The following is a 126,426-nucleotide window of genomic DNA, read 5'->3' as shown; positions in this document are numbered from 1 at the left end:
TGACTGGCTTCACATGGCTTCACACTGACGCATGAAGATTATATGATGCATGATGCAGAATGAGTCTTCTTCAGAAAGAAAGCTGTTTCTATCTTCCTAAAATACACATTATTATTAAAACTGACTCTAAAACATTGTAGAAGAAAACATTTGTAATAAAGCATCTATCTTCCCACATACACACACACACAAACAGGCATAGTTAGATTAAAATGCATTGTTTTGTGTTTTGTGTCCATCTGCTTTCACCTGTTCCAAGGTCCTTGTGTCCTTGAGCTATAGTTTTATATGAAGTAGAAACATTTAATTATAATTTAAATAGGATGCATTATTTCAGAAAAACAGAAAACTGCAGAAACACTGCATGCTTTCACAGAAGCAACCCTGAAATTCCAAGTGAGAGTGTGGCATTGTGAAGCCACGTGTTTCCATCCAATCACGGTTGCCTGGAAATATGCAGAGGCCATGTGTAAACCATATAAAATTGTTGGCTACCTAAAGGGATGCTGTAAGGTATAGCTTTTGTCTGTTAACTAGTGGAGTCAGTAATTGGTGTCACCTGCACTCATGGTAGGAACTGAATCCTGCTGATAGGAGGCTCTATATAAAGGAGATGACTTTGACTGAACAGGGGGAAAGGAAGATCAGTGTGTAGCTGTGTGCACGTGATTATGTTACTTTATGATGAGTTGAGTTGTATTCAGTTAAGCTAAGTTAAACTTTTGTTTGTATATATGTTTGGTTACACGTGTAGCAGGGCACTTTTATAAATAAAACACCTTTTTGATATCGGAACAAAGTCTCTCGTGTCTGACTCCTACTACTTCAGACGCCACTCCGGTCAGGCTTCACCACACCATGTCATGAAATGTCGTTCAAACAAACACACACACACACACACACACACACACACACACACATTAGGCCGACATTCCTGCACAATCACCTGACCTGGCATACCATTTCCTGTTCAGCATCCCGCTCTTGTTACACCGTGAGAATGCAGTGCCGGTGATATAAAGTGTGAAGTGCGGCAACGTGAGATCTGGCTGTATCTTCTCACCTCAAGATACAGGCTAGCACATGTCACCAGTCTGTCATATCTAGGTTACCGGGGGAAAATACAACCGATTTTATTTAAGTGAGATCATGCAACTATAAATTACAACTTCTAATATTCATTGAGGGGAGGGTGTGGTTTAGAATGATGCAATCCTACGTCCGGACGAAATGATGATATTGGATGATTGTGCTAAACCTCAGATTAATTTTTAGTAAATAGTCTGTTTTTCACATTTTGCCCGAAAACAGTCCCTGGAAATTTCTATGATCGTCATGTTTGTTATGTTTTCTTTTTTGTGGTAAAAAAAAAATGGTTATGCTAATGCTATGCGGCAGAAATGCGACCTCGTCAATGTGGGTGCACAAGCAGGGAATTGAGTGCTTGTGTTCTAATATGGCAAACCTGCGTGTGCTCATTTCTGAGTGTAGAGTTGTGTGTGTGTGTGTGTGTGTGTGTGTATGTGTGTGTGTGCCATGGCACCTCAGAGTGAGTAACGCTAACAAGGCTCCTACTCTGCAGTCGACTGAAAGGAAACAGAAGGTGACAAAACAAACAGCAGAGGAGTACAATCCCCATGAGAGTCACAGAGCTAACACGCTCCACAAGCTGAGTTAATGTTGTCAAACCCAGTTTTAAAACTCCCGCCCATCGACCAACCTCCACAAGCTGAAGCGCCAACCTTTTGATCTCTGACTTTGGTCATTTGTGTTGTGCTCAAAGATGTTTTGAGCCATTCTGTAGTAATGTAAGTAAGTAAGTAAAATGTAGTATTTCAAAGAGGAAAGCATAAATAACACAATGTGACCACACAAGGGCCAATCATTTACAAGAACAGTTTTTAAAACATGAAACGTATTTAAGAAGGCACAATAAACAGTAAAATACTGTTGGGAAAAATCTAAATCACTAATTATTATGCATTTAATAATTAGTGAATGTTATACATTTAACAGGAGCTCATGTCCTCTGTAGTGTTTAAGGCCTGTGTCCTTGTGTGAACTGTCTGGGACACCAGGCGTCTTCAGCAAATGTTTCGTCTATTAAGAAGCAGTTGATTGCCGAAAGAACACTTCAGCTGTTTGTCCTGAATAAGAATGATAATAAACTTGTAGAAAGCGTCAATACTTACGCAGGGCTGATTTGCGACCATGATTTACGAGAAAGTGACCTTTGTACTGGAACGAATTGTTAAAGTGTCCAGATACGTAGTGAAACGCAAAATGTGTGTGTTACCCTGTGCCAGCCCACTGCATGTTGTTTACTTAGTATAAATATCAAAGACTCGGAGACAGATCTTCGAGCGGTCTTGATGTACATTCTGTATGTGAATCAACTCTGTTCCTTCTTAAATAAATGTCCATGTGATTAATGATTTTTACACCAGTCTCGAGTGAATTTTTCTAACAATATACAAACATGTATTTCTGGTTATTGAAGCTATTCTAGGATCGGTTTTATCCTGCAATATTTTTTTTTTCATGGGGTTCATTCCCTTCTTTAAGATTAGTGCAGGGACTTGTGCTTTCAAACGGACAACTTTCTCGTCACAAGCTTGCTTTCAGCCCATTTAGATATTCTGAATGGTCCTCAAATTCTTTCTCCCATGACCATGGGTTTTTTATTTGTTAGCTGGCCTGACAAGATGATAAGAATATCATCCAAGCGGGAAACTTGCACATGAACAAACTGCCTTGTCAGTTGACAAAATGAAAGTAGATACAGTCCGATAAGGAAGCAGAGAACTGTGAGAAGGAATGCAAACCAGTTCTCTTTCATGGAATTTGAGTCACACAGTGTGGGAAGTATTAAGAAAACAAATCCTCCTGATACCAATCTGAAATGTATTCTGCTTGTTCTGCTTTGATTGTTAAATGTTACGTTTTATTCCCCAGATTTCCTTTATTTAATTGGCCTGCTGTAAAAAGCACAAGCGAACACTTATTGTCATTCACCACTTATGATTCGTCATTTTTCGTACACATGTTTTGCAGAACAATACACGAGCATGCATACGTTAAAAATGGGTGGATTGAACGTGAGTGTGTGCTACGACTCTCCTTCGCTATTTGACTGCCATTCATTTCCCCATGTACGACAATGGGAAAAAGTGCTCAAACCCACCCCTCTTTGGACCCAAATTACTTCATCATACTTATAGTTACAAAAATATTCAAACTTCAAACAGGTAGCAAGACTTAGATCTTTATTTGGTATTTACAAAGTCAGTTTACATGTCATGCTTTTAAGACCGTTTCAGATCCTCTGATGCACATGTGTCATGAGAAAGAAAGTCATAATTATAAGATACTTTAACACAACAGTCATAGAAGGATCTCTTTGGCAGGTTACCCTACATTTGACATAGAAAAGTATTGTGAGTACATTGAAGACTACTTTAAACGTGGCTCTACAACACATGAATTACTTCTTGCTGCTTCACGTGGGACTGTACAAAGCAAACGCACCCTTGAAAGGATTTTAAGCAAGAAGCAGCTCTGGCGTAGAAAGAATAAAGCCGATGTGGCTGAGGTGGCGACCTTCATTGAACAGCAACTGGAAACATCTGGTCTGTGTCATGGTTACAGATGGATGCACCAAAAGTGCCATATTTTTATTATCAAGTCTAACTTTTCATCTTTTTTTGTTTTGCTTTTTTTTGTCTTTGTTGTTTTCTTTAATAGTTTGATCTTCGATAGAGTAATGTGGGTTTCTTCACCCTAAATTAAAAGGATTTAAGTAATAATAACAGAAATGTGCTTAAATATATTTTTACATTTATATAACTGCATGTACAATATTTTTACACTTGAATAAACAATAATCAAATGCAGACAGTTATTTAACAATATGTTAGGAGTAGTTACATTTACACAGTCTTACAGTTACAACCGGCCCTTTGAGGGCGACCGTGATGCTGCTGTGGCCCAGAGTGGAAATGAGTTTGACACCACTGCTCTAATGGGTTTGTGTATTAATCCTTCAGACCCATATGTTTAAAACTGTATGTTACTCAGGCTTTTTGTTGGACCACGGTACAGATTCATTTTATCATTGAATTATTCTACAGGTCTTGTATCACTGTTTTTGCATGTATCCAGCAGGGAGCCGCTCTTTGTGGTTATACGTACAATGTTTTCACAAAGATGTTTTGGGTTGCTTTATTTTACAGAGGTAAACTGATCCGTCTGTAAAACTGAAACCAGGATGGAGTGGTTCAGTGAAAGTCGTACAGACAGTGTACAGGTGGGTCAGTTTATCAGGAAAGACCTCAAAAAAGGACAAAACACCCGCCGGCCAGTCCAGATACACTCCTATGGTGCTTCTTTTTGTGGCACAGTCCATAAACTCAAAATCGGAATCGTTATGACAAAAGCTCCCGTTAGAAAACCAGCACCAGGACTTTTCATTTTTCCCCAAAGAACATTCACTTGAACTGTCGTTCACCCTGTCCATACTTTTATATGCAACTCCAACATCAGCTGAATCACACTCAACCTCCCAGTAATGGCGACCGGTCAGACCCTCTTCACACAGAACTTGACAGTGTTCAAATCTCTCTGGATTCTCAGGATACGGCTGCTTCTCGTGAACACATGTTGCCTTTTTGTTCTCCTCTGACAATACTGCATTCAGGCCTGCTGTGTTCAGGTCCAGTGTCAGATCACATGCATCTGTAATGAAGACAGGAGAATCAATTCATTAGTGGAGTACTACTGCTGTGTGAGTGTGGTTCTTGATCTCTTATTGCTTTAGTACTATCCAATTAGAGATGTGTTGTATCTCAAATAGCACTCAAAGCAGAGTGGCATTCTTTTTCTCAGCCTGTCCATGATTTATCTATTTCACGACCATAGACTGTTTATAATAAGTGGTCGTAGTCACCGTGACGTCACCCATTGGTTTGTGGACTGTGGTTTTGAAGCCTTAAGTTCGGCATTTTGGCCGTCGCCATCTTGTTTTTTTGCAACCAGAAGTGACACAAGAGGGTGGAGTTAAGTAAAACTAAACACTGAATATTTAGGCAACCAAAAGAGTTAAATAACTTTCATGAACTGAGAACACACTGTGATAGAGTTAAAGTTGTAAGACGAAAACACTGACAAATCGCAGAAAGGAAAACGCTGTGGTAGCAACCTGTCAATCACAGTAGCCCCGCCCTAAAGCATCCCCTGCTTTATGATCTATGTCACTCTAAATATGACCATCATTTACTAAATGAACATCATGCTGTATTGAAGAAGACTTCAAACTAGCGATGTTGTTCACAATGTCTGCTGATGTGATAAATCAAGTGAGAAGTAGAGTCATTTTCTCATAGACTTCTATACAATCTGACTTATTTTTAAAACCAGAAGAGTCGCGCCCTGAGGGCCGGTAGAGACCTGGAGTTTGCCACCTGACACTTTTTTGTATGCTATCACTTAATAAATACACAACAATATAGTACAGTGATAACAGAACCACAGTCCTGTGTAGATACGTGCCCCCCACTTAACATGATATCCTCATATCCACATTTAACAATACATTCATGTTACAACATCACAGCTTTAGCATTTCATTACAATAATCACATTCTTACACTGTCTCAGGAGCTGCAGGTCAAACCAGAACTCTTCGTTTTGATCCACACTGATGGGAAACAGAGGGACAGCAGGTGACAACATCAACAATATTGTCACACATGCACTTCAAATCGACCTCAAATAAAATGAATCTTAAAAAGATCTTGGAGTAATGATAGAAGTGATAGAAGTGAGTGGACAGCCTGTTTGAGCATACTTGAGCTTCTCCAGACTGTAGCGTGAATCCCTCTGTATTTCAGTCAGCAGCTCGATTCCTTGATGTGCCAGGTGATTAAAGCTCAGGTCCAGCTCCCTGAGGCTGCAGTGGTCAGACCTCAGAGCCGAGGCTAGCGCGGCACATCCATCTTCTGTCACTTTACAGGATGACAGCCTACAGAAATCAGGCAAATTACATTTTAGGCTTGTGTTACATGCCCTTATCAGCAGCAATTTTCACTTGTTAACATGCCACACACCCCATTAGATTAGTCATTTATATGGCTCTCCCTATAGACTTGACGTGTAGCACCACACATCACACAGTGAGACACTTTAAGAGCAGGAGGCAAAGCAAAAGAAGGAGCAGAAAAGAAGTTGTACCCCTAACATGGCAAATATTATTTTTAGAGATAAATTTGAGACACTCGTTCTCTCACACGCTACATGTACTTACTCCATCCTCGAGATGTACAGGGTGGACAAAATGTTTGTTCTCAGTACAATACAATTCAACAGCAGCACAACCTCCAAAACGCCCTGACTCAACACCACTCTTTCAAAGAGTTTCAGAAAGCTGAGCACTATATCCATGAACGTCTATAGAACTCTATTGTATTAAAGAGCGACACTGTTGTGTTGACATGTTACAAAAGGCTAAATCCAGACATATCAATTAGCAGTGTGGTGGAAAAAATCCCCATACCCGCTTTGCGTGAGTCTTTTCATGCTGAAATACATAATACCAAAAAACAGGTTGTCTTTTAAGTATTTATTCTCTACGCAGAGAAGGTTCAATCATCACAACAGAATGCATACAGTCTCAGTGAGGAAGAACCTGGAAAAAAGTGAACAAGCTTTCTTTATACAGAATGAGCAAAGGTGGGGGCCGATGGCCAATGTTACAGACATTTCAGTCTCAGACTTTTGGTCTCAGACTGATAGGAACAACATTCAAAAACAAACGGTCAGCAACCAAAGCAAGCGGCCCAAAGGCCTTGGTGCTGGAACATTCTCATACAACACAGTTAGTTATATTTTGTGAACAGGCAAGGGAGAACTCTTCTTCTGCACAACAGAGACACGGTGAAGTTCAACAAAGTTCAGAGCAAAATTACTTATGCATGACTACGATATACTGAGTGGAAATATATACTAAGTAAGTAGAAATATACGTATACTACATAACAAATTACCATTACAAGAGTCAAAGTGGTAGGACACCCATGAGGGCACTTCATCATGTTTTCTCCACTGGTAGGGCACCCATGAGGGCACTTCATCATGTTTTCACCACTGGAAGGACACCCATGAGGGCACTTCATCATGTTTTCTCCACTGGTAGGGCACCCATGAGGGCACTTCATCATGTTTTCACCACTGGAAGGACACCCATGAGGGCACTTCATCATGTTTTCTCCACTGGAAGGACACCCATGAGGGCACTTCATCATGTTTTCTCCACTGGTAGGGCACCCATGAGGGCACTTCATCATGTTTTCTCCACTGGAAGGACACCCATGAGGGCACTTCATCATGTTTTCTCCACTGGTAGGGCACCCATGGGGGCACTTCATCATGTTTTCACCACTGGAAGGACACCCATGAGGGCACTTCATCATGTTTTCTCCACTGGTAGGACACCCATGAGGGCACTTCATCATGTTTTCTCCACTGGTAGGGCACCCATGAGGGCACTTCATCATGTTTTCTCCACTGGTAGGGCACCCATGAGGGCACTTCATCATGTTTTCACCACTGGAAGGACACCCATGAGGGCACTTCATCATGTTTTCTCCACTGGAAGGACACCCATGAGGGCACTTCATCATGTTTTCTCCACTGGTAGGGCACCCATGAGGGCACTTCATCATGTTTTCTCCACTGGTAGGGCACCCATGAGGGCACTTCATCATGTTTTCTCCACTGGTAGGTCACCCATGAGGGCACTTCATCATGTTTTCACCACTGGAAGGACACCCATGAGGGCACTTCATCATGTTTTCTCCACTGGAAGGACACCCATGAGGGCACTTCATCATGTTTTCTCCACTGGTAGGGCACCCATGAGGGCACTTCATCATGTTTTCTCCACTGGTAGGGCACCCATGAGGGCACTTCATCATGTTTTCACCACTGGAAGGACACCCATGAGGGCACTTCATCATGTTTTCTCCACTGGAAGGACACCCATGAGGGCACTTCATCATGTTTTCACCACTGGAAGGACACCCATGAGGGCACTTCATGATGTTTTCTCCACTGGTAGGGCACCCATGAGGGCACTTCATCATGTTTTCTCCACAGGTAGGACACCCATGAGGGCACTTCATCATGTTTTCTCCACTGGTAGGGCACCCATGAGGGCACTTCATCATGTTTTCTCCACTGGTAGGACACCCATGAGGGCACTTCATCATGTTTTCACCACTGGAAGGACACCCATGAGGGCACTTCATCATGTTTTCTCCACTGGAAGGACACCCATGAGGGCACTTCATCATGTTTTCTCCACTGGAAGGACACCCATGAGGGCACTTCATCATGTTTTCTCCACTGGAAGGACACCCATGAGGGCACTTCATCATGTTTTCACCACTGGAAGGACACCCATGAGGGCACTTCATGATGTTTTCTCCACTGGTAGGGCACCCATGAGGGCACTTCATCATGTTTTCTCCACAGGTAGGACACCCATGAGGGCACTTCATCATGTTTTCTCCACTGGTAGGGCACCCATGAGGGCACTTCATCATGTTTTCTCCACAGGTAGGACACCCATGAGGGCACTTCATCATGTTTTCTCCACTGGTAGGGCACCCATGAGGGCACTTCATCATGTTTTCTCCACTGGTAGGACACCCATGAGGGCACTTCATCATGTTTTCTCCACTGGAAGGGCACCCATGAGGGCACTGCATTATGTTTAATCTACCGCAGGAGAATCCAAGAGGGCGCTTGATTATGCTTTCTCAAAGGCACCCTTGAGGAAACTTGATCATCATTTTTCTAGGGGAGGGCACCCTCGAGGGCACTTTATCGGGGTTTAGCAACGCAGGGGCATAAAAGAGGGTACTTCATAATGTTTTCTTCACTGGAAAGGCACACTCTAGGGAACTTTATCATGTTTTAGCGACCGAAGGGGTATCAAAGAAGGCACTTTATCATGATGTCTCTTCTTGAAGGGCACTTTTGCGGCACTTCATTCAGACATAGGGGCACCAAGGGGTTATATTTACTGAGTCCACCAGTGAAACAGAGCTATTCATTGCACTGACCTTAGCGTTTTCAAACAGTTTGGGATCTTCAGTGCAGTACAGAGCGCCATGACTCCTGAGTCCTGCAGGTCATTGTAGCTCAGGTCCAGCTCTGTCAGGTGGGAAGATTTGGAGCTGAGTACTGAGGCCAGCTGCTTACAGCCTTCCTCAGTGAGCCTGTTGTGACTGAGACTGAAAGACAAATGAAGGAATATCATTTAATTGCTTCATAGTCTATTTAAAAATATTTACAGATGAAAACCTTTACTTAGTGTAGCACGTTGTTTTATCAATTATCTTTATACAATTGAGTTTGTTCTACTCAACATTCACCTTGTCAGACATAATACTTTCCATTAACATACTTCCTAACATCTATTGTGTTTGGATTTTGGGATTTGCATGATAATGCAGCTGTCATTGAGACTTGATGTGCAACGTAATGCAGTGTTTCACCTCAACACTTCCAGAGAACAGTTCGTGCTCATCAGCCCAGTAGAGAGGATCTCCATTTCTGAGTCTTCAAAATTGGTGTAACTCAGTTCCAGCTCTCGCAGGTGACATGTGTTGGATGTGAAAGCCGTCGTCAACTCCTCACAGATTATTCTAATACCAGGATTTCTGTTGAGTCTTTTGGTACAGAGATGATAAAAAATGGCATTCAATTTAGAAACATGTACTTTCCAGCCGGACCAAACTGACTTGTGATCCAAAGCACACTGACAGCAGCTGCATAAAAGTATGCAGTGAGGTGTTTAACAAACAATTTTACATTGCACAGATATTTGATTCAGTGTCAATATGGTAAATATTGCTTACAGTAATATAGATTTAACAACAATGATCTATCAAGAAGTATTCATACAAAGACAACATGACTGTTTTAGCAGGACAGCTGCTCCTACGGTGTGGATAATGTCTTTATTGAACAAATACATCGTTTCTGCCAAAGGACATAGCCAAGACTTTACATGTACCTTGTATTCATACTTCAATGTTTTTGGGAAAAACATATCTGAGACTGACCTGAGCTTCTCCAGTTTAGAGCTGTCTAGCCCAACAGAAAGCAACGAGCATAAGGAACCTCGCAGTGCGTTTCCACTCAGCTCCAGTTCCCTTAGTTTTGAGATGAACTTGATCTTGATAGCTGATGCCATATTTTCGCAGACTGGTTGTGAACCTACATTACCTGAGAAGCTACAAACAAAATGTGAATAAAAAAAAATAATTATTGAACTATGACAAAATGATCTATTGTTTTATGTACTTCACTGCTTCTACAAATACATATCTAGAAGGTACTAAAAAGAACAGAAAAGAAAAGACAAATAGTATCACAAGAGAAAATATTAAATATAAGAATAATAGTTTTACTAACCTCAGAGCTTCTAGTTTACACTGAGAGTTTAGCAGTCCATCAATCAGGATCTCTGCACCTTTGTCATCAAAGAAATTATTTATCAGGTGCAGTTCAGTGAGCACAGAGTTATGCATTCTTAGAGCTGAGGAGATTGTTGCACAACCCCAAACACCAAGCCACACGCCAGAGATTCTGTGGAAATGAAAAAAAATAATCAAGACCAGATCAAGTTTTAGATGCATGCTATTCATTTGCCACTATGCAGGGATGCATTCTGTGTACTTGTGTGTGCTTTATTAAAAAAACCTGCCAGCTCAAATGTCAGCTCAAATTGTCAAGTGACAAAATGATTGTATGCAATACAGATATACCACAATCAGGGTAGGAAATTTACATATTTTTTGGGGGCAATTTTTGCCCCCACTGACTGAAATCCAGGGTCATTTTCAAAAAATTGGGGGCACTTTTTGAAACTTGTGAAATAACATTTAACCTTTGTTCAAAATAATAAATATACTTATTGAGGCTTACAATATATGAGCTATTGTCATCAAATGGCAATAATAAGACTATTAGGCAGTAGTCTACAGATTCAAAAAACAAACATAAATCAGACAATCATATTCAATTTTATTCTTATTTCTTTGTGGTTATTTATTGTTGTTATTAAATTTTTTAAACAACTATTAACAATTATTAAGTCAACGATGCCTTGATTACATATACATCAGTCATTGTATGGAATTATTGAGAAAGATATTTTGTAGTACCTCAAATGTTGTGATATTACCCATTTTTGTCCTGAACTTATGCATTAGTAATTGTGTGGAATTTTTGAGATAAATATTTTTAGAGCACCTTAAAAATTTAAAAAATGTGCCATTTGAAGGTACAAATTCAGTTCAGAGTTGTTGCGCAGTCAAATATCTTAATTGACTGTCAGTCAGGTATTATTCATTTCCAGCAACCCTCAAATCAAAGAATAAAGACACTTTATGCACAATTTAGGTGTATTTTACCTTTAACTCACGAGATGCAGGTAGCATGTTTTATACTTAATGTGAATATAATTCATTTAATCTAATTTCCATTATGCAATATGTATACTTTGTTGACATCTTATTCTGAAAACCGGATGTTCGTCTGAAGAAACCGGATGTTGTCTCACGTTAATCTTTCAAAGTCCTTCGCTCGCTCCCGATCTGCGCCGTTTGAATGAGTTTACCGTGAATTTCAGCATATAGGTGCACTAAAGTGTAAGTGTCTGCTGAGTAGACCGCAGTCTCGCAGTCACAGGTCCATTTATTTATTCATTTAGAAAGTTCGGGGGCATTTTCTTCCCCTCCCAGTGATATCAGGGGCAAAATTATATTCCTTAGGGGCAGTTTTGCCCTTTGCCCTCGTGTATTTCCGACGCTGACCACAATAGAAGCAACCAACCCACCTTGCTTTTCTGCTGTTCCTCACGGCTGGGACAAGCCTAAAAGCACCTTTAGCAGAAGGTCTGTATTTCTCCAGGTTGAATTCATCTAGAGGCGTCTTTGACATCAGAATTGAGTCGGCCAGAGCTGAGCACTGAACAGGGGAGAGCTGTGTTTCTGGATTGTGGTCTGGTTTTAGATACTTGTGCACGGTTTCATGCAGGGAATTGTCTTTCAGCTCGATCAGGCAGTGAACAAGGTTCAGACATCTCTCAGGTGAGCAGTCCAATAAATCTATTTCTAAAAGACTTGTCCTAATTTCCTCAACAGCTGCAGAGTGGTTCTCTTCCTGCTGAATGAAGCCTTGGAGCAGTTCTTGTGTTGATTGTAGGGACATGCCAATAAGGAACCTGAGGAACATGTCCAGTTCTCCTGTCTTTCTCGGTGCTGAATTAGCTATTGCAATTTCCATCAGCTCAGGCAAAGGTAAATCAATTGGATCTGCATCCAAGATAGACTTGAGCCCTTCCTCTGACCCTTTGAGCAGGAATTCTTTGAGGACTGGGGAATCTATCTTTTTACTTGCAAAGCTGCGGTACACATAGAGAGCAGCAAAGTACTCGTGAACTGTCAGATGCACAAAGCAGTAGAGTTTCTTCTTTCTGTTGAACACGCTCTCTTCTTTGAGTATCTCTGTGCACAACCCACTGCGAAGTCCAGCTTTGTGTATGTCGATGCCATATTTTTCCAGATCATTGCCAGTAAATATGATTTTTCCTTCAATCAGGTGTTCAAACGCCAATCTGCCTAATCTAAAAATGAATTCTTCATTTGACTTGACGATGTCCTCTATGTCTAACTCGTACTGGTTGTCGTACTTTGTGGTAGTTACCTGCATTTGAATGCAAAGGAAGTGTGTGTACATCTCAGTAAGAGATGTGGGTATCGTTATGTCTTCATCTTTAGTTCTGTCCATTTTTAGCAGCAAATACTCGAGAACTTTTGCCGCAATCCAGCAGAAGATAGGTATGTGACACATGATGTATAAGCTCCTGGACATCGTGATGCTGTCAATTATTCTTTCAGCAACTGCCTTGTCCTCAACTCTGTTCCTGAAGTACTGTTGTTTTTGTGGATCGTTGAATCCTCTGACTTCAGTCCACTTGTATACATGTTTGCGAGGGATGCGCTGAATGTGTCCTGGTCTGGAGGTTATCCAGACAAGAGCGGAGGGAAGAAGGTGCTCCCTGATGAGGTTGGTCACCAGAGTGTCCACTGACGATTTCTTCGTGGCATCCGTTAATAACTCGGTTTTTCCAAAAAGCAGTTCAAGCTGGCTTTCATCAAGACCATCAAAAATGAACAGAACTTTGTGATTTTCAAATATTCTGGCAACTGCTACGTCATTAAGGTTTGGATGGAATTCTCTCACAAGTGACTCAAGGCTATGCTGATCACTGACCAGGTTTAGCTCCCTGAACGGTAGCACAAAGATGAAGTCCAAGTCCTGATTGGCTGTCCCATCTGACCAGTCGAGGATGAACTTCTTCACGGAGACAGTTTTTCCAATGCCGGCAATTCCCTTTGTCATCACGGTCCTGATAGCTTTCACTTTCCTTCTGTCATGCCCGGATGACTCGCTATCTGCTGGTGTACTTTTAAAGATGTCATTGCAGTTGATTTTAATGTCCTCGGCTGTTTGACACCTCGCCTTATCTTCAATGTCCCAGATCTCGTGTTCTAAATTGACACGTTCACTCTCTCCTTGTACAATGTGAAGTTCTGTGTAAATCTTGTCCAGTGATTGTATATTCTCATGATCTTCTTCAGTGCCTTCAAACTCATATCTGAACTTTTCCCTCATATATTCTTTGTGCTTGTTGATGACTTCTTTGACGACATCTTCTGCTGCAATGAAAGAGTGCAGTGATGTTTGATGAAGCAATGTTTTCAGCATTTGAACATCTTATTAATTCGTATTAAAATTGCAACTTTTATCTACAAGCTATGCTCACAAATAGACGGAATATGCCTGGATCAATGTTTTATGGCTGAATAGTTGCTGACATGTTTGCACAAGTAGGTGTATTACTAAACTAATCATTACAAAGATTACATCATCATCATGTTTAGACCAGAACGACCTCACTTACCTTCGTATATCTTTGGCTGAATTTTCTGGAGGATTCTATAGAAAGCAGATTTGGCTTTTACACATCTGATGGTCGTGTAGAGCTCCCTCATCTGGTCCTGGCTGGTCCGGGCTACCCTGATGTTGTCGTACATCTCTTTATGCATTATCTTCTGCTGAAGCATCTCATCCGCTATTGGCATCACTAAAATGACATCCTGGATGAGCTTAGCCCGGTTTTTGTCCACCCAGTCGGCTTCTTCTAAAAAGAAAACAAACACGTGATGAATGGCCTCTAAAGCATGTGCGTGTTTTTGTGATTGGCACCAAGTCAAATCAAGATTGCCGCCATAAACTATAAACTTGAACTCACCTTTCTCCTCTTCAGGATCGTCTGTTTGAGTGAGGTTTGTCCCACTCATTTTCCTGTATTTTCCCCCGCCTGAGTGCAGAGCATTGGCTTTCTTTATTGTTAGCTCAGTGAATCTGCCCTTTGGAAAGTATTTAAATATCAACAAGTTGTCTTTGGACCAATACCATGCTCCGCTTTAAACATCGCTGTCCTCAGACAAACTAAAGCATCTTTCATTATGTCGTTGCTTTACAATAGACGTCACTGCCTTTGGAAGTAAAAAGACGCTTCTGATCCGCATCCATCTTGTGGTAATTATCAATTTGATACATATTGGGTCAAAAATGTGTTTGATTTGTTACAGTTTCAGAATATATTTTTCCGTATTTACTGCAAGAAGACATTAACAAAACTTGTTTTGTTTTGCAAGTAAAAGCAGCGTCAGTTTTATCTGTATTTTTTATTCTTAACAACTCTAAAACATTGTAGAAGAAAACATTTGTAATAAAGCATCTATCTTCACACACACACACACACACACACACACAAACAGGCATAGATAGATTCAAATGCGTTGTTTTACCTGATGTAAGCTGCAGCAGGAAACAAGACTGTGTTGTATCTTCAGCGTCTGTGTGGGAATTTTCCTCATGCACAGGAAGCCAAATATTTGGTGGGCGGACCCAACTGTTTGTGTGTGTGTGTGTGTGTGTGTGTGTGTGTGTGTGTGTGTGTGGGTGGTTAGGGTGGGACTAAGAAGAATTTTCCGTTGCTGCAAAGATCTACGTGATATACTACAGTACAGACATAAACAGACACATGATGGCACTGCTTATTAACAGAAATACAAGAACAGACAGTAACAGCAACACCACTTTCCCCTAAAAAACACGCACAAATATTTACATAAGTCCACACTGACAAGTTGACTGGCTTCACATGGCTTCACACTGACGCATATATGAAGATTATATGATGCATGATGCAGAATGATTAGTCTTCTTCAGAAAGGAAGCTGTTTCTATCTTCCTAAAATACACATTATTAAAACTGACTTGAATGGCAGATGATGCAAACATCGTGACAAAGTAAGTTTGACTAAACAAGACTTTTTAGTCTTGTGTAGCACCAACAGTCACTAACAGCAGGCCTCTGTGCTAATGTTGTCTTCAGGTTGAGGATCTTAGCAACTCTGCTGTCATAGAGTGTATATAGTTTTAATGCTGCTACTACTACTTGTTTATATGCATTCAAAAATAAGTAGGTTGTGTTGTCTTAACTGTCATAGGGTATAGGGCATATTTTAGTGGAGGCAGCAGGTAAATTCATCTTATCATGGATTTACAAGTGCCTATAAAAAGTATTTTGCCCCTTTGGACCAACAAAAAGACTTTTAATAAAAAGATGTCACCCTTGAACTATGACACATGTACAGTCCAATACGTTATCACTGGTGCTGCCAACTGTTTTTAGAACTTTCAAAAGATTCATAAATCATTAGTCAGGTCACAGTAACATTTATGATTTTAACTGGCTGCCAAACATCAAGAGGGCGGGCAGGTGCCAGAGCGAGAGAGATTTCTTAGAAAGGAAACAATTGATAAGGAAACAATGGGGCTCCGCCTCCAACGCTGCATCTAATTCTTTTTATACATCAATGGCACGGGCAGGCGGAGGGGCCAGCTAACTTAACATAGCTGTTAGCTTAGCTGTTGTCAAAATGGCGGGGCAGGACGGCATTCCGCCTAAAGAAAATCTGAACATTTGAGCAGAGAAAAGTTTCTATTTATACCTACAAGTCACCAGGACAGTGGCCATGCCCTTTGCAAAGCCTGGAGGGTAAGAATGTCGTGAGCCAACATATCAGCACTGAAGGGTACACCGACAATATGGACCTTCATCACCAAGGGACAGACAAAGGCAGGAAACGTACGTACTTACTATCCCCCCCCTCACAAAATTAAGATGACAAGTAGACCTGAGTTTTTAAGCGCACATTTATGAAAGGGGTAATTCCCTACACATCATCCATTTTACAGGAGGGAAGGGACTGAGGAAGCAGGTCACCATTCTGCCAACACTTCACTTCAAAACTTTAAAGAGCGCATTTGCTCCTTAATCACTCTCTCTGCTCCACCTCTGCTTTTTCTATCTAGCTTCTCTGCACCATCCTTTTTTTTTTTTGCCTTCTCCTCACCCTCTTTTCATAAGCTCTCTCTCCTCTGCTGTCAGCTCTAATTAGGTCACTGTGTGTGCCCGGACGTGTGTGTCAGTGTGATTGTGGGTTTGTGTTTTTAAGTGGTCTTAGGAGGCCCATCACTCCGCTGTGGTTCCCCACTGGGTCCTGCTGGTCGAGGGGAGACACACACATACACACAGACTATTGCTGATGCTGCGAGTGGGCATTCGATGTGGGTCTAATGGCTCCCGTTACAGTTGCACTCCCACTCCTTAATACACAGCATAATATCAAACTGTGCCTGGCAAACAGCACGAGCACAACAGCAGACCAAATGTCACAAATGTCGCTGTAGAAACATGCGCACTATCTGGCTTGTGGGAGAGAAAATAACTCTTATGTGCTCCAGAGAATAACGCCCGCAAAACAATAACCAACTCCTGGGTAAGTACACCTCATTATATATTGGGAGGAGCTAAGTATTGAGTGTAACAACCACAAATGCACCACAAGTAAAGTCATTCCACGATACAGTTTAGTTTTGCATCACTTAGAGGGGGAATAAAAAAAAGTGTCCAAGAGAAATATTTCCTTAGTTGTGTCAATAGTGCTTTAAAGTTGTTTTTGATCTCCTTAGTTACTGTGTATTGTCTTTCTGTTGAGTTTTCACTTATATAACAGGTTAAACTTGCCTGATGATTCAGGTCCAGGATCTGATAAGGCCTGGGTCAAGACTCAAATCAGATAAGAGTTAGATTGGTCTGGATAAAGTCCAGTTAGTCAGGTGCACCCTACATACAGTTTATGTGTGTTCAAGCTGGTGCTAATCCAGGTCACACCTACCAGGAGGCAGATTTATCCTTTTTTTTCAGTGGTCCTGAACCAGGGGACTAAGTTGGGGGGCTTGCAGTCTATGGAATCGCTTGATACTTCAAACTGGATCTCACTCAAACAAAAGACCTGACCTGCATTTAAAAACACCTTCAGTCTCTTTTCTGTACTTCTCTTATGGTTTATTCTGTGTTTTTATAATACCTGCTGATCCAGTTCAGGGTTGCAGGCGGGTCTGGGAACATTAAAGGTCAACTTGTGCCAATCGGACAGGCACTCCGGCACATGGTCGGCCGCAGACCTTCAATGGGTCGGCTCCAAAACTGGAGGACCAAACCTGACTTTATAGAAAAATTTAAAAAAGGAATCAAAAACAATGAGAAGTATACAAATGCACACAAAATCTGAAAGATTATGCACACACAAAGAGAAATGCATTCAAGTAAAATCACTTCATTTTACATTGTTTTAGCTCAAAGTATCAGCTCGGGACACACTGTATATCAACTTTACATCGACTCCAACTTGTGATCCGGATTCATACGCCGACTGGATGCTAATCACCTCAGGCTGGACATCACTATGTGTGATTTGGGAGAACTGGCCCTTTAAGGTCGAGCTCATGAGTCTCTCCAATTTTGACTGAGTTTTCCCAGCCTCTGTTGTGACCGATAGGGATTGTGTCCTGTCTTCTTCGCTTACACGTACCGAATGTGAGACCTCGCTGCGGAGCGAGGAGACTGTTGACTGCTGCCAGCTGGCAAGAAAGCAGAGCTCTATCAAGCGGGGAAAAGGAAACATCTGGAAAGGCATCCAAGAGCACAATCAGAGCTCAGTATGTACATGTGAAATAAAAGCTTTGCATCGTTTGTCGTGGAGCGTCACAGAGGAAAGGCTGTGTGGTGTCACCTGAAAGAAAACCGCTTCATCAGCCTCAGCTGTATTTAACTGGACAACTCCCTCTGTCTGCTGCTGGGTGGCTGATCAATGGTACTTTGCAAATTTCAAATTCAAGCCTACTTCCATTATTGTTACAGTTAAGAGTCACACATCACAAATCCTTGGTTCAAAGGCTGCATCTGATTAGAGTCCAACTCCAGCACAAAATTAAGCTTTTACATTTACGATCAATGCGCTGCACGTGTCGGGTGAGAGTCGTGAAATATGCGACAACAAACAAAACGCGTCAGAGATTATGAGGTTACGGTGTAAACACTAGCATCGCCATATTCATCACACCACATCAGGTTGTCGATGGCAAAGAGCACCTATTGCCACCAGACTTTTAATAATCTCAAACTTAATTCAAATAGCATTTGTTGTTAAAGCAAAAATTCATCATACAGAACATACATTCAAACACTTTCAACTTTAATGGCTCGTAAAAAAAAATTCAACATTTATACATGACAAAAACTTTGACCTTTAAAAATTGTTTCATAGTGAATCTCACAATAAACAGTTTATTTATGGTCAGGTAAGGACACGGTCACAACTTCACTGTAAGGTCCGTACCGGCCAAACGCGTCTTTGCCCACCACAGCGACACAAATCTTGCGCCCGGCCTGGTACTTGTTGATCACATGACAGATGGGCAGCTCTTTGTCTTTGGCATCCACCACCTGAATGGTCCAGGCTGGGAAGACGTTGCTACCCTTCTCCTTCTCCACGCTAATGAAGACTCTGCAGCATGGAGAGAGAGAGAGAGAGAGAGAGAGAGAGAGAGAGAGAGAGAGAGAGAGAGAGAGAGAGAGAGAGAACACCAGAATGAGGAAAAAGTGAGCAACTACAAAAAAGACAAGGAGAGCTGCAGTGAAGAACTGAACTCTGCTTCCAGTACATTCCTCAGACAGATACAAGATAGCACTCCTGTAACCAACCTGGTTGAGAGAGAGTACGGCCGTCACCATTTTGATTCAAAATCAAAAGTCGATCGAAACAAGCGAATAAGGAGATATTCGCAGGCATCGTAAACAGATAGATTTGACTGGGACAGGAACAGGATTTGGGTGATTTCTGCAGGCGAGGAAACTCACTCTGATGTTGTAAAGCACGCTCCTGCCATCTAGTGGTGCCATCTAATGGCCTCGGTGTGGTACACTCCCAAAAACATATGTTGGTTATATCTTTTTAAAGAAGAATTTGAAAATGTAAATGAACATCGGGACAAACAACCAACGATCTGTTGATCTTTACGAACCAAGACTCCATAACAATAGCACAGCCATCAGATATCGCCATCTAAAGTCATGCAACTCTACGAGAACTAAAACGATTCGTCCACATATCAATTAGTCGATGCTTTTGATGCTTGATTAACCGTTTCAGTGCCTTTTAATGCCAACTTAAAATGGTTCAAATTCTCGAGTTTAAGCATCTTCATTTGCAGCGTTTGCCATATATAGTCCTGCACTAAATACGTCGGGGTTTTGGACTTTTGGTGGGACAAAACAAGACATCTGAAGACGTCAATGTGTTGATGCGTGTCCATTTGGAGGAGCCATTGGAATGGGACAAACACTGTGAAAGAGAGGCAGTCCCTTCAATGGTAAATAACTACACTATTGTGTAAAGGTGATTTTATCCAGTGAGTCGCAGGGCTGAAAGCTGCCTACTGAACCCAGAATGTCTCAACCTCTGATAGTTCTCACCTGTAAATATCCATGGGTGGCCTAGATGGGTCTTTCTCTTCCACTGACCAGAGCACAGAGAGGCCAGGGGGTCTCCTGATGAGAGCCATTTTTACTTGTAGAATCTGGGGGATGTTGTACTTGGCCGCTTCCATGTTCAGGGTGGAGGGGAAGGGATTGGAGGGAAGAGGGGGATACGGGACCTTGTCCTTGGGGTCAAAAGGAGGCAGTGGAGGTTAATGAGAGTAGCAAACAGTCAAGTGAATTACAAACGTGGGTTAGCGTGAGCATTACCCGCTCTGAGTTTGTGTGCTTGGTTTCCACTTTCACCGGCCCAGCCTTCGGTTCCTCGCGCTGCTTGAGCTCCACAACATTGTTCTGTATTTCCTGCTTATATTTTGGCTCTTTCTTTACCTTAAGTTCCAGCAACACACAACGTAACACCGTCGGTAAACGAAGGCACAACACAAAATACACATCAACAGTGAAAACAAAGCCAAAAAGAAAAGGGGATGTAGGGTTTTATACAAAACTGCAAATTGACATTAGCGACACATAACATATTTATGCGTGGAATGTTTTGAAGAGGATGAATATCAATAATACAAACACCTTACCTTACCCTCTGGAGAACCATAAGGGGTTAGAACCGGAGGAGGCAGATCCTCACTTAAATCCGTTATGGCACCCGTCAAAGCTTAACATGGATTATGTGCAATGACAAGTAACAGAGGAAGGGACAGGGAAGAGTGGAAGAAAGCATGTGGTTATTAATTCATGTACTCACTGACTCATATTATTTAATTTGGGTCATTAGAACAGCTTATCGTGTCCCTTTTTCTCACTGCAAGGCGGTATCGTGTCACCAGAAGCTACATTACATCGTTTAAACTTGAGCTATTCAAACATCCACTTTGTGTGTGTGTGTGTGTGTGTGTGTGTGTATATATTACCTTCGTTATCAGCCTGCATCTTCTTTAGGGCCTCTTTTGTGTTTTCCTGGACAGAAAAGATCGATCAACTTAAGCTCAATGTTGACAGCACATGTCTAGTTGACTCAGAACAGTTCAAGACACAACTTTCAAAGGCAAATGAACAATCTTCTCTTCGTACATGGAAGACTACAAAATACATCAAAGCCTCAACTCTGCTAAATAACTGTTGTCCAAACTACAACTAACAGACCTTTGTGAAGACAGCTTTGTGCTGATTAAACAGACATTCTTAAGATTTATTTAGCCGATTATTCCAAGTTAAATAACTGCATATTCACCATCGCTTCAAAGACCTCTCTGCTCTCGTCCGTGCTCTTCATGTCAGCTGAAAAATAAAATTGCATATAATGAATACTCATGCGACCCACAAATGCAAATACTCTTTAGCGCACCCGCCCGCTAGGCTCTTACTCTGTGACTCGGCCTCCAGGGTTTCATCCTCAGAGTGCTCCCTGCAGAGATGGACATCCAATCAAACGCAAATAAAAACAAAAGGTAATAATTCCCATCAGGGCCTTCTGAACTATCACACCGCACTGATCCGCCTGGACCTGCTTCTACATACCTGGTCTTTACGTTAACGAGAGATGGCATTGGGCTCTGAAAGGCAAATGTTTTTGAGAGATTCGTTACGCTCACATAAACAGTGTTTGCATCTCAAACTGGACATTATTATGGAGTGTATCTATCATATGTTCTACCTTAAGTTACCAGACAAAACAATTCATATATTGTGTTTGGGCATATCTCCGGAAAAATCTAAATGCATGAGTGAAAAACAGCTTTGACGCTGAACATGCATGTCAGTCCATACATATGCATCCACTGCATTAATTCGTGTGTTTGTATGCATCAAACCTTTTTCTGTTCCTCCGTCATGAAGGCGATCGCTGCTTCTGCTCTCTTGGTTACCGTGTTAATTCGAGCCTGAGGAAGAGAGGAATATTCTGTAAAGATTTATTGGGTTAAAGATCTTCTTCATCACCAATGTGCCTTTGAGACGTACGCACAAGATATTCATGTTTGTCTCTTTTACTTTAAAGAGAAAAGAAATGGCAGACTAAGAAACGTGCATAAAAAGGTGAATGTTATGATGGTAAGCATCTGTGTCCAGTTCAAAAGGTTTTAATCTAATGGGTAAAAAAAGAAGCTGATGAAGAACAATGAACAACAGATTTAGACAGCAGAAGAATGGATGCTTAGAGGATTTACCAGCAGCTGTCACATTTAGAGAGACGAGAGAAGAAGAGGGAAGAGAAGAGACGGATCTTAAAACAGTTTGAAGAAATTAAGGAATGAAATAATTAGGTAAGGAGAGAAAAAGAAGGAACGTCAGACGTGCATACATAAGAAGAAATACAATTCAAATTAACAGTGTATTAGTCCCCCACTGCCTAACTCCCATAAAGGTGTTGATTTGGGGGGAAACTTTGTCAGTCCCTGCAGTATCAGTCTAACATGTGTAGCACACTACGTCCACCGACCTCCAGCGTTTGGATGGAGCTTGAATAGTCGACAGCCCGATCCAGCTGTTGAATAGTTTCTATTAAACCCTGCAGCTTGCTTTCTTTCTTTTGCACTGCGGCGTGAACCTCCTGCTCGATCAGCGTCTCCACCTGCGGACACACAAACACACAAAATAAAACACACACACAAGCATTATGGAAGAGCTGCATTCAGTAACTGCAGATTATAGTTATAATCCAGTAAATGCATTTAATAATCATAAAATAGGGTCTCTTACTTCCAATTGGGAGAATTTAAGCTTCTTAGCAGGGGCTCCAGTGGAAGCTGGGCTGGAGGGGGGCGACCTCTGCATTCTGCATGCAGACATTCAGACAAACAGAATGTCAATATTCACTAGCAAGAGTAAGCTAGATCTTAAAAACTATCCAACGGGAAAACGCAGAGCAGTGTTGCCAACTCTTTCTCCAACGCTCCCCCGGGCAGGTAGGCCGGCCAATCAATACATTCAGGCCGGATGCAGTGATTGGACAGGATTGTAATGGATTCAATGATTGCTGTCTGGATACACAGAGAATGGTTTTGAGGAAGATTTCCAGCGCTAGCGTTAAGTTGTACAAGCACCGACCAGAAGAAAAATGTGCTGGAGGAATAAACATTAGACGCAGTAAAAAAAAAAAAGCAATGAGGAAGAGTTCAATGTCTGCAAGAAAGCAAAGCTGGTAAGAGAGATTTGAATGTGCTGGATGGTCTACCCCTTTAAACACTCGACTGTCTCACTACATGCTCCCACTACATCTCTACATCTCTGAAACAGCTGTCGGATCGACAAGCAAGTTATTAAATTATTTTCAAAACACTGCAAGAACAGCATGCAGTGATGAGGTTACAGCTCGCATAAAACAAACAACGTGTCTCAGTTAGATTCCTTTGTAATGTCAAAAAGTAAAAACTGTTTTGTGGCTTACACACACAGGGGAAAGTGCATGTTTATTAAATATGGTTTGTAGAGTATAGAGGGCTTTACTGAGCCTATAGGTTTTTTTGTATAACAATGTAAGGACTGGATCAACCAGGGGGCAGAACAATGCTGTGATTTATCATTCAGCTTCAAGCGTTATTCAATGTTCACCTTTTCTTGCGTTTACAATGGTCATCGGTCCCCTACGGTTCTTGTGGCAGCTAGCTTCCTCTATTGACCCGGGGAAAGGTGTAGACAGACGCAATCCACGACACACACTTTCTCCCCTGCCAGCACAGAGCTTCACAAGACTTTCAGAGGATCACAGGATCCATCCCCTCAGATCCATCTCTCATGCAACTCTGCAACCATTTGCCTGACCGGTCCTGCTCCTAACGAGATTAGCCGCGGGGGGCAACTGGCATGCTGCAAACATGTATGAAGCGGTTCTGCAAACATGAAGCTATCGGAAGTTAACTCACATATCCAGCAGAGTCAGGGCCATCTCTGTATCAGTTTTCAATCCATTTGTTGTTTTCAGTTCACGCCACCTTTCGAAGGCCAATCCAATGTTCACGCGAGTCTCTTTTTGCACGTGAGAGTGTTGTTTGCAGCTCTTGCCTTTGTTGGGAGGCCTTCCCCTCTGTGGAGCTGGTCTTTTTGAGCCTGTGTGGTCTGCCATGTTCTACAGCGGTGTACTGTCGAGACAAAAGCTGTATAGTTTAGTTTCACAATATTACAGAGAACATAAAATGAATATGCATAATATATGACTACGTAAAATATGATTGACAAAATATACACACAGTTTTGTTAAGTTAGGGGAAAGTAAAGGGTGAGGTTAGGGGGGCTGACACAGTCGTTAGTCCATAAATAACAGTCGGTTGCTTTTGTTTCACTCCTACATTATTGAACTCTTTGTTTCAGAGCTCTCTATGATGTGACGCAGTGCAAATATTGTACAACATGTTGCCAACAATAGCAATATCATGGCACACTCTTGTAACCCTAACCCACTACTGTTCAGATATGTGTTTACCAAAAGAAAGGAAGCAATTACGTATAAAATGTATTCTCTGCATTGGGATTTTAGTTTTACGAATATACGTTTCTACAAAACAAACTGCATATCAACATGCTTTGAGTTTCAGCCTTATTGATACACACACACACACACACACACACACACACACACACACACACACACACACACACACACACACACACACACACACACCATGGAGAATAACACTGTGTGCTATTATTCACTCCTGCATCATATGAGCATCTATTGTGATGTATCGATCAATGAGTCTACCAGGCTTTATAACTGCAATATCAACAGAGACACAAAAGTTAGATAAAAGAGCAATGTATCATGCAAACAACAATAATACACTGTTTTATTTGCAGGATAACTAATTATAAATCAATTCACTTTCATATTTTACTCGCTATTGATGTTCGTTGCAGAATTAATGATATTGATTAGTGGCTCTTTTGTTTCGATAGTCTAAGATACTCACTGGGTTAGCTAGCTAGCTAAACTGTAAGTTAGCTGAAGCTTCAGCGAAATATTTCTCTATTTAGCAAAGAGTAAGCTATCTAACGTTAGCGTACAAGACAGCTACCATACAGCTGCTACGTTCAAAAGATTTAAAATGCAACAAGGTAAAAACGTCTAACTGCTGTCTGTTAATAAAACATGTTAACTTTACCTGCTGGAGCTTTCACGGTCAACTTCCGCCCACCGAAATATGTAGCACTTCCGGCTCAGTTTCTTCAGAATAAAAGCGTCGTCTTCAAAAGATGTTGAGAAAATATTGAGAAATTAGATTAAAGAAAAGCAAAGTCTGCTCTGAAACTAAGCAAATAGATGTCAATAGTCTTCCTGACACGTATCTTTACGATCATACTGTGTGTGTAGCTGTGCAAAATTAAAATAAGTTTTTTTGACTGCAAAATGTTTGTCAAGTGTGTGTGTGTGTGTGTGTGTGTGTGTGTGTGTGTGTGTGTGTGTGTGTGTGTGTGTGTGTGTATTTTTAATATTATAGGCTATTCCGAATATCTTGTGTGATAGAAAATTGTCCCTGTGCTAGTACATTTCTACTGTGACTTGGTTTATGTGCCTTACTCATTAACAAAACTATAAATGTGACATATGACTGTGTACCTAGGAGAGTGGTAACAGGACCATATACAAATATAAACATTACATTAAAGTCATTTAGCAGACGCTTTTATCCAAAGCGACTTACAATAAGTGTATTCGACGTAGGTATTCAAGAGAACTACTAGTCACCAGAAGTCATAAGTGCATCTCCTTGTTTACACAAGCATCTAAGAGCATAAACCAGAGCAAAGGTACAGTGCAGAAACAAACTAATACAAGTCAAAGAAGCAGAGTTCAGGGATAACATCATGGGTGACGTAAAGAGGGTGTCATAAATAGTAACATTCCTCATTACTGTAGCAATTGAATCGCATTACATACAGTGTAATTGCCATGGATGACTATTCCTTACCCCAGCTTATTTTTTATCTTTTGAATATAAAGATATAGAAAGCAGTAATCTTGCACTGCAGCATGCAAGAGAGCAAAATACTGATCTTTCTGCAAGCAAGTGGAGGTGGTGTAAAATGGCCAGCAGGCACTATGTGTAATGAGTATGGATGGATACTTGACTCAATGACAGATATGTCACACACAAAAAGAATTTATTCATCGTAAAATACATTTATTGAGATCTATCTGATGGATCAACAGGATTCAACAGGGGAAAAAGAGCACCTTTATATTCTCATAGGGGAGATGAGTCTTTGGTCCTGAATCTGTTGGAAGTTTGCCCAGTATGTTGTTCTGAGATTAGAGCAGCAGAATCAAGTTCATTCTTTTCAGGAGTGATTGACAGCAGCTTGTAGCCGTCTATTCTGCAGGCTGAAGCCATAAAACTATCACCTAAACAGTGTGTAGTGTTCTATCCGTCCACTGGGTGTCAGTAACAGACAAACATGTTAGTTTGATGACATATGAATCCATGAGTTCGACAGATGTTACGACAGATGTCAACATTAATTGCATGTTAAATTATTTGACTAAAATACTAAAAGCAAAGGGGCCTGAAACAAGCAGACACACTCCCATTTAACCGATGTTAAAACTAACAAAATGAACATTTTTGGATGAATTGTATGCAAGAAAAGAAACTGTTTAATTTAAGTTCTTCAAACATTGACCATTTTAACATGTCTCCATAATAAAGCAACATGACTCTCAATCAGTGTTGAATTAATACTTCACTAAGCATTAGAAATATTGAAACTGCAAAGAAATAAAAGAAATACAAATAAAAATAGATTCCCCATAAATACAGTTTGGGCTTCAACAGCTCACATGCTCATTTGTCACTGTGGGTACTTGTATAGGTCTACTTTGACTAAGATACAGAACTACAGAGAAATACTACAGAAAAATGATCACGATCCTAAGACAAAACATTTCCAATTCCAAATCATAAGGGCTCTGATAACTCAACTCTTAGAGGTGATAACTGTGGTTTCTGTTTAACAGGGTTCACACAGAAGTATTCTGAATTTAGATTTGTTTTATAATCACCAAAGTTAAACTAAACAGATTCAAACTTTAAATTACCTCTAACAAACCATATTTCACTTTAAAAAAAAATCTTCTTCAGCCTAATTTACTGCATCAACTTCCTTTTCATCTCAATGTAGGTTAAAAATCTGCTGAAAGACAAACATTTGCATGCAAACAGGAGGCTTATTAATTAGCAAAACACTCTTAAGATGACAACTTCATAAAAACCTATAAACAAACGTCACAATCTTGGCCTCCAATATGTTCTTTTGATCATTTTCAAGTATCGTCTTGAGAGCAAAATCTGCACTTCCATTTCTCTTCCCTGTATCTTTAGCACTGGTGAGATTCATATCACGAAACAACCCAGTGCAACTCTGAAGGAACAATTAAGTCCAAGCTGCATGCATTAATACCCCGCTGCTCTCAATTTACTGTTTAACACCCAAACCAACACCAAGGAGGAGGAAAGGCGTCTACACAGTGGGATCAAATAGTATCACTAGAATTAGAAGTAATTCTGGGAATCTGTGGCAGGTACAGTACAGTTACACATTTATTGTTGTAAAATGCCAGAGCACACATGTGCATAAGGTGTTCCAGATGTTTCAGTAATGGACCAAATAAACGGAAGCACGGCCAAAAAGGGAAGAAAATACGGCAAGACTTAGTTACTCCATACATCCTCAGTCACATGAGGCTAAAATACACAACAGTGGTTTCAAACGATAAATAGCTTTAGTCTTTTTCTCAGTGAAAGAAATGTTCATTCATATTTTCAAGTTTGCATGTTATGTTGTCATTTGAAATCCCGAATATCACAGCACATCATTGGTTCCTTTTTCACCATTAAAAACAAGTCAGCAACAGAAGAATACAACAAATGAAAGTCCTACATATTAAACCTCAACTAGTGCTTCACTACACTAATGCATAAGATTTTCAAATTTTTTAATTTTTTTTCCTTTTTTCATACAGTTTTAGTATTTCAGTCTTAGAAATAAGCAATTTTGACGATTACTTGAACTATACATACACAGCAAATATGTACAAAATAAATTCCATTGACTGTAGATTCACAAAGAAGGCACGGACCCTTTGGGAAGTCCAGGGGCTGCGTTAGACACATTGTCCCACTTATCTTCAACTTTCATCCGTCGTGATCAAATATCTTCAGACAGGCTCCTATGAATGGTGTTGGTAGGAAGCAGGACACAACGAAACAATGTGGAGGAGACAAATCAGTATGTTGGAACAGTGCTCATGTCCTGTGTAATGGCAGAGGGGAAAAGTAGGAAGAGGATAGTGAAGGCATGTTCTCACTAAACGCAGCAAGGAGCCTCAGGGGCCTTTTCTATGCAGAGACAGTGAGCGACGGGTGAATGCAACAAGGCTGATCTGCATTTGCATCGAAGAGACTTGACCTCAACTTGAAAAAACTACAGATCAAATGTCAATCACGGTGCATTTCTCAACTCAAATGTTTCCAGTTTCCATGTTTTAGCGGCTGTAATGCAAAAACAAAGACCACCCAACCCACAGTGGGTTTATCCAGTCTGTCAGTAGTGTTTCTGAGGAACTTATCTTGGAAACAAAGTGTATAATACAGCCTGTCAAAAGGAACACACTGGGTTTTCTTTGCCACATTCAGTGAGAACAATATACCATAAGGAGGGAGAAAGGTGTGTGTGTGTGTGTGAGGTGGAAAAAAACGTGTTGCTGTACGCTTTATTAGTGAATTGCCTGGACTGAAATGAATGTGGATTAGTCCTTTTCTCATATGTTATTATAAATCTAAGGGATCCAGAGAGACTGTGTGCATGCATGTTTGTTGAGGAAAAGTGTACGTCTTTATGCATGTGTCCAAGTGTTCCTGTTTATATTTATTTTATATCTGCGTGCCCGTCGCATCTATTTGCGCTTCCTGAGCACCAGGTACATGAGGCCGCTGATGAGAGTCATGGGGAAGCTGATCCAGGCCAGGATGTAGGAGGAGCCGTAGGAGCCCTCCTGGAGACTCGCCACATGGAAGCTCTTGTTCTGAGCCGTGTAGACGGACGCCGCGATCATAACGCACAGAGCTGAGAGGAGGAGAGAGGAGGATGGAAATTACACTCGATAGCCGAGGAAGGAATTTCATTTCTAACTCTGAAATATTGCAGCCAGTCTGGTGCCACTTAAAGGAATAGTTTGACACAGATGATCACATTGATGCCACTCTCTAATCTGCCGCTTCAATATAAGTCTACAGCCAGCTGCCGGTTAGCTTAGCTTAGCACAAAGACTGGAAGCAGGGGGAAACGACTAGCCTGTCTCTGTCCAAAGGTGACGCAGACTCGGTTTAACAGTCAGCTCCAGTTTGAGAGGGCTGTCCTATTGAGAGCTTTCCCCACAGCCAACTGTGCATTGCTGAGGTAGATCACATTGCTGTAAAACTGAGATCTGTAATTTCTTCAAACGAATAGTGTACAATGAAACAGTATTTCTTCAGACGTAGTTGACGTCAATAAAGTGAACAATATGTTCCATTTCAAGTCTTTTGGTCAGTCGATGACTTTCCTCTGGATAAAAACTGAATACCAAGACAATGAGAGTATGCTATTTTTCCATCAATGTGTGGAAAGGGTTTACCCAACACTCGGGCTGGGAATCAACTTGGTCCTGATCTAAAAATAAATGCACATCAAGTGTGAATACAACTCAAGTACACTTCGTTTAAAAGAAAAGACGTTCCCGAGTTTGGGGACTTTTGCTGATGTTGAATTGTGAAGTTTGAAGTATCGTCCCGAGCCCCGCGTATGCTCTCAAGTCACAGGCTAAAATGTCACATTCTAGGTTATCCAACCTCAGAAATGTCTGGACATGAATCTTACCACAACAACCACACTGCACTGGAAACAGCATTCACAAAAGCTGCAGTGAAAAGTTCCGTGTGTGTGTGTGTGTGTGTGTGTGTGTGTGTTACTCACAGGCCAGCAGCTCGATAACAGCAGTGAAAACAAATCTATCTCCCTGTTGGAGCTTAAAGAGTTGAAGGATGAAGACGAAGAAGCTGACACAACATAAAATGGTGGCCAGAATCATAGTAGCCTGGACGGTCTGCAGAAAGGCTGAGGAGATAGGAGAAAGAAGGTTGTTACATACACAAATGCAACACTTACAGTACGCACGCTACATAGCTACACACCGTCTCACCTGCATCAACAGTGTGGCTGTTCTCCACAGGATAGCAGGTGGAGTTACAGGAGTACCACAGGTCGGCGTAGATCACATCGCTTCCCACTGGCGACACCACCCACCAGGCCTACAGCGGGGAGGGACACGTAGACGTTAAAATGACGGACATGTCCCGTGCTGCGTTGCGTGATCATTCTTGGTTGGTACTCACGTTGTGAATGGTTGCAACAAAGAGGAGGATGGCTGCGGCCACGTGGAAGAGGAGGATGAAGGCTAAGATGATCAACATGGCTGCCCTTAAATATCTCACAGGTTGCTTCTGCGGCTGTCTGCGTTGCTCACTGGCTAATTGTCGACTGATAGTCGGGGACGGATCGAGGTCCTTCACGTGCAAGGGATCTGTTGGGAGCGACATACATGCAATACTTCAATAACACAAACATATACAGGAAAGATGAATCCCATGTGTGTCCTCAGCATATATCAAACACACAGGTCACCGGCATCACCAAATGTTTGTAAAAACCTGTACAGATACCGACAGCATATTTATATTCACCAATTTGACTTTTCTGGATTCACTTTAAGTAAATGATTCTAAAGGAAAATAACTAAATTCGTGCTGTTTTATTAATTTGAGTTTTGATTTATCTTCGAAGGTTAAGATAAGAAAAATAAAAGTAATAAGTAAATCTGTCTTTAGACAGTTTTAACATTTTTGCTGCATTATTTGTGACCCTAAAAATATCTGAAGCATACTGTATATGCAGTCTTCATTATTGTATTGAGGACAGGAACAGAGAAGGAAATAGCATAAACAACTGTGATGCAGGGTTAATGAAACATTATATTATCTGTAGTCTCGACGTCTTCCCTCAAATTACAGAAAATCCTGCTGAGATGTGAGATGAAGCATGTATGTTGCATTTCTATGCCAATGTGTGTGTGTGTTTGAGAGTGTGTACGTGAGCCCAGTGTGTGGGAGCGGAGTGTTTACTCTGCAGTGATTGAAGGCCTTAACCACGACTACGACTTGTTGACGGAAACGGGGAGCTGACTGTTTACATCTTGAAATGGGCAGTCTGTGCTCTGTCAGTGTAGACCAGGATAGAATGTGCTATGTTAGCATAGCAGCATTAGCATGCAATTTCATCCATGCTAAAAATGATGCATAAGAGGTCAAGGGTCACTGTATATGAACCAAAGACACTTAAGGTCTGATGCTTATTCCTTTGGTTTTTGCAGCTTGACCTTGGTAGTTGTAGCATTAAAACACAGAGGGTTCAGGAATGTATGGCTTCAGACAACACTGTTGACAGTCATAACAGGTGTGTGTGTGTGTGTGTGTGTGTGTGTGTGTGTGCCTCCGCTTAAGATATGATCATCTACTGAGGCCTTGATTTTGTTTGTGCACTTTTCCGTTCCTGAACTGTGTTAAGAAACTAGTAATAAACCGACGACAACTGCTAATGTTACTCTTTCCGTCGGGATATCTAGTATTTTTGTTCATGTTTTTTTTTGTGTCGCTTTTGTGTTTTTGTTCACATATACTACGATGAATTGGCATGAGGGAAAGAAAGTCCCTTTAAAAAATATCCAAAACATCCAGAAACCCGCTAGTTTGTTAGTCCAGGAAACAGGTTTGCTCAGCATGTAAAATGCTTTGTCAGCATCCTTCTGTTTAACATTCATAATCACACAAAACAAGATTCTGAAGTCTGGAATATATTTATTTTTTCCGACACAACGTTTCCAGCACCGCTTTGATGGCTGCTGTACAAGTTCATACAAACGCAGTAAAGACTTCATCTCTGCCACGCTTCCAGTCTTCTCCCCGTACGCTGCAGACATCAAACTCAGACTAACCACCCTGTGAGCATAATGCACGTAAAATTACATGAGTTTGATTTGATTTCAGCGAGTGCCTGAACTGCCACCAAAGACGTTCAGAAGCTGCAGCAGGCAGAGACACAAACATGTTTAAAAGCATGCGAGTACACACACACACACACACACACACAAAGCCAGACACAAAGAGGAATTAGCTCTCTCCGCCAAAATGGAGTCGCAGTAAAAACAGCCTCTCCCCGCCGACAGGAAGCAGGCCATAGTGTTTGTGTGTGTGCATGTGGCCGCGGGGTGTACCAGAGGATATAGGTATAAGTTGGGAGAGGATGGGGGGGGGAAATTGTCAGCAAATCAATTATTGAGTTATGACCAAAACATATCTTGTGTGGGCACAGTGACCTTTGAACTTCAGTTCATCTTTGAGTCCAATTGGATGTTTGTACCAAATTTGAAGAGATTAGCTCACGGCGTTCCCGTGATGAACGAGAACAGGTCGCACGGACGGACAACCAGAGGTATAAAATGGTCTTAAAATGACATTAATATTGTTTATTGTAGTCATTTCTGGGACAATATAGGTCACACTGGATGGAAATGTGAGACGCAGCATTATTTTTAGGAACTGGCAACGGCTTGTTGGAGAACTGACTTTTGGAGCTTTGGAGCTCTGCAAATTCCCAGAAAATTAGCCTATTATAACAATTCCTAATCACCGTGTCTCCAGGGTGGCCCATCAGAGATTAGGTTTGACTTTAAAGAACGATGACACTGCAGAGTGAGAAGAAGAAAAATGGAGGGGACGGACGGAGGTGGAAAGACAGACGAGACGAGGTGAAGACCAACAATTCAATTTACTACATCCGCTGCAAAGCATCTCTCTGGTATTTGAGTCTAATCTGCAGGAACATTCTTTGGAGCAACAAGTAATCGTAATCACACACACACACACACACACACACACACACACACACACAGCTGGATCTGATTCCATCTGCAGCTGTTTTCTCGTCTCAGTGGGGAGAAGATGACGGGAGGAGTGAGGGAGGAAGAGAGGGAGGAGACAGCAAGAGAAGGAAGGGAACCCCATTGGAGGGAAAAGAGAAAAACAAAAACAAGAGAGTAAACACACAAACTACACAAAACCACAAATGTATAGTCTGCCAAGACAATCACAGAAATGAGAGAGCCTCTGACACAGTTCAGATAATTGAAGTAATTAGAGTATGGAGGTTGCAAACCGGACACAAAACAAGTTGCGGGGTCTTCAGGAATTTGTTTTAATTGTTCTTTCATGTGTTTCATTTCATGCTGTGCGGAGACGAAGAGAGTATAAATATATCGGGGAAGATGCCAATCGTGGAAACTGCTGATCAGTCATGTTAAATGTTCGCTGCGTCAGAATCTATCCGGCAAAGGCGTTTCCATAATTCATTTAGAGCATCAACTCTTCTTCTACAAAGGGTTTCTATGGGATCTTGCTGTTTCCATACAGATTTCCTAAATGAGATACTTCAAAATGCGCATAAAAATAAGTGTATGGAAACAGGGCTTGTAATGATCATATACAAGGGTAATTATCCAAAAACTACAATTAAGCTGATTTATTGCCGTCTATACTGGTCATTTCTCTCTTACACCTTCCAAAAATAAAGCTAACAACGGAAAACTTGTCCATAATAGTGATACACTCTTTCACTCTTTTTTTGGCTGACATAAACACACACACACACACACACACACACACACACACACACACACACACAACCGTTAACCTAAATGTGGAGCCCTGTATTCCCCGGGGATCCTTGGGAACGGTGTTGCCTTGCAGAGGTTTGACTCAGCGCTGATAGCAAAGTGTGAAAGCACTGAGACAACAGCTGCAGACACACACACACACACACATACAAGCACGGAGCACTTATCCACATGCATGCTTTGTACATTAGCCACGTTAGTCTGGTATGTACAACACAGATATTTCACGCATTATCTGTCACAATAGACGTGTGCACACACTGAGGCGTACTTCCCTCAGCTGTGGCGTGTCAATCAGCACAACAAAGTGACGAACTCGTCCCAGTAGGAGATAATCACCATCCATCACTCAGGAAGGTAACCTGCTAAACGTGAGGCTTGTGTTTTTTGAGCTTTTAAAAAGTGAGTTTTTTTCTGCTTTACGAAGATAAAAGAAAGACACCAAAGCCGAACTCTTTCACACCACGTAAGCTTATTATCCTGTGTTTTGTTTGTTCTTGATGTCGCAGTTGTCCTTTTTGCTTCACTTTCACAAACTCCGTCACATGGCTAAGTAGATACAAAAAACATGTAACAAAAACAAAGATAACGATACTGCAGCGTCGTGTAATCACGTGATAGATTCTGTCAGACTCCAGCCACCTCGACTGACACGCACACTGACAATCCGGCTGCCATTCCTCCTCTCCACTCAGCCTTATAATAGGAGGCTGGGGGACTCGGTGCAAGTGTGTGTGTGTGTGTGTGTGTGTGTGTGTGTGTGTGTGTGTGTGTGTCGACCGGTTCCCTTGCCTGGTGGAAAATGCTGACTTTTAATGTCTTTTTTTTTTTTAAACTCTTTTCATAAAACACAAAGCCACAGACTTAACTGGGCCTCTGAATCTCACTCCCCCGTCTCTCTCACTGTCCCACTCTCTCTCTCTCTCTGTCTCTCTCTCTCTCTCTCTCTCTCTCTCTCTCTGTAGCGATGGAAAAACTGATTGGGGAAGAGGAAAGGCAATGAAGGCTTCCAGTGGAGCCCTCTGGCCCCTTATGAGGTCGTACAATTGAGACTCAATATGCAACATTTCCTTCTCCAAACCCGCAAGTCTTGGGATTCACTACCAGGGGATACTTAGTCTCGAGTGCCTCATTTTTCACGAGCCCTTATAATATGTTCATCGCACCGGTTTAAACTAATGCAACATTTTTTACTGACACCTCGCTTTGTATTTTATTCCATGAGGTCAAAACAGTGGGGGGAAAAATCGAACAAAACAGATTTTATTTTACTGAATAATGAGTTCATATTCTTTTATAGGTTGAGTTGAAGCACTCTTTTGTCTTTGCAAATGCGTTGATAGAATATAGATACTCTGTGTTAGTAAAAAACTGTTCTATTGGGAACAATAATAAAAGCAACAATTTGCAGTAACGGCCCAGGAAAGTGTCCGATCTGTCCCTTTTAGATGGATCATTTGCTCAGTAGTTCTTAAGTGTGTTGTGTGTTGACACTGAGCCAACACAAACACACACCATCCGTTGGTGATGGCGGTGAGGTGCGGTCAAAAGCTCTGGAAAAAGGCCTGCAAGTGCACCTGGAGTTGAGACTCAATTTCTCAAAAAGTCAAGAATGAAACCTCATGTTTATTTTTGCTTTTTGTTTCCCCCAGACATGGCCTTACAGTGTCTAAATTGCATTCCTTTGGGGTAAAGGGAACAACTGTGTGTGTGTGTGTGTGTGTGTGTGTGTGTGTGTGTGTGTGTGTGTGTGTGTGTGTGTGTGTACACAGCAACAATAGCCAAGCAAAGCCTTATTTTTAGAGAAAACACAAAAGGCACATCTTCCCTGGAGTGAAGCCAGTGACCAAACCTGTAGACCCACACGCTCAGCTGTACATACACAGTTTGGTTTAAACCTTAAACTTTATTACAATTGTCATATACATGTCGGTACATACATGACATTTGACCTCTGCATTTAACCCATGCTAAGCATTTAGGAGCAGTGGGCCGCTGTGAAGCAGAAGGACACTTCGACATGCGGACAGGAGGAGTTTTAAGATGCATGAGGAGTCATCTAAGTGGCAGTGGAGCAAGAATTATAATTATAACCAGATTGCCCAGTGCGACAGCTATAATCCTTTACACTAATCCTAAACACTATGGATTTACAGGAGCCTTTTACAAACAAGGACTGGCTGCCCGAGCGCCCTGAAACAATGGCAGCCTTGTGAAGCAAAGTGCAAAACTGAATGAAAGCGGTGGAGACAACTTTCTATTTGCACGTCTTTACCACTAGGAAGCCAAATATTTGACAATTTGGCTTGCGGGTGTCACCGGAGGATAAGCCATAGTGGCTGCGTCCCAATAGAGAGCTGCAGGGATGAGTCCTTAAACCTGTATAAGTGAGTCATTTTGCTCTTCCAGTTTGCCCGTCTTGAAGCCGATCGTTTTTTTTGATTGTTTTAGGATAGGTAACTGAAATAAGGTCTTATCTTCTCCAGCATGAGTCTTTCAGACTTTGCCGTCCTCACGATGAGCTGTACTACAGGCTCATCGCTAACAGTATCACAAACTCCAGTTTATAATTCACATGCTACGTTGCTAACAGTTAGCATGTAATGTTTGGCTGGAGCTGAAAACCAAACATTAGGTTCATCATCCTGAAATCCCACATGTGGGGCATTTTGTGAAGCTGATCATTTTATCAGGACATTCACATTCTAATGCAACACTGTCACTTTCTTCCTCATATCCACACTCTAAACACATCAAGAGTGGATCGTCCTTGCTAAAGGGGGTATGGTCGAAATTCAGCATTTGGAAAATTGATTATAAAGTGCAAACAAATGATGCATTCACAGCGCTCATTCATAACGGTCATGAGACTGTTTTATTACTGACAACACAAGCCTAATAACTTGACATTCCTGTGATATTTTCTTATAACTCATAATCTGTCAGTCCCTCTAAATTATTCATATCAAGTTATAAAACATTGGCTTTAGTAAATAGTAAATATTTGAGCTATATATGCTTGTTGAATACCGGGAGAGAAGGGAGAATCGTTGTTCTGCACAATGAAGCCTATATTGGTTGCAAAGCAGTACGGTGTGTGTGTGTGTGTGTGTGTGTGTGTGTGTGTGTGTGTGTACGACATGCCACCTTCAGGAATCAGAAACTTAACTAAATGACAAATGCGCACACCGACACACAACGGTTTTCCTGCTGGTTTAAACTTTAAAAAGACTTCCCTCTGATTCAGGAATTCTTTCATGTTGGACACCAACATGGTTTGTTAGGTGTGTGTGTGTGTGTGTGTGTGTTTATATGTTTTCACACACATTCCTAAAGTGGCAGCGCTGAGTAATGACTCCCACATGGCAGAGAGAAGCTGGGAGCACCTGGTAAAAAGAGAGATCCATCCTCCTTTATCACCCCCCCCCCCCCCCCCCCCCCCCATTCTCTTCCCTTTTCCTTCTCTTCTACTCTCAGTCACTTCACACTTGTTCCCTGATAGTTTTCATCTGTCAGCGCCTTTTTAAAAACCTCGCACCCCCCCCCCCCCCCCCCGACTAATCTGCCTCCCATCAAATATCCCACACCCCTCTCTTCCTGCTGCGTTCGATGGGACTGAAAATACTTTTTAAATTAACACTGACACTCTGCCTTTGAAGTGTCCGGGCCTCGCGTCGCATCACGTCCTAAACGGTGAGAGCAAGGAAGGCGAAGCACAAAGGGGCGCAGCGCCGTCCAAATACTACGCTACTTCAGATTACTTTTGGCCACCGCATGGATCAAGCTTCAGTCACAGGCCATTAAGTCTGCCACGAGACGGAGCCATCTAGAATCTGGTGGGGGGGGGGGGGGGGGGGGGGGAAGCTACCACAGTACATTCTGCACGTTTTAACTGCCATTCATTCAGCTGTTTGTTTGTGGTTGTCTAACACATTACTTCACACATTTGTATGTTTGGTGACTGCGGGGCTCAATAAACTAAATTAGAAGCTGAGAGAAGGGACGAAAAGATGGTATAATTAAGACTGGCTTTCTATTCATTCTTCAGTTATATTTTATCAAGTATTTATTTTTGTTTCATAACTTCAAGGTGTCCAAATGACAATTCATAACTGCATGTCAACAGGGGGAATTTGTTTCTAATAGATTGTTGCATATTATAGCTATGCCTTCACACTTCATGTGACATCGAATCTCCAGATCATCGCCATAATGGCAGAGATGTCCTCAGACATGCAGACATTGCCTGATGAGGATCTCCATTTCTGCAGCCCAGTATGAAAAGAATCTCTTTGGCTCACCATGAAAAAACCTGGACCGAGTTCAACCACAAGAGGGCGCCACCCTGACTGGTGAATCCAACCGTAATCACCTGCCTCAGCAAAAGTAAGACTCAAATCAACAATGCGGCGGTCTCATAGTGCAATAACGCACTTACAAGGGACCTGAACAGATTTTAAAGGTATGATCATCTGATTCTGTTCAGTTATATAACACGCTTAGGCTACACTGTATACTTTTTAATACAATTCAAACACTATCAAAACACAATGATTTCAAGGTGACATGGTTATACGCCCAAGTTCATGGTTCAGTAGTAATGTGGTGTTACCATACTGTATGTGCAAGCTTGCCGAGCCAACGCAGGCGCACCATATTCAGAGAAGAGTCTAATGTCTATTAGCCCACAGCAGACAGACTTAAAGTACCTATGAGACACACGCGCGCACACTTCCTGTTCCCTGTGAAACAAATAGCAGTTTACCTCGAAACACACGCGGCTCATTCACAGCACTCAGACACACGCACACGCACATTGATGGCTGACAACGCCCCTTTCATTTCCAATGTCTGAGATCTGGAGCCACGATCGGTTTAAAAAAAACAAAATAGGGTAACAACGACTCCTTAAAACTGATCTGTGATGAAACTAAATACACCTGCTCTGAGCTTTAAATAGCCTGAAAATATCGAGGCAGAGCACCAATTATTTTAGAAATATTTTAGGCTTTAAATATTCCACAGCAGTAAATAAGGACAGTTGGGCTAAAACTCACCAGAAGACACTTTAATAGTGTAATTGGTATATTAAAGAGGCATATCGCGGCCACATGGAATTTAAATGGGACTTGAATCCCGTAGAGAAGCTTCCGAGCAGCATTCAAACAACATGCAAACTAATAAAACGCAGTTTACTCACCGGGTTTTGGTCCGAGAATGAAGCAAAGAGTGTGGAGTTCCAGATGTGACTGTGTGAATGCTAGAAGGGAAATCAGGGAACAATAAATTGGGAGAAAAAAATGCAGGAAAAAAAAGCCTCCAAACGTGACGAAACGGCAGCTGGAGCTGAGCTAGTAGTCTCCCCCCAAAAAGTTTGTCCTATGCGCACGTTCTCTGGACAGGCTGTCGTGAGCGCTCGAGGGCTGGAGATGGGTGTGGTTTGGGATTTAACATAATGGGAGATGTGTGTGTGCGTGTGTGTGTGTGTGTGTGTGTGTGCGTGTGTGTGTGTGTGTGTGTGTGTGTGTGTGCGTGTGTGTGTGTGTGTGTGTGTGTGTGTGTGTGTGTGTGTGTGCGTGTGTGTGTGTGTGTGTGTGTGTGCGTGTGTGTGTGTGTGTGTGTGTGTGTGTGTGTGCGCGCGTGCGTGTGTGTGTGCGTGTGCGCGTGCGTGCGTATGTGTGTGTGTGTGTGCGTGACACATGAATGGATTGGTGACAGGAGTTTAGGCCTCGGCGGGAAAAGTAGCTATAAAATAATAATGATGGCGGTCGGAGAGGAAGTCAAAAGGAAGTTTAAAAGTCTGTGTTTCCTCACATGGCAGACAGACTGAGCAGGAGACAAGAAAACAAACCACCGAGGTCAGACGAAAGGAAATTAAGAGGATGAAATGGGATGAAAAATCATGAATGGTTGGAAAGAATGGTGAAAAGGACCAAGAGGGGACGCATGGATAAAAGAGAAATGGAGAAGTGAAAAGGAACAATGAATATGAGGTTTTGCACAAGCTATATTCCCCTTTTTCCACATTTCCATTGGTATTACAGATCCAAGAAGAGTAGTACTTTTCCTGTATTTGTATAACCCTTGACTTCTTAATTTCCTTGACTTCTTAATTTCCTTTTTTTTATCACCTGGGAATACTTTTTTTATTGTTGTGGTGTTTCTGCAACGCCTAGAACAGAATGGGCAGCGCTGAGAGGTCAGTTTGGATTCTCCGCTCTTAAAGTCTGTGTTTCTCTAGATGGCACTCTTTTCTTGGCTGCTATCACAGCTCATCATAATAAAAACAGTTCTTCTTCTCAACTGCTGCCCCAAATGTGAGACATCACCTATTAGATTCCACACGCTTTGCAAGGCGTACAAAGTCTAGAGCAATCAACTAACATGTTGGAAGAAGAGACTTTCTGTCCCTCTTTTCTTTCCTTCCCCCTGATTCTCTGCAATCAAAGTTCTGACCTCTGTCCTCGCCCCGTCAAGCACCACCAGCTGTTGCACGTCATTTCTTTCACGTCATTTTCTGCTGTCGTTCTTATTCACAAGAACATCGGAGTGCTCGAGACTTTACAACGACCCCAACCCTCCTGCTTTCTGTCCCATCATTTTACCTCTTTGAATTGTCACGGTTTTGTATCTTTTGTACGATTCAGGTGGTTTTGACTTAGTTCTGTGTTTTTTAAGTTGTTGTTTGAGGACTAGTTTGGCTTGTTGAATTTGTTTATCTTTCTTGCCAAGAGTCGGACAAAAAGATTGATACCACTCTCATGTATGTTTGGTAAATATGAGGCTACAGCCAGCAACTGGTTAGCTTAGCTTCGCTTCGCTTAGCTTAGCACAAAGACTACAAACAGGGAAAACAGCTAGTCTGTCTCTGTCCAAAGGGAAAAAACCTGCCACCAAGGTAACAACGAGACTCCAGGAAGTCACTGTGCTAGGCCAAGAATAGTCTAGTCAACTTGTATTCATTTCCAGCTGAATGTGTGAAAGGCCTGTGTGTATACAATGTCACACCCATCTCTAAAGGCATATCTGACTCTAGGGCTGAGTCAGCAAACAACTCTCCCATCGAGACTTTCCATCTGCACATAACTGATAACTGATATATCAACACTTGACTGAAACCTCAACAGTCATCCAACGTGCAAAGGTCTGCTGTGATCCGTTTAAAACCTGATCAAGTTCACATCATGAGCTCAGGACGTCAGGTTCTTTGTTTGTCCCCCGTCCTCAGTGGTCCGATGTCACCAGCGCGACGGGATGGGATTGTTTTGTGGGGTCACAAGGAGACAGTTAGTTAGGACGGGCACGAGGTAATGAAGAGGGCATTGTCTAGGGTTGGTATGCAGCACATAGTTCTTTGCATTTTCCAAGTGGCCACAGCACGGGACTGCCATCACTGCTGGAATAAATGAAACTCCATCCAACCTGATGTAAAGTTTTCCATTCAACGTTTTAAATCTTTACATCTTGGGTAAATGTGAGCTTGTGCCTACAATTAATGACGTTCTAGGTATAGAACACAGACACACAGACTCTGTAAGGGCAGGGGTGGCCCGTTGGTCAGTCAGAGGGAGCACTTGTGCTGCCCAGGTGGCCCTCTGTGACATTAAGCATGGAGATATGCAGATTTAAGCCAAACTAATGTGGGACAAACACAGCACCGAGTGTGAGAGCTGCTGACTAAATTATACCCACAAAAAGTAACGTCTGGTCGAACTCAGTGATAACAAGCTTCATCTCCAGTGTGAGCAGGTTAGCCTAGCGTGCTAGTTTCAATAATATAAGCATAACAGCTTGATGGGTCCTCTGAATATTTGAGAGCTGAAACCACATGTATACTTGTTGAAACCGTGGAAATGGAGCGTGTCTCCTTGCAGCACGGGTCTACAGTTTTATCAGTAAAACATTTATTACCAGGTGAAGATAATTCAAAATTCCAATTGACTTTAAATATAAATAGAACTAAAAGGGGGACACTTCGCCAAAGCCTCCAGAAAAGATTTACAGAGTGCTTCTGTCACTTTTCACTGACTGGCATGTATCTTTCACAGTTAAGCTCCAAAGTTAGATTACAATTTAACCAATTACTGTGATGCTGCTTGAGCCTTCATTGTAGGCCTTACATGTTCCCAGAGCAGACAGCAGGTAGGAGGGCTATGTGGATTCTTTGGAAAAGCCTCAGGACGCTCGTGTTGCTGTGTGACAATAGCGGGTCACCATGGACAAAAATTCCCGTAATTACTCTCAGTGATTCTCGGTTGCACACATTCCCGTTTGCACACGCGCAACGTGCACACGCTCATACACATTCCCCAGAGTTATAACGTAATGTGTGCATACTCTCCAGAACCCATACAAGTAAAGTGTTGTGCAGGCAGGAGAGGGATGGATGGAATCTGTATGTTGAGCTGATGATGACTCATTGTAAGGCTTCATACAATGGCCTCTCTCTCTCTCTTTTGCTTTCTGATTATTCCTCATCGGATTCTTTACCAGCAGACAAGCATGCACACACACACACACACACACACACACACACACACACACACACACACACACACACACACACAACCACACCTTTTCTGGCTCTCTTCTACATGTTTCAATATGTTTGAGATGTTTTTAACAGCCAAAGGTTACAGGAAACATCCAGAAAATGGCACAGGATTGCAATTGTTTTCTATTCTGGAGGATCATATATCTTTAACATTTAATTCGATCCTGAATTTTTCTGGGCAGAGAGGTCCTTTGCAGAAGAGCATCTATAAAAACACAACTGCTGGTGCATTCTTTCATTTTTGTCCGTCACCTGTGTGTCTCCCTTCTGCACACTTGTTGTTCTTTTCAACATTGCATCCCTGCACATACTGTAACAGCACACACACACTCACACATGCCCATAGTGGCTGTTTAAACAACAAAGCAATCCTATCCTCCTCAGCTCCTCGGCTGTCACCCAAACACACACACACACACACACACACACACACACACACACACAGGAGGGAGCAGGCTTAACCTCTCTGCAGGTGTCAGGTGTCCTCCACACAGGTAAACACAATACAAACACTGGCGACCCACTCACACCGTACGTCACCGTAGACACATATCAGCTTCATGCTATTATATTAGACACATAAGTGAAGACAATAATGTGTACACAGCTCCACCCTGTAGGTTTTTAGTACAGTGTAGTATCTCACCTGGGGCAGAAATAGGTCATTGCTGCCTCGTGCTATTTGCTGTGTCGTCTTCACATTTGAGACGATTTAGTATTAACCCGCACATTCTTCTCTGCAATCCTTTATCAACAAAAACGTTGCATATTAAGAAGTATTATATGTAAATAGTCTGAATGAGAGCTTTCTTTTTCTGAAGAGGTATTCCACCCAATGTTTAAGAAATACAGAAATGCATTTCTCACCTAAAAGCTGCAAATACAACACTCTTGTTAATATCGCTGACTGTGTTTCATTCTAGTTATATATGAGAGTCTTATGGCGGAAAGTGAAATATATAACAATAACAGTCACAAAAATATAATGGAAAACAACTGAACAATCAGTTAGGGAAGACCGACAGAGTGAGCCAACATTGTGAGATACAGTGTTTTAGGCCTTTGCATTTCTGGAGCATATCACCAGGAGGAGAAGAGTATTGCATAATAAAAGTGGAAGAGGCCCAAGTACTGCAAAACAGTGGCGGAAGAAGTATTCAAAACCTTTTATTAAAGTTAAAATATAGCACATTAAAAGTGCTCACTATGAAAAATGTTGAATCTATATTTGTGAAATTATTAATTATAAATTAAATAAATTCTTAACCTGCAAAGCACCTATTTCTTTCCAATTCATGTTGTGTGAAAAGCCCACTTCTAGAACACGATGGATGGTTATTGGCTGCGACACGCATTCCTCCTACGTCAGCCCCAGCTGGAGCCTCTCCTGTATTACATTCAGGTCACACAGAGAAGCCGATTTTCTGAAAAATTAATACAATATCTGAAGGTTAATTGTTTATCATAATTTACTACTGTTCTCAATGCATTTTCAGAATTCCCTTTTTGAGGCTCAAAGACTCTTCTGATCATCTGGATGAAGAAAATATTCAAACAGATCTTTCAAGCTGAGGAATGGAAGAGATTACTTCATTATCAAATATATTGGTATCTATTTAATAGCTTTACACAGAAAACAGCATTATGTGTTACTTGTGTTTCACAAAAAGAGCAGGCATGTGGGTCATTTGTGGTTATATTAGGTACACAGTCGCAACAGGAGAAAGCTCATTTCTATTTTTTCTTTTGTTGTTTTTTGTGCGGCATACAGAATAACTTCTCATCTAAATGGTTAGTGGAGTTCTTGATGATTCTGCAATAGATAGATAGATATCTTTATTTTCTTGTCATGCACATCTTTGTCTTTTGTTTAAGTTATACTTAAAAGTTCCTGAATATCATTAAGTAATCTGTTCTGCAAAATTAATGACAAATCGTTCATATCAAAAACAGAGATCTCAAACCCTTAGCCCAGGGATGGCCATGTAAAATGTCCCAATTAAATACCTTTTTAGTTAGTCTCTGATCAGACATCTTCACATGTCTATTCCAAAGTCGAAGCATTTGACACGCATGTCTGATGTTTGGAGATCCCAACACATATCACCACTAAAACAGAAATAGATTTGTGAACTCCCAAGAAGGATCGAATAGCTCTGTGATGCACAGTGTCACAACTCGTGTGGTCACAGAAACCCCAAACACAATAAGTGTATTATAGATTTTGTTGATTGTTCAAACTTCAGAAACTTGAATGCAGTGGTCTGTGACTCAACTGTTACTGAAATAGCAGCACAAAGTGGGACTCTTACTCTTCCTCCTTCATGATCTGCAGTGTTTAGTTTTCACAGTTCCTCCTGCAGTGACATCCTGTGTAGAGCAGCAGTGCGGCACGCATGTTGCCAATCTGATTCAATAGTCGGTGAAGAGGTGAACTTCGGAATTTAAAAATATATATTTAACAATTCACATTTAAGGCAATTACGATTTTTTTGTTTTGACTAGAACATGAAACTCCTTCAAAATGAAATAAAGTTCAGCTAGTGTCTCCAGTGTGACCATTGAAACTAAAATCCTCTCCTTGCCCGGCACTTTTACTACCTGGATGCATGCCAGAAACACACACACACACACACACACACACACACACACACACACACACACACACAGAAAAAAGAAACACACACAGAGATCTACAGCCAGACAGGAAGCAACCCCCCACCTCCCCTGTTCCTGTTTCTCACAGCATGGATGTGTGTGTGTGTGTGTGTGTGTGTGTGTGTGTGTGTGTGTGTGTGTGCGCGTGTGTGTGTGTGTGTGTGTGAGAGAGAGTGTATCTGTGTGTCCATGCTCGCTCTGTACAGGCCTGCTACTGTAGGCAATCAGCAGGAGGCAGATTGAACAACACAGGAAAAGAATGGCACAAAGACATGAGAAGATAGTGGAGGATAGAGGCAATATTACTGGAGTGGAAAAAACAAATGTATAAAAAATTATACAGAGCAAAAAAAAAAAAGAACGGAGACAGTGACCAAGTTTGAAAGAAGTGATTGTGGGACAATGCTGGTGGTCTAACTGTTGTCTACACCTCTCTCCTCCCTCCCTCCCTCCCTCTCCACTGGCAGCAGGAGGGGGAGACTCAGGCAGTGTTCACACCGACACACACAAATATAAAAACTGTTTACATTCGTTGGACATTTTCTAATCGTTTCCGTACACACTGCAAGTTTCAACGCAACTATAGTTTGATGAAAGTTGTGTATTATTGCAAATGGACGTACAAAACACAAAATAGAGGCATCGCCTGGGCAACTTTTTTTTCTGTTGATGTTATCAGACAGCTGCATGAGTTTAATACTGATGTTATGGAGGACCGTATATACACTGAGATCCATCAGCGCTCAGCTGAAAATCAGCACATTGCCCGTGTTAGCGAGAGGTTTGTCACATACGGTCACGTAAGAGCTTCAAAAAGTGTGCTTCTCCCTGCACAGGACAACAATTTAGACACATTTTCAAATGTAATGGGACCGAGGAGAAGTTCGCTGTGACAGCGGCACCTTAAAGAGAGGTGGGACTCGTGTGCTTTTGGAGTATGACCCAAAGCATAAGACGTGCAACTAAAACATAGCAATGCAAAATATAACTGCAACAACTATAAGTGCAGATATTAAAGACTAAACTGGCCACAGCCTCACAAATCTGATTTTCTAGTGGTCAAAACTATCAAAAAGAAAGGAAATGACATAATTTATTTAGCTAAATTGACATCCGTTTTTGCATCAACAGCCGGGGGGAGACACGAGGTTGCAAGGAGCAAACACAAAGAAGTACTACATTCAGCAGCTGCACAGTTTTGCTTCCGTTTCCCCTTCTCTCCCCACCCCCCACCCCGGTGTGTCTGTGTGTGTGTGTAACCAGACCATAGTGTAGTAAAGATAAAGATCACACACAGTCATTCAAACACATGCTACTTTCCATTGCATTTGCATCCCCAGATTTTCATTAATTTGCTTAAGCGCCTGGCCACATGAGACAATGTTGGACACAGAAGGAGCCATTAGAAGCAGACTGGATTTTAACTGGAAATTGAAAATGGAGAAAGAAAATCAAACTGGGAGAGAACTGTAAGATTTAGGTCAGAGTTTGTCCCTTTTAAACACACGCGCACACACAAACAAACAAAGAGGGCAGAGCCTCCCAAAGCCCACAAATCAACAAGGAAATGACCACTGACACAAGAACTGCACTGATAAGGCGGCGGCCATCACGGATCTGTAATTTACACATCATAGTTTATCAGCACTTTCTCTCTCAGCTGATGAACACACAGACACAAACACACCTACAAATAACACACGCACAGATTCAGCCCTGTGTAGACTCACTGTTTATCATCTCATTTGTCAAAACCAAATATTTTATGATTGGCAACCACCACCAATTTCCAAATATTCTTTTTTTCATGATGTTTTATGATTGTGCATGTCATCAAGCAAACTGGTCCAATGGAAAAGCATCTGTTAAATAAAGGATTATAGTTACAATGCAACAGACAGCTGAAAATGATATTTCTGTTCCAGTGCCACAAATGCAATCAGCTCCAGGTTCTGCTGCATTTCAAAAGTTTGAGCAGTCGTAATTGATAGCTGAATAAATCTCCATATTTTCCTGATTTAAACATGTTCCCAAACATACAGTGTCAAGTCACATCTGCATAATGTTGAAAGGTAAAAAAGGAGATTGAATACAGTACTTAATTTAAGAATAAATAGCCTTACTTGCCTGTTTGTGATTGTGTGTATTTCTTGACGTCAGAGTAATTGTGGTTTGATCACTTACCATATTTCTATGGTAGGAAATGCAGCTTTTTCTCCAGTTGAATGCAGAGGAAACTTCTATCTAAGTCTCTGTTACCAGAAATAGGCCGATTGCTAATCTTCCTTCCTTTACATAAATACTTTGACAGTCGAGGGCACGCACGACTGGCCTCCCTTCCTCGGAACAAAGATATTTTCATTGTCATCACAACTGCCCGCCAACTGTCAGTTCAGACACACACACGGGCGGAGAGATAACAACGGTTATTCTGGGGTTATTCCGCTCAGGCAGCGAGTCGGGACAGCTGAGAGGGAGCAGGGGACACCGCCCGGCCACCCATCAGTCCAACACCCAACCTCCCCTCTTTGACGACCTCTGACCCCTTCAGACTGTGTGTGTGTGTGTGTGTGTGTGTGTGTGTGTGTGTGCGTGTTTGTTCACACGTAGGCTCTCTTGCCTTCAGCCACTGTGATAGAGGCTGTTTGAAGTGGGAAGGTTGTGGCACGCCAAACGTCAAGTAAGGATAATATCCCCACACAAACAGGCCGCCATCTCACGTTCACACACACCAACACTGTCTTTAAACTATACTTCAAAACATCAACTCATTCATCAACCTGGGGCCGGGCGATTATTCAATATGATAATTTAGGATCTTTAAGTGGAATCGTATTGTGATGAAATTATATATCAATATATCGTGATACATAATGACGGATTATACAACAAATAGGCTTTACCATGTGGTTATTTCATATGGACCATTTATTTATTAAACAGACAGAAAACGTATTATATATATATATATATATATATATATAATACGTATAAATATAAATCATTACTGAAATATTACCTTTATTTTGAAGATTTTGGCCTGATAGCCCCTACCTAACCGTGGTAGCTGAGTCTAGTTTCTTTGGAGTGAAGGTTGTATTTACTTTAAATGATTAGTTTATTATTAGCTATGTATTCATTTAGTTTGGTCAGGGGAGCGGGTGGTGTATGTGATCAGGGGTTTGAGTTGTGGGATGGTGTGATGGAGGCACGAAGATAGAGTCGATGTCTGCGATTCTTTTGGCTGCAGCCTGACCAGAATAACTGCAAGAAATATCTGAAATTCCATGTGGATAGCATGTGTGTGCACATATTCTATTGCACAGTATCTTGAAAGATACATATAGCAATTTCCGGGAATTATTTTCCATGTTATATACAGGGCATTCATTTATATTTGATATATTCATTTAAATTGACATTAAAACACAAATAACAAAAACAAAACAAAAAAACAAACCAAGACTACTGCCAGGAACAAAACCATTTTAAATTGGATCTTGTGGGCTGCAGTGTGTGGGAAGCTGGTGAGGAATCATGTGCTACTCTTTCCAGAGGTATGAGAACATCAGTACAGTCTTTGCAAATTAGGAGAAAATTATACATAATGTTGTTGTTCATAATGTCAGAACACTATGAATTTTAGTTGAAAGCAGTCTCCTCTGAGTGCCTGATATGTGACTTTACTTTTTTCATGCAAATCCAGAAATCGATCACTTCTTTGTCTGTGTGCATCGTGAGAAGTCTGTCTATTTCTCTGAAGAATCAGCAACAAAACAAACAATCTTAAATAGGATATGGATGAGTGACTAGTAGAGATTTGCATGTGATATCACTCAGGGAGTGTCCACACACACACAAAAGCATGAACAAAAATGCACACATGTACACAATGTGTGCCTTGTGATGGTGAGCAATGATTTTGCATAGTCTATGTTTAATGCGTGTGGGTGTGTGTTACTTTGCATTGTCGTTGGGTGTGGACTGTGCAACAAACATTCCTGTGTCTGAGGTGAAAAGGGAACTTTAAAAGTCTCTTTAAAAAAGCAGGTGAAACTGCTTGCAGTTTATTTACTTACATTTCAAACACTAATGTCAAGATCTTTGGCACTCTCTATTCACACTCAGTGTGGGCCAACAAGGTGCAGTTAAAATAGTCTCCGAGGGGATGACCCGACGTGACCGTAGCAGCTGAGAATTTCATCAGAAAGGGAGGAAATAGAAGAATGGAAGAGAGAGGGAAGGATCAGAGGCAGGAGAACGATGGAGGAGGATCCCAAACCAAACAAAAGTGGTTGTTAAAAGAACTGAACCTGGTGCATTCTGTCATCCTGCTTCTGAGACTCTGTAACCACCAGGCCACCCTGAATCTCTCACTCATTTCAATCAGACCAGTGTGTTGGCACAGCAGGTTGCTGCAGTGCAGTGGAGATCTCAGCCTAACACGTCCTCCAAATTAAGCAAAAAAGACACTGTTTGCAATTGACCGTAAAGTAAGCACCGCCCCCTGCTGCTACTCCGTCAAGCTGTCAATGCTACCACGGAGCCCACACTGTCACTAACTGCACTCACTGAATAAATAATATCGATTAACTTAGCAAAGGGGCTATCGTCCTCCAGAATGACATATACTGTATATAAGTTGTTTTGCGCATAATAAGGAGCACTGACAAATGATGTCATCGCTCAAATGAACTGCATGCACTTGCACAAAACTCACAAAATGTTTAAAATGTTTACACTAATTAAGATTAACAATTGGTCCAGGAGCTCTTGTTTTATGACAGAGAACAAATGTTCTAATGTATACACATACATGACTCTAGTGATGGGCGATTACTGTGGCTAAAATATCTCAACAACGATTGAACAGATTTCTATGAATTTTTCGACAGACATTCATGGTCCCTGGAGGATGAATCCTACTGACTCTGGTGATCCCCTGACTTTTCCTCTAGCGCCACCATGAGGTTCAGATTTGTGGTTATGAGTGAAATGTCTGAACAACTATTGAACCGATTGCCATGAAACTTTGTTCAGACTCGTCATGTTCCCCCTCAGGGTGAATCGTAATCACTTTGATGAGTCCTTCACTTTTCATCTTGTGTCATCGTCAGGTCCATTTTAATTTGTCCAATATTTGGGTTTATGAATGAATACCTGTAAAGAATATTGACATTCCAATCAGCCTTAGCTGTACTTTGTACTTAGTGCTAATAAGCAAATGCTAGCATGCATTTTTTGAATGTATTAGACGAACAAGATGTAACTTTCAGAGGTGTTGGTAAGTGGATTTTATTACTTTTGGACAGAGCCAGGCCAGCTGTTTCCCTCCGTTTCAACTCTATATGCTAAGCTAAGCTGCTGGTATCTTTATATTTACCATACAGACATTAGATGGTGGTATCTCATCTAACTCTCAGCAAGAAAGCGAATACACATGCAGTTTAGTGTCAACTCTGATCTCCTTCCTTCAGGGTCGTCATGTGTTTACACTGCACTCTGCACTCAGGTTAGACACATTTCAAACACACTTTAGTTTGAAAAGAGTCTTTCTGCACGTTCCAATACCCATACTACTATACTATCTAGTGTGCAGTGTGACAAAAATACCAGGATGGAAGACAACATTTTGCAGTATGCAAGCCAGCATGCTTGACTGGCTATTCTGATCCACAGTTCTCTGTGTAGCGGATATATGAGAGGGTCAGAGTTGTTATGACAAAGTAGTATGTCCCAATTAAATGCATACTGCATGAAACAGTACATACTTTGTAAGGGTAGCTGTATGTAAAGTAAAAAGAAAAAGTATTATAGATAAAAGTAAGCAATTTGAAACGCAGTGTCATTGGGTGTTAATTTGTTAACTTTCTTCCTGTACTCTATCAATAGGCAGTACAAGTGTATAAATGTAGAGCCTATACACATGAGCACTAACTGCCACTATAGGGGTTTGATTCCCGCTGGGCTCGTCCAGTTTAAATATGCATGATCTCATATGGATAAAAGTGTCCAATAAAGTTAGTTTTCTCCCTGTCTAGAGGTTTAGCAGATGACTGTGCACGGGGTAATGTCAGCTTCTCTCTCCATTCAAGGAACTAATTGAACCTTTTCAGCGTTTCCATTAAAGGGTGTGGAGAGACATGGAAGGACGAGTGAAGTGGAAAGAGGAAGGATATCATAGCAATTTCACAAACCATTCTTCCAAGTCTCGACCTGCACTGTTGTCTTTCTCTGATTAGCCTCGAAGGATCAATTGCACACTTAATGACAACCATGTCTTTGCGCCGTCTCTCTGCGCTGCACCCTTCTCTTTGTGTCCGTCCCTATCGCTCCATTGCTTAGAATACAAAGTACTAAAGACAGCGATGGTTTGTATAATGTAAATCAGTGTGTTGTTGCTGCTTTGAAAGAGTAATGTTGAGCAACTGTTGGTTGAAAGACTATCGTATACTACTGAGAAAGCAGTGAATAAAGCTTGTGAAAGGTTTGCCTGAATACGTTTCTCAGATAATGACAGATGGGCCAACACAAAGAAAATATCACATTACACACTCTTGACAGGGCAAATAATTGGGGGAGGGGAAGGCATGAAAACACACACACACACACACACCTAACACTTCTCCTTGTTCTTCGATTGCAAAGCCAGACAAACGATATCTGTCGACCAATCACCTTTTCCCATAAGGCCAGTGAGCCAATGAAACAGCTTGGTCACAAAGTGTAAATGTGTTTGAACAGAAACAACTGTGGGCTACAAAGACACGTGTTATAATCAAGCACAATTTTTGAAGCTGCTCTGTACATAATTACCATGTAACACATAATAAATGTGAGTAGTTCAGAGATTCAGGAGGGCCACAAAGTGCTTGTAAAGGGTACTAATATCCGCAGGAGACATCAACAATGCAGTTGACATGAGTAATACCATGTTGTTGTGTAAACAATGTACATGACTATGGTAGACAATGGTAACAGTTAATTTTACGATTGTGCTTCTTTTTTTAAAAATGCTACAACACCTGTATTGTTGCTCTATGTGAGATCTTTCTCCCCTTTTATTACGTCTGTGCATTGTGGGAGCTCATGCGCTGTGTGTGTGTGTGTGTGTGTGTGTGTGTGTGTGTGTGTGTGTGTGTGTGTGTGTGTGTGTGTTGTACATGTTTAGTCAGCAAAACTTGCCCTAAAAAATGTGCATTGCATGAAATCATACTGTACATTATCAGGAATCAGTTCAGATGTATTCATTTCAGTATCTTTAACTCAAACTTGTATAAAACTTAAATACAATCTCTCTCTCTCTCTCTCTCTCTCTCTCTCTCTCTCTCTCTCTCTCTCTCTTGAATGTGTGGGAAAGTGCTCAATTTAAACAACAGCACATTCTAGTGGACACAGTTATATTCAGCTCAAGTAATCACACTGGTTTTCAGACAATAAATAAACTGGCTGCTGCTAATTCAGGTTAGAATTTAGTGCATTTGCTAGAACAAAATGTATCTAATCCATTACTGTGCACACCACAGACCAAACCTGAATCCTAAACTCTGATTCCTAAGTGATCTAATTGGTATGGGAGTGGTATTTCAGTTCAGGTACTAAATGGAATATTTTTAGTGCAGTTGGGAAGTAGAGAAATTCTTGCTTAATATAAGTCAGTCCTATAACGATCTTGTGCGGTACACCACTGTGGCAGCTCTTTAAATAAGACAGCTACGGTTTGATGAATTACTATGAAACTCTGACAGTTAAAACATTTGCATATTAAGGTGCAGGTGTTTTGTTTGCCTGGGAACATCCAAGGTATGACCATGTGTTATTCACCAACTTGTTTCAGGTAGTTTCAGGTAGTTTCAGGTAGTTAAATACTAAACCTTAAGAAGAATCATATCACAATTGTTTGGGCATTTGTATGACTCTGAGACATGTGTGCTGTTTCCTGTATTCTGTTGCAGGATGTATGAAAAATAATCCGCTCCCTAAAAAATGTAGATATATTTCCAAATAAAATCGTTTATTTTTTTCTCTCATTCATTTTGTGTTCATTACTCTTTTCTCTCCAATGGGATGTCAAAGGTCAGGTGAGAAAAGGTGTCAGGAACGCACTGCGCGATCGGATCGAACCTGTGCGCATGCGGAACCTTAGAAGGGGGAAGACTTTAAGCGGAGGACACTCCTGTAAAAATGGAAGACGTACCGGATAATGCACCTGAGCGTGAGTCTTTAAAGTTTTTACATTTTTGTGGGTACTTTTAGTCAGTGAAGTTGATTCGTAATGTCTCATATTGCCGTTAACTGTCGGGTTGTGTTGTGTTTCAAACAAACGTCTCAGTGTTACCGTTAATGTCATCCCTGTTGCTGTTAATCTCTGTTACTGTTGGCAACACTAACTAAACGTTCTTGCACTATCTTTCAGGGTATCTGTTAGCTAAAATATTAAATATTCATATGGACTGTACTATAAAACAAAACAGAAATCGCGTGTGGAGTTATGAAGTTCAATGACGCACTTACTAGAGTGTTTTTCCTAACGTGACGCCATTAGATACAGTAGCTAGATCAACGTTAGCGGCTCAATGTCGGAGCAGACATTGGTCATCTTTGCCTGAACAACAATATAATGAACACACGGGGCTTCTTCTTTGTTTAATAAACTGCCACACCACTCTCTGAAATGTTGCTGAGTCATTGTGACCCAGAGGAGAATGACTGCAGCTACTGTTATGCACTGATAATAACACACCACTTTAACCATAATGCTCTGCAGTAGCTTATTGCACTGAAGAATGGAAGAAATTGTATATTCTTTAATCCAGATTTACATGCAATCTTATAAACATCCAGTTTCCTTTTGATTCTCCATCTAATATTTGTAATGTTGTTAAAATCATCACAGGAAGTCCAAGACTTAGTGTTTTTCTATGGCTGCACCGCTCCATCAGGTGTGACTATTGTAGTGTGTGACATTTATGTACGTTTACACTAAATGTACCATGACATCGTTGGTGTGTTTGGAAACTCTGGCATCTCTACTAGAATACAAAAGAAAGTTTGAAATGACTTTCAGACTGCCCGGGTACACAAAGTGAGGAGGCAGGAAAGTCCTCGTCATGTCAGGGCTGTCCCAACCAGAAAATATGTGCTTCTGGAGCCACCACGGCCCCCGATCCGGGTAAGACTGTTACCGCATCATTATGATCATTCATTTACAGTTCAACAAATACATTTGGGATTATTGGGAGGATTTTAATTGAACAGTAAAAATGTAGCAGCTTTAAAACAACCCAAATTTCAGTGAGCTGTCTTTTTGAGAGTCTTCTCCGTCCCGTGTCTCTCCTCCAGCCATAGCAGAGATAGGAGCGAAGATGTCAACAGTCAAACACAAGATCCTTGTGTTGTCTGGAAAAGGAGGGGTGGGGAAGAGTACCTTCAGTGCTCACCTGGCCCACGCTCTGGCAAGTGACAGCACGAAGGAGGTAAGATTTATATTTTCATCTATCACTGAGCAAAAACCACAGAGCCACCAGCTGGTATTTCAAAACACAAAACCATGAAGCCTACCAAACTCAGACATATTAATTCTGGTATGGTATTCTTTCTCCGATGGGTTCTGCATGACAGTTTCAACCTCATTGGCTGTGTCCTTTGAAGCTACGGTTTTAGGTTTAAAACGGAAATGAAGTAAACGCCTCTAGAGGTCACTGCTGACATGGTGAACAGAAGTGTACGGTCATAAAGTTCAGTACAAGGACAGAAAACAATCTCCATTAGGATTATTAGGATAATTACAAATTAAATAAAACGAATTGCCATTCTTGTGTCCGATAATGCAATAGCGATATGATTTGCGATATTAGAGGGAATATATTTTATGAGGGTCTGTGCCAAATATAGATATTTTCTTAAGTCTGCAGACTATGACGTGTAGTCCAGGACATCTCTGCAGCACGACAATATTTCATTTTATTATTTTGACACACATTTTGCTTTTAACAAATATTGCTCCTCCTGAGATTTGAAATTCACAGTATGACATATTGAGATTTTGATCAAATGTAGTTTGCCTATGCAGCCCTGATTTCCATATTTACCATATTCCGAATGAATGCACAGTGCTATTTGTGCCACAGTCTCTAAATCACATGCGTGAGATGGACCTTAAAGGTAACTTCATCATGTAACCAGATTAGCTGCTGTTTAGCTGTGTTCTGGCTCGTCTTTAACACAGCGATTGAGTCCAGATTAGTATTCAGCTGCATTTTAAACCCCTTGAAGTTCTATTTTAGCTCAACCTGTTCCTGACTGCAGCTGAGGGTGTCAGTGACTCATTGTTGTATTTATGATAACGGAGTTGCAGCGTGTTGAAGACTCGTGTAAACCACACACCTCACTGGTCATTGCTGTTTTTGAGGATAAAAGACTTGATGTGGAATGGAAGGCCAGTTCAGCTCGTCACAGACTCCAGGAGGCTAAAGAGTGTCTCTGTTCTTAGGTTGCCCTGCTGGATGTGGATATCTGTGGTCCATCCATTCCGAGGATCATGGGCTTAGAGGGAGAACAGGTGAGTTTTGTGCAGAAATGTTCCCGGCAATGCAGACGTACAGTGATGGAAGAGTCATGTTAAGCTGTTACTAGAGCTGTGGTCTGCTCTCTATTGCAACAGGTTCACCAGAGTGGCTCAGGCTGGTCTCCTGTGGTGAGTCAGTTCAAACAATGCTGCTTTAGTTTTTAATATTTCATTCATTGAAGAAATTTTCACATTTAATAATTGTGTGTGTGTGTGTGTGTGTGTGTGTGGTATGTTGTATGTTGTATGTTGCAGTATGTGGATGACAATCTGGCGGTCATGTCTATTGGCTTCCTGCTCAGTAGTCCTGATGATGCTGTGATCTGGAGAGGACCCAAGAAGAATGGTAGTGTTTTCATGTGTGTAAAATGTCTCAATCATTTTTCCAAATGTCGCACCATTATAACCTGTGTGGTGTTTGTCTGAAATTAGGGATGATCAAGCAGTTTTTGAGGGATGTTGACTGGGGGGATCTGGATTACCTCATCGTGGACACGCCCCCTGGCACCTCTGACGAACACCTGTCGCTGGTCCAGTATCTGAGCTCCACCCACGTTGACGGAGCAGTCATCATCACCACACCACAGGTAGCACACGCACACACACGCACACGCTCACATATATACGACCTATGACTGGCTGCAGTAACTCACATGAACAGCTGCATTTACACTTTAAAGGGAAATTCCACCCTCATTTCCCAGAATATATTGCAACCACCTTCACTTTTTCCGATGGTGTTTTTTTTTTTGTAACACTAGAGAGTAATAATGATAGTAACACTAATAGCCACAACGGTATTAACAGACAGAGAAAGAGAGAGTGATGACCCTTTACTCAGCCGCCTTGCATTATGCAATAGTCTCGTGCTGCATTCAAATGCAATCAGACAGACGGACGTCACCTCCTGCACAGCATGGGGAGGAAAAACAATAGTAAGACTGAATGGCAGGACGGCAAAACGAAACGCGCAGCATGGAAAGAAATATATATAATAAATGATTTTGTGTAATTATTCTAGTGATGCATGTAGATACAAAATGCAGCTCTCACTTAATATGTGATTGCAAACTTGAACAACTGTCTCCGGTGTGAGGGAGATGCGTAACTTCCGGTTCTAAATTAATTTGCAGAGGACGGCAAAAAGTTAAAATATCTTAACTTTGGACAATACCGTCTACCTTCTATTGTTGCAGGTATTCTCTGTCGCCTCAGCTAATTTTACCGTCCTGCTCTAGTCCACTAACATGCTATCCGGTTTGCCGTCCACGTGAATGCAGCGTAGCTGCTACTGACCATGTGAAAACTAGTATCTCTGCCTTATTGTGACACAGCACAGATAATTCCAGCCCAGTTACAATGCTATTTGTCTAGACAAACGAAGGGCAGTTTGCAGTAAACATAAGGTTTTGTTGTAATGTCCCTAAAGAAAGAACTTTAGCAAATGCCAAACACAAAGGACGAAGAGAGGAGGACCTCATTAGCCCGTTATGCAAGGTGGTTGTGTTTTTATTAAAGGGTGAGATCTAATTTCATCTCAACTGGAAAACCCCCTCGCTTCCATTACTGCTGTGACTGTCACCAATCCTCTCTCCACCTACATGTTCAACCCACAGGTAGATACAGCCCGTGACCACCCGTTGCGGAGGGGTTGTGGAAATAAATGCTGAGAAATGTTAAGTGCGCGAGGCTGGTTAAGAAACATAACATTAGTACACATTATCAGTATCTTTTTCTAATCTTAACCAAAGGGATGCTGTTTTATCATAAACCCATAAAAAGACTATGCTCCAGTGGGGCCACACACCTATGACCACACCATATAAAGTTATACTCCACCATGTGAAGTAGTTATTAGTTTATATAAAACACAATAAAAGCAGCACAATGATGGCAAGACAATGAACCCTATGCATACACAAGCGTACTCTTCTAAGGTACACACACTGTCAAAAGGTAGTATAAAACACACAAATACAACACAATACTATCAGGCTGGTTGGATTAGGACTTCTGGATTGTTTGTATGATAGGGACACACAACTTAAGTGTCACATGGGTGTGTGTGAACTATACAGGCTCCAGAAAGTCTGATGCCATAACAATGAATAACTCATATATGTGTGTGTGTGTGTGTGTGTGTGTGTGTGAAGACAAAGCTCCAGTGCTGCAGCTTTCTGACCTAATGTTACATTCACCTGACTGTGTCGGCCATATTGGAGATACTCTGTTTTGTAAACAGCAGCGTAGTTCCTGTGCTGTCCCTCAGCTTGGACTGTCTTATCCTTGCACAATATTTTCACAATGAGCCACTGTTATCTTTTGATGTTTGTGTTGGCGTCCCTAATCAATGAAGTTGTACTGTACTTGGATTTAATCCGAGCTAACACTTCCTCATACTTCAATTAGACCAGGTCTACAGCAGTAGAATCGCTTCCTCATTTCTCCGGCTCTTACTTGACCAAAACTAACCACACATGAGCTGGGAATCACCCAAACTCTGTTTAATATTAATAGACGAGCTGCCCAGCTCCTGATCTCAAAGACGATACCTTTTTATTTTCTCTCATAAACATTCCAAGCTGATCAGGTTATCCGTGTCAACTGCTTTTTCTCAAGGGAACCATGAAAACAGTTTCCATTCCTTTCACTAGTGTGTTTGTTTTCTCCCCGTCTCCTCTTGCTTCACCTTCCTCTTTCTGCTCCTCTCTCTTTCTAGGAGGTGTCGTTGCAGGATGTGCGAAAGGAGATCAGGTTCTGTCAGAAGGTCAAGCTGCCGATCATCGGGGTGGTGGAGAACATGAGTGGCTTCGTTTGTCCCACATGCAAGGTCTCTGACAGATGTGCACACACGGTGTTGCAAGCAGACGACCAGACACACACACACACACACAGAAACACATCGAGGCGAAACCAGCAGCCGTCTGGGCGGTTTTGGCGGTTGAAGGACACGGTGGAACAAGCATGACCACTGAGCTGTCACTGCAAACGGGTTAGGACTTGCTGTCGCTAAGAAGCGTTAAAGCTTTATGATCGTCTTCATTCTGTGCTATGAAGATGTTTTGAAAGTGCTACCGTTGCAGTGTAGATCAGGTCAAAACACAAGCTAGCGTTGTGAAGCGGGTCTCTGTTGACACGCAGACCGTGAGAGTCACAGAAGAGCTCACAGTCTGTGTGTGCAGCAGGACCATCCCAAGTGTGTCTGCCTCGTCCCACAGGAAGAGACGCATGGTGCATCTACAGACCTTTTTAATGTAGTTGCTCATCTCTTAAAGTGACACGTCTCCAAGGATTACCACTCAGCCTGTCAAAGCAGTTGTATAATGTCCTCTGTGGCTCTACAAAGACTTTTGTACAACTTAAAGCCTGCGTTACAAACTTAGGACGGCAGATATCCAACGAAAGGTGCTATTGCGTTTTTGGAGCTTGACCCATAGGCTACTTGGGACTGAAAAATCAGGATATCTCGGCCTCGGCTGCTTTGATTTTGACCGCTTGTTTTGTAATCCGTAACCCAACTTCATGAACTCTTTAAGCGTGCATCAGTGTGCATTGTGTGCTTTTATGTGTGTCTTTTATGTTGCTGTCTTGGCCAGGATTCTTTGGTGAAGAGATCTTAAATCTCAATGGAACTATCCCGGATAAATAAAGGTCAAATAAGAAATAAAGAAATTTCATAAATATTAGTTTTATGAAAACCGGACTGACTCTCCTCAGTGAATAGTTCACTCTGGCTGTTCATTTCCTTCCAGAGTTCAGCATGCATAGAGAGCGTACTAGTAGTTTAGGATCCATAGAATCTGAAAATGCAAACATAACTTGGATTTTTCTTTGTCGCGTCTCTTGCAGAACACTTCACAGATCTTCCCTCCCACCAGCGGGGGCGCAGAGCGGATGTGTGCGGACCTCGATCTACCCCTGTTAGGAAAGGTACCGCTGGACCCGAGGATAGCCCGATGCTGCGACGAGGGCAAGTCTTTCCTCAATGAAGTCCCTGACTCGCCTGCTGCTAAAGTCTACCAGAATATCGTGCAGAGTGAGTGTTTACAGGAATACAAACCCAACACGCATTACACCAGCTTCTGAGACGTCCGTTTGGCCTCCTCTCGCTTCATATTGTAGATTCTGTTACATTCCATAGAAAGGACGTTTGATGCACATACGGATTCCAGCGAAGTCCCCTCTTATTTTTGATGACTAGATGGTTTACTCGATGTCCCAATTCCGATTAAATGTAACGAAAGAAGAAGCGATCACTTAACAAATGGGAAGCAGTTGACTTAAAGGGAAGAGGAAAAGAACGAAATTGAATAACTGTACTGACGGCATGGGATTATAGTTGAGGAATCAAATGTGGTTTGTGTAACGGATGAGTTACTTTGATTTAGCATGCAGTTAATAAAAAGCCAACACACACAGATCTTTAAACACAGGTATATTTATGTGTGTCCTTCATCAAAACTATCGTTATCCTCCTCGTCTCACTCCTCTGCTCTCTCCTCCAGGTATTCAGGACTACTGCTCCAACCGTGTGATGGAGGAGCAGAGCAGCACATGAAGCCACTCCGATGGCGGCCATATCGGACCAGAGCAGTGAGAGAGATGACACGATGAGTGTGGTAGAAACCATTAACTGCTGAATAAGAAACACACTTAGGAGAGCGAATAACGTTAATACTGCAACATTCACCAAAGTCAGAATTCTGTCAACATGATGACGAGTCACAACAGGCACCAGCTTGCATCCCTCACAGTGCCGTGGTTCATTCTGCAGCGGCTATCCAGAGGATTAAATAAATGTATATAATGAAATGGGGACTTGTTCCTTTGAATATTTAGAAATAATTGCAGCTTGATAATGATGGGTTGTCTTATTCAAATATGCACTTGAACATCATTTTGAACATGAAAGCTTGCATCAAAAAAATAAATTCAAACATAACTTCAAACCACCACTCTGATACTCTGTATATAACATGTTTATACTTGAGATGAGATAAATACTTTAAAATCCCTGAAGTATAATTGATATAAGGCAGTTTGAAATGTTTATCTTAAAGAATAAAGCTGGCGATATTCCTTTTTGTTATTGTCTTATAATTAACATTAAAAAAATAAAATACAAATGCGTTGTGCTGTTTCTCAATACTGTCGGCATTACATGCCCTCTATGTGGCTCTAAAAGCCCATTGGTTCATTCTGAAGATGTACACTTACACCAGCTGGGCCCTGTAGATTTTAACTAAACTTTAGTCAAAACGGGAGTAAATACTGTATTTATTTGGGACTGTTTTGGGCTGTGGATTAATACACGAGGTGTTCCAGTGAGTGTTCATAGCAGCAGGACGGGATTTACTCAAACATTAGAGAACCTGTTTGTCACATTAAAGGAGCGCGTCTTTCAGTGTAGCAGTTTTGTAGTTTGGAGTGCTGGAGAAGGACCTAAATACAGATGCAACAGCAGGCCGACTGGTGCAGTTAAAGGATTTAATAAACAAAAAGCTTACAAGCCGAGAGTCCGAAAAGCAGGCAGAGAGAGGTACAAAACTCCATGCAGCAATGAAGACGACAAAGACTAACTGACTAATGATAACGGGAGCACAGAGACTGAATACACAAGAAAGAAGGGAGAAAACGAGGGACAACTCGCAGCAGGGCTGTCGAGGAAAAGATGAAGCAAATCAGTGCGGGGCAAAACATCACAAAGGCAGGAAGTTTTAAAAAAAAGACGAGCCAGACGAGAAGATAAGTTTCAAACTAAACAGGAAACAAACTAGAGAAAGAAGAAAAAGCCCAGGACCATGAACAACAGTGGCTCAATGATGTGTTTTAATGGAGTTTACAGCACAGAGGAAGACATAGTTATGTACACAGACAATACTTCACTAATTAAAGTATTGAAGTTTTTGGTCCTTACATGGAAATAATAAGTAGATTATTACCTGACGTATTCATTCATGTTACAGTATAGGTGGGGACCTGAGCAGTGCCAGGGGCTCGGTCTGGTAGGCCCCCACATGTCATGAAGACATGAAGTTGAATGTGTCTTTGTCCCGGACTGATGAGGATGCCGGGATGCATCCTAAGTTACTGAATAGATACAGTCAGTTCTTTTTGGTGGATGTAAAGAGGTAGAGACTCTCCACATTGTGCTGTAGTCAGGGAGATGCTATTTGGGGAAGTTAAATCTCTGATCATCATGGAGTCAGTCCAGCAGCAGTGTCAAACATCTCAACATTTCTGGAGTGAGTAGGGAGAGAGAGTCAAATGATGGCACCGTCACCGGGATTCAACCCCAGTTGATCAAGTCCTTTAAATACAAAGCGCAGTATCATCAGCATAGTGTAAAATCTAAACTTCTGATTTTATTTTGTGTTTATCTAAGATATGCAAACTGTAGATAAGGAAACTGAACTTTCTCATCTTCGATTGGAGACCAAATGGTGCATGATTTGAAAAATGTTTTCATACAAAAAAGCTGCCGGCAAAATGTCCCAACATTTGATTCAATTGAACTTTCTGTGGTTAGATGATGTATTTGTTATAAAAAGTTGTTTTAGACGCATTGTGTTGTGTATTGTACTTCCTTTAACTGATTTATAAAATGAAATACCAAACATGAAATCACCATCAATGTTTTTTCTATCAAAGTTTCTAAACTATTGATGCAGGATTATTTTAGTTTGATCTGTTTATCAAATAAAAGATGAATTAATATAATCTGGTTTTTAATATTGAAACCCGCACTTTGAGTATTTTAACAACATATTTCCCTCATAATGGTATTGACTGTGTGGACAGTGTTGGTATACGTGGTGAGAACACAGTTCCACCGGTTTGTCACTGCCAAGTCTTGCCACCATGTTTTATCTGTGTGGGTGTCTGAGAGTGTACATACGCCATACAGGGTGGTAGTTCCTCTAGGGTTTACCAAAAAACACATGTGAAACTGCATCTGCATCCTGCTAATGGATAAAACAACAGCAGCCACACAGAAAAAGTGTTTCTCACACGTAGCTCTACTGTTATTTGATGATTGGGTTGGTTGCACTCTGTTGAGTTATAAAAGTATGACTTAAAGCACTGAAATGTTTTCCTCCGTGTAAGGAAATTCAGTCTATGTAGAAAAATACAAATATTGCAAAAAATAGTTTTATTTCCTAGAATAAAAGCACAACTATTTTAACGAGTGAAGGGCTAAAAATGATAGTGTCCATAACTAATACTTTTAGACGCTTTAAGAATTCAGTGCACATGAACATAATACAGAGGGTACCAAATATTAACAGTGAAAGCAGAGCACTGAACTGCTTTATGGAACACTAACACATTATTTCAGCTGCTTTAAGAGATTCAGTAAAGCGCCTGTGTCTCTCGCTATTTTAAATGAACTATTCTTGACAACAATGAGCACCAACTTTAACGAGCTGCCTTCCTGTTGTCAAAGGTGCTAAACTCTAAATTCTGAACATTAATATACCAGCAAACGACTATTATCTGCGTATAGATGCACCTTTAATTGATGACCTCTTCTGTGGTGTTACTAAGGAAGTGATGTAAGGTTAAAACGAGGCGTGGCAGTTGGGCATGCATTGTTTAGCCAAACCAGTTCTGTTCCCTAGAATAGACAACAGAGTGGACACATTCAATAGTTATGGTGACACCGGTTAGCTCACTTGAGGTCATGTAACACCTGGAGGACAGAGCATACTAAGAAGCATTCAGTGAAAAGTATCATAAGCAATATATATACAGTATTTATAGATTATTATTCTATTATATCAAAATATAATATATATACCAATAGATGTGATAACCAAGCATTTATAAACAAATGCCTACATGTGTAATTGTGTTGGCATGTTTGTATTAGTCATAGAAATGTGTGGGATGTGATACTGCACTCAAAATATGTGTGTGGCTTGAAAAAATGCAAAATATTCAATGTCATTGGACAAAATGCATTCTAGTTTGCTTAATAAACATCAGGGGTGACGTGGGAAGATTGATGAAAGTATTCAGTCTGAAGCTGAACAAATATTCTCCTTGGGTAAACATAATCTAACCTCACTTCCTAATGATACTGACGTCTCTGTCTCCAGGAAATTAAAGTCTCTCACGTGCATTCCGAAACAGATCGCTGAAACAAGTCTTCCAACACACCTCCCCCTCCAACCACACAAACTCCTCCCTCTTTTAATGAGAACGCCTCCTCAACAAAATCATTGTGCCCCTTTAAAAACAACAACAACAACAACCTAAAACTCCATCATCTCTGCTAGTAGCTGTCTTTTCTTTTTTTAGACATCATTGTCCCGGCAGCAGACGCCATCGGCATGGCCCAGTTCGAGGAGGTTCTGAAGGGGTGCAGCTGGCTCTGACCTGGGCCTCTGCTGCCGAGATCCGGGCCCTGCTGGACGGTTCGGTGGAGGAGCGGATCATCTCAGAGACCTACGGCAAGAGCTCGAGTCTGCACCGACTTACCATCAGTGGATGAACCTGACAGCACAGGGTCCAGGCCAGAAAAACATCCACTGTTCAGGAATTGAGGGGGGGGGGGACCAGTGTTGGACGAACGCCGATAGTATGTGATTACCCAATGCGGTGACCATGAAATTGCAGAACTGAAATGCAGAATCAATGCAGAAGCTATAAAGTGATAATGAAAGTATGGATGAGGGGAATTTGGAGAAAGAGAAGGAGTGGTTAGAACAGGTAGAGGAGGCGACTAGAGTGATAGCTGTCCCTCTGTGGCAGCACTGGGACAGAGGACGGAGGATGTTGCTGCCCATGGTTCCTTGTATGACTCCTGGCTGTGCAACAAGTGAAAACACAGCGACAGACAGTGAAGCACAATGCCCTGCTTTGAATATGGAAGAGGAAACAGAGCTCGCAATCGCTTGCAGGACATTAGATTTCTACGCTGACAACTTTGTGGAGATTACGGGCCCAAGCTTCCCACTGGATACAGGAGGAGCACCGGAAGGCCTCTGTTTCTCTACAGACGACAGCATGGAGACAACTTTTCTGAACATGGATCATTGCTTAACCTCTGAAGCGGGAAGAAGCGCCTCACCTGTTCAAGCCTGCGCTGCAACATACGGGCTGGAGGGAAATCTGGATGGCTGCTGGGAGGCGGACAGGACAGCAGACATCTGTTTGATGAGACAGGTGCAATGTGGCGCCGAAGCAGGATTTGCAGAAGACATTGCACATTTATTTTCTCCCTGTGCACCGACAGACACTCATACTGACGCCCGAGATCACTCTTTCTCCTCTAACAAAGATCACAGCATGACATTGGGCATTGCAGAAAACATTTTCAGGACCGCTTATAGTACAAACACTTGCAGCGCTGACGATTCCCACGAGAATGGAGAGGCTGAGGAGAGGGCGGAGACACACTGGGGTAAGTTGGCACTCAATCATCATATCGTGTCCCCTCTTGCTGGTTTTCTATTATTCTACCATGCCTTTAAGTCTTTGTCTGTTCTCGTCTCTGTGATGTGCCTGGGGTTATAGGAACACCATCAAAGCCTTGATTCCGTGGTTGTATGGGTGCTGAGAGAAAGTTCTCCAGGTGCTTTCCGTTTTCCCTTTGGTGCTTTCCACTCAAAGTCACCTGCATGAGATGGCAGACAATATTTGTTTAGTGATGTTTTAGTTGGACAGGATAATGTGTGCCACACTTTCACTTTTGATTTTGAGTTATTCCCAGGCTGCTAATTATAGGGAAAGAGGGTGTGCGCTTCCCACGCTGGCAATGAAGAAGAATTTTGTTTTTGTCTGTTAGGAGTGTAAGATGATGTCATGCAGAGGATTTGATATACAGTACATACTGTAGTTTTAGATAATCAAATTAGTGTTTTGTATTCTAAAATATTCTGAAAAATATAAGTCAATCTCACATCACTGCCGGCTTGAATATTTCACTCAATTTGAGTTCGAGCAGTGATCCATTGGAGGCTTCAGACGGAGGAATTAAAAGGGGCACATGGGCTCAAGGGTTCCTGGTGGAAACCTGCTATCAGTGCACACAACGCAAAGTTGAGGCAAAGAACAAGAATGCTTGGCCCAGAGGAGATTAGTTGAATGTAACATAATTCAATTAAAAGGCAGAGCTCCATTTTCATGCACATAGGTGTTACCTGTTGTTATTATTAATCCACTAGCATGTGGTGCATTTATTCAGCTCAGGTAATGTTGTTACAGTTCAGAATGACATCAGTCTGACTTGAGATCATGCTGACTACTTTCAAATAGCTACAGACCTTCCTGTTTACCATTGCTTTTGATTGGTTTTCTTTTAAATCTGATTTATTTGTTATTTGGTTTCATTGGGGTTTTTGTGCTTTTGTTTGCTTGCTCATATTGATTTTATCATGTGTTTCTTGTGTAATCTGTAAATGACTTTGGGTTCGATCCGGGTATGAAATGTGCTAAATGAATAACTGTGCCTGTCCTGTCCTTGCCTAGTGCAGACTTTGAGTTTTTGTTACTGAGGAAGAACAAAAGACTACAGTCTCTGACTCAACTTCATAAGAATGGACACCCATCATAAAGCCTTAAACTCCACCTCCCCTCCCTTTGTCTTTGGGTTAGGGTTAGGGTTAGGGTTTCTCGCTGGAGAAACCCTAACCCTAAATCGTGTCTTTGAGTCCATTTTCTCGCGTGCTGGTGCCCGCCATGTGCAAGTCTCCACTTTTGAAGAACTCCAGCGAGAAACCCTAACCCTAACCCTAACCCTTGAAGAACCCATCTCGCTCACACTGACCTGACTTTTACACTTCCATTTTCCTTTATGATAGAACGCCATATTTCCGAGTATCGACCGTGTGTGTGTGTTTGTGTGTGCATGTACCCATATGTTGTTTTTGCTGGAAAGTTTTTGACAGTACCACTATGTGGAAAAACAGGTGTTAATGGTACATGTGTGTGGCAGCCTGGCACATAATACTTGGTTTATCTAATTGGCACAGAGGAGCAGGTAGAGCAGGTACTGTTGATTTTGTCAAAGACTCCTCCGTTTCCTTCAACGTACCACGGTGTGAGTGTGTGCTGTATTTCACGTGTTGATAGATGTCACACAGGGAATCAGTAGTAGATTTCAAAAGAGCATATATTCAATTGTGTAATATTTGGAACAGAAAGCGCCTTGCTAGGTAAAAGTGCTCCACAAGCAAAACATGAACATGTGTCTGCACACAGTTTGGTAGAGCTCATACTCTTGTATACGAAAGAGGACCTTAGACATAGAGGGAAATGAGCAGGGGAAGTGACATGACAACAATAATAGTGACGTAAAAGATAACTGAGACTTAATTTTGTATAATAACTGATCCGTGGCAGGAACACGTGGAAAAAGGTGACTTTTGAGTCAGGTGCTGGCTGTCTTCACGTGCAAAGGGAGGTTATTTTTCGGAACCGCAGAAATTTGTTGGAGCTGGCATGGTGGAATCAGTGGTCAACGAGTGAGGTATCATGGCCACATATCTGCAAGAAAATCCTGGAGAAGTCCATGAATGGATTTTTAATGAAGTAAAAGGAAATTACTGGAAGCCAGAGCATAAGGGACTTAAGAACAGGAGAGGTGTGCACAGTTTAAACTCTGTACCTATTCGTTTGTTGACGTTGTGTCTCACTGACCTTTAGTCTGGCCTGGTTTGTCTGATTAGTGTTGATTAGCAACACCTGCATTTTGAGCGCGTGCTTTATAGTGTACAGTCCGTTATTTAGGGTTTAGCTTTGACTGTGCTCCATCACATACCTCACAACCCTCTGTGTTCAACTGATCATTTAAGGAGTGACAGGTTTTCAAAGACGTGTCTTCATGATGGCAGTTACATGAGGACCTAAACCCAAACTGCCTGTTTCCTCCAGAAACAAACTGCTGCTTCAGGTGCCGCCATCTATCCCCGCCACGGATTGGCACCTCTGGTGCGCAATCGGCCAAAGTGAAAGTAAAACCCCTGTTTAATATCAGACCGTTGTGCGCACTAGAGGTACTATAAGGCGCATCAGAGAATGTCTGCTGCGTTTGAAGAACACACAGCACCTGAAAAGTTTATTGCACAGCGGGGGGGAAAAAGCTTTCGAGCCGGAGTTCAGTGGACATGAGCGACATCCAGTGAGGCGACAGGCAGGTAACTGTTATCCCTTATCCGAAGGTGCGACTCGGGCACGTTTATCCAAAGAGTGCAAGCATGGTCAGGAAAAGATGTCGGAGGGGGTGTGCGGTCCTCTCTAAATATTGTTTAGTGTACATGAGCTCCGTTGTGTAATGATTTCAAGTTGGCTTACTGATGCGCAGTGTTAACAGTTTGATCAATGCTTTGCGTCATTTAGGTAATAAGAATTAAGAAAATGTGATTTCTAAAAATGCATTTTACCATTTAATATTTTCTGCCTTTAAGTAACATTTTGCCCAAAAATATTGCGTTTGATAGTCTTCTGTAAGCTGTGGTGTTTTTTATTTGCACTTCCAAACTTTCCGTGTGTAAAGTGTCTCTACTCCAACATATTTGCATGTGCAAAATGGTGCATGAGTAAATGAAAGGGCGTTGGCAGGGTAAGTTAATGAATGCAGGGTATTTAGGGGGACTTCCAGGGAATGAAAAGAAAGCAAAAACTAAACGCATGCACAGTATAGGCGATGGCCAGCGTGGATATGTTACTTTATGAATGATCAAGATTCAGCAACATTCAAGGCTTTTTCTTTCTTTTTCTTGCAGCTTTTCTCACCTCGGCCATGTGTTGCGCAGCATGTAGTCTTGTGCATGTTTTTATTGATGAGGTTGCTGTGACAGAGCATGCCTGGTGATGTATTTAAGTTGACCAGTTCTTCATAGCTTTTTTTTGTGTGTTATCATGCGGCAAGTCACCCACTGCTATTGTTTTTTAATATGGACTAAAATGGCACCTGATGTATTAACGTCATCCTTTACAGTACACAGCAAGTGCACACGATATGCTCGGCGTAACAGGAAACTTGGATCTGGAAATTCAAGATTTATTGGTTCAGTTGAAAGTCTAAAGTTGATGCCAGGAGTCTGTGTTCTGGCTGGAAGTCAGGGTTCTTGGTTTTGTATGGTAAGAGTGTGTGTGTGTGTGTGTGTGTGTGTGTGTCGGTGTGTGTGCGTAGGTGTGTGTGTGTGCGTGTGTGTGGCAGAAATTCTAACCACAACCTGCTAATACAATGTAACCTTACAGGTCGTCAAACAACATACCTGCCATTGTATTTGGCAGTCTGGCTGTGCCACCCGGATCCTAAGCCTATCTTGGACTTGTAAAGTTTTATGACCCAGATACGTGTGGCTAATTTTCTTCAAATGTTTCCTCAAGTGGAGCCTCTAGAGGGAACTGAGTTTGGTGGTCCGACTAGAGGGTTGAGAAGGCATCCCAGTGGAAAGTGATGGAGGGCAATAAACATGCAGTTGACTGTCAGACAGAGATGAAATGACCCCCACACAGAGAGAACAGTTCAGGTGCTCCCTCGTGCTTGTTCAACCCCTCAAACGCCACCTGACGTGGATCAGATCAGAAGCACCTTTTTCTGAATCTGCTTGTTTTTGCGCTCCCTCTTCTCCAAATACACAAGAACCATCTATGAGCCAATTATAGGAAACTCCTAACACCCTTTGTGGTCTTTCAGGCGTCAGACACTGTTGTTTTGTCCACCTACAACCCTTTTAGACCGGGTCATCTGAAAATGTAGTGATTTATTGTGTCCAAAGTACCTCAATGAGTCAACAAGACAAGCATTTCAAACGACTCGTTGGTGGTTTTGTCTCATCCCCTGTCCAAGTTTCAAAGTTCAATCAATACAGTTTGATAATGATTTGAAATATTTGTATAGTAGCTGTATCAGAACGCAACGAAAGCCTGAGGAGCCTCGAACTGAGACCATCATGTTCCTGACACAGTAGGCAACCCAAGTTTGAAGTTTGAGTAAAAATCCTTTCTTACTCCGACTAAGAAAGTCATCGTTTGTCTTTTGATTTATAAAAACTAACTTTAAGAGAGCTCAGGTTTCTCTCGCTGGTTAGGAGAAGCCGTTTAGCGTCCTGGACAGCTGCAGCACAGAGACGGAGGCAAGCATGCACATTTTGTGATGACTGTACAATACACTGCAGCATTGGTCATGATGAGTAATACAGTATCTCTGTCCATCGGTGTGTTTCAGAACAGGATTGTTTAGCTTAACTGTTGCTTTCTTGTCAACTGTAATCCCCCGAACACACGTTGCAGCACACCATGCATTTGTCTATTAAATGGTTTTAATTCCATATATCATATATTATTATATAGTTATTGTTTTTCATTACTTGGTTTCATTTTGCATCTTAATTGCTACATGACACATTACTACATTACATATACAGTATATATATATTGTATGTAAAACTGTTGTGTAAATAATAACTGACCTCAGAGCTGCTCTTAAATGGAGGACAAGAGGAGTGTGAAACAACAGTGGCACTGTTCTCCTCTGTCAGTCGAGGTTAAGGTCATTTTATTTGTAGGCCCTTATAACATGTTCTGAACTCATTATGCTTTATATTAGGATCCATACTTCAACAATTGACATTCAGACAAACGTGATAAAGAAAACGAAACTATAAAACAAAAGAGAGAAAAAAATACAAGAAACAAACACACACACATCAAAATATAGTGCAGAAAACCACTTCCACCGGCTAGACACAAACCACGTACACACACACACACAAACAAACAAACACACAAAACATTAATGTAAGCCTGAGAACATAAAACAGTGTTTGCTGGGTAAATACATCTTTGCTTTTAGTTAAGTAAAGTCAAGCCTCTTAAGTGTAACTTGTCAGAGTGCTGATAAACAGCCCCTGGTTGATAACCTATGCCTGATAATCTATTGTGAAGGCTTTTGACCCCTTCAAACTGAAACATTAAGACGCACACTTCATCATCATTACCAACAATGACTCTTAACATTATATAAGTAGGGATGTTTCAATATGCATTGCTCAATATGGGACTGTTTGCTAAAAGAATTATTCTCATAAATATTCCAAATCACCTGGACTTGTTGTTTGCTGCCAGGTAACATTATTCTTGTTCTATGTGTGCTTTACATCTCTGTGTAGGGACAGACGGTACATAAATGGAAACTCTTTTCTGTCATCTGTAGCTCTTTCATCTGCTGCACGGCACCGGCAGCAAAAGTGGGCAAATGGTTTGTGATTCAGAGGATTACATTTATCTATATATTTACTTCTCATCCTTTGTGTATTTTAACAATGACGGCAGCATTTGGGTTTGAAATGAGATTTCGAAATGAGGAAATTATGAAACCTAAAGTGGGATCATGTGCAAAGCTTGATAAGATTTTTTTTAAAACCACTGTGGCTGCCAAAACATGTCAACTCCTCATCTGATGCTGTCTGTGAGGAGCCAATCAGTGCCCACAGATCAAGAGGTGGCCTTCAGTTTAACACAGTATTCACGCAACTTCCCTACTCATGTGTCAATATGTTAATTTCATTTTATGTGTGTGTTTGTGTGTCAGGTGTAAAGATGCAGGAATTGGATCAGGACCCGTTTATCTGTCCTTTCTTGGGAGATCTACCAGGTGAGTGTTGTTTGAGTTTGAATAACCCGACTAGACTCTGGAAGGGTTGAATGGTTCAACATGGATCAACGCGCTGATTACATGGAAAGCTGCTGCTTTTACCCCATTTTATGAAGCAGACCGTGTTTATCCCAATAACCTCATAAAAGAAATGCAACGGAACATTAATGGAAATATAGTGAGTTTAATACGCCAGGATCACCACCAAGCTACTGTTGCATTAACTGCAGCAATAGAGGACTTAATTATTGAAATAATCAAATCACTAATCCAATGGGCATGTTGAATGGGAAAGAGTTTTTAAACATTTCTGGCATTTAATATCTTCATTTTCTTAGTCTTATATTATATATTATAGTTGAGACAAGCTGGATTTAGAAAAGCAGCCCCAGAAACAGACATGCAGGCCAAATGAACTGTGAAACTTTCAACGATTCATCAGCAAATGTTGAATGAAAGACATGAAAGACAACTGTTGCAAGTGTTTTGTCCAATAATGCTCATTATTTGTGTTTTAGATGATTTATCTGAATTCTTTAACGATGATTACCTGGGAAATTTTGTGGGTAAGTTGCAATCAAACATTCCCATTAATTTACAGTCTGCAGAATGTAATAACACACTTAAGATTGGCTCAAATGGCTGACACATAAACACACATATTCAAGTATGAACACAAAGGTGATCTATTGTCTGCTTCCCTCTACGCAGTTCCTGACCTCGACACGGATGTGCTCTTTGATGATCGATGGTTGAATTGTGAGGATGAACTCATTAGCACCTGCAGTAAGGAGCCCTTCTTTTAATTTTTAACACATAACAAGCAATAAATGTGAGTCAAGGAGGAATATAAATACTTTTATTAGATATTACAAAGTGTTAATCATAGAAGGCCGCAGTCCATATCACATACAATTCATGTATTTCCTTATTTGGTATAATAACAATGCCGTTTGGCCATTGTAGCATTTTTGTTACCTTCCGTAAATGTCCAAAGAGAAGTGTTATAAACACCTTTACCGAGTGGGTTTTAATAAGATCAAAATTGATGCAGAACATTTTGCAGTGGAGTCTGTAAGACCCCAAACACCAAGGAAGTAAAGCCAATGCCAAAAAAAACAAAAGGGTAAATAATCTATTTCCATGGTGATGTTTGAAGTCACAGTTGCAGGTTTTACCGTCTACCACTTCCTTTTTAAAATCTGCAACATGTTTGGACAAACATGCTTCACTGCCCTGTTTTTCCGTTCACTACTGAAATGCATGAGAATAACGACCACTTCTGGTTAATGTGTCTGTTGACTGCATCACTGACTCTTTTACTTCCTCTTTCAAACACTTCAGGTGCTCTTCCTGGGCCAACAGAGCTGCCCAGCCCAGACAGCCACCAGCGGGAGCAGACGGACAAAAATACAAGCAAAACAAATAACAGGAGAAAAAGACCCAGAGGTAGAAAACCGTCCACTAACTAGAACCTACTAACTGCAGTCTGCTCGGTTGTGTGAAAACCCTCCTGATCACTCTTTTGTCATAGAAAACTTAACTTTAGGATTGCAGACACAACATTCTACAAGTAATGAATCTGTTTCACTTGCTTGGAAAGTTTACATGTTTTATTTAAAATTCCTTCTCTCCAGTTCCCCGGTCACCACAGTGCACTGATGAGAACACACCATCAAGGCCCAAAAGACAAAAAGCAGCAGGTGACCTACCCAGACTGTTTGGTTTCTGTCTAATACATATTAATGGCGTGGCTCTAAATGTGGGGCACTGGGAAATATATAACCTGCACTGTGTCAGTCACCAGCCCATCGTGTGGCTAGTTTAATAATTCTGCAAACCATGCTGCTGTGTTTTAGGAGACTATGTGTTTTGTTGACTGTCTCAGGCCGCCATTGGTTTCATCTACGTCCGTCTATTAGGAAAATCATTTAGCAGACTTTTGAAATACCACAGTGAACATCAAGTGGGCATCAATGTTTTTGAACATCATCATGAGATGATGCACTGCAGAGTTTTCAAATGAATCTGTGCTGTTAATCAGCATGCAACAAAGATGTCATAATGGAAACCAATGGCTGCGTGGAGCAGCAGGAAAATCTGAAACTGTGCAGCATTCGTTAGCAGAAATGCTAAGATGCTAACATGTTTTGTAGTTAAGGAACAAAAACTTCCTAATACAATATTTTCCTTTAGAAAATTGGGTTCACATGAGGTTAGCTAAGAACCATGTTGTAATGTTGGTTCTTCAACTCTTGCAGGTCAACCAAAAACCAAAGTGGCACCGGCTGATCCATCTGTCACTCAAGGTCAGTTTCTAATGTTCCTGCTGTAAACTGATGCAATTGTTAGGGGAACAGATAGACATTGTACATTTTTACATACAATTTAAGCCTCTGAACACTCGTCCACATATACACACTAACAACATACATATACACTTCCACAGTCTCTCATAAACAAACACAGAGAGCAAGTGCCTATGGTCTTCTATTTTCAGAAATATTCCACATATTCTGGCAAAAGAAGGAAGAAATCCCATGCATACTCTTTTAACTCATACAGAATAAACATACATTAGACTTATATAAATAAAGTGACATTTCACAACCAAGGCAAATCTTGTGCGGCTCGGGTAGCAACATTAGACTCATGCTTTAAAGGGATGTTGGTGGGCTATACTTGACTTGGTTCCTTCGTGCCATTGGATTGCAGATCAAGAAACAGGAAGTTTAATTTTGAAGTCATCAGATTAGGACAAGTTGATAAACTGAAAGAAGAACTCTCACTTCACCCGGCTTCCTCCAGATCAGTTTGGTGCTTTTTAGATATCCAATCTAGTTCTCAGTTTGATAAAATCTATTGTCTTTCCAGATGAGTTGTTGACGATTACTTGCTGTACATTGTTGTAAGTTCAGGGCTATCGGTCTACTTTTGAGCACTGAGCTTTCCTTTTTTAAGTCTTTCAAGTCTGCTAAAGTGAAAGTTTCAGTCTTGACACAAAATAGTTGAATCTAAATCCCTTGTTATTCACTTGGAACCTAAACTATCAGCTTGTTTTCTTTGTCCAATCACAGTTTTTGATACGCTCAAGGTTAACAAAACTTGCAGAGAGACAGCAGAGAAAAGATAAGGACGTTGTCTCTGCTTCTTTTGCAGGCACTGACACAGGGTCAGAGCCGAGTTCAGCAGAGACGGCTGGCCTCTCCACCACTCCACCAAGAATCCTTCATCTCCATCCCTCCATTCAGTTTGTCCCCATCCCAGACACTCCAGCATATCAGGTTGTTCGGACACTGAGGCTCTCTCATCCGCTTATCAGACTTCCACTCCCCAATACAGCTGCTACACCTACTTACATATTGGGTGAGTAGAGTATTCACATATATGCATGCAATGTTGATTGTGTAGTCCCATCGAATACTATGCTGCATTTGAGTCAATCAGATTGATTTTGAATATTGTTGAATATTTTGTCTCTGTTTGTAATAACTTTATGTATCCAGTGGCCTGCGGAGTCTCTCAAGGCTCAGTCCTTGGTCCTCTTTTGTTTAAAGCCCCCACCCCTTCCCACAAAAAGGATTTGAACATTTCTAACTTTGGTGACTGCCAGTGGTTGTATTAAAAAAGGACACTGCCACTCACAGTAAAGGATGCCAATCTGCCTGTAGTTAGCATGCTGGGATAAACCTCCCAGAAGATTTGAGATTTGTTGTGAATCTAATTCCACATCCTGAACTAAATTTGTGTTGTATTGTGTTACTCTTTTACTATTAAATGTATTCCGTGCACTATGTCAAGCACTTAGTATATGAAATGTGTCAAACAAATTAACTTGCCTTGCCCCCTCATGTATGTATATGTATTGAACATATGCTATATCAACAGTAAATACTCTAACACTTGTTTCCTATATAGTTCCTGCTACCTCACCCCCCTTCAAACAGCAAGTGCCACCCCTCTCCCCGAGTGAGTAAAAAAGTCTTTAATCTGGGATGTGCATGTATATGTGGGTGTCTGCCGGTCTTTACCTCATGTGTATGTATGCAGAGATCTCATTCCGGCAGTGTTATGTAGGTTATATTTCCACATGTACAGTTTGAGCTCTGCCTTTATGGCAGCAACATGGAAACCACTCTCTGCAGACTTCTGTATGTGTGAATGCAGGTTCTTAACAGTTCTTCTATTGTGTTTGTAGTGGACGGAGCAGTAGCGCCAGTCCAAATGAGTTCAGCCCCACCGGGATCTCTGTCAGACACCGCTAGCAAAGCCATGTCTTCACCTTGTGCCTTACCCCTCTCCCCCAACAATGGTGAGAACCAGTTACTCTCTGATTTCTTTCTTCTTGTGTGTAAATCACTTTGCAGAGTTGTTTCCATGACACAAATACCTTGGCCTGTTTTTCAGAGATGTCTACATGTAAGGAATCACCTCTTCCTCAGTCTCCCACAGTCCTTGATATTCCACGTACGTTACCACATGCTTTTATTTCTCCCTTCTGCTTTGATGTAAAAGAATTCCTGTATAAATCACGGAGAAGCAGTTTCAAATTCAGTTTTGTTTCTTTTTCAGAGGTTGCAAAGGACTACATTCAGGAAGCCAAAGCACACGTGAGTCAAACCTGCCAGGATATGGAGTCAGGCCTTTGTCTGACTTCTCATTACGTAGATGTGCAAGTGAGCCAGAGAGAGATTCTCCGGTCTGGAAAGAACACCAACAAAGTCCTGGACAAGGAACTAGTCATCACGGGAGATACAGATCGGCAAAAAAGCTTGTTGGGGCACATTCAGGTAAGAGTTTCACTTTAATTCAGTCGTAAAACAGTTACGATCAAGTGCTTTCAGCCAAAACTTAAGTATACTTCGCATAAGATTTCTGATTTGTTGATAAGACTAGACAAACAGGTCAAGAACATTGCTGAAACCACTGGCTGGTACCTACAGTACATGTTTGTCTTTTTCCACTCAGATATTCGAAGGCTCAAATGGAGACAAACCCAAATGCTACATATTGCTACTCGGCAATGCTGGCATGGGAAAAACCACCCTGATCAGAAAACTGTGTCTTGACTGGTCCAGAAACTGCATCCCACAGTTTGACTTTGTCTTCGTTTTAGACGGCAAAGCACTCTCTTTATCGGAAGCAACCTATAGCCTTCAGACCCTTCTTTTAAACTTCTCCTCTTTTGCCCCTTCCTGCATGGACCCAGAGGCAGTGTATGCTCAAATTCTCGCAGCCCCTAAGCGTGTGCTCGTCATTTTTGATGGGTTTGACGAGTTGCGGGACTATGAAATTCTTCTCCAGACTCAAGAAAAAGACTTGATAACGTCATTGCTAAAAGAAAGTAAAGCACAGAACTACACAGTAAGACAGTTATATTCTGCCATCCTTCAGAGGGTCCTCCTTCCAGGCTGCACTCTTCTGCTCTCCACTCGACCAAGAGGCACTGCCAGCCAGCTACTCAGGCGGACAGACAGTCTTTTAGAGGTGTGTGGCTTTAACCCCACAAACGTAGAAACATATTTATCCCAGTACTTCACTGATCCTGACCTCAGAGCACCTGCTTTGAGCTGTTTGAAAAGCTGCAGCTATCTACAACTCCTCTGTTGGAACCCTGGACTATGTCGGTTGGTCTGTTTGGTTTTAGAGCAGTGCAAAAGTTCGGAGGACCTACCAAGAACTTTAACCGGGCTCTGTCATCAAGTGCTTCATCTGAAACTGGAAAAGGACCGTAGTGGCACACTCCCGGATGCTGAAACTCAATCAGAAGTGTCTGTGCAATCAGTAGAAAAAACGCAGACACAAATCTCAAGAAGTTCTCAAGTGAATAGGCGTCAAAAAAACACTCGGACAAAGTCCAGAGCACTGGTTCGCACTCGCTCTCGTAACCAAAGCGAAAAAGAGGAAGATGACGTTGATGGGGAGGGGATGAAGAGTGTTGGCGGGGAAGTAGATAGAACAGAGAGAGAGTTGCTGTCCCAGCTGAGTTGTCTGGCCTGGAAGGGGGTCAAAGCAAACTCTTCCATCCTCCCCACAGAACAGATATCTGCCAAACTCAAGGCGTTCGGCCAAAGGACGGGGCTCTTCTTCTCTTACCACCTAAGGACGAGGCAGGGTGACTCAAGTGGTGAGAGGGAGGGAGGAGGAAGAGAGGACAGAGAAGAAATAAGAACACGAAAGAATAGAGAAAAGAGGGGAAAGAAGGGGAGGACGTCTACTGAAGACGCTATTGCAAGTGATGACCACATCCTGTTGTGGGCCAACCCTTTCCTTCAGAGTTACCTGGCAGCGGTTCATCTGTCTCTGTCAAGGTAAAAGTTTCTTGATTACTCAGAAGAAAATAGGCCTCAAGATTAAATGGGTTGTGGTTAATTGATAGAGTGAATTAAAGGCAGTTTTAAGGCTTTAATCAGGCATGATATCTTCTGTGCCCCTTAATTGAAAATAAAAGAGCATATCCCTTTCCACTCCTAGCCTCCTTTCTCTTTTACTTTCAGTGCTCTGGATTTCCCTGACTCTTTCTTACTTTCTGTTTCCCCAGGACCATAACAGACCGTGCCTTCCTCCAGACCCTCCCTTTCCAGTCAGGCCAGAAGGAACGTCGGCGGCCTCAGAGGGAGGAGGTCGATCTCACTCAGCGATTTGCAGTCGGGCTCCTGTTCCACAACAGAACAGAGCTGCAGAGGCTTCACTCATACACAGAGACATCCTTCAGAGATATGGTGGCCGCCAAGCAGGCTTTAGTAACAAGACACCTTGAGGGGCTCTCCCATCATGACCTGAGCCCCGCCCAGGTCCTGGAGGCTTGCCACTATGTTTATGAGGCGAGTTCCATGCATGGCGATGGTAGCAGAGACAGTGGCAGCACACGATTAGTCGCTCACCTGGCAGCAAATCTTCCAGAAGTCCTGACGTTTCATGGAGTTCCATTCAAGCCGTCGGACGTGTTCGCTGTGCAGAACGTTCTCGAAAGGGGTGGAACTGAAGGAAGAAGGTTCTGTTTGGATCTGGAGGATTCTGGGATACAGATTTCAGGACTCAGAGCTCTGGTGGGGCTCAACAACATCAACACATACAGGTACTGGTTACAATGTACATCTCAAAAAGTAATAGCTTAGCAAGGCTAATAAGGGTCTGTCAAGTTTGGGATTTTGCCAGAATCCAAAGGGATGTGCATGAGGCTGAAGTAACAGTGATACTTTACATTAAACGTTTTTAGAACGGTGTCATTGTTATGTCTGGCTAACTAGCTTACTACCTACAGTAGCAATTTTTTGGCAATTTATACCTTCATCAGTGTCCGCTGACATTTCGGTGATGCCAAAGTCAACCCTTGGGTGTCTTCTAGGGCATGCATTGCTGATGTCATCACCTTATGGGAGCAGCTAGAGCACAGTGGTGAAGAAGACCTCCTACAAGAGACGGTGTCCAAATTCAAGATCCATCCTCTGAAAGCCACACAGGTGTGTCACGTGGAGCACCTGGCAAAGCTGGTGAACATACATATGCACAAGAGGCTGTCGGACAGGTAACACACTACACACACACACACACACAGACACAAAGATACACACAGTGACCCTTTGCAACATACAAACTATGTGTCTGGCCCCTGAAGTGTGTGTTGTGTTTAATTGTAGTTCCAGCCAATCAGATTCCATTCTGGCAGAGGGAGTGCCAGCTGTCAAAGAGCTACACAAACTGGAGTTTGAGTGAGTATAGCTCTGACATTTGAACTGATGATGATGGTGGTGATGATGATGATGATGATGATGATGGTGGTGATGATGATGATAATGGTGGTGATGATGATGACATTATTTTTCTCTCTAGGCTTGGTCCAGAAAAAGGTCCCCTGGTTCTTCCCAAGCTTTGGGAGCTCCTGCCAGGTCTACATAACCTACAGCACTTAGAGTAAATATACACCCCTTTACTTCTAGTTCTCTCTCTGTGTTTATGTATTTGTTTCTAGTGTCTGACAGTCTCTCTCTCTCCTCCTTCAGTCTAGAGAACAGTAAGCTAGGGGACAAAGGAGCAGAGAAATTGGCTGATGCTCTAGTCTCACATGGTTCCCTGGAGATACTCAAGTGAGTACTACATGTTGACGATATAAAAAGCTAAATCTGACCTCACAATACAAAATAAACCATTTAGTGTTTTACATTGTAAGATCTTAGTGTTAACCCTCTACTTGTGGTTTCTAGTCTCTCACAGAACTGTATCGGAGACCAGGGGGTTAAGAGATTAGCGGCAACACTGAGGGATCTGCCCAAACTGCACTGTTTAAGGTATATATTACACACATACACACACACACACACACGCATATACCTAAACAACACCCACAGTTGCACATACCGTGGACTCACTATAATTTCACCTCCCTCTATTTTTTCCAGTCTCTACAGTAATGAGATTTCTGATGAAGGGGCAGAGAGCTTAGCAGCTGTCCTCCCACACGTGGCTTCACTCACTGAACTGGAGTAAGACTCACTTTTTCATTCGACATTTGGGATTCCTGTGTGTATGTGTCTGCTTTGATAACTTCATATTTGATTCTTTAAGTATCACAGCAACAAATATCTCGTAGAAACAGAGAAATACATCTTGGTTTATTTACTGAATGAGAAAATGTACCACATCTGTATTTTGTAGTGACTATCATTTTCAGCAAACCCTCAACAGACAGAAATGGAAACACACTTACACACACACACACACACACACACACACACACACATCAAAAGAGGAACCAGTGAAATATGAATAGAAACATGTAAATGTTGATCAGCTGATCTGTTGGTCTGTAGTCACTAATATGTTGACACATTGAAGAGACATTTAAAGTGTAAACTTGTTTCTGTTCGACAGCGTGAAGTATAACAAGCTAACAGACGTTGGAGCACAAAGTTTGGGAGCCAGTCTGAGAAACTGTACAAAAATTAAGACTCTGAGGTGAGAAAACCCTTTGTGTGTGTGTGTGTGTGTGTGTGTGTGTGTGTGTGTGTGTGTGTGTGTATGTGTGTGTGTGTGTGTGTTTATACTTGTACAGCTATCTTTGGGAGGACCAATTTTAATTTGAGACATTCGGAGTCACCTCACTTATGGACAGACCTTCAAAGGCCTGTTTGAGGGTTCAGACTTGGTTTTAAGGTTCAGGGTAGAATGAGCTTTAGGTTAAGGTAACGGTTGGGATCAGTTATTGAGCTTTTTGTCGTTAAAGTTAGGGTAAGGGACAAGGGAAGGCATTTGTGAGTGTCCTCACAAAGATATAAGTACAAGGTTGTGTGTGTGTGCGGGATCATCATCAGGTTTAATAGCTCCACAACCAAAACTAAAGACTTGTTATTGTTATTTAGTTTCCTTCACAAGCATGTCAGATTGCATCGTAAAATCCATTTCCATCTCATCCTGTCACAGGATGTGGAATCAGTGTATTCCATACGGAGTGTTTGAGAGACTTCAGCAGCAGGACAACCGGATCCAGTGGCAGTAGAACGAGATGAAACCTGGACATGGACTTCTTATCTTCTTATTGTGTTTCTCATGCATACATGTTAACACTACACAACACATTTTCTAAAGCATGTATGTTAAAGAAACAGTTCCTGGAACAAAGAGAGAGCAAGAGAGAGAGAGGGAGAGAGAGAGAGAAAGAGAGAGAGAGAGAGAACGCACTAAAACAAATCCAAAATGGAAAAATTCTCCGCTGCTGTATTCAACAGTTCCTCTTGCCAGGTTCAAGTGCTGCGAGGGAATACTTCAGCGTCACACAGCACTGCATGTGTGTTCGGTACGGCTGTGTTGTGATGCTCGGTAGAAATTCAAGAAGCACATTTGCACTGTGATATTTGTCTTTATGCAATTATCGATTTGTTTCCTGTCTGTTGTCATTGCCTGTGAGATCTGCTATTTGATGAGTGTTCTTCACTGTGTAAATTTAACAGCATTTTTGTTTGCACTCCTTCTGTGGCTATAAATGAGACATTGCTTAACAATCACATGGCACTTTGATATAAATAAAATGTTTCGTATTGTCACAAGGTACATTATTTCCTTTCCTCTTTTTCACTAATCATTTGATATGTTTACCGAGTTCATCGGTTTATTACCAACGTATTTTCGCTTCCTTCCCAACAGGTTTCTGTTCTCTATTTTGGTGCAAACTGACCTTTACATTGTTGTAGTGTCTGCAGCACCGAGTTCATCATATTACTTTATTTATATTTCCGCCAATATGTTACAGAGTGCGGGCAGACCCAGTTGTGCTATCATGCCAAAACAGGTATCATAAATACTTGGTTATCACTTGTCACACATCTACCAGACAGGGAGGGTGTTGCGTTGCATTATGGGAAATGAAGGATCCAGTGCTTTGGGGGCTAGGCCCATATCTGAGACTAAAAGTCAGGATATCTGAGGCTCTGATGCTTTGATTTTGAAAATGATTTCATTATTTATCTGTCCCCCACCATTATGGAAAAAGACTACTAAATTGCTGCTGCAAAAGTAAAATAAAACACAAATAAATATCAGGTCACTTAAGGGCTCAAATATCAGAGAATTACACGTTTCACGTATTTAGACCTGGTTCCACCAGACCTCCGAACCACCACCCACTTCTCAGATTTGTTCATCGGTTCAAATTAAATAATTTTTGAACTTTTGTTTCTTCAACAATTAAAACATTTATTTTTTGCTTTTCATCAGGTACGTCATAGATGTGAAATACTTCACACAATCTGGCTTCTTCTGTATGTTAATATTCAATCGTATTTTGGTTGTGTAATTGATTTTAGAAGGAAGAATACAAGTATCAGTTTCTTAGTAGATTAATGCTAAAGGCCTTAATATGTATGCACTTGTTTATGAGCCCTCTAAGAAGTGAATTACAGTTCTATATTCCGTTAATGTGTGAATGGACAAAGCCATACTTGATGCTCAATGAATAGAAAAGGAAAATCGATCATTCAAATGTATTCCCCCGTATTTAACTATATGTGAAATAGTATCATGCCTTGCTAAACTTCATGACTGCGTAACAACTATCATTGGTATTACCGATTAACTTACGGTGCATCACATCACAATATGTCATCTATCAATCACTGACATTATTTTCCTGGCATACATAAGTCTGACGACCAGAGGACCGCTGATCTGTCACGGATCTTCTTTTTCAAGCACCAGCGGCATCAAAGTGTTCCACCATAGCTCTTGTTGTCTGGTGAACTGATGCCATCTTGTGGACAAAATGTAAAGTGACACCAAACGAGCACGCGGCAACAAGTAAACAGTCTGAGATCAACATGTCCACTTTAAAAGAACAACTTCTCCGTCTACTGCAAGATAATCAATGAACACACATGACAATAAAGCAAGAGGCGGAGAAAAGAAAGCTGTCATTCGCTCAAAGTTTATTAAATACACATCGGAAAATAAATCTCTGTTATGATCCATAGCTTATTACAGAATGTGCATGTCTGCAAAGAAGCAGATGTGGAGGGGTGACACAAGCACTGTATGTAGATGATCCGTCACAGTCCAAGTGAAGTCTCGTAGGTTTCCACTGAAGTTGATCAGAACCTGACGAGCACAGTGTGTATCATGCTGGGAAATAGCACAAGCAGTCAGATACCTGCAGCCAACACCAGCGGTCCATGAACAGTTTGTATACAAAACTAGTGTCCTCCACGTTTTCTTTTTCAGACTTTCGGCAGCGACTTTATTATTTGAACTACCCAACTCATCGTACTGACATCAGCCTGTTAATGCCCTCCACCTCCAGAGTGCTCGCTTACACACACTGTTCATCTACAGTAAGACCTTTCCTGTTATCCATTCATTGACTTTTGATCAAACTCCATACAAACATGTTTCACAATACTTCATGAATATTAGTATCCTGAGCTTTAGCGTCACGTGATCTAAATGCTGCTTCAGATGAATGGTTATCCTGTCAGTAGTCACACTGATTCATACAAACGCATGAACAACAATCCAAACATTGTACATGTCACCACAAAATATTTCATACTGGCAGCCTTGATCCAATGAGAAGAAATCATTTGGTTATCAGCAATCCTTAACCAACACTGGATGAACTCCAGCATGAACTCAGTCTTGCATGGCACAACAGATCAGGTTTAAAATGGTGAATCTCATCGTCTGTTCATACTAAACTGTGCCGTCATTAATGTTTTTACAGAATCATTAACGTCGCTGTTCTTGAGTTGCAACACAGACGTTTCTTTTGAAATCACGAGGCGACGTGGCTGTGAACAATGATCTGGTAATATTGAGTGTGGCAAAGTGTTGGTGAAACACCATCTCAGTGAAAGGTTGTCCAGCAGAATGTAACGTTCATGTACACTGACAGAGTAGTACATTCTGGACTAAAGCTTGTTTAGAGTATGAAGCGTGCGTGAGCAAATATTTTTGAAAGGTCTTTTGTGTCTACGACTTCAGTTATTTGATGGACAACAACCACATTGCTATGACTATTGTGCACTGTTTGCTTATTCTGGTGCTGTTTGCAGTGAAAAAATACTGGTTCCTCTGTATTGTCTCTAAAATCAATGTTTAGTTAATTAGCTGGGCTATAGGTGCTCTTCACCGACCTACAGTATGTACAGTACCTTCAAGGCTTACAGCCTCATTGCTTGAATCATGTTTATTATTGCTGCCGAGAATATACATCTTATTAACTGAATTCTAAATCCATGAACTGAACAGAAGGATAAAACAGAATCTCTTCAACTAAACCATTTCTTTAGACACACAACCGATATCATGCGTTGAGTCTTTATGTGTCTAACACACATCTGTAACATTAAAACAAATAAAGAAATATGGGATAAAAAAAGTAAAATATGTGACGCATATCTTCTGGGATTCTGTTTCCTTTGACACGACTCGCACTGAAAACACAAACAGATGATCACAGCTGTCATCACGACTGCTGCTAACTTCTACGTGGAAAAAATGGCATGTGCATGAGACCCCATTTACTAATGTGGTATAGATCATCAGAGGGCTTACTGTATCAAATAAATAATACTTTCTGCATTACAGTGAAGTGTGGTGTTTCTGATTCATAAGGGAGCTTGAAAAGATTAGCGCTCTCCTATATCTCACAGTTTGACAGCCTGTGTTCAGCGTCAGTGCACCCAGAGTTCAAGCTGTGCTCCTGAGTGTGTGTACATCCTTGAAGCAGACATACAGCATGGGCGACCTCAAAAGACACATTCTGAATTACGTCTCAAGGATGCGTGAGCTTGCAGAGTAGCAATGCATTCTGAAAACTTATAAAAGAAGAATGAAACTAGTGGTACTGTCGATGATTGAGTATGCAACAGACCTACAGTGGACATTGTTTTACCGAAATGTCACACTTCCTTCAGCCGTCGACCACCGGTTCCTGCACAGTCTGGGCAGAAAATGCCAAGTCATGTCGGACTACTTTATCTGAACTGGCTGCAATGCAGACGACCTGAGTCATGCTGCACATCACTGGTAACATTTGTTTTCCCATCCGCAGGGAACAGCTGCCTCCTTCCACTTGAGAGCACATTGTGCTTCCTTTTTATCTTTCATTGTGTCCACAGTCAAGGACACAGATGCCAGTGCTAACCCCATGGTGTGCGACCAGCCAATCGCGATTAGGATGGCAACAAACTGACCCGACAGCTGAGCCACTGTAGAGAGCTCTTCCTCCTCCCACGGGACAAGTGCTGATCATGTGGGCGGCGGTGCTGAATCTCTTCCTCAGGCTACCTTTGTTTTGAGCCCAGAGAACCTAGAGCTGTAGACAAAACACAAAAAAGACAGAAGATCATGTCCAAAACATTTCATACAGCTTATGTTCCAACATATCATAAAAAAGGGGGAGCTTTGTGGATGAAAATCATATTTAAAATGACCAAAACCTCCTCTTTGCATCAGCTGCACCCCATGTTATTTTCTGTGAGGGAACCACTGGATCGTGTAGTCCATAATATTGTACATGTCTTGTGTGCTCTGCTTACTTTTTCACTGATGTGTCTGTGTGAGAAAAAGGCAGCAACAGCATCCGCTTTGAGCGACTTTTTCGCCACATGAATGACCAGGGAGTTTTTACGCTGGTCCAGTCCGTCCCGGACCTCTGCATCTTCACCACCACCACTCGAATTTCTTTTTCTTCCTCCAGGACCGCCGTGTCACTCAAGATACCCCTCAAACACATCCAGCTCCGTGTCCGTGTCATAAGGGACAGAGGCCGGATCGGACAGCACCCCGAGGTCCACCAGCGCCTGGTCCATATCCTCGGGAAGAAATACTATCCCCACATTCAGGACGATGTACTCCATTAGAAAGGCATAATAGAGGATCAGGACGTTCACAAAGAACAGGCCCAGATAAAACATATATGGGAGTTCGTCCAACAGCGATTCTACCGAATCTAGCTGGGCATAAATTGGATGTGTCATAGAAAAGAAGGAGAGCCACGGTTTGTGTTGTTGCGCGGCCAGGATGTGGCGGACCGGAGTCGCTGGTGTCACCGCTAGAAATCTCTCTGGGGGGATGGGGCGTCCATCTCGGCTCGTCCCGACCTGCAAACAGTGATTGAGAGGCAGCTTTGAGTGCTAATGTGTCTGCACGGTCCCGAATTAATACGACAGCAACACAGGTAGACTTAAGGGTGTAGCATGCATAGCTAATAATAACCGGCGGACGGGATTAAAATACCCCGTTAGTTAGCTCGACGCATTCTTGACATTGGTCCTTCGGGTTTGCCGAATTCACGCCATGCCAGCTGGCTAGGGCTAAAAACAGTAGCATACAATGCTAGTGTAAAACAAACGCGAACATTTCTATAAGTTAAGTTATTTGGTGTTTTCATGTATACACAGCCGTACCGGGAAATACGAAACATTCACAAAAACACGCTTCTGGTGATGATTTAACAGCAAAACGTCCCTTCTAACATGTTACCGAACTACATCAAAACAGTCCTGACCACACAAAGCGTCATCGGAGGCATGGGCAGTTGATTGGCTCACCGCTTGTCAGGCTCCGCCGTGATTGGTCGTTGCGGTGCCGATCAGTTAAATAGCCCCTCGCGAGGACGTGTCGCCTGCTTTAATTGTCACTGCTAACACAGGAAGTGACTAGTGTAGTTTTAGAACCACTCGCTTTGTATGCTGTATCGAGGGTATATCTATGGTAGAAAACTACAACTCCCAGAAAAACCGTTCACAACCGCTGTTACGCAATGACCCCTCCGCGCAGCTATCGCCGCCTATCACCTTCTGTTTGCTAAGTAGCTATCCACACGGGGAAAGTGGGTGTTATGTATAGATGCGGACGCTAACGTTAGCAAAATAACACGCCTGTCAAAACGTTACACCTCTTAAAACCACCACCATGTTTGGCCGATCACGGAGCTGGGTTGGAGGACCGGGGAAACCGAAAAACATCCATTCCCTGGACCATTTGAAGTGAGTAGCTAAGTATTAGATATGCTAACGTTAGCCTCTATGATTCCCGGTTGAGAATGACAGTCAGCGTTATCATTAGCTTAGTTGTAAACGTATAAAACAGTTAACCGTAGCTGTCCAGTCAGTCAATATGCCAGCATGTCGAGGCATGTTTGTTGTTCCGTTTGTTAAGGTAGTGTTGGACAGAAATGTGAGCTAACGTTAGCTGTTAAGTTAGCTCAGAAGTGAAAATCCACCCTAATACAAAATTGACACTGTAACGTCAAATTTCTATATTGTTTTTTGGAAAATGAAGTCAGTATTGATCATAAATTGTCCGTACAAGCAGGAAATCAGCTCAGGTTGAAGTAGATGGAAGCCTGTGCTCTCTATTACTGATGGGCACCAGTCTATGTAACGTTACCAGTCAGGATGGAAGAACTTTTAAATTGTCCCATCACAACAGGTGCAACAAATTACCCGTAGAGTGAGGGAGACAATCCAGCTCAGTCTGCGCACGCACACACACACACACACACACACACACACACACACACACACACACACACACACACACACACACACACAGAAGTAGTCCAATCAGGCGAAATAAGTGAAAACACCTGTGGGTGTACAGTGTCGGTGCTTTAATTGGATTGCTATTACATTACACTATTTGGAGATCCATTGAATATAAATAAGAGTTTTTTTTTTGTTGTTGTACTATTCTGGCCTCCAGACATGTATTTATATCACTTCAGTTTGTCTTTCTGCTGTTAAGTTTAGAGATAGATTTGTACACTGTATTACCGAGCTGTGCTTTTACCCTTGGTTTATGTCGTTCCATCAGGTATATGTACCATGTCCTGACCAAAAACACCACAGTGACAGACCACAACCGAAACCTTCTCGTGGAGACCATCCGGTCCATCACAGAGATCCTCATCTGGGGGGACCAGAATGACAGCTCTGTATTTGAGTAAGTACCAATCGATGTCTTTTTGACAAATCCCTCACCTGTACCTGCAGATGTGACTGCTGCGTGGGAATCATATTTAGATCTCTTTTCATATCGGCAAGGTTTGCTAAATTTTGCTCTCTCCTTTACCTCACATTCATGCATTTGACCAGAAGCACACAGAAGAACTTTGAACAGGCGAACTTGTAAACCTTATCTCCAACATTAAACCTAATAGATAGATGCATAATCATAGTCACATTTCTAACAACCGAGTGGTTGTTTTCTGCTCTCTAACTGTGAACCATAAGTTAAACTGTGAACCATAAGTTAAACTGTGTATGTGCATCACAGAGATTACTGATTGTCTTTCTGTTGTGCTGGCTTTGCAGAGAGTAGTAACATTTTGACTTGAACATTGTATATTATACATATTTATCTACATTTTATTGCAAAACCCTGTTCAATGGCAAAAATATACAGTGTAATCCTGTATCTAAAAATATATACATACAAGACTCAAGCAGGGGACTCAAGCTCATGAAACCATGGTGTTTTGTTCAGTCAGCAGCTCTGCAATTAGTGCTGCATGTCATCATTTCTTCTACTTTGCCACCTCTGGCTTTATTTTATGAAACAGGAAATGGCTTAGAAGAGTAGAAAAGCCACAAAGGATGTTGAAAGATGACTTTGTGTGATCAGGAAACCCTTAGACATTCTGATAATGATCTTCTCATAGATAAAGAAAACATTAAATATCTATGGTGCAAAGTGCCTGAGTACTCTTATCATTCTGAACTCAGTATTTACTTTAGATACAGCCAGTCTGAGATCTGCTCCAACGAACAGTCGCTTGAGGTGAAATTGGCAGTATGTGAGGAGAGAAGAATTACATTGTACAGCATAAAAAAATTCTAATAAAGGCAATGTGCCAAAAAATAATCTTAAAAAAGGACATGAGAGAGGGGTGTATACATTCAATAAAGGTCCGTTGCCCTAATTAAGTATGTGCCATTGTGTGTGTATACAGTATGGGTCTAAACTACTAGTCCACCAGGATGCTGCTAAAGAGAATCATTCTTCTCTTTGATAAATATATTTGAAGATGAAATCATCATGAACTCTTTTTACGTGTTTGTGTGTGTGTGTGTGTTCAGCTTCTTCCTAGAGAAGAACATGTTTGCCTTCTTCCTGAACATCCTGCGTCAGAAGTCGGGCCGCTACGTGTGCGTCCAGCTCCTCCAGACTCTCAACATTCTGTTTGAGAACATCAGCCATGAGACTTCCCTTTGTGAGTATTTGAATTAACACTGGTTGACAAAATAAAGGATGTGATGCAACGCATTGCAATTTAATAGCACTGTAACATGTAATACATTTCTTAAAGTGTATTGTTTTAGAGTACAGTGTTCCCTTCTACAATCACTGGGCTCCTAGATGGTTCATAGAGATTTTTCATCATTTTACAAAAGGCCATCTTTTAAAAACGTGCTGTGTGAACAAGCCTGATGAAGTGTCTTCTCTTCTCAGATTACCTTTTGTCAAACAACCACGTGAACTCCATCATCGTCCACAAGTTTGACTTCTCGGATGAGGAGATCATGGCCTACTATATCTCCTTCCTCAAGACACTGTCACTCAAACTCAACACCCACACCGTGCACTTCTTTTACAACGAGGTGAGGCTATAGGTGGAGGGGGGGGGGGAGATAAGAGGGACATCGAGGGTCTTTTAGTTAACTGTCACCGTGCTCTCTCTATCACAAAGAGGAAGGAACAAAGTCAATATTAGAGGCTGAGAATTAAGGGAGTGAGAGATGGAGCAGATGATTAATACTCGCGAGACAAATAATAGCCTGCTGCTTAAATCAGCTATTACTACAACTTTAGATGTTTTTACTGGTACACAAAAACATCCTATGTACAGAGAGCCAGTTAAGTTGCTAAAACTCCAGAAGCTCATTTGTCACTTTGACAAATGTGCAAGTTGAGTCAGCTTCCTGTGTAGATGGTTTGATTCAGCCAATCTCGTCCACAAATCATCTTTCTCTTCACCAGCTGTAACAAACGCATAAATGTCAATGTTGCCTTCAAAGTTATTCATTTATTATATTTGTTACTATTTATTTTCACATCTTGATTCTCTGAAAGGGAGTTTCAAAACAGATTGTATTCTTTATTTAAAACTATTCATAGATTATTATCATTCAGGCCTGTTGTTGTTGTTGTTGTTGTTGTTGTGTGTGTGGTGATAGAAACTTTAAAAAACTGACCACCTGAATATTAACTGATGACGTCGTTGTTACCGCTCAATGTTTCAGCAGAAGTAGTCCTTCCATTGGCCTGTGTGTGCTGGGGAGAGTTATTGGTGTACTGTCGATGGTTGCTTTGCCCCTGACACCAAGACCAGACCCAACGTGTAGATCTGAGAGTATTTATGTATATTGTTTGATTAGCGATAGGAAATTAATCTTAGGACATTTGAGTAACTTAGCTGACATGCTGTCAGTCAAGCAAATCATATTTATGATACAAAACTGCAAACTAATCATGTTTTATAACGAATCCCTCACGTCATTTATCGAGAGTAATTTATATTGTGAAGATTTGGTGTTCAATCTCCTCCAGAGGGCGCTATTGGACAGCTCATTACGTTGGCCACTTGTGTTGCTGTCAGATCTACACAGATACATTTTTCAGACCAGAGGACACACTTTGGTTTGGGTTTGGTGTCGAGGTTCTTCATTTACTGCGACCTCTGTTGGTTTCTGGCCCTCCACTGTGATTGGCTGGAGGTCTCAGTGACTGAGGAATGGTTGGGTAGAGGATCAGGCACCGGCACAGAGAGAGATCGCTAAGATGCAGCCGGTTTACTAAATGTATGTTAGCACATGTTGCCCATCTAAAGAACTGTTGGATCAACTGAGTCTCTGAGTGCCTCTGTCAGGTTTCAGGATGAACCAAAAGCACCCAAATCAAAAGCTTACAATGTGTTCTTTTGATATGAAGTGTCTAAGACAAAACAGGCTCACTTATCCATCCAGTGTAGCATCCCTACTGACTGGATATTAAGAGTCATGAAACATTCATCATGAGTTCTGTAAGATGTGAGTTGCTCCATAAGGTAACTCGCAGGCTAGCTGTTAACAGAAAATGGAAAAATTCAGTGTCATACAGTAATTCTGAAACGCCTCAAAATAACGTAGAGTTTTGTGTCTTTGCCCAGACCTGCACTTTAACATTTATGGAACATTTTCTCCGTTAAATAGAGAAATAAAAAACAGATTGTTACTTTTGTTAAGACCTTTGTTATCAAAATGCAATACTGCCTAGAGTTTCTGTCTCCACTAGAGCTCTCTCTCTCTCTCTCTCTCTCTCTCTCTCTCTTGCTCTCGCTCTGTGGTCGTTCGGCCTGAGCGCTGCGATGCAGTACAGTGCCTTGCTCACCGGCGCCCCCTCTCTGTCTCCCACACACAGCACACTAATGACTTTGCCCTGTACACCGAGGCCATTAAGTTTTTCAACCACCCTGAAAGCATGGTTCGCATCGCAGTCCGGACCATCACACTCAACGTCTACAAAGGTGAGTGCCGGGAACACGCATGCGCACATGCTAACCGTGTGTGTGTGTGCGTGTGTGCGCGCACACAAACACTCCCGGGATGCTGGGACTGTCTACCGTCTTTCTATGTCCTCCTGTCCTCTTCTTGCTGCTGCTTCTGGTGCATGAGCATGACCAGCAGGTAACTCTGTGACAAGTACACACAAGCTGCTTAGTTCTTGCTCTTAAATGTTTCATTGCTTTCTAATGGATGCGATTTACCGTCATTCCAGAGTAGAAGAGTGGCTCTCTAAAAGCAGGATCTATTCCAAATGGTAGCTTTTTAAGCCGTTAATTAACAGATCTTTATTGGACGTTCTTCTAAAGGTTCTGCATTTAAAGTTGTACATACCAATCTGAAATTATTCGTAGCTACCTGGTGCTAGTCGAGGCATTTCAAGTATCAAGAGAGTGTGTCCTGTTTCTTTACAGTAACACCATCTGCCATTATGCACACGTCTCTTCTAATGATATCTCACAGAGCAACTCTACAACACAGACTAGAAATTCAATAAATATTTGCTCAGAACCAGACCGATGAAAGCTGTTGACCTCCAACACTCGGATGAAAATCTGTAGAAATACTTGCAGTTCAGAATCTAAACACAGCCATATCTGCCTGTAACCCTTGAATCTCCGCAGTCAGCCAACAGCTGTGTGGGTCTAATGCAGAAAATGATCAAATTAGATAAAAATACCATCTGTTGCAGACTGTTATAATGTGCGACGTTTAAAGTAGCATCACCACAACGTTCAGTTTCACTGCCTCACTGATTTACTTACTTATTATAAAGGAACTAACTCTTCTGCAAGTCCACTCTAACAAGCATGCAAAGTTCTTGAAGTCTTTCCATCCAGAAATCAATTGCAACATCAAGGCCTTTTCAAAATAAGTGCCCTATGAGTGCAGGAGCAGCACAACAGGACTGTTGATTTGTGCCGGCCTCTGCTGCTTCTTCCTGCCGTCTCTCTGGCTCTGAGCTGCTCGCTGTGGCTCCAGGGGATGCGGGTGGTGCATTTTAGCGGGTTTGGCTTTTTCTTCACACGTCGTGCTTCTCTTCACCACACATAACATTTACCTTCCTCAACATCCAGTCACTGCAACATGTCAGCTATGGCGTCCTGTCTGTTTAGCCCTGCATGTAACACGTTGCGCCGTACAGCTGTGTGTGTTACATTGTCCATAAAGTCTTGATTCTGTAACTCTCAACAGTGACGCCACAACAGTTAGCTCAACTGACTTTAACCTTAGAAATACATGTCACTTATAAAGTAACCGAGTGGTGTTGGTAATGTATCAGTGCTGGTCTGGTCCATGTGCTATGCTATAGTAAGGAATCTGTCAAAGAGGGAAGCATCAACTCAATGCAGCTACTCAGACTGAGAATTATCAGGGGACCACACAGAACATCTGTATCCTGATGAGCAGGCTGAGACACTGCTGCAACGCAAGCTATTCATTGCATTATGCAGTCAAAAGTACAAAACACTTGTTCCAACACACCCCTTGCTGTTGTAATTACTTTCCTAAATGAACCCATAACTGAAATACTTGCAGTGTCACTACACTAGAAACGGGTCAGGATGTTGCAATAATAACCATTTTAGCATAAAATTCTGATCATATCACGGTTTGATGCTTCCTACGGATTCCTTAAGTCATGCACTGCAACAAATGACAACCTGGAAAAGGATTTGTCAAGATATTAAAGTTGTTTGTTGTAATTTAATTATATTGTGATTGTTACTACACTAGCCTTTTCTCTGGTAAGTTGCTGTTTGTTTCTGTTGTTGACATGCTACACAGTGAGAAAGCAATGTGATATCCTGAATGTTTAAAATGATACGGTAACATATGAACTCCTTTGCCAGATGTGCCATTGTTTGCAGTTTGTTAAAATACCTGCGGGGTCCTTCCCAACCTCCCCCCCTTTACACACATTAACCCTGTGTCTGTTTTCCCCTCTCCCTCCTCCTCCTCCTCCTCCTCCTCTTCAACAACAACCACTCCTCCTCCTCTCCTTGTCTCTCTCCTCCTCTCCCTCCTCCCTCTGCGTGCCCCATCTGCCAAACTCCAGTTTCATGTAAGTTGGTTCCATTCATTCGGTCTTTTTATCTGTAGGGCTGGGTATCGTAGAGACATGTCATGTTATTTTCTTTACTTATACTGTTACCAGTACAGTGGTGCCGATACAATTCTAAAACCCGTCAGTGTTTCTCTAAGCGGGTTGATTTTAGCATAGTTGCTGTTAATCTGAGACCTGTCTTTTATTGATTTTAATGCCTCAAATGTGTAATGTTTACAATAGTTAGTTCAAGAAGAGTTATTGGTACTCTTTACATGTCAGTGTTTGTTGATACCCAGCCATGTTTGTTCTAAATGTATCAGTATGGATATCCTTATTGTTCTTGTAAATCAATCTGTATCACCCACACACAGAAAACCCTGCATAGCTTTTTAATTCGATGTTTCTTGGCTTAATTGTTGCACAGTCTTGGTTTCCGTTGAGCTTCACATGGTGGTTGTTGTTTTGGTCTCTGTGGTTATTCAGTCAGTTTGATCCTCAGTTCATCCACTAACTCAGTGGTTCCCAAACTTTTTCTGTCAAGACCCCCTTTGATGATATAGGAACATTGGACGACCCCCCCCCCCCCCGCAACCCGACCCCAAATTTGTCTTGGTTTTTAATGAATTGCATTATAATGCATGAACTGTATAAAATATTTTTGCGCTTTAGACCAGTCACAAATCTGTCCATCTTTGTACATACTTCCTTCTCTTATCTTTATCTTTCTCTGTCGCTCCGTATCTTTCTCGCTCTGTGTCGCTGTGTGTCTCTCTCTCGTTCGCGCTCCCTCACTCTCTCTCTCCCTCGCTCGTTCGCGCTCTCTCGCTCGGGCGCGCGCTCGCTCTCGCTCTCGCTGGTTTTGCCACAGTCGGTCTGTGACATGAGCCGCTCTGGTGGCGTGGTTGGAACACAGTGCATGTCACGTCGGTTATTTTATATTGTTTTACCGGTGTATGTGTGCGTCTGTGTGTGTGGGTTGGTGATGAAGCCGCGACCCCCCTGTAGTACCACCGCGCCCCCCCTAGGGGTCGCGACCCCCACTTTGGGAACCACTGCACTAACTGATGCAGCTGGAAGGACATTGTGACTCTGACTAGTGGCAGCTTGTGATTTGTCTTTTTGTTTCCTGCTACTATGTAATTCATTCAACTGATTTGGCTGCTCATTCATTACATGTCTCATTTTGACCCGTGTGGATTAGTAATGTGAAACAATCAACAGCTTTTATTTGCTTTTGCACTTCTTCTGGTTACATTTCAAGTCAGTGAACAGAAGTATCCAAAAGTAATTGTTTAAAATGGTTTTCCCTTAAACAGTAACCCATTGCCCAGTAAAAACAACTAGGAAGTTCTCCACCAGTTTAGCATTGCACTCCTATAAAACATTGACAGACTCACGAAAAATTGGTGCAGCAGAAATACTGTCTTCTGTATTCCATTTGATGTGAAAAACTGCTGGAGTTCCTATTTACCTTTCTCTACATGAATGGAATTTATTTAGTTTTTTAAACATTACACTCTGATGAATTTTGTGTCTTTCATCACATACAAAGTTGGACCAAACCTGGCTCAGGTCTTGCTCTTGTCTAAAGATAACTCGCTGAGTGCAGGTTCAGATCACAGGTTTGATTAAACAGACGGTAAATCAGTTATTACAGCGAGTAGCCCCAGTCCCACTGTGAGCTGAACTGGCTTTCCTCCTCATCGTACTCCAGTAGTATTCCCTTTAGATTGTAAACCAGCTCATGTACTTCATTTGACTTAGCATGGTTTGTTAATTTTCATAATTTGTGTCTTAACTTTAATGGTTTTGGTTCCTTTTTAAATCATATTTAACCGTCACATTGTGGTGATTCTTACGTAGTGTGTGTGTGTGGGGTATTTGATACTTTTGGGCAGCCTTTGGGAACCCAGATATTAATCCTCACCCTTATCTCTGCAGTGGACAATCGGCACATGCTGCACTACATCCGAGATAAGACAGCGGTCCCATATTTCAGCAACCTGGTCTGGTTTATTGGCAGCCATGTCCTCGAACTGGACAAGTGTGTGCAGACAGACGAAGAGTAAGTGCCTTCCATCGTTGTTTCTAAGTGTAATTCTCACTGTGGCCTCTAGGGGTCAGGCACGTCTCTATTTTGTCTCCTCAAGGGAATGATGCTTTGTAAACATTACATTATACTTTCACTTTTTCAATCACTGAATTCAACCGTTACATTTTATTTTAATCAACTTTCAAGTTAGAAGAAAGTATGTTTTTCTTTTCGCTGCACACAATTGCAGCAAAAAGAGTCCTACATTATGAATCTGCACATACATTAAGATGCCGTTGTGATACTAATGTACACTAATCGCGCAACATCTCAGTCTCTTTCTCTCTGCCTTTCTTTGTGTGCCAGACACAGGAACAGAGGGAAGTTAAGTGACCTGGTAGCAGAGCACCTTGACCACCTGCACTACCTGAACGACATCCTCATCATCAACTGTGAATTCCTGAACGACGTATTGACCGACCACCTCCTCAACCGTCTGTTCCTGCCCCTCTATGTCTACTCTCTGGTGATCCCTGAGACGGTACGTGACCCTCATGTCCAAATGAATTAGTTCACACTGACGATAACGGGTTCTACGTGCAGAGCTGGTGTCCTATCAAAGATGCTTCTTCTATTTATTTTTATAAAAATAAGCACATGATGTGTTTTAACATGCTTTTGAAAATAACTTCCAGCGTTAACGGAAGGTGTACGCACATAAAATGTATTTAGCTTAAATACAAAAGCACTTCTACGGTCCTTTAAACAATTAAATGATTGATTACCAGACTAGCTCTATGCTTTGTCTCTCGTCACTCTCTTCAGTTTAATCTCATTATGCAGTTCACGATTCCTTTCATTTTCATATATGTACTGCATATGTGTGACATTGACTGGCCTTTCATCTTTCTGTTTCTTTAGTCCGAAGAGCGAAAGATTAACCCTCAGGTGTCCCTCTACCTGCTGTCTCAAGTAAGCAACACACACACATCAGGTGCTGCCATCACCACAGCACTGGTGTATTTCAGATGTGTGGAGTAAAGTGTCTACCGGCCACTTTGGTACATTTTAGTTTGTCCAGTTCTGAAACCTTTTACTGAAACTGAACTCAGTGATATTTCTGTAACTGAAAAAGAGTTTCAGCTACATTTGTGTTGTTTTTGTGCCTTTGCTTTACTTTTCCATGTACGCTAAACATGTCCAATGAAGTCCTTTAGGGTTACTTTACCATACATTTTGTTCACATGTACTTTTTCAACGACCGGTTCTTGTTTTTAAAGATGTTTTGGATTACCTTCTTAATTGTGTATGTCTGCGTGTTTCCCAGGTGTTTCTGATCATCCACTATCAGCCGATGGTCAACTCCCTGGCCGAAGTTATTCTCAATGGAGACCTGTCTGTCTTCACCCCACAGACGGATATACACAGCACACACAAGAATACGGTAATGCACACACACACACACACACACACACACACACACTTGAACATACTGTATACTAGTGGTGTAACGGATCAGCCCTCACGGTTCGGATCACTCGTGAACCGCGGATCAATTGAGTATTTTTTATTTATTATTTTACAGTTTAATCATCATAGTGTGTAATAACGTTCTACTGCTGCTGTTCCTTTTCAAGTAACAAGTCCCCGAATATCAATGCAGAGTGTCAGTGAACAGGTATAAAGCAGTAGTGTGTTCACGTGAACGGAGCAGGTTAAACGCATTTAACGGCGGAAGTCATGGCGAGCGGAGGAACTTGAGAAGCCCCCGGCGTCATTTAAGTGGCAAGTTTGGGAGCATTTTGTCTTCCCTGTAACGTATAATGACGGATAAGGGTGGTGGACGAAACCGTTACGGTATATAGGCATTATTTAAAGAGAAAGACACGACAACGGCAATACATCGGCATGTCCACACATATGAAGAGCCACCATCCCGTCTGTCAGCGACGGGGGACACTCCGTTGTGGAAAACAAAGGATTTCAAAATCTGGTTAAAATGCTTGAGCCACGCTACGAAATCCACTCACGCACCCACTTCAGTGTGAAGCTGTTCCAGGCCTCTATGAGAAGGAAAAGACTGACTGCTTTCACCCCGGCGGAGTGATTCATAGTCCGGTGCTGCAGACACGCCCCCTCTGTGAGAGTCACACAGACACACACCTGGGGCAGGTGCTGACAGAAGTATCAGAGTGAAGCTAGACACGCCCAATAGTAATATCACTACAGAAAGGTCTACCCTCTCCCCAGACAATGTAGATATTCTCATCTTTTTGAAAATAATGGTAAACATTATTGTGTATTTGAATGACATAACCTGACAGGAAGTAAACATAGACCCAAGTTGTTGCCGAGCAGTTCAGTTCAGTGTAAACAGTGGAAGCTAGCTCACTGGCTGTTTCTTTCTTTCAATATTGATCAAAGGACGAGGGTATCAACATACCTCATGTTGTACTTAAACTTAACAGAATTGAATATTCTTGAATGTTTTATTTATATATTTCATTTTGTTTTAAATTGGACATCTTCAATATCTTTGTTTTTATGTAAGACTATAGCTCAAAGTTCTTTTCTTTAAGTGTTCTTTAATTCATAAATGGAAAGCAAAGTTATATTTGACTCCTCCCATTTTCTTTGCTGATCTGAAAAATGATCCGAACCGTGATCCGAACCGAACCGTGAGGTTTGTGATCCGTTGCACCCCTACTGTATACACAAGCACTCAGCACTCGGAGAACCATCAATAAAAAAACACTTAATTGAAATATATACGCCCACACACAGCAGAGTGTACATTGTGATACAGGGTCACACTAGCATATACATGTACACACACCCGAGTGCAGCGCACAAACAAGAACACACACACCTACGCAGGCAACCGCATGGATACACACACACACACACAGACTGGAGTTCCAGAAGTGTGTGTAGGTAGCTATGAGATCGCGGGCTCATGGTTTTCTCCATGAATCACCCACATCAAGGCAGATATGCTAATTATCTCCATAGCTTTTTCTTCTTTACATTTTTCAAGCAGTCTCTCCTTTCATCTTCCCCCCCGTCTAGGCCTTCCTTCTTTGTGTTTTCATCTGAATGTTATTTCCCTTCTCACTTTGTTTCCTTCTCTCTATCTCTCCCTCGTCTGCCCCTTATCTTCCCCACACCTCCCTACCTCTCTTTTTCTAAATCTCTCAACCTCCCAGTTTCTTCTTCTCCCGTGATTCAGTTTCTCTTCTCTCACCCCCCCCACCCCCTCGCTGTTCTTCATTTTTTGACCATCTGTTTGTAAAGTCAGGTGGGTGTGCCGAGCTAGTGAGCGTTTCTGAGAACTCTTGTGGTTATTCGTGGTTATCTCGTGCTGTGAGTGTGTGAGTGTGAGTGTGAGTGTGAGTGTGTGTGTGTGTGTGTGTGTGTGCGCGCACTAGACCTGTGGCTGTTGTAAGAAGCAGCCCACCTTTTCAGTGAATGCGAGTTGAGGCGTGATGTCTTAAAAACGTCGGTCTACCACAACAGGAGGCAGCCAGACCCAAACTAGTAGCTGCCTGCTATTCATTCAGCTGTGCTTTTCTCTGCATTTTGAGGACTTTAAAAGCGCCACATGTTGCATTTTTAAACGTTAGTCGAGCAGTTTCCCAAAGATTAGAGAAGTATAGTGTTCATAGTAAATATTCTGTCCAGGCCATTGTCATGGTCTGGAGTTTAGGATATTCTAACAAATGAAATAAACCAGAGAAACAGACTAGAGATGGCTTTACTGTCATGTGTTTTTTAGACGGGTAATCCTGCTCATTGTCTGTTTTACTTCCTGTCTTCACTTTATTTATTGATCAACTTGCAACAGGAGCTTTGATGGCCGGCCTTCCTCAAAGGCACCACAGAATTTGACATGACTTGAATCAATCTCTTTCTCCATTCTGGGGTTGAATGAAGCATGAAAGACTCTTTGATTATTTCCGATAATGCCTAAGAGATAATGTACAGAAGTACTGTCCCTTTTTTTTCTTTTTCTTCTACATGCATGTCGGGTTGTGGATATGAATTGTTTCAGCCACATCAGATGGAACTCTTGGTGTGTTATTGTTTGATTTATTGTAGATGAAACAGACGCATGAAGCATGGGCTCTGTTTCTTGTTCAGGTGGTCAAATGGTTCTTCCTGTTTGTCTGTGATGTGGCAGGAAATTAGGTCACATGATGGAACACTGACATAGCTGGCTCACCTAACCCAAATCTCTTTCCTGGAAGTATCTTTTTTCTCTCTCTCTATTTTGTACACATGTTTTCTTGCAAGTGCACCAGTTAGATCTGTGTGTGTGTGTGGAGTTTATCTTCAGCTTCAGCTGTTTAAGTTGTGTGCATCTATAAGAATATCTTTGCAAATGGTGCTCTATTTTGTTGTGCTGCTAGGTGTGTTTGTGTTTGTGTAGGTTTGCCTTACATGCTTGGTGACCTCCATCAATTTCTCAGCATAGGCTCAGAGTGTGAGCGGTTTACCAGAACATAGTCAGCTAACAGGTGCAACACGCACACACACACTCTCTAAAGCTAGTCTGTGGTTTATGTCTGACAGCACACACACACACACACACACACTGTTTTTAGCAGCGACTACAGAACACAGTGATACAGATATCAATGTTTTTGTTGGCTGGCTTTAGGAAGGATTACAGAGACGTGTCTAATTGTTCTGTGTACATGAGTTGCTAAGGCTTTTAGATTTATGCTTCAGGGTAATGGTTTTAACAATAGGTTGGACTTGATCTGAAACACAAACCATTTACAACACAGTTTAGTCTTTAACGACCACAGTTGTGTTTATTGCTTACAAAACCACCTTCTCCTGTCATGAGAACATGGAAAAAGGCCAAATAGGGAGATAAGAGAGGATGTAGGAGAGAGGGAATAAAAATAAATACTTAAGCATTCACTATCATCGAGCAATGAACGGGTTTAGTCAGAATAGGACTGAAACATGAATTATAACTTTATTTATTCATGTAGCTCACTGCTCCTTCCAGTAAATGTGTATTCTGAGAAACTGCAGCTGTTTGGGCATGTAAGAAGGATGTGCTTGTGTGTACATGTGTGTGTGTGTCTATGTTCCTATGGCTTGACGTGTGTTCGGTGGTTTGTGTTGGCGTATGAGGTGAAGTGAAATAGGGCCACCTACTTTCAGCGTGAGATACCTGATCCTCTTCCTTTTTATCTTCTTCAACAGAGGCAAATCGTTTTTCTGCAAATGAAACTATTGAAGCCAGATTATTTTGGTATTCAGTGGCGTTTTATTTTTGCTGCAGCATTGGGCTCTCTGCAGTATCGATCTATTTGTTTATTTGGATCCTCAATAGCTTCTAGGGAATAAAAACAGTCTAAACAAGAGTGAATATAGTATTACATGGATATGCATATACAGCGGGTAAAATAAGTATTGAACACGTCACCATTTCTCTCGGTAAATATATTTCTGAAGGTGCTATTGACATGAACTTTTCACCAGATATTGGGCTTGATATTGGGCTTGTCTAAATGCTGCAGCAAACTTTTAAACGGGCTTCAACATGCTTTTTCTTCAGCAATGGAGTCTTGGCGGTTGAGTGCATTACTTATTGCTTTCTTTGAAACTATTGTACCTGCTAATTCCAGGTCTTTCTGAAGCTCTCCACTAGTGGTCCTTGGCTCTTGGACGACTCCTCTGATAATTATTTTCACTCCTCTGTCACAAATCTTGCGAGCAGCACCTGGTCGTGGCCGGTTTATGGTGAAACGATGCTCTTTCCACTTCCGGAACAGTGTTCTCTGGAACGTTTAGAAATCCTTCTGTAACCAATGCCATCAGTATGTTTTGCAACAATAAGGTTGCGAAGGTCTTGAGAGAGCTCTTTCCTTTTACCCATCATGAGGCCCACGGAACCTTCAAGATTTGAAGACCAACATCACACCTGAGCCATGATTTTATTTGACATCACAATATTCAGGCACATTTTTGTTCATGGTGTTAGAAGTGCACTTTTCAGGTTTGCCTGAATTAGTAGTGAACTCGTACTGAATGATGCGTATATCTTGATGCCACTCTCAGTCCTAGTCCCGCATGGTCTGCTGTAGCCGCCTTGTCTTTAGCCAATCGATTAAATGCATCTCTCCTCTGGCCTCACACACAGTGATAACCATGCTGACCTGTGGGTTTTATGTGGTCCATAAACATGTGGTTCTTCCTTTTTACTGTAGGTCAGTGCTGACATCTGTTCTCAGCGTCTTATCTTCACCAGCTGTTTCCTGTGTGCATGAATTGCATTTTGCTGTACATTTGAGGGCTATATGTGAGAAGTGGGTTACTTCTAGTTCCAGTATGGCCTCACCGACGTGGCCTCAAAGCCAGTTATTGTGTGTGTGTGTGTGTGTGTGTCAAAAGTTAATTTTCTCTGATGAAGTGTATCAGGGAGGAAGAGGCTTTTGTGTGTTAACAAACTTTGATCAGCAGGATAGTGCTAGATGGATTTACTGTAAGGCTTGGTGGTTGTGAGCATGTGCGATACGATTTAGGCACATCCGTTATTAAAGTGTCTTTTTGTGTTAATGTGTGTCTATTTTTTTTTTTTGCCTGCCTGTCTGCCAGTAAAAGGTGGCAAAGACGTTGCTGCCTGGAAACGGGACAGTTGTTTTTTTCTAGGTATCCTGTGCGTTTACTCGTTTTGAACCATTTTCTGTTTTGTATTCGGCACATGCTGGGAGGTTTGGTGCTGTGTTGCCACTGTGATGCCACCATATATGTTAAAAACCACAAAGCAAAGTCACAGAACGGCCACTGCTTTATTTGAACTAAAAACATCTTTGAAAGGACATCATGGACTTTCATGATCACAAGAATGGATTCAGACAAAATGTAGAGTTGATAGAATAATACCGTGTGAGTGTCACTTCCAGACATGTGAGTTCCTCCCCTCTCACACCTTTGCCTCTCTTTCCTTCTCTAAACCTCAGGCCAGTGCAGGAGGTGTGCGTCGCTTCACCAAGCCCTCGGAGTCTCTGGAGCGCTCCCTGGAGCTGTCCCGCCATCGCGGCCGCAAGAGAACTCAGAAGAGGCCAAACTACAAGAATTTAGGGGAGGAGGAGGATGACGAAAGGCCTGGAGGAGGAGGTGGAGGAGGAGGAGGAGGAGGAGGAGGAGGTGGAGGAGTAGAGGAGGGCTGGGACGATGACGGCAGAGGCGGAGAAAGGGAGAAGGGAAAAGGTACAGAGGGAGGAGGTGGGAGTTCTAAGGGAAGCAGAGCGAGTGGGGAGACGGCGGAAGGTGAGTGTGTGTGTCTCACTGGACACAGCAGTACAGGGCTGTGTTTCTCAGTTTGTCTTTACTGCCATCAATCAGACGTAGTCTCCCATGATGCACCTTGGTTACCCATCAGCCACCACAGCAGCAGCCCTCGTCTCAAAACAGAGAAGAGAGAAACTAACTCCTTAAAAGACTGAATAACAACATTTTTCTTTGACTGTAACTGTTTTGCTTTTTCTTTTTTCTTAATAGAGTGTGCGCTTTACTGTTACTCTCATCTTCATGGATTTACTGTTGCTTGTCAAATTCACATTGGACTCTGCAGCCTCTTGTTCAGCAGTAAGATATTTCTAAATGCTTGAATCATGAAACAAGAAGTGTTAAAAACAACAAATGTCAAAGAATGAAGGAGTATTGAAAAGAAAATTGCAGAAGACAAACTGCAGAAAGAAAGTCCATTTAACCAAAAATTCCTCTTTGGATAGTTTTGAGATGAGGCCCCCCCCCCCTCTTTAGGCTGCTTCCCCACTGACCACAGCCGACTGTCCATTTCCACGGTGACACACCATCCATCCTGTGCTCCTCACCTCTCCGCCTGTCTCTCACTCCTGCTCTGTGTGCATGTGTGTGTGTGCGTTAGTATCTGAGTATGTTTGTGTTATTTTTAAATGTCACCATTTAACTCATCTGACATGATTCCTTCTTTACTTTGACTGAACAGACTCTGTTTGCAGAGAGTCTTTGTGCAGCGCTGCACAATCTTAATGACTTCTAAAGGCTCAAATGCACAGTATTGTGTTTGACAGCCTTTAACACTCATGACATCGTGGGCTGCAGACGAACAGATAGTTTCAAAATGACACATGTATCATTCGTGGTGGAAAGATGACGCCCACCCCATTTAACCGATTGATAATAAAAGAGATAAAATAATAAACCTTTTGAAGGATAGTTTCTTAGGTGACATGCTAAAAATCATTGATTGAAATATTCTTGCATTTGAATGCTTCACATAGTACATTTTATGCATTGAAAAAATCAGTATTTTGTTCCTAATCAATAGTAGCAGACACTGATTGGCTCGTCTTTGCTGTCTTTACACGTTTAAGATGTTTTAACTGAAGAAGGAAGCACATCAGACTTTACATTCATATTCACTGGTGACAGGAGCTCATTTTTGTGTGATGTGTGATGTGAATGTTCAAAAATACATATAAAACTTTTTCACATGCATGTATATACACATGTAAGTAGGTACAACGTGTGTGTGTTCACACAGAGATCGAGATGGTGGTGATGGAGAAGTGTAAAGTGTCGGAGCTGACGGAGCAGAACACCACTGATGAGGAGAAGACCGCTGCAGCCACCCGCACGCACACTCAGAGGAGCAGGTACACACACACACACTCAGAGGAGCAGGTACACACACACACACACACACACTCAGAGGAGCAGGTACACACACACACACACACACACTCAGAGGAGCAGGTACACACACACACATATCTGAACTAGACAAGAACTGGAAAGAATGATTTTAAAGGAAAATAACGTGTTTCTGGACTGATGAAGTCTTGTCTTTCTGCAGACCGTTCTTAGACATGGTGTACAGCGCCCTCGACTGCACCACCGATGACTACCACGCCCTGTTTGTCCTCTGCCTGCTCTATGCTGTCTCACACAGCAAAGGTTGGCCTCTCTTTTCATTTCATTGGGTTGGTTTTCGTGGCCCATTCTAGATACCTGGTATATGAACTTAACTGACATCCATATTGGAGGTCCGTATAGAATCTTTCATTGCAGTTCTGTTACCAGTCTGCTTACTTCCTGTCAGCCACTGCATTAAGAAACATGCAACATGCAACAGGCAATACAAAAGGTCTCATTTAGAATGTTTTTGTCGCGTTTGAAAACGTCTGCACACTACTGCTTACATTTCTAAAAGCAGGACTGACTCAATAGAACTGAATACACCTGGTTCATTTCTGAGGCGTCTTTGACACAAAACTGTTCATTTCCTACTTTGCATTTGATCAGATTTGTTTCAATACACACTCAGTTGTAGCCAGATGTACCTAATAAATTGGCAACTCATGCAGTCTAATACAACAATCATGCAGAAGTCCTACCTTCACAAAGGTTTACAGTGTTCCATTTCTTTGCCTCCTCGTCGACGATAGCCGTGCAACAGGCATTATGTGTTGGGGTAGTCCGTGGGTCTGTCCGTACATCCTTGGACTCTACGATGAACTGATTGGATTTTGATTTAATTAAGACAATTTCACACACATGTCTAATAGGATAAAATGATGAAGCGATGACACTTTGGACAAACATGGATGTAAACTTCAACATGACTGGTTGGAGCAGGAGTGCTCAAAGTTAGCATCACCCACAGAGTCACTATGGCTACTTTTTTGGGGAATTACGCAAGTTTGAAATATACTGTAATTTGAGAACCTTAGATTATTTTTAAGTAGACCCAGGACTGAAGACAAGGCAGTGTCCTATCATCCATTAACAAACCTGTAACATCTCAGTATTCATGTTTATGCCAAATCTGCATTCTGTCTGTCCATCTGTCTCGTCTGTAGGTATAAACCGAGATCTTCTGGAGCGTCTGCAGTTACCAGTTCCTGACCAGGAGAAGAGTTCCTACAGCCTGGTGCTGGTAGAGAGACTGATCAGAGTAATGAGTCATGCAGCACAGCCAGGTAAGACACACACGCACACTTTATCCATTGTGCATGCCAGTGTGTGATTAATATGAAATTAGTAATTTAACATGTGCTGTGCCACACCTGCATGTTTCCAAGATGAACATACGAGCATGGACACTTTCCAGATAAACCCGTTTTAACAGAAGTTCTCTGTTCAAGTGAATGTAAATGTTGTAGAAGATGTTAGATGTGTAACTCAAAAACCACACGTTAATTTTATTTTATTAACTACATATTAGATATTAACGTCGCACACACTGTTCGACGCAAACTTTGGCTTTGTTGAGCTAATATGGAGAAAAATGTCCTCATTGCTTATTCATATATTTCTCGTGTGTGTGTGTGTGTGTGTGTGTGTGTGTGTGTGTAGATGGTAAAGTGCGTCTCGCTACCCTGGAGCTGAGCTGCCTTTTGTTAAAGCAGTCTGTGCTGTCTGGAAACCACTGTATAATCAAAGATGTACACCTGGCCTGCCTGGAGGTACAGCACACACTAACATGTACATGCTACACTCCGACGTAAACATATCAGAGCAAGCCGGTGGGAAGTTGGATCTTGTTCCATTCATAGCAGTAACTGTATCACTTCCCGAGAACCGGTAGCTGCAGGGTTTTGTGGTTATGACTTAAGAAATGTTTCAGCCGGACCACCCGTTTCCTTTCCTCCAGCTTTCTCTCCAAACCTCACGTCTCGGCTCATTAGCCGTCTTCTCCTCCTCATTGACTCCCTCTGACTCCTCTTCCTCTCTCCCTCTCTTCTCTTGTTACGTGCCCTGGTTTACACAGCACTCCGTTTTTCTTTCTCATTCTTCTGGGAATTTCATTGTTTCCTCTTCACTCACTTCAGGGTAATCATCCACACCCTCTTTCGCTGCAGTCCTCTTTTCAAAGGAGGCTACAGGAAGTAGTTGCACTACTGCTTGTGTGATGCTTTTTGTCTGAATTTTCATTTTTGAAAAGAAACAACGCCTAATCTGACTAAGTTTAAAAGTGAATTGAAACCTGACCATGGTCATTTTAAAGGATCAGTCGCATCACAAGGGGTTTCTGCTTGAAGAACGTCCCACTTCTGACACAGCTTAATGTTAACGAAGCGGCTTCTTTTCTGCAATGGTTGAGGGGTTTTCCAGGAATTAGGATCATTATTTTTAGTCAAAGTTTATTTTGCTTAACTGGCTTCTGGCTCTCTTCTGCAATCCAATAGTGACACAATGATAAAAAACTGACCTTACTGACCGTGGAATAATAATTCTGTTGCTATTATTTTTCGTTGACCCTTAACTTGCTGATTCCCTTTCTGCCCTGCTGCTGGGAAATAGCTGACTAGTCATATTACTAATCTCTGACAGGAAAACTGTCCAAATGTCCAGATTTTGTTGATTTAGTGTTAATCACACAGGGCTACACATTGTTGGAGGATTACTGGATGTAAAAGCACTTTCATTCTACCATCACTGCAGGAGGAAGACTCTGTCCTTCCTCCTGCTCTCTGACACTTGATGGGAATAGAATAACCAGGAAGGCATGCATTGCTGTTAAAGGAAATGGCTTTACATTACACATTCCTGTTAAGTGTGTGTGATTCACTAGCAGTTACGTGGGTTTAATTGACAGGTGTGACTCTCTCAGGAACAGAGTGGACATAAGATTCACAGTAATTAGTGATGATGTTAAGTAGTACTTAACAAACTGAAATTGTTGTACTGTTTATTTGTTTTGAATGAAGTACTGGAGCATTCCAATGTATTTTATTCCTCTATTATTCATTATTTATTTAGCAATAGTTGGCAAGCCAGAAGGAAGATGTAGTAGCAGTAATATTAATAGTACTAGTAGTAGTATAAAGAGTGACAAAATATGTCTTAAAGAAGTAGTGAGCAAGCTTGAACTTTATTTCAATCGTCTCATACATACAGGTTCATACAATACCTGGATTTAAACCATCCTTTTAGGAAGAATGGGTTGATTGTTGCATTTTTATAATCAACACAATTTGTCAATTTGTGTTTGAAGATGTGTTTCTTCTGTGTCACATGAAAAGATGGTTCAGACTGTATTTGCTAATATTATTAATGTTTGTGTTTGCAGGGTGCTAGAGAAGAAAGTCTGCATTTACTGCGGAGATTCTACAAGGTGAGAGTGAACAGTAACACACACACACACACACACACACACACTAACCTACATAAACAGGAGTGCTTCTCTCCCATCTACCCACACACAACCATATATACTCTATATGCACACAAGAAGGAAGGACAGACTGAGCAGCAACAGACAGCTGGAAACACTCAGACAAGCAGACTGACGCCGGCCAACAAATGATATTAATGTCAAATATTTTTGCATTCTTCTGACTGCACAATAGGACTTCAGCTGACAAGTCATAGCATGAAAAACCTTTGCTGTTCTGGCGGCCCAGACAGAGACCTCTGCTGAGACAGGCAAGCAGACGGGGAAACAATCATTTCGGGAGAACAATAAAGAAACGATCTGGTGTTCCAACCAGTTCTTCTAGAGATACTGTCTCAACAATAGCTGAATCATCTCCCCGTCCTGTCTCTATTGTCTGTGTGTGCTCTACTTATTAGAACCAAGACCATTTCCCTGAAGGTGTAATAGGTAAAAGTGAAAGTGTTTCCTGTATATTATACAACTTCAGATGTATACTCGTAGGCAAAGTGCTTTCAGTGCTTTCTGTTTCCCTCTGAGTGTCTTTGGATATCCGTTTTGGAATCAGTCACAGGAGTTGAGTTTTGCTGACTTTTACACAATTCAACCAAGTGGACCATCAAAGAGACGCAGAACGTTCTGTTTCAGCATTCAGGAAAATACTCTGAATATGAGCAAAAGAAGCTTCCTGATCGGTAAAAACATAAATGATTGTTGCTCTCGGTTAGCTATTGATTCTCAACTGGTGCTCACAACAGGGTGAGAGTTTAAAATGATTTTTAACTTCCTCTCAAACATCTACAGGATACAAAGAGGTTCAGAATCAGTGAAACAATATAAACAATATAGTGTTTTTAGTTTCTTTAAGAAAGTGGAAGTTTGAATTATGAATCTCATGAGATTAAATGTTTATTTGATTAAAGTATATATGGATGAAACAATAAAGTGATGATTCATCTGAAATGAAACAGGAGAAATCATTGGATGTTTTAATTGGGTGATCATTAAAATATCTTAAGTGCTTCTTAACGTTGATCTTTACTCGGTTAATTTTCCTTTTTGTATCAAACCATATTATTACAATTACATTTAGCACCGCATTCAAGAACACTTTCATAATTGAAGTACTCTATTGAGCTGATATATATAAATATATATGAATATGAAGCATTGGTGTGCTGGCTTATTTGGTTTCATTTTACTTTGATAAACAACATTAATTGATCATTGGCCTTTTTTTTATTCTCTTCAAGATATTAACCTCTCTTACTTCTAGTTTCCATTTTCACTTGAGTGGAATACTTCAGCCGTGTCCGTCACTGTGTGGTTAGATGAGCACGCTGAGCTGATGATGAGTAGATACACATCACATAAACACATAAACAATCGCTGTCCTGTAGGCTAAGATGCTCAACTCTGCATGTCCAAGCAACTCGTCTTATCTGTCCAGCATTTCCTGTTTTGGTTCACATCATCATTTTGCTGATGGGACGTCCTTTAAGAGTTCCTCTCCCTCTGCAGGGATCATTTATGCGGGTTGTGTGCCGGAACACACAGCAGATAAGTAGGATATGTGCACAGAGCTGAGGGTGTCATGTTTGGAGAAAGGGGGCCTGCGACACTTTCAAATCTCCAGATCAGAAACTCTTTTTAATACGTCACTTGTGTATTGCGTGCAAGAGTAGACAAATGTGGTAACTCTGCGACACTGGAGATATGACCAACGCAAGCAAAATGATCATGAACGGCACTTTAACCGCAGAAAACTATATTATCAGAAAGAATCGTGAGAGTCTATGCTTCCATTCACTGTAGCACAGATGAGTCAGCTGAGTGTATGATATTGACATGATATGAGTCATATCCTATGAGGAAGTGAAGGAAAACATGATGCAGGGATTTTTTTGGGGAATGTTTTCAGGACAGAGCCGTAGCTTGTTGAGTATCATCAGAGTTTTAATCCACAGATAATTTATACATGTGTGCATTAACATTGTTCTTTTTACTGGCATCATGATTAATGAGACAATTCCAGATCAGAATGTGGCCCTGATTTTAAATAATTATAATTAAGAATTTAAGCACAAAGCAGGTTTTTAATAGTAATGCCTCCTGTGATATACATATTCTCTGCTCCATGTTTTGTATCTGTATCTCTACTGTCACTATGAAATAGAAAGGCCATGCACCAACATATAGCGGTGTGTAAATGGGTTTTACCGTTGTCGGTGTTCCAGGATGATGCCAAAACAAGAACATGCGTAAATCAGTGGGTATGCATGATGAGTAAGATGTGTTTATAATTCAGACACAGAAGATGCATTTGCTTATTTCTGCTCTGCACACACGGTTCTTATTGTTTGAATGCATCTGATGTTTTCACTGCTGAAACTCTCTTTAACCACACATTTGAATCGTGTCATCACAGGGCGAGGAGATCTTTCTGGACATGTTTGAAGATGAGTACAGGAGCATGACGGTCAGTTAGCCTTCATTTGATATGTTTTGTGACATGATTCAAATATGCTCTTGGTGTTGCTTGGAGCTTGTCTGTACTCGTGCACGTGTGTATGTTGCAGAGTAAACCGCTAAATGTGGAGTATCTAATGATGGATGCCTCCGTGCTGCTGCCACCCACGGGTACCCCTCTGACTGGTATCGACTTTGTCAAGAGGCTGCCCTGTGGAGACGTGGAGAAGACACGCAGGGTACGTCCACTCATTCACCGGAGCGCAGTCCACACTGTACGTAACCCTGACCTTCAAAAGCCATGACTCTCTAATGCAACAAGTTGTTAGACTCCTGGAAAGTCAGGTCTTATTGTTTACACTGTACCACGTAGCAGGTGTAACTCACTTTGCATTCCTTTGGTTTTGTGTTTCGCAACCATGCTGCAAACCGATGACACCAGCATGGCGGCATTCCAAAGCTCAGATGAAAGATAAAACGTAAACCGTTATAGTTTGTGTGTTTATGTGGGGCCTCTCCTCTCTCTGCACAGGCGATCCGTGTGTTCTTCATGTTGCGGTCCTTATCGCTGCAGCTTCAGGGGGAACCTGAGATGCAGCTGCCTCTGACCAGACCAGAAGACCTTATCAAGACTGATGACGTCCTAGACCTCAGTAAGTCACACACAGAGAAACAGAGGCATACTGTATACTTTACCAAACCCAGACCGCATCCTACAGGACCCTTGACGTGCTTACTTCTTTCATCATTTTTACACTTTTGGGAAATGGAGTCAAACTTCAGGGTGGGACACTATCAAATACTAAATTAAGTGTAATTACTGCTATAAAAGTATAACCACAGAAAGTTAAGCAAAGATAGTTACCGACACGTGTCTCTCTGTCTTACACACTCACTCTCCCTGTAAAAGACGGCATTAGATCGACAACACAGACATGTGAGTGCAGTCCTAACGATACATGCATATGCAAACGTTCACAACCACAATGACAGAGTAGAGCATACAGACGCACTTGCAACAAGTGTGTCTGCACACAGCTTCCCACACTGAGATAACCTGAACGATCGGCTCTTACTGTACACAGGTGTGGAGGTGATGTTGTGGAAACTTGCATGTGGTTAGCTCTGCCTTGCAGGATATCAGTACTGCAGAGTTTGTGTTTTTTGTTGTTTTTTGCTGACGTGCATATATGGCCTTGTGGTTCTAAAGTTGTGACTAATGTTAAAACAAATTTAAATATGCAACGTTTTGCCGTCTCAATCTCACAGCCGTCCACTTCTCCGTGACTAAAGGGAGGCTGCAGCTCAGCTACCTAAAGTGTTGTTGAGGTGTTTGTTTAAAAGGTAATTTCTAACACACGGGATACACCTGGTGTGATTTTTATCTCTGTTATGATTACCAACAAATCCCATGGAAACACCCAAACTGCAGGGAGTTGAGAGGTAAACACGACCTCAACAATTACTAATATGATTAAAGATGTACTGAGATATATAAATAAAAAGTCAAATTAAAGCTGCACGCAGCATTGATCGGGCCTTTGCACATGTTGAGGGTACTTATCCAGAGGTAGATGACGTGTTTGACACGTTTATATTACTGGTTATAGTATGTTTGTTGCTGCCATGTACAACTTATAAATGTTACTGATAAAATAAAAGTGACAGAACAGAGTTTATACCACTTTACTCATATCTTTCGCACTGAAGGAGCTAAAGAGCAGACGGGACAGCCGCCTCTCTTCTTTGAAATGAGCCTCTTCCCTCGTTGAAGTTCATTTTGACAAACAGAACATCTCAGAAAGAGAGTACAGTTCACCACAAATTCCCCAGTGTGTCATACGCTATCTATATTAGGTTTATCTTATGATGCAAGCAAAGAGTTTTCTTTCCTCTTTCACACTATCTTGCACCATCTTTTTTTATTCTGCTTTTGTCTTGTACTGATCAGTAGCATGACGTAAACATGAACATTTAAGAAAATGACACTTTTTGTAAAAGATATTACTTGCACTACTGCACTTACACTGGTTTTTTGTTTTACCTAATATTTAGTATTTAATCTTATTTAGGATTTGAAATGATTAAAGTGGAGGTAGATGTATCATTAATATCACTTCTTAGAATTAAACACAAAGAGAAAAGTTCAATGTAAATTCCTCCGGGTGACTGAGCAGTGATGACTGTACCGTCTGGCAGCGATGGCCTTTTACTAGTTATCATATCATCTGTGATGACTGAGTTGCAGTTTCGGTACTTTTTGAAAAAGTTTGCAGAACAAGTAAAGATTTAAACCTGATGAAAGTGTCCTGATGAGTGGATCAAACCAATGACACGGCACTGAGCCTTCAGATACTGAGACGCTTTCTGTAGATGTGTCATGGTTGTGTGCTCATTTGTTTCCGCATCAAAATACTATATATTAATATATTTAATTCATTGTCTTCAGACTACATGAAACAGTCGTAGTTAACTGTTATCAATAACTGACCTAGTTTGAATTCTTAAGAGACTTTCCACTTCTGTGATTGATGCGTTTTGCGGGGTAGAAAATCCTTTGACGAACAGATGGAAACATATCTATTGAAACCGAATGTCTCCCTGCAGCTCCACTTTCAAATCTAACCCAGTGGTTGAAACTGCGGCTGTCTTTTTGTAATTCCAAATGCCAGTTGAAAGAGTCTGTGGCCGATATAGGTTCATGAGCTGTAATATTAAACCTGGAATTACTTCCGCTGAGCTGGGGGCTAACGGCGCTAACGGCGCTAACAACGTCAACAGTGCTGACAGAGCTTGCTGAGTTTACCTGAGGGTGGACCAGAGAATGGGCGCTGCGCTTCTCGATGACGGCATTGATCGGGACAAAGATTCACCAAAGATTTAAACAATCTTTGGTGATTTAACTCTACCCATGTATAGTGAAAGAAAAACTCAACCCCACATTGGGTTTTCCTTTGTTTTCTAAGTCACTGTCACTTTTATACAAGTCAGATTGACTAAGAACACTCTTACAGAGTGATTCTGGAGAGAGGGAGGGTTTTTTTTATCGTGGGTTGGGGAATTTAAACCTGCAGCCTTCCAACCACAAACTCCTTTCTCTGACCAATAGGCTGCCACCGTCTCCAGTTCACCACATGATCGGTTAGCTGTTGTTGAAACGCAGAACATTTGCTAATGTCAGTACCTGCATATTGTGTCAGTGGAGTAGTAGTATTTGTGGTTTCAGAGATTGTCTTGCAAGCGGAAGGTCATGTTGCATTCCCATCAACTGAAACATCAAGAGTGTGTTTAAGGAAGTGTGTACCTATTCTTTGCTGCAAACGTGAGTGAACCACAAAGACTAATTGTCACAATGTGCAAAAAGTCACCTTTTGAAGAATCTGACAACACTAATTTATGTGTTTATATGTTTCTAATGAGCCGTGACGCGTTAAGACGAAATACTCAAGAATACACTGGTGGCATATGTTCTTTTATCTTTTCGTACCTGTGAATACAGTCACTCCATTGTTTGCCTTCTGTAATGTTTGTGCAATAGGCAGGTTATTAGAGGTAAGATGTTAGCCTCAGGGACAGAGTGTTTACAGAGAACTAAGGCTGCTCTCCCTGTACTGTGGTCTGAACAGCTTCAGTCACATCATGCTCATAGTGACAGAGAGCGTCTCACTTCTATCTGAAGGATTCAGAAGAATATCAGCAATAAAGAGCATCGGCAACACTAATGCTGAATGATTAGTGACGTACACCTGTCCTGATAAATGGAACCGATGACACAGCAGTACGCCTTCACACACTGAAACTGTGGCTGCAGATGTTTTTTTGTGAGGGGGAGGCAGTCTAAAGATTCACCTGACTAATAGATGGAGACACTTGACATATGAATATATATGAATAGAAATCGAAGTGAAAACCGTCACTTGATTGGCAACTGACTTGGTTTCAGTGAGCCCATAAATGGAGGCAACTTGTCGTCTATCGGATGACTTTCAAGCCTTTTTTTTTTTTTTAATCAAGTTGACCCCCCCCCCCCCCCCCTCTGTAGTCAGAAGTGAAGTCGACATTGGGGGTGGAAGGGTTTTTTTCTGCAGCTGGTCAGGGGATTAAAGTTATTAAACTTTCCCCTAATTTCTCTGTCCATTTTGCTGTTGGTGTCACTTTGCTGCCAGAGCTGCAGGTACTTTACCCTGCTCACTGTTTCAGTAGGTAAAGTCAAGTTCCTGGTAACTCCCGGTGATCTTTGAATGTAACATGTATGATTTACACAACAAGCCGCCAGCTGTGAAACTATAAATAGTGTTACCCCAGATCAAACATAGTTCTGTACTTAAATGAGCAAAACTTCACACTAATAACATTCGTCACATACCGGTTTAATGTTGGATTAATCAGGATTCTTGAAAACGGAAATTTTAGGAACCAGAGAGTTTAAATACTATAAAGTGGAAGCGACATGAGTAAGAGAAGTTCATCGGGGGGGCTTTACATCAGTGGGTTGTTACAAGTTTACATTAAGAGCCAATGACAGAGGCTGATATTAAAAACCAAACCAGTGGTGTCAAATCGGGTCATCATCAGTTCCACATTTCATGTTTGTCTCGCAAACATGCGAGACAAACTCATCTGTTCTTCATGCTGCTAGACGTGTGGGAGAGAAGTGTTCTCGGTCCTTTCTAGTGTGCGTAGCGGTCTGTCCGTTTGGACCGTCTGTGCTCTCCTGTCAAATACCTGCAAAGAATAATTACCGTCCCATCGGACTCGGCTGTACTTTGTGTTGAGTGCTTGATGTGGAAAACGTGTACTTCCGGTCTGTGTCGTGTAACCCTCGGACGAGACTATTTACCATCGACGTCTGGAACGTTGTCAAGGTCCTCATCTTATCTCAACCTCCAGACAGCCAAGGACTCTGATACCAAACCGTGACAACACACAAACCATGCATTTCTACCACTGTGCTAAATCCCAAAAGCTGCATGTTAACCTGGTAAAAAATGATACCTGCTAAACATCGATACGTTAGCATGCTGATGTTAGCATTTAGCTTAAAGTAGCGCTGTGCCTAGAGTCTGAGTTAGTCCAGCCTCTGTGGCCCATCAGTAGAGCTGTAGGATAGGCCTGGGCCTGCTAAATCCTGCTCTACATTCCTTACATTACTAAGTGTAATTATTTGAACCGTAAACGGATCATTCCTGTCCTGGATGTACACTCTTAGTCTTGTCATCTTATGCAAACGGCATATTTCACGTATGTTGACTTTGGAGCCTTTGTCCCTGCAGGTGATATTGTTTGCTAAAGATCACAGACACACCTGAGGACTCGACTCGCATTTACTCTCATTGTCTGTCCCTTTTTTCAGATAACAGTGACCTAATAGCCTGTATGGTGGTCAGTAAAGATGGCGGCCAGGCCCAGAGGTTCCTCGCTGTAGACGTGTACCAGATGAGCCTGGTCGAACCAGAAACCAAGCGCCTCGGATGGGGTGTGGTCAAGTTTGCTGGCCTTCTGCAAGTAAGAGGAAAGGGGCGTGTCCACATCTGTGTGGATGTGTGTTTGTGCCAAAGAGTGAATGAGATGTTCAGTCATTAAAACCAATGATTTGTTTGTGTTCCTCCTTTTTTATTCAGTTTTAACTATTTCTACTTCCCTCTATCTTTCTACTTTACAATCATGCTTTGTATTCATTTATTTCCTTATTTTTTTGTCTTTATTGTTGACTCGATGTTTTATTTACAGCTTACATTCGTTTATTTTTTATTTTAGTTTTTCTGTTTCCCCCCCCCTTACTGCCACCACTTTGTCCTTCCTGTTTCTCTTCTTCTCTCTCCTGTGTTCATCAGATGTTGATTGTTGCTGCCTGAGCCTTTCATATCTTTTTTCACCCGAGAAACACTAGAAATGCATCACCAGAGATCTTCCAGTAACGTGCTTTACTGTCACTTCTGGGTACTTTGACGAGTGTAATCATGTTTAGTCATGCTGCGTCAGTGTGGCCACAGATGAGATGAGTTGATACTCATTTTTCTAAAGAAATTCTGAAAAATGAATTGCATAATAGATGTAGATACAGTAGATACAGTAGATACAGTAGATACAGTATGCACAGCTGTTGTGAAATGGATATACAGTAGTGTAATTACAGTGTTTCCTGTGTATTTTGAATCCATATGACGTAAGCTTTTCTTCCTTTTTCTGCTTTATGAATGTCACTTTAACTATTGTTAGGGTCTGAACTTATGAATGCAGCTAAAGTTTATGTTCCATTGATCTGTCTCTCAACTCACTTTCCATGTCTTTGTCTTCCTGTTTTCTTCTTCATCTCTCTTGACGCTCTCCCCTGCTCTTTGTTCCCCCTCTCGACAGGACATGCAGGTGTCTGGCGTGGAGGACGACAGCCGAGCGTTGAACATCGTCATCCATAAGCCCGGCTCCAACCCCCACGCCAAGCCCCTGCCCATCCTGCAGGCCAACTTCATCTTCGCCGACCACATCCGCTGCATCATCGCCAAGCAGAGGCTGGCCAAGGGTCGCATCCAGGCCCGACGCATGAAGATGCAGAGGATTGCAGGTGAGTAGACAGGAAGCCATGATCGGATGGTCAGTATGGCCCTTTTCCTCACAGAGGCGGAAAGTGTTTCATTTCAGTTTTTTTTTTTTAAAGAAATCACATGAGATGTTAACCAGAAAACAATGAGTAAAAATAACTCTTAAAAACAGAAGTACACAACACTGAAAATATAACGATGGAGAATCAAATCATCACTAATGTACCACATAGCTGAACAGCTCGCACTGCTTCCAGCTCATGTTTCACAAGGCTTCAACGTCAACCAAAGGATTTACCCCAATTAGAAGAAAATGTTATTTAAGAAAAATGACAAATCAATTAATTCACTTTTCTAAATTAAGAAGTGAAACTCCTCTCCAACAGAAGTGACAGCTATTCTGTTTATGAAGAGCTTCATAGTAACATCTGCCTGAATCAGTCATTCCTCTCTCTTCATTCAATTCTAATTAATCAATTAATACACATTTTGAATGACTTCCTCCTCCAGGCCCTTTGTACAGTAAACACTGATGGATTTACCATCAGCCACTTGTACTTCCCTTCCCGACGGTCTGGTTCTTTAGAAATACACACAGAAGTAATAGCAGAGTAAAGGAGGATGTGAACTCTTCCCAAATAGCCTCTGCGTCAGAATCTCTCAATGACTAAACAGTCACATATACAAAAACATTTCAAACTTACAATGGATCAAATCATAGTTTAAACAAATGCAGTGGACGGGATAGACAGGATGTCTGCTCAAAGTTTGATTCTTTTCTCTGTAATTTCACACAAAGACCTAAAGGTTCAGCTGCAGAGAAGCTGTGTTTACATCCCTCTCACACTCTCCACTTCCTCTGCTTGCAGCTCTGTTGGACCTGCCCGTGCAGCCCAGCACAACAGAGGTGTTGGGTTTCGGTCAGACGGCCAACGCTTCACCCAGCGCCCTGCCGTTCCGATTCTACGAGCAGTCAAGGCGGTCGCCCAGCGACCCCACGGCAAATAGATCGGTCTTCGCCTCAGTGGATAAAGTACCAGGTGACCCACGGATAACCGGGCTCCACTGCCTGCACGTACTGCTGTAGCCTATACACTTCCTCAGAGATCCAGAACCTCATCCCTTCATGCTTCTTTCTCGGCTTTAAATCTAGACATTGTAGACAAGACAAGTAGCAGAGCGCCTGTAGCCTGGATCTGAATGATCGTACAAACGTCACAAAACAACGTCAGTGAACTCATTCCCACGGTCCACACACACCGAATACTTAATGATAAATATTATCAATGGTAGAACAGAAGGTAATTCAAAATATATTGAGACCTTTCCTTTGAGTGTTGGAGAAAACCTTCAGATAGAATGGTGACAGCAGGTGGAGATGGGTTTGTGATTTGATCTTTAGTGTAGCTCTGAGGAAACAAAGATTAGAGGCTTTGTGTAGAAATGAGACTCCTGAGAATACACACTCGCTTAATTCATGCATTTCCATTCATGTTACATACCATTGCTATAGTTTTACTTTAGTTTCACGTTTTGTAGCCTTGTGTGTTCGTGAGAAGGACTCTTTGTTTGTCTCAGCAAGGAAACGTGCTCCTTTTTCTAATGTGAAGGTTCTGAAGTCCAGGCTTCATCACAGTGAAAATGAAAGCTAGTCAATGAATTTATAGCCACTTAGGTCAACAAAAGTCCACATGTTTCCATCTAAAGGGAAGTTTTTCTGATTAGTATTTGTGTGCTTTGGATGAATTGCATTAATATTTAAAGTTTATTTACATACATTTTAAGTTTATCTCTTTCTCAGAATCAAACAAATTTAGGAACACACATAAGCAAACGTGCACAAATGCAGGAAACTGCATCTGCCACACAAGTCCCTGACTATAGGAATAATGAGCTATGTGTCTATATACTGTGTGCCACACAATCATTCAGACTAGATGTGGCGAGGGGAGATCATTGTCCCAGCCATGGTAACACATGTCTATGTTCCTGTGCGCCATCTCCAGGTTTTGCCGTGGCTCAGTGTGTGTCGCAGCACAGTCCCTCGCCCCTCTCCTCCCCCTCGACTCCCTCCAGTGGGAGTGGGAGCACAGGAAGATGCGACTCTGTCACTGCGAGCACTATATCAGCTCAGAGCCCCACAGGTAGCTCACACACACAGCACATCCACATTCCCTCAATACAGAAATAAAGAGGCACACAGATTCTTGGACTATGATGTAAATCAATCATTTTGGGAAAGTAAAATTCAACCGGCAAAAAGAAACTAACAGAGTAGCATGCTCTTTATGGAGCTGAGGTGTGGTCAACACAGTATATCTTCACTATACAGCACACACATACGTCTTTTACACATGTAGAGCATTGGGTGTAACTATGGAACATATTTACATTCGCCACAAAGACCACAATAGCTTGCAGAGTGATGTCAGTTGAGCTGTTGGTATAGAAGGCGTAGCACAGGGACACTGTGTAACCGTCACCCCATGCAAAGAGCAGGCGAGGTGGTTTGGCACCAGAAAACTTGAAAAGGAATGTTGAAGAAGCATGTCGATGAGCAGGAGTAGTGAGTCTCCCCAAGCATCTAAATGATTAAAATAGCATTAGTACAATATCTTTGACATCTCCGTCTATGCATACTGATAAGCACACTAACCTCCCTGCTCAGAGGACGTATTTAAGCAAACCTGTTTACACTTTCCTTGATTGGGCTGCCGAGCAGCTGATCTCTTGACCGTAAATCAACATCTTATGAACCCTCAGAACAAACGAGGATGTGTCATGTATACACCTTCAAATACATCAAATATTGGACTGAAATGAATCGGCCCTTTTCACAGCAGCCGTTTTTATACATGTCCTTGCAGAGTAAACACGCGTGTGATTAATAATATTCCTTATGTCCAGGGCTCTGGTATTGAGCATGCAGGCTCACTGGAATGACTGTGACACACTACAAAGAGCCTACAACCAAGCAGTCACAAAAACACGTATCTTTAGGGAGCACAGCGTCGTGAAAAGGTAGAAAGACACGGAGAGCTCATAAGTGTCCCGTGTCGGCAGTAGGCGTGCGTCTACATGTGTTGTTTCTTTGTGAATGCAAATCCCACATCTTACCCTCAGAGTACCTGTTAAACTGGTTTACTCCTAAAGAGGATTTGGCTCATCTGTCACTCTCACCTGTGAACGTGAACGTTGAGTACTGTGAGTGATTAGTTTGATCAAGACAGGAAGTGTTTTCATACACTGGCTCATACCTGAAAGTCTTCATGACTGCAGCTGATAAGTACCAAATGTAAACGAGCACATCACAAAAGGAACATTATTTTATAACTAAAACATTTTCACTATGACAAACTTAACGGTCTGAATCATTTCATTCACTCGTTTCTTTCCACGCTCTCAGAGAACTGTCACCCTTCATCCAGTAGTTTGTTCTAACTTTGTACATCTGACATTGCTGATTGTAAAACGGTTTTGTTGATTCTTTCACACTGCACCCTTACACTCTAACAATGTAAGTATGCTCACGCAGTAGATTACATTCTAGTTCATAGCTTATTCAAACTATGCTGCTGCTGTTAAACCACTAGTACACCTGCTGCTGCTGCTTGTTTCACGTTCACTGAGTCCACCCTGTTCCTCTTCTTCCTGCCTAGAAGCTTTCTGCACTGAAATCCTCCCCGGTAGAAGGGATCTGCTCACTCTTTAGTCTATAAACAATGAAAACAAGAGGAGGGACTTGGTGAACACACTGTGCTGTGTTACTCATCAGCCTGTCTGTCTGTCTGTCTGTCTGTCTAAATGCATGTGTGGTACCTGCATACTGTAGATCTCTGTAGTAGCTACATGACCTGTGTGGCGATGTTCATGTGTAAATCCCGGGGTTGTTTGGGCTCCCATTGATTGTGTTATTTAAGTTTGTTTTAATTACATTCAAAGTCTGAATATTTCTGAATTCAGACTTTTACTCTTACGATGGTGCATTTACTGTGTTCTCTCTCACAGTGCATTTAGATGCACTGTGAGAGAGAACACATTTTACCCCTTTAGATCATCTCTTTGGACATGTGTGTTTTTGAAGGCTTTGTTTAAGAGAAGCCACATCATTTCACCCCGGGGCCACAGTGAGAATCCTTAGAAATGAGTCTTCCTCTGAGTTCACCTGCCTCTCCTTCTCCTCTAGATGACGGTACGTTGTTGGAGCACACCCCGCCCTCCCTCTCGGGCGGAGAGGGGGAAGGAGGAGGTGGAGACGTAACGCTAGTCTCCTCTGCTCCCTCGGCACCAGTCACAGGCCTCGCCCCGAGCCTCACCCCGGCGTCCCAGCCCAACATCTCCCTCCTCACGGACGGCGACGCGGAGGCGCTCAGCGTGGAGTCGCTCACGCTGCTGCCGCCCGCAGACTCGCCGCACCTGCACCCTTGTGCCAGCCACATTCCCACAGGGCACTCCCTCCAGAGAGCAGGCGCCTCCATCGCAGAGGAGGGGGAGGGGGAGGGACATAGGAAAGGTGAGCAAAGAGATGAGGAGGAGCTGCCAGAGGAGGGATCGCCCACAGACGAGACGGTAAAAGAGGAAACCACAACAACGGAGTTGGTCACCCCCACTGACGAGGAACCCGAGGCAGAAGGTGAAGACGCTCCTCCAGATGTGAATAGAGACGACTCAGCGGAAACAGAGGATCCAGAGATGCACACTGAAACACCAGACTCCCCTGAACTGGATTAAGCAACACACACACACACAACCATGTTCATGCACTTCAACATATCTCTCACACACTTAGGAGGACAGGGAAGTGTGATAGTTAAACTATCCAGCGTGACTGCGGCATGTTTTCATGTTGCGACCTGTAGATAGTGTGTGATGTGAATAGTTGGATTTTGGAGGCATCTCAACATTTGTGTTTGCACATGAAGAGAGACTTTTTTCACTCGGAGAGAACAGAGGACGAATCACTGGGCGAATTAAAAAAAAAAAAAAAAAAAAAAAAAAAAACAAGGCTTCAAGCACATTTGGGTTTCTGTTCACTTGAGTGTGTCCGGTTGTGTTTTTAGTGAGCGTGTGTGTAAAGACGCGCAACCAGCAATGTTTTTTACTCATTCTGATCAATTGTTCGTCAGCTCAAAGAAACACACACACACACACCACATGCTGCTGTTTATCCACAGACTTTTTGTCGTATGTTACGTTCACCACTAATGTTTTGTGGTGTTGGTCACGTCTATACTAACACACACACACACACACACACACACACACACACACACGCGCGCGCTATACATACAGTCCACACTGAGTCAGCTGCACTTGCCTTTTAACCGCTGTCTGTCAGACCCGTTAGCAGTAACTGCCATTGGGAAAGTGTGTGTGTGTGTGTGTGTGTGTGTGTTTATGTCGGGATGTGCATGGGCTTGAATGATTCAGACACCGTGGTTGTGCGTTGTACATTTGTTTAGCATTGTTTTGTTTGTTTTCAGATATGCAACAGTATTCAGCAAACCTTGACCTCGTTAGATTTGCTTTTTGTTTTCAACTTCCTCCTCATATCCATAGTGTAGTTCAGAGCCTTCAGGGATTAGATGGTGTGTGTGACTCACAAACGGATTTGAACGATCTGAATGGAGCTGAATAAGTGGTGCAGGAGTTTATTCATAATGGATAGCAGGTCACTGAGTAGTAGTAGTAGTAAATAATTCACAGAGTCATGTGTTCTCTGCATAAAGCACTTCAGCCTTAGTAACACAGGTGAGCTGCTGCTGTACTCAATGAAGAGCTGAGTGCTGTTTGATATGTTTAGTCATAGAGATAAAGAAGTGGATTTGCGTGACTAAATGAAACGCTGACGTCCTCATCGAGTGATGTCGTATAACTCTGAAAACACAACTTCTGTGTCTGCAGGTTGGCAGCACTGGGTTGAATGTATGTGCTGGTTTCCCCCTCAGGCACTGACCTGAGCTCAGTCTTACTCTCATGTATCGCTCTCAACACTCAAATGACAAAGTTCCAACTATTGGTGAACCATGAAATCCTCGTCCTCCAGGAAGGACCAGTAGGGGTCTAATTTGCATAAAGCATAGTGTTTGGATTGTTTACAAACGAAAGGAAAAGCAACATTAACTTCTTGAGATGCTGCTCTGAGGTCAGTGTGGAGGGGCGAGCCTCCTCCTTTAATCAGCTGAATAAAGCTTTACTACTGCAATAATCTGAAGAGCTAACCAATGAGGGGAGAGATGAATGTAACGGACGACTTATCTCTGTTGTGTTATTTGGTCGTTTAGAATGAGATCGTTGTGTTTTATCCTTCATTCATGACTTGATTTGTAAATCTTAGGAACAAAAGCAGCGTTTGTCTCTATCGCATCCGTTTGAATCCTTTTCCTCTTCCGCTCTTCATTTCTGTGCCATGATCTGAACAGCTCAAGTCTTATTCTTATTGTCTAACTCTGTACAGTCAACAAGTTTATGAAGGAGGAATCTTTTTTCTTTTTTTCGAGTCTCTCTCTCTCTCTCTCTCTCTCTCTCTCTCTCTCTCTCTCTCTCTCTCTCTCTCTCTCTCTCTCTCTCTCTCTCTCTCTCTCTCTCTCTCTCTCTCTCTCTCTCTCTCTCTCTCTCTCTCTCTCTCTCTCTCTCCCTCCATCTTGCCACTGTAAATAAAAGAATGATGGTGGTGATCACTGGCGTGCTGAAGAGGCTTGGCACAATTTGTAGAGCAGCTTCCGATGGTGTGAAGGAACATGCCGCCATCTTTGAAGACAACATGGCGGCATGTACCCGGTAACCATTGGAACCCGCTATCCTAACGCGTCATGTCAAGCCTCCATTAAGTCTCTGATTGTAGTGTGTGTGTGTAATATGTTTATATGCTCTGTAAATGCTTTTTTTGCTTTTAAACCTGTAATTATTGTTAATGAACTGAAACAGAGGAATAAATAAAGAACTGCAATAAATTATTCTACTTAACAGTGAGGCTGCTGCTTGAGTCGTGTTGTCTCAAGTTAGTTTTCCACTCCCCCCCCCCGTCTTCAAAGAATCACACTCTGGTAGTAACAGCAGATGTGTTTGAGCAAGGAAACCACAGGATATATCTAGCAAGCTCAGGAACACACACACACCCCTGTATACTATCTCACTGAGTGTGTGAAGGCTTCCACTGATTAGGTTTTCACGGCTACTAAAGCTGTAAATCCATCCCTCCCCTAATCTGAAATGAAAGATAAAGATCCATCCTACCTTGCTCCTCCACAACCAGATGTAAAGTTGTTTGGAAGTATAACAATATGTATGTATTTGCTTCTGACCTGGATTTGTGTTTGTGTGTGAGTGTGAGTGTGAGTGTGAGAGAGACGGTGATGACGTTGCTTTTACACTTTCTACCTTTGCGTCGTGTTGCTGTGACGGCTGCAGGAGCCCTCAGTCATCTTGTGGTCTGTATGTGTTGCTTTTATCGCGGTTCCTCTCTTCAAGGAAGTCGGGTTATGTGTGCGTAAACATTTGACTGGGTTCCTGGTACTGCAGCTATAGTTGTGTGTGTGCGCGTGTGTGTGTGTGCGTGCGTGCGTGCGTCCCCTCTGTGCTTAACCACAGTCGCAGCGTTACATTGAAGTTTTGACTGTAGAGATCTTACAGATTTGAAGATTTGTACAGTTTTGCTGTTCTGGTCCGTACAGCAGAAGAGTTCAATGGCACTTCACATATGCCAGTATCACAGTAACCAAAGATGAATAACATGTACGTCTACCTCTGAGGTTTTCTTCATGTTTACCTCCGTCTAAGTCCTCCTAGCTTCTGATTGGTTAGTTCGGTCCAGTTTCTCATTCCCAGGGTGTCAAACACCACTACTGCCAAATAACTACACTGTAAACCCATCCGTGGGATTGTTAGACGCTTATAGAACATGCTCTGGGTGTGAGAGATCGTAGTATATAAGGCCAGAAACAAACACACCGTTGGTGGTTGGGAGGGAAGACTGATGGCTCAAATAAACAGGACTTCAAACAGAGTTATTTGAGTTATTTTGAAGTTAGGTTAGAGATATTTGTAATACGTTTTCTGTTCTTAAATTACATTGTTGACATTTTACTTAGTTTAAGTAGTTATTTTAAGCCAAACATGATGATTTTCCTAAACCTAACTAAGTGGTTTTGTTGGTCTGTCAAAGCGTCAGTATGTGACTTGTTGGAATAAGAAGGTGTTGTTCGATCACGTGAGTTAGAAATAAGGAAGCGCGCTCGTCGTTTGCTTTATACATCCATGCTTGTGTCTCTATACTAAAGTCAGCCAGCAGAACATAAGCTTGACTGGAAACTGAGGCGTCTAAAGGTAACCAGATGGTCTGGGGTCTTGTCATCACCCGGCACAAAACCCTAATGAGACATAACGTGTTAATTATTGAGAAATAAAGGTGCTGGTCGAACAGAGAAGGCTAGCTGTTTCCCTCTGTTTCCAGTCTTTATGCTACGCTAAGCTAACCTGCGACTGGCTCTGGCCTCCTATTTAATGGACAGACATGAGCGTGGTATGAAGCTTCTCATCTAACTCTCCTCCAGAAAGTGTTGAACGTTGTTGCTGTCGGAACGTTTAAAGAACGACGTTGGGGAATTCCTTGGAGCCGTGATCTACAGCAGCTGTTAGAAGAACTACTACTACACATCCAGACTGGATTTAGTTGAAGCAATTGTCTGGAATCAGCCTCCCACATCACCATGTTGTGTTTTTAAAAGAAAATAGACCTTTCCTGCTGTAAGCGACACATTGTTTGATTGTGTTTTTTTTGGAGGTTCTTTGTCTTTTTTTGTGTAAAGAGTCGCGTCACTTTTGGTAAATCAGAGTCAATCCCCATTCTTCTAATCTAATGACCAACGTTTCTTTGAAGTTTCCTACATATCAGTTGTCGTCATACCGGGAATGTTGGGATGTCTCACAACCTGGTGACTGATGGTGACTAGAACTCAGGAATTTATGTTTGATCTGAGGAAAGCCTTGTCCAAGAAAAGCCCAGCGAGGCTGCCTGATGGGTTAACAGCTCATAGCCTTTATTCTTAATCGCGTCAAATATCAAGCTCATCATTTTGCAAGATCTTCTCCCTTTTATTCTTTGTCACTTTTGCCCCTTTTTACGCGTGGGCCTTTCTTCTTGAGGTGTCTGTTTTCAATTGATTTCTGTAGAAGGGTGTCTGTGTCCTTTAAAGGACAGAAAACTCCGAGTGGAGGGTTCCACCGAAATCAGCTGATAACACGATCACAGGACACCTCACTTCACGTTTCACTTCTCAAAATAGTCGGGAATGTCCTGAATACTGAGAAGCTATGAATGAAACTGCTGCGTATGAATCACTCGCCACCCCACAAGAACACACCACTGCCCTTAAATCTGTTATCCTTTCAAGGTAAAGCTTCGAAAAAGTGAGGATTGATAACACGTCTATTAGACTTAAGATATCACAATCATAGTGTTTATATCTCTGACTCATGTTTCACAGAATTGTGTGTGTGTGTGTGTGTGTGTGTGTGTGTGTGTGTGTGTGTGTGTGTGTGTGTGTGTGTGTGTGTGTGTGTGTGTGTGTGTGTGTGTGTGTGTGTGTGTGTGTGTGTGTGTGTGTGTGTGTGTGTGTGTGTGTGTGTGTGTGTGTGTGTGTGTGTGTGTGTGTGTGTGTGACCCCTGCTCAGCCTCTTCCTCAAGCTAAGTTAATTATATCTTCAAACTTGTAGGGCTTTACTTGAATCAAGCTGTGAGTGTTATATTCGGTATGACTCAATATTGTGTGTGGCTACGTTTGTCTAGACCCAAGAGAAGAAAAAGAATTTAAAAAATCCCCATAAAGATCACAAAGCCTTATGGTAAGGTTTGGTTGGAGTTCGGGTTAGGTATCAGGAAGAGGTTAGTTGAAGGTATAACCTCAAGTTGGAAATGAGAAGTAGGCTACGCTGTCCGAAAAAGTG

General features: G+C 41.9%; 7 protein-coding genes across 27 annotated transcripts; 3 read left to right on the top strand and 4 right to left on the bottom strand.

The window, feature by feature from the left end:
- Positions 1-3,249: 3,249 nt before the first annotated feature.
- On the bottom strand, positions 3,250-18,589 carry LOC142945130 (NACHT, LRR and PYD domains-containing protein 3-like). 11 transcript variants are annotated; one of them, XM_076086509.1, is made up of 12 exons: positions 17,580-18,589; positions 14,949-16,712; positions 14,387-14,504; positions 14,036-14,275; positions 11,906-13,790; positions 10,480-10,653; positions 10,128-10,298; positions 9,558-9,731; positions 9,123-9,293; positions 5,846-6,019; positions 5,646-5,695; positions 3,250-4,734 (listed from the first exon to the last, which is right to left on the bottom strand). In XM_076086509.1, the coding sequence occupies exons 2-12, from the start codon at positions 15,015-15,017 to the stop codon at positions 4,199-4,201; spliced, it is 3,762 nt and encodes a 1,253-aa protein (XP_075942624.1). In that variant the 5' UTR covers positions 15,018-16,712; positions 17,580-18,589; the 3' UTR covers positions 3,250-4,198. The 11 variants fall into 11 exon arrangements, with proteins under 11 accessions (XP_075942624.1, XP_075942625.1, XP_075942627.1 ...); XM_076086510.1 differs by having other exon boundaries at positions 14,949-16,709; XM_076086512.1 differs by lacking the exon at positions 17,580-18,589 and having other exon boundaries at positions 11,906-13,787; positions 14,949-17,210.
- A 136-nt stretch (positions 18,590-18,725) lies between these two features.
- On the bottom strand, positions 18,726-25,183 carry atf7ip2 (activating transcription factor 7 interacting protein 2). The gene is made up of 13 exons (XM_076086520.1): positions 25,144-25,183; positions 23,908-24,123; positions 22,745-22,820; positions 22,485-22,616; positions 21,859-21,927; positions 21,566-21,600; positions 21,412-21,452; positions 21,279-21,325; positions 20,959-21,004; positions 20,623-20,702; positions 20,300-20,419; positions 20,027-20,214; positions 18,726-19,058 (listed from the first exon to the last, which is right to left on the bottom strand). Exons 2-13 carry the CDS (start codon positions 24,105-24,107, stop codon positions 18,839-18,841), a joined length of 1,254 nt encoding a protein of 417 aa, XP_075942635.1. The 5' UTR covers positions 24,108-24,123; positions 25,144-25,183; the 3' UTR covers positions 18,726-18,838.
- Positions 25,184-26,126: 943 nt separating this feature from the next.
- On the bottom strand, positions 26,127-39,201 carry emp2 (epithelial membrane protein 2). Its single transcript, XM_076086507.1, has 5 exons — positions 39,004-39,201; positions 30,412-30,599; positions 30,219-30,327; positions 29,993-30,133; positions 26,127-29,104 (listed from the first exon to the last, which is right to left on the bottom strand). The coding sequence occupies exons 2-5, from the start codon at positions 30,487-30,489 to the stop codon at positions 28,935-28,937; spliced, it is 498 nt and encodes a 165-aa protein (XP_075942622.1). The 5' UTR covers positions 30,490-30,599; positions 39,004-39,201; the 3' UTR covers positions 26,127-28,934.
- A 13,897-nt stretch (positions 39,202-53,098) lies between these two features.
- nubp1 (nucleotide binding protein 1 (MinD homolog, E. coli)) lies at positions 53,099-60,708 on the top strand. The gene is made up of 10 exons (XM_076086506.1): positions 53,099-53,230; positions 54,083-54,187; positions 54,358-54,491; positions 55,508-55,576; positions 55,679-55,711; positions 55,838-55,928; positions 56,015-56,169; positions 58,302-58,412; positions 59,432-59,618; positions 60,088-60,708. Exons 1-10 carry the CDS (start codon positions 53,200-53,202, stop codon positions 60,138-60,140), a joined length of 969 nt encoding a protein of 322 aa, XP_075942621.1. The 5' UTR covers positions 53,099-53,199; the 3' UTR covers positions 60,141-60,708.
- Positions 60,709-67,575: 6,867 nt separating this feature from the next.
- Positions 67,576-81,239, top strand: ciita (class II, major histocompatibility complex, transactivator). Of its 4 annotated transcripts, XM_076086501.1 has the most exons (24): positions 68,186-69,503; positions 69,610-69,672; positions 70,708-70,796; positions 71,130-71,192; positions 71,711-71,758; positions 71,904-71,978; positions 72,537-72,641; positions 72,830-72,895; positions 73,454-73,501; positions 74,352-74,558; positions 75,111-75,161; positions 75,391-75,504; positions 75,600-75,659; positions 75,765-75,982; positions 76,161-77,503; positions 77,734-78,270; positions 78,541-78,720; positions 78,833-78,904; positions 79,026-79,106; positions 79,196-79,279; positions 79,397-79,480; positions 79,592-79,675; positions 80,064-80,147; positions 80,613-81,239. In XM_076086501.1, exons 1-24 carry the CDS (start codon positions 69,490-69,492, stop codon positions 80,686-80,688), a joined length of 3,846 nt encoding a protein of 1,281 aa, XP_075942616.1. In that variant the 5' UTR covers positions 68,186-69,489; the 3' UTR covers positions 80,689-81,239. The 4 variants fall into 4 exon arrangements, with proteins under 4 accessions (XP_075942619.1, XP_075942616.1, XP_075942617.1 ...); XM_076086502.1 differs by lacking the exon at positions 69,610-69,672; XM_076086503.1 differs by having other exon boundaries at positions 68,187-69,672; positions 70,752-70,796.
- Positions 81,240-82,592: 1,353 nt separating this feature from the next.
- On the bottom strand, positions 82,593-86,211 carry dexi (Dexi homolog (mouse)). Of its 2 annotated transcripts, none has more exons than XM_076086500.1 (3): positions 86,090-86,211; positions 85,220-85,783; positions 82,593-84,996 (listed from the first exon to the last, which is right to left on the bottom strand). In XM_076086500.1, exon 2 carries the CDS (start codon positions 85,658-85,660, stop codon positions 85,391-85,393), a length of 270 nt encoding a protein of 89 aa, XP_075942615.1. In that variant the 5' UTR covers positions 85,661-85,783; positions 86,090-86,211; the 3' UTR covers positions 82,593-84,996; positions 85,220-85,390. The 2 variants fall into 2 exon arrangements, with proteins under 2 accessions (XP_075942615.1, XP_075942614.1); XM_076086499.1 differs by lacking the exon at positions 86,090-86,211 and adding an exon at positions 85,920-86,080.
- A 266-nt stretch (positions 86,212-86,477) lies between these two features.
- clec16a (C-type lectin domain containing 16A) lies at positions 86,478-123,453 on the top strand. 7 transcript variants are annotated; one of them, XM_076086498.1, is made up of 23 exons: positions 86,478-86,671; positions 87,501-87,629; positions 88,766-88,899; positions 89,139-89,287; positions 91,086-91,191; positions 95,220-95,343; positions 95,677-95,851; positions 96,232-96,282; positions 96,638-96,754; positions 102,291-102,600; positions 103,859-103,970; positions 104,171-104,271; positions 105,177-105,296; positions 105,673-105,782; positions 107,390-107,434; positions 109,902-109,952; positions 110,053-110,217; positions 110,475-110,595; positions 115,296-115,447; positions 116,300-116,504; positions 117,351-117,521; positions 117,635-117,708; positions 118,488-118,625. In XM_076086498.1, exons 1-22 carry the CDS (start codon positions 86,598-86,600, stop codon positions 117,679-117,681), a joined length of 2,769 nt encoding a protein of 922 aa, XP_075942613.1. In that variant the 5' UTR covers positions 86,478-86,597; the 3' UTR covers positions 117,682-117,708; positions 118,488-118,625. The 7 variants fall into 7 exon arrangements, with proteins under 7 accessions (XP_075942613.1, XP_075942610.1, XP_075942609.1 ...); XM_076086495.1 differs by lacking the exon at positions 117,635-117,708 and adding an exon at positions 120,668-123,453 and having other exon boundaries at positions 86,481-86,671; positions 102,291-102,540; positions 110,053-110,181; XM_076086494.1 differs by lacking the exon at positions 117,635-117,708 and adding an exon at positions 120,668-123,453 and having other exon boundaries at positions 86,481-86,671; positions 102,291-102,540.
- Positions 123,454-126,426: the final 2,973 nt, after the last annotated feature.

This window comes from Anarhichas minor, unplaced genomic scaffold (genome assembly GCF_050575085.1).
Source record: "Anarhichas minor isolate MPS153535 unplaced genomic scaffold, ASM5057508v1 ptg000007l, whole genome shotgun sequence".
Classification (NCBI taxonomy): Eukaryota; Metazoa; Chordata; class Actinopteri; order Perciformes; family Anarhichadidae; genus Anarhichas; species Anarhichas minor.
Note: the sequence above shows the minus strand (reverse complement) of the source record. Positions and strands in the feature narration are given on the sequence as shown.

Excerpts from the sequence above, each read along its gene's own strand:
- ciita (XM_076086501.1), top strand. Across the intron at positions 77,504-77,733 it reads GTTCATCTGTCTCTGTCAAG|GACCATAACAGACCGTGCCT; the intron begins GTAAAAGTTTCT and ends CTGTTTCCCCAG. Across the intron at positions 79,676-80,063 it reads GCTTCACTCACTGAACTGGA|CGTGAAGTATAACAAGCTAA; the intron begins GTAAGACTCACT and ends TCTGTTCGACAG.
- nubp1 (XM_076086506.1), top strand. The coding sequence starts at position 53,200 with ATGGAAGACGTACCGGATAATGCACCTGAGC. Across the intron at positions 53,231-54,082 it reads ACCGGATAATGCACCTGAGC|ACTGCCCGGGTACACAAAGT; the intron begins GTGAGTCTTTAA and ends AATGACTTTCAG. Across the intron at positions 54,492-55,507 it reads CAAGTGACAGCACGAAGGAG|GTTGCCCTGCTGGATGTGGA; the intron begins GTAAGATTTATA and ends CTCTGTTCTTAG.
- clec16a (XM_076086492.1), top strand. The coding sequence starts at position 86,598 with ATGTTTGGCCGATCACGGAGCTGGGTTGGAGGACCGGGGAAACCGAAA. Across the intron at positions 105,783-107,389 it reads TACACCTGGCCTGCCTGGAG|GGTGCTAGAGAAGAAAGTCT; the intron begins GTACAGCACACA and ends TTGTGTTTGCAG. Across the intron at positions 109,953-110,052 it reads ATGAGTACAGGAGCATGACG|AGTAAACCGCTAAATGTGGA; the intron begins GTCAGTTAGCCT and ends TGTATGTTGCAG.
- LOC142945130 (XM_076086509.1), bottom strand. The coding sequence starts at position 15,017 with ATGAGGAAAATTCCCACACAGACGCTGAAGATACAACACAGTCTTGTT. Across the intron at positions 9,294-9,557 it reads TGTTCTCTGGAAGTGTTGAG|TCTCAGTCACAACAGGCTCA; the intron begins GTGAAACACTGC and ends TTTGTCTTTCAG. Across the intron at positions 5,696-5,845 it reads TACAGTCTGGAGAAGCTCAA|TGTGGATCAAAACGAAGAGT; the intron begins GTATGCTCAAAC and ends GTTTCCCATCAG.
- emp2 (XM_076086507.1), bottom strand. The coding sequence starts at position 30,489 with ATGTTGATCATCTTAGCCTTCATCCTCCTCTTCCACGTGGCCGCAGCC. Across the intron at positions 30,328-30,411 it reads TTGTTGCAACCATTCACAAC|GCCTGGTGGGTGGTGTCGCC; the intron begins GTGAGTACCAAC and ends TCCCCGCTGTAG. Across the intron at positions 29,105-29,992 it reads TGTTATCGAGCTGCTGGCCT|CTCTGTGCGTTATGATCGCG; the intron begins GTGAGTAACACA and ends TCCTCCTCTCAG.
- dexi (XM_076086499.1), bottom strand. The coding sequence starts at position 86,012 with ATGCTACTGTTTTTAGCCCTAGCCAGCTGGCATGGCGTGAATTCGGCA. Across the intron at positions 85,784-85,919 it reads GCGTCGAGCTAACTAACGGG|GTCGGGACGAGCCGAGATGG; the intron begins GTATTTTAATCC and ends CACTGTTTGCAG.
- atf7ip2 (XM_076086520.1), bottom strand. The coding sequence starts at position 24,107 with ATGGCAGACCACACAGGCTCAAAAAGACCAGCTCCACAGAGGGGAAGG. Across the intron at positions 22,821-23,907 it reads GCCCTGACTCTGCTGGATAT|AATGCAGAGGTCGCCCCCCT; the intron begins GTGAGTTAACTT and ends GTCTGCATGCAG. Across the intron at positions 20,420-20,622 it reads ATGGTTCTCCAGAGGGTAAG|GTAAAGAAAGAGCCAAAATA; the intron begins GTAAGGTGTTTG and ends CTGGAACTTAAG.